We start from the raw sequence: 101,606 nt of genomic DNA, 5'->3' as shown, positions 1-101,606 counted from the left end.
ATAGCCTCCTCTCCCAAGGAGATGAATTGTCTAGCAGGTTCTGAGGTCCACTGATGAGAACTGTATCATGGTATCTATTTTCTGACAGGACTGAAAGCCTAGAGCCTCAAGCATTAAGGCCAGAAGGCAGGGAGACTAAGTCCCTCAGTTCTCCTTTAGCCAATACATAACTCAGTGCTCAATTTGCTCTGCCCATTTCTGATGCATTCAGGGGTCACCCCAAGGCCTGGATTATTGATGCCCCTGGGGACACAAACCAAGGAGGAATGTGTAACAAGTATGAACATTCCACAAACTGTTACACTCTCTGAAGCCAACAGAAGCTCCTAGTACATAAAGAAGAGAAGCTTCTATAGAGAAAGCAACCTGGAAGTGGACAACTTCTACAAGTGACCCTTCTGCAAGAGGTTCCACCTAATTTACCTTAACCTGAGCAGTGTTGGGGATCAGGCTCTGAGTGTATGGGGAAATTCTTGGTTACACAGCCATACCTCCCAATCTAGTGGTTTGAAATACTACCTTAGCTCAGTCTAATTTTACACTATCCTGCCTGAAAACTGTATCTACTACAACTGAAAGAATACGGGTGATGAAAACTTCCAACCAATAACTTGGTCTCAGATGCACAAATCGCAACATAGAAACACAAGTAATATTAAAACAAAAGAAGCAAAAAGCAAAACAAAGAAACATATCATTTCTAAAAGCCAACAGGCCCACAATGAAGGACTTGAATGATGAAAATTTGAACAAGGAATTCAAAATAACACTAATAAGAATAATAGATAAAATTAACGAGAACAAGTATAAGTTCATGAATTTCCTCTTTGAAATGAATTCAAAGAGGATACAAATAAGCAACTGAATAATAAAAGAAAGAAAGACAATATAGGAAGGAAAAACGAATATCTTTATATGCATGTCCTGAAAAACAAATCAGATCAAAATCTTGGAAATGAAAAGCTAAATAATGCAAATAAGAAATGTGAAAGTTGTACTAATAGAATCAAGCAATTCAAAAATATAGTAACAAGGATCAAAGATAAAGTAGAACCAAATCAATCAGCTAAAGACAAAGAAAATATACTCAAAATATAAACAATATGGAAGACCTATGGGACATCACCAAAAGACCAAACTTATAAATCATGGGTATGAAGGAGAAGAGATGCAAGTACAGAACAGACAACATTCAATTAAAAACAAACAAAAGTCCAACATTCCCCCAATCTTGAAAAAAAAGAAAGTTATCCAGTAACATGCATTCAGAACATCAAATAGCAACATCAGAAACATAACATCCATAGACATATTACAGTTAAAACACTAAATACACAGAACAATTAAAGAACACTGAAAGCTACAAATGAGAAGTGACAAGTTACATATAATGGAAAACCCATTAGAATAATAGCAGATTCTTCAACAGCAACTCTGAAAGCAAGAAGGATGTGGGAAGATATTCCAGTCCCTGAAAGAAAATAACTACTGATCAAGAATAAGGCCTCCAGCACAGCTGGAGAAATAAGAATTTCCACAATAACAAAATCTAAAGGAAGTCATGGAAGGAGAAATAAAAATGTTCCACAATAAAATCAAAAGGAATTCATGGCTACTAAACCATCAAGGCAGAAGATACTTAAAAAACTAAATGTAGGGACCTTATACTTGGAAGAGAAAGTAAGTAAACACAACTAGGAAAATACAAGAAATAAACCCTGGTAGACAAGAAGACTAGCAAATGAGAATTAGAAAAGAAATAAATATCACAAAACCACAAATGTCAGGAAATATGACATTCATCCACTATTAACACTCATTGTTAGTGGTCTCAATTTTTCCATTCTAAACATATAAAATTGCAGGTTGGATTAACAAGTAAGACCCAACAATTTTTTGCCTATAAGATATGCATCTCACTAACTAAGACAAACATTGGTCTGGAGTGAAAGAGATACAAATTTTCTAAGCAAATGGGCCCTAAATGGAGGCAAGACTGTCTATAAGTATAGCTGATAAAACGGACTTTAAACTAAAATTAATCAGAAGAGACAATACCAATTCATATTAATCAAGGGAAAACAATCCAACAAGGGAGATTATTATTAGCATATACTTACCAAATGTAGGTGTATTCAATGTATTAAAGAAACATTTCTAACTTTACAATACACATGGAACTTTTTCCAAAACATCATATTTTAGGACATAAAACAATTCTTAGCAGGTATAAGAAAATTGAAATATCCGCCATATTCTAGGAATTGAATAAGGAAAGAAGCAACCATCACAAAGGAGAAAAATTACAGGAAATATGAGCACTGAAGCTTATTCTATCAGACATAATGGACTAAAACTGGAAATTAACTGCAAAAGAAACTGTAGAGAATATTTAAACATATGGAGACTATACAATATATTGTTGAACAACCAGTGGGTCCTTAAAGAAGTAAGGTGTGAGATAAGACAATTCCTCAATCTAGTGAGAATGAAAACACAAGTAGGAGAACATGTGATATACAGCAAAGGCCATGCTAAGAGGAAATTTTATAGCTATAAGTATATAAATTATAACCCAGGGTTATCTTAAATAACTGGATAACACACCTGAAGTTAATAGAAAAACGAGAACAAGCCAAACTCCAGGTTAGTAGGCAGAAAGATAAAGATAGAAATTAATGAAATGGAGACTTTAAAATGTGCAAAGAATTGATGGGAACAAAAAGTTAGCCCTTTGAAAAGATGAGTAAGATTAATAAACCCTTAGCCAAACTACCAAAAGAAGGAGGAGAAAGACCCAAATTAATAATAATGAAAAAAGGTGATATCACAACAAATGCTAATGAAATCCAGAGGTTCATTAAAATGTTTTGAAAATTTATATTCTAACAAACAGAAATATAGAAGAAATGGTACATTTCCAGATGTATTTCATCAGAGTATAAACCACTTAAGCTGATCTATAAAAAGCATTGAGATTGTCTCCAAATGAACAAACAAACAAAAAAGCTCAGAATCAGATTGATTCAATATGGAATTCTACCAGAGCTTTAAACTATCCTATAAAATAGAAAAGGAAGGAACACTATCAAACTCATTCTATGAATCCAGCATTACTCTGGAATCAAAACCTGATACAGACACAAGAGAAAAGGAAATTATAGATCAATTTCCTTGATAAACATGACCATAAAAATTCCTAATACAAGCTGGGCACCGGTGGCTCATGCATGTAATCCTAGCTACTCAGGAGGCTGAGATCTTAGGATCACAGTTCAAAGCCAGCCCAGGCAGGAAGTCCATGAGACTTTTATCTCCAATAAACCACTAGAAAACCAGAAGTGGTGCTGTGACTCAAGCGGTAGAGCACTTGCCTTGAGCTGAAGAGCTGAGGGATAGTGCCCCAGGCCCAAAGTTCAAGCCCCATGACCAACCAAAGAAAAAAATTCCTAGTACAGCCAGGGACCAGTGGCTCATGCCTGTAATTCTAGCTACTCAGGAGGCTGAGATCTGAGTATACAAAGCCAGCCCCAGCAGGAAAGTCAGTGAGACTCTTATCTCCAATTAACTATCAGAAAACTGGGACTGGTGCTGTGGCTCAAGTGGTAGAGCACTAGCCTTGAGCTTAAGAGTTGAGGGACAGCACGCAGGCTGAGTTCAAGCCCCATGATTGACAGGTACTAGTTAACTGGTGTCTGAAATTCTAGCTAGTTGAGAGGTAGAGATTAGGAAGATTATGTTTCAAAGCCATCCTGGGGAAAAAATTTATAAGACTCTATCTCAACTGATAGCTTGTGGTTGGTGGCACACACCTCTCATACCAGCTATGAAGAGGACTGAGATTCAGAGAGTCACGGTTTGAGGCCAGCAGAGAGAACACATTCCCGAGAAAGAGAGAAGACATTCATTTCAACACAAAATGCTGGGCTTGTTAGTATGTGCCTATCATCCCAGCAGTAACAGTACTAAGCGTAAATAGGAGGATCATGGTCCAAGCTGGCCTGGGTGAAAAGTAAGACCTTCATCTTAAAAATAACTAAAGCAAAAAAGGACTGGAGAAGTGGGTTAAGTTGTAGAGCTCCTACCTAGCAAGTGTAAGACTTTGAGTTTAAGCCTCAGTAATAAAATCAACAGAATACTTAGGACCAAATTCATTTAATTCCAGGAATGTGAGGATGACTCAACAAATCAATACATGTGATAGAGCACATAAACAGAATCTAGGACAAAAATGACATGGTCCTTCCAGTAGATACAGAAAAGGCCTTTGACAAAATTCACCATCCTTTCATGACAAAAGCACTGAAGAAGCCATAGTAGTACTTAGTTAACAGAAATCCTGACACATGCATCATGGATAGACCTTTAGGCCATGAGGACTGGTAAAATAAACCAGCCACAGAGCCATCGATACTACAGAATTCCATTACATGAGATAGTGCAATTTTCCACATAATAAATGATACAAAAAATACATAAGTGTTACGGTAAATGCAACACTGCTTTGAAAAAGCCCTGAAGCTATCTGGCAGAGTGAGAGAGTTGTGCAAGAGTAGATGAAGAAGAATAGTTACCATCTTGAAGGCAGCTGACACAGATGTGTCTGGGTGGGGTTCCCAGCCAGGGAGGTGGGGGAGGAGCTCTACAACTTAACCCACTTCTCCAGTCCTTTTTTGCTTTAGTTATTTTTAAGATGGAGGTCTTACTTTTTCGCCCAGGCTAGCTTGGACCATGATCCTCCTATTTATGCTTAGTACCGTTACTGCTGACATGATAGGCTCATACTAACAAGCCCAGCATTTTGTGTTGAAATAGGGTTCTCATGAATGTTTTCTCTCTGCTGGCCTCAAACTGTGACTCTGAATCTCAGTCCTCTTCATAGCTGGGATGAGAGGTGTGTGCCACCAACCAAGCTATGAGTTGACATGGAGTTTTATAAATTTTTGCCCAGGATGGCTTTGAATCATAATCCTCCTGAGGTAGCGGGAAAGGTTCTTGTGTCTGCATATTTGGCTTCACATAGCACAAGTTTCTACAAACATTTTTTTAAATGTCTGATAAATATTTTCTGCTTTGTGGAGCCATCTGGTTTCTGCTGTGCTACCTCAGTTCTACTGTCAAAGCCGACTCACAACAGTGGTAAATGCATGAGTGCTGCGTGTCCTAGTAAATCTTTATTTGCAAAAACTGGCCATCAGCCTGTGGGCTTTTTTTTTTTTTTTCCAACTCCTGTTTTCCATGGAAGAATCAACAGAAGAGCATTATTCCCTAAGATATCAATTGGGTAGATGAAAATTTTCATTTTAAAAACATGTTAGTTCCTGGATGCAATGGTGCACACGTCTATAGAAGAGACATAGGAAGATCATGGCCTACGTATGGTCTTAGGCAAAAATTGAAATCCCTGCTTGAAAAATAACTAAAACAAAAGAAAGGCTAAGGACATGACTCAACTGGTAGGCATATGACTAGCAAGAACAAATTCCTGAGTTCAACTCCAGTACTGCAATACACAAAATCCAAAAAATACAAACCAAAAAACCCATGAAACTAACTTAGGTCTATTGGCCATTATGAGGTGTGTGGGTAAGAATAAATTGTGAGCTGAGTTCATCCATGGTCCATAGATATTTGCCATTATTAGCTATGACACAGGGCTAATGTTAGTATTATATAAAAGTATTTATGTGGCATACCAAGTACAATGCATTAAATGGTAATTTTTTCAGAGCAATTTTAGATTTGTGGCAAAATTGAGAAGAAAGGTTTGGCAATTCCCAACTATCCTCTGACTCACACATACACAACTTCCCGGTTGCCCGCACTCCCCACCAGAGTTGCGCATTTATTACCATCAATGAACCTGCACTGGCACCTTATAATTGCTACCTAAGCCCATTGTTTACTTAAGGCTCACTCTTGGAGTTGGTATTCTATGCCTTTGGATTAAATATGAAACATACCCACCATTAGCAAAAGAGCCTTTTGGGCTTTGCCTTTTCTCCCCTTTTTCCCCCAAACCCTGGCAACCACTGACTTCTTTCTATAGTTTTACCTTTTATGGAGTGTCATATTGTTGAAATCATATAGCATGTTGCCTTTTCAGATTGGTTTCTTTCACTTGAAACTGTGTGTGTGTGTGAGTGTGAGTGTGAGTGTGAGTGTGTGTGTGTGTGTGTGTGTGTGTGTGTGTGTGTGTACTGGTACTGGGGCTTGAACTCAGGGCTTTATGTTCTCACTTGCCTTTTTTGCTCAAGGCTAGTGCTCTAACACTTGAGCCACTAATTGGGGACTCATGAGCTTTTCTGCCAGAACTAGCTTTGAATCTCAATTTTCAGATTTCGCTCCTCAGCTAGGATTACAGGCAGAAGCCACTGACTAAACTAAGTAATTTTTAAATGAGAGCAGTCATCATTATAATCAAATCTATATATATTTTAAAATTGAGATTAAAATATGCATAACATAAAATTTACCTTTTTTGTTGTTGGTGGTGGTCATGGGGCTTGAACTCTGGGCAGGGTGCTATCCCTGAGCTCTTCAGCTCAAGGCAAGCACTCTACCACTTGAGCCACAGTGCCACTTCCACTCTTCTGGTGGTTAATTGGAAATAAGAGTCGCACAGACTTTCTTGCCTGGACTGGCTTTTAACTGTGATCCGCAGATTTCAGCCTCCTGAGTAGCTAGGATTACAGGTGTGAGCCACTGGCACCTGGATAAATTTACCATTTTAATTTTAAATTAAAAAATTTAATTTTGTTATTATTTTTAAGTAGTTATACAAAGGAGGTGTCATTCAACAAAGCAGGTTGTGAATACAATGCATCTTCAAATGCCACCCCCCTTTGACCTACCTCTTCCCTTACTTTTCTTAATTTTGTGGTATACACTATGAATGATTTTGAGTTCATATATTCTTTGGGCATTTTTGTTTTTGTTTTTATTTTCTGTTTTTTAAATTATTATTATCTTTAAGTAGTTGTACAAAAGGGTTGCCTCAATGTAAGACCTGAAACCGTGAAACTATTATAGGAAAGACTAGGTGAAACACAAGGGTTCCTGGGCACAGGTAGAAACTTTCTGGGTAAAGATCCAGAAGCACAGCAAATCCAAGAAAAACTTGATAAATGGGGCTGCATTAAACTAAAAAGTTTCTGCATGGCAAAGGATGTAGCAAAAAGCTAAAAAGAGAGCCTACAGAATGGAAGAAGATTTTTACCAGCTACACATCAGAAAATGACCTAATAATATCCAGAATATACAGAGAACTTAAAAATTATAACCTCAAAAGAACACCTAATAATAATAAATAAATGAGCAAATGAGCTAAAGAAAGTCTTTCCAGAAAAAGAAGTAAAAATAACCAATAGACACATAAAAAGATGCTCAGTATCGCTGGCCATAAATGAGATGCAAATCAAAATGTACCATTTTTACCAAAATATATAAATCAGCAATGCTTAGCACATTTACATTATTGTGCAGCCATCATCATCTAGAATGGTTTCATCTCAAAAGGAAACTCCATACCAGTGAGCAGCCTTCCCCCATTCTTCCCTTTCCCAGGCTCTGGAAGATACTTTTTCAAACTCCCCATCCTTCAGATGGAACTATGCTTATCATCAAAAGCATGTCATAACCACTATTTCTCAGGTAGCAATCCCATGCAGCTGCCATTGCTTGTATGAGCACACACAGTTCTGGTCATTGTCTTCAAATGAGTTTTGTGCATTCTTCAGTGTTTGGTCTGATGGTCATCTAAAGTGCCTTCCAGGATGCTGTGATTCAGCAGGGGAATGAGTTCATGAGTATGAAGAAAGACATGATACAGAGAGACAAGACGTAAGTTTGATGTGAATGAAGTAAAAATTCGTCATCAGAGAAGTAACCATAGTTTACTTCTTCCAAAGTAACAACCAAGTACTTTATGGGACAGGAAAGGAAGATAAAATAGACAAAGCTGTATTATGGTTTGTTGTTGAGATACATTTAAGGAGATGACTTGTCACGTAGCACATGGGGTGCTGGAAGGCCAGGAAAATTGTGAAATCCCTTGGAATAAGCAGCAAAAAATTCAAACTAGTGAGAAGTTGCTGTGACTGGTTTGTGTGTCATGTGGGATTATTCCTAAGGCATTATGACTCAGTTTATGGTCCCAAATGGTTGCTTGAGCTCTAGCCACCATGCTCATATTCTACTTGGTAGGATGGATGAATCCATTCATCTAAAAAGTCATAAGTGATGCTGTTGATGTCCTGTTGGCCGGAACTTAACAAATGCATGGAATCTAGGAAATCGAGGCTTTGGTCTGGATAGCATATGACCCACTAATATTCAAGAGTTGTATGACTGTGGAAAAAGATGAGAATGGATGGTGGGAGACAAGAGGCAGGCTCTACTACAATTGATCTATCACAATTATCATATGGTGATTCAAGAACAAAAGGGAATCTAACAGGGCTCGCTCCTCAATGGCAGTGGCAAACTCTCATGTGCAGATGGGGGCTTGGACCTGACTTTGACAGCTGAGTAGGATTTAAGTGAGTAGGAAGAATGACCAAACAAAGGCCACAAGGCAGGAAGGACTAGATGTGCTTGAGACCTAACAGGGTTGTATTAGTCAGGCAGAGGTTTCGTTCAGTCTGAGCTAGTTGTGACTGTGTGATCTATATGGATTCTTTCAACTCCACAAGCTTGGGCTTCATGCTTTGCACACTACCCAGTAATGACCCGGTGGTGAGGAATCCATGCAATGAAGCAAGAGGAAGTCCTTGTAAATAAGCTCTGAGAAACTTGAGCTATTCAAACACTAGCAAGGATCCACCAGCAGTGCACAAGCCCAGGCTAGGAATGGGAGGGCTTGCAATGTGTGCTTCCACTCTCCACCCCCATTTGCTGGTTCCCTGGGGGTAGACAGGAGAGGTAGGGGTAAGTAAGGCAGATGTAGCTCCTAGGATGCAAGGCAGGGACAGGGGAGGATATTTCTGGATTGGGATGTGGCCCTTCTTGCTTCTTCAGGAAGTGAGAATGTCCATGTCCTGTGTTAGCCAGAGCCAGTCCAAGGATCTCTGGTAGTCAAGCCTACAAGGTTCCTAGGGGCCTGTGTTTGGACCAGGATCGGGAAGGCCAGCCTTCTAGAGGGTATGTCTCCTTTATATCCCTGTAGGATCCGCTGTGGCAGGATCCTGTAGGATCCTGTGGCCAGGAAAGCTGAAGGTAAGGGTGAAAAGGAGTACAGAGGGCAGAGAATGGTCAGCATTGGCCCAGGTCAGGCCTGGAGTCTAACCAGATTGTCTCTAGCTCAGAGAGAAACCAACCAGGATGAAACATCAATTTAGCCTAAGCTGCCATAATAAAATACTGTCCATGGGATGGCTTAAACCACAGGAAATTGTTCCTCGTGGTTCTGGAAGCTAAGAGGTCCCAGATCATGGAGAGGATTCTTCCTGACTTGCAGATGGCTACTATGCCCTAACAAGGCAAAGTAGAGAGCTCTGGTTTCTTTCTCTAATAGCTTCATGGGAACTCCACCCTCATGAATCCATCTAAACCCAATTACTTCCACAAAGCCTCAGATCCAGATACCATCCTATCCTTGGTCAGGGCTTCAAAATACCAAGGTAAGGCTCCATCTGGAGGCCTGTCTTAGTCCTGAGGCTCCTGCTCTATCTTTGTGTTTGGTTGTGCCTTCAGGACCCGCAGAGGAGCTAGCCTGACAGAGAAGTCAGGTGAGGTTGATTTTTTTTAAGGGAGTAAGGGCTGTGGCAGCTACCACCAGGGCCTATAGTACATACAAGGCCACTCAGCTGCATTATGCGGATGGAAAGTGTGCTTTTCCTGGCCTTTTCGGCGTCTATGATTCCTTCTCCTCTCCCCTCCTCTTCTTACCCTCTCCTCTCCTCTCCTCTCCTCTCCTCTCCTCTCTTCTCCTCTCCTCTCCTCTCCTCTCCTCTCCTCTCCTCTCCTCTCCTCTCTTCAAACAGGTAGCAGGTCAGATGGGTCCAGTACAGCCAGGTTCATGGGTTTCGGGATGCGAGCAGATACTTCCTACGCCTCTCTGAGTCCCTGGGCTAAATGAACAATGTCACATGGCCTGACCTTTATGTTCCTCCTGTCATAGTTCCATGCTGCTGTTGGGAAGGAGTCAGATCAGAGACCTGAGGGATGAGGGACAAAGCACACTGAAGTCACACCCTCAGAATGACAGCTCTGAGGAGAGTGTGGTCTTCCTGAACCAGATGTATGAATCACATGCACCCCCAAAGCATGTGCATGTCAACTCCTTCCCTGAGAACAAATCCTAGCCTGGCATGGGCAGGAGAAAACTTTCCTGGAATGGAAGCCCCATCTGTTTTCTCCCAGTAGCCATGGGGAGCCCTTGCTCTTGGACCCAAGCCTGAGCTTTTTCAGAGCACCCACCCAGGCAGGGCAGTTACATTGTATGTATTTACACACATGTGCACAGGGGCCCTGCTATAGGGGTATCACAGATGTTAGGGCAGGAAAACTCCCACTAGAGTGCCAGAAGGGGTGGGGAAGAAAGCAGCCCACTCACAGATCTCTGGAGGTAGAAGAGGCTGGGCCTTGCCCCACTAGTTCTGCCTGGCTGCCTTCCACAACCTTAGGAAGGTTGGTGTGCTGCACAAGGCCCCAGGCACAGACTCTGAGTGCTCATGGGGACAAACAAGCAGAGGTCACTCAACACCGACTCAGAAAGTTTCTCTTCCAAATGGGTGGGATAACAACATTGTTCCTTATCAATGAAGATGGTAATGACAGATGTGGCAGGTGAATTATGCTAGGCAGACTGGCCCAGCCTTTACAGTGAACAGAGAGGAGCTAGCATTTAGCAAAACCACAGACAGACGAGTCTTTTGATGGTCTGTTTGTGACCCTCCCACGTTGTGCAGTGCCTTCAGTCTGGCTTGTCTGTGTCTACTGTGTCTTCTCTCAATAGCACTCATGACAACTCAAACAGGTAGGAGGATTTCCATTTACCAGTAGGGAAACTGAGGCCAGTGAGTGTCTTGCTCAAGGCTATAGGGACATCAGAGGTAGAGCTGGGGCTAGTACGAGAGGGGTCTGAACTTGCTGCCCCAGCTCACATTTCCAAAGTTGGAGTGATGTCTGCTAACCTGACCACTGGGCTCCCCTCCCTACTCCAGTCCTTCCTGTGCTGGCTAGGAAGGGGTCCCTTCTTTCTCCTGCTTTGTCTCTCTGACATGACTGGTCCATCCCTAAGAACTTGTTTTTGTTTTTGGAGACAGGATATTGCTATGTAAGCCAAACTGGCCTTGAACTCATGATCCTCCTGCTTTAGCCTCCCCAGCACAGGGTGAATACTCTTTTTAATCTAGCCCCTTTCCTCACCCTCTGTCCCAAGTCACTCTCGGGTCCTGACACTTCCATGTGGATGAGTGTGTCAGCCTTTTGTGGACTTTTGTGGCTTTGGGAGAGCCACTGCTCAAAGCCACACGCATCTGATGTGGGGTGAGCATATTTCCTATGTGAGTTGTCCTTCAAAGACTGGAACATGTGGTCACCAGAGGCATGTGGACAATGGCTCCCCGATGACAAGAGAGGAAGTGAGGAGACATGGTAAAGGGAGGAGAAGGCGGGGGACAGGAACACTGGCAAACTTTCAACTTTCTTAGGGCTGGCCTTAGGATGCTGATACGAGCCAATCAGCATGGGTTAGCCCCACCTAGACCCAGAAGCCTCCTTCCTTCTGGGTTGTCCATGCCTCACATACATCTCTGCAGCAGCAGAACAGGCCTCTGTTTTCCTCCCCCTCCTCCATGTAGTTTGGCTGTGTGCTGGAGGTTTCTACTCTGCCAGGAGATTTCACTTCTGTAAGGGAGGAGCAGTCACGTTGTTCTTGTCTTCAGTCAGGGTGGCCCTGGGGATAAGACAGCAGGATAGTGACTTAATCGTCTAGCTTTGAACATGCCCGTCTGGGCTTGGTGTCCTCCATGGCCAGCTGGGTCAGGTCTGGCACAGGAAACAACTCCCAGAGCAGTGGCCAAGAGTGGCCAATGAGCAGCCAGAAAATGATAATGGTTTCCTCTGTGATGCAGGCCCTCAGTTTGGCCCACAGGATACAAAAGAGGGACCTTCAGTTCTCAGGCCTGGGAAGGCACTCTGCTTTCCATGGAGCCTGAAGGAAACTCAGCAGCCTTGAGGACAATGCTTCCTCAATGTCTCTTTCCCCCAGGAAATTGCCTGACTAGTCAGCTAGCCACCATCACCTATAGGAGACAGAATTTCTTAGCAAGTCGTCAGAGAGTTACTGGCCTCCCTTCTTCCAGTACCATGCTGGATCCCAGGCCTGGTCAGGTCCTGAAGATAGCTCTGATGATCTATGTCCCCAGTGTCAAGTTCACACAGAGAGAAGTACTAGGGGAACTTTCCTCTAATGAGTGTGAGAAGCAGACACCTGGAACTTCCTTGGGTGACACGGGCTATCAAGAATGCCAGGCATGGTCCCTTCATTCATGTACTAAGTATTTACTGCTTGTCAGGCTCTTTAAAAATGCTAGGACAGAGTCCTAACTCTCATGGAGCTTAAAGGCTGGCAGCAATACGTAGAAGTAGCCTAGGATTCTAGTTAAATATGACATGTGGGCCAACAGAAGAGGATATGTGTTCTTGGAGCTCAATGGAAAGCCAGGAAAGATCTTCTTGAGGACTGGGAAGAAACTTCCAGGCAAAGGGTCACCTAGGGTGATGATGATGTTTTCCAGAAACATCTTCTAGAGCAAATGTAGGCAAAAAGGAGATACAGAGATGGACAAAAGCTTTGAAAGTATGTTTTTATATCCACCTTGAGTCTCAAGCCAGAAGTGTTCGGGGCCTCCAATTCCTGCAGGAGAGTCAGTGGAAAATAGTCATTTCCTGTCTCAAAAGCAAACAAACACCGAGGCAATGGCTGCCAACCAACCCTAGGGTGTCAAAGTTGACTCTCACTGGTTGGATAACGTGGAGGATGAGAGACTTTTCTTTCAAAGGTGGGACTTAGTATTTTTCTATTTCTAAAGGTAGCTCATGCTTTGAGTAGGAAAGTTTAAGAGGGAAATACAATATCATATATAGAGAGAATCCGTGAAAATTTTTTTTTTTTTTTTTTTTTTTTTTTGTCGGTCGTGGGGCTTGAACTCTGGGCCTGGGCGCTGTCCCTCAGCTCTTCAGCTCAAGGCGAGCGCTCTACCACTTGAGCTACAGCGCCACTTCCGGTTTTCTGGTGGTTTATTGGAGATAGGAGTCTCACGGTCTCTCCTGCCCGGGCTGGCTTTGAACCGCGATCCTCAGATCTCAGCCTCCTGAGTAGCTAGGATTACAGGCGTGAGCCACCAGCGCCCGGCATCCGTGAAAAATTTTGTGTTTTCTTTCTAGTCTCTTTTTTTTTTTCTCTTGAGATACGGTGTTGCTATATGGTTCAAGCTGTCCTAGAACTCACAATGTATCCCAGGCTGGTCTAAAACTGTCCATCTTTCTCCTTTAGTCTCCTGAGTACTGGAATCATAAGTATGTGCCACTATTCCTGCTCCAGTCTTTTTTTTTTAGCATGTACTTTTGTTTTTGCTGTACAGTTGAGGTAAAAAACTATATATACAACTTCATTACCTTATTTGTTCCCTTAATATAAGAATGTCTCCATGCTATTAAAAATGCCCCTTGCTGGGCACCAGTGGCTCATGCCTATAATCCTAGCTACTCATGAAGTTGAGATCTGAGGATGGTGGTTTGAGGCCAAAAGTCCCTGTGAGACTCTTATCTCCAATTAACCACTCGAGAACTAGAAGTGGCACTGTGGCTCCAGTGGTAGAGTACTAGCCTTAAGCACAAAGAAGCTCAGGGACAGTGCTCAGGCCCTGAATTCAAGCTCTATAACCACCACCACCACTACAACCAACACCAACAATAACCAAATCTCTTTTCTTATGGGCTTGTGATATTACATTGCCTGTGTATGTGAGTGTGTTGCTGGGAACTCTTCATATGCCTTTTCCTGGAGTTCCCTGGGTTTCTCTGTAAAAATCAAGGCAGTCTTAGGAAAGAGCTTCACAAGCTAGTTGGGCTTCAGAATTAACCTGGGGGAGCTTAGGGAAGGCACTTCTGGAATAGAATGCAGGCTATGGGCTGGGTGCCAGTGGCTCATGCCTGAAATACTAGCTACTCAGGAGGCTAGGATCTGAGGATTGCAGTTTGAAGCCAGTCAGGGCAATGAAAGTCCATCCTTCAAACTGCAACCTTCCTGATCTCAGTTTCCTGGGTAGCTAAAGGATTACAGGAAGAAGCCACTGATACCACCTGGGAATCTGAATTTTTAAAACATCACAGGAGTAATTGTAACCCCTCTGTATGGTATTTTCACATACAAAAAAAATCACAGGATAGGGAGGGGGTAGGAGATGGGAAAGGATGGGAAGGGGAAACAAAGGAGGAGGCAACAATGCTTGATAAGAAATGTACTTATTATCTTGCCCATGTACTTGCAACCCCTCTATACAGTATTTTCACAATTAAAAAAAACAAAAGAAATGTACATATCACCCAATGTGGAAGGAATAACTGTGTTGCAAAGCTCATAGAACTCATAAATGTTATAGACCACCATAGATAATTTGCCCTATGGAAGTTAGAATGTGTTTGTGACTTTAACTAAGCATCACTATCCCACAATACTGTGAAATTTGGGAAATTAGGTAATCACTAAATCGCAATAAAGAATTTAAAAAAAATCACAGGATGTTCAGAGACCCCAAAGGCACCAGCATTTGCAAGGTGCTGTGTTAAAGTCCTTGAGGTAGCGTAGCTCCTTCTAGAACTCACAGAGTACAGATGTGTTACTTTACACTAGCCAAACTAATACCCACCATGTTAGTAAAAATGTTAGTAAAAGCATAGTTATGGGCTGGGAAGGTAGCTCAGTGGTAGAGTGCTTATCTTGCATGCATGAGGCCCTGGGTTCGATTCCTCAGCACCACATTAGCAGAAAAAGCTGGAAGTGGCACTTTAGCTCAAGTGGTAAAGCACTAGACTTGAGCTGAAGCTCTGAGAGACAGCGCCCAGGCCCAGAGTTCAGGCCCCATGACTGGCAAAAAAAAAAAAAAAAGCATAGTTATAACTTGTGGAGCTCAGAGCCTGGCATATTTTAGGCATCCAGAACAATTTTAATAATACTTTATTATCACTCAGAGCAGAATCCTTCACACCATCTCCCTCTCTAGTAGCCATGTTCCTGAATCCCTTCCAGGGAGGGCTCAGCCTCGAGACCCAGTTCCTTTCATTCTCCTGAACATTAATACAGAACTCAGATTCACCTTTGCAGGAACACATGTACAGAATGGCAGCCACTAGAAAAAGAATTGGGATGTGTTGAGAGAACCAGAATATGTCTACTCAGGCCTGTTCTACAGGGTACTTGGCCTTAGATGATCAGGGAGCCAGCCCTGGAGTTGGGATGGAACATCTAGACAGATGGTGAGCGGCTGTGGGAACCCTTCTTCCTAGCTCATCAAGGACGAGGTTAGACTTGGGAAGGAAATGAGGGAAATAAACTTTTACGGAGTGTGGTATGGTGGGTCCAGTACAGACAGACTGTGTCTGGTTGCTCATGAGCTAAGTACTGGAATGCAGAGTAAACTTAGAAAATTTGACTGTAATTTTCTACCATATCCAAGTATGTGATCATTTTTTTCCTAGAAATTCATTTTTATTGTATTTCATAAAAGCATTGAACCATGACTATTTAGATAGTTTAAAAATTGGTCCTTTACCACAGACAGCTTGAGAGACATGTCTTGCAAATGATTTAGGACTTATTAGGTTCTTATCTCACCTCTATGGGTCTTAAATTAGGGGCTCCATTATCTTCTTCTAGTCCTGAGTCTACTGTCCCTCGCCAACCATGTGATGGTGGCTATTACTCCCTAGGAAGAACACTGGCAGATTCTGGATGATCTGGATGTCCCCAGGAGGAAGAGGGTATGTAACACACTCAGGATAGACTGGTGTGGGGGATGGCATAATCTTGAAGGCTCACAGGAAGGAAAATTCCCTCAGATAACTTCTATGCTCCATTTTGTCACCATCCCTCCCCACCAGGAAGCTTTTTCTGGGGTCTGACCTCAATTCATGCAGCTGTAATGGATGTCCTCAGCTTCCAATCCTGACTTGTCAAACCTTGGCTATACACTGAGTCTAGTACTTGCTGCTTTAGGACACATCAAATGGAGACATTTGAAGTTAAGTGTTTACTCTGATGAACTCATTTGCCTTTCCTAAGGGCTTCATGAACTAGGTCCTATTTTTATCTTCATTGCACAGAGGAATCTGAGGGAGATTATGAGATAGCCTAAAATCACATAGCACATAATTGCTAGAACTGGAAGTCAGCCTCCAGCGTGGCCTAGACTAGGTCTCACTCTCTGAGCCACTATCTGACTCTGCTCTCCAGGGGCTTACAGTCTGGTTGGCTTGCTGAGACCCTTGAATCTTAGCAGTCAGGGTATTTTCAGCCACCTCCTGGGTGGTGTTCCTGCTCCGGCTGTCCCCAAACCTGACATTATCACCCAAGACTTCCGTATCCCATCAGCTCAGCATCGATCCATGGTAATAGGATGGCTGTCAGTTCCCTGATCTCCCCTAGACAATGCACCCCACTTCCTCTCTCTACTCCATAATCTTTCACCCTCAAGCTGCATCTTCTTGTGTATGTCCTTCCTTTCCAGAAGGTTCTGGGGACTCAATGGGAACTGGCTGTCAGAGTTCTTTGTAGGCTTTTTTTTTTTTTTTCCTGATTGTTCATGGGGGCTGAACTCTCTCTTCAGCTCAAGGCTAGCCCTTTACCACTTGAGCCACAGTACCACTTCTGGCTTTTTCTGCTTATGTGGTATTGAGGATTTGAACCCAGGACCTCATGCATACAAGGCAAGTACTCTACCACTGAGCCACCTTCCCAGCCCCTCTTTGTAGGCTTTAAGTGACTCTGTCTGGCTTGGCTTCCTTCCCTCTCCAGGCTTATTCAAGTCCTGCTTAGTCTACAAAGCTTAGTTGAAGCCCACTGCCTCCAAGGATGACATCTCTGGCTATATCATACTGCACTGTGTTCTCAGCAGTATGACACAATGCTGTGTTCCATCAGCCCTAGAGAACTCTGGGCATATCAGGAATCTTTTATCTGTTTTATTGTCCCCAGTTCCCTTGTCCCCTTTGTACTCCTCCTTACCATGCTTTGGAACTTGGAGGTTTTCTGAAATTTTTTACTGGGTTCATTAGATTGATCCTTTCTCCCTCCCTCCCTCTCTCCCTTCCTTCCTTCCTTCCTTCCTTCCTTCCTTCCTTCCTTCCTTCCTTCCTTCCTTCTTTCCTCTCTTCCTTCCATTTTCTGTCAGCTGTGGGGCTTGAACTCAGGGCCTGGGCGCTGTCCCTGAGCTCTATTTCTCAAGGCTAGTGCTCTACTACTTTGAGCCACAGCTCCACTTCTGGTTTTCTCATGGTTAACTGGAAATAAGAATCTCATGGACTTTTTTTTTTTTTTTTTGCCCAGGCTGGCTTCAAACCGTAATCCTCAGATCTCAGCTTTCTGAATAGCTAGGACTACAGGAACAAGCCACTGGCACTCAGCTAAGGCACATCAGATTTTTAGAGAACTCTTAACCACCTAAGCAGATGTTTTGAGGACAGACATGTTTTACTCCTACTCTTACAGTACAAGTGAGGAAAGCCAGATTGAGATAGGTCAGGAGAGCAGGCCAAGGTCACAGAACTGGTTAGTGGATTAGAGAGTCAGAGCTATCCTCATTGTTCGGGTGGCCAACACACTCCCCAGGCTGCTGCACCTGCTCAGAGCTCAGGAAAGCCAGTCAGATAGCCTCAAGTGTATACATTGTCTTAGTTGCCATGTAAGTGAAGTTTTGCTTTTTCTTTGTTTCTTCCAGGTCCCTTCCCTTGGCACCCTTGACCTCTCCCAGATCCTTCTCTCAGCTCCATTGAGTCAGGTGGAGAGACAGACCCAGCCAGGGACACTAAAGTAGATCCTGAATCCCTACAGATGTCTGGGGATCCTGGGCCCAGGTGGGTGGGGTTTTGCTGCTGGCAGGACAAACAGTTCTGGTTCTGAAGGCTCCAGAGGCCAGGATACAGTTTTAAATAGCCAGCGACAAGCCGATTGTGTTGTCAGTGCTTGATTGAATCAGGTTTAATTGTTGGTTAGTGCTGAAATGATGAATGAGATGGGTTTTAAATAGGAACCATAAGTGTTTCAGCCACGCCCTGTGTTGGAACTGCAAGTGTGATCCACCTCCTCCCATTCCAAGGTTCTCTAGATGCCAAGGCCATAGAGGTCTTTCTGGGCCACTCTACCCTGTACTTTCCATGGAGAAGGGACACCTGGATTCAGATGTCTTGGCTCTGTTCTCTAGCTAGCTGTAACTCGGATGGCTCTAGTCTCCTCAGGAGGAACAACTTGTTTGCCCTCCAGCAAGACCAGGAGGGTTAGTGGGATAGCCAGGTCCCAGCATGGGTGCACCCAAGGAGCTCAGGAAAGGGACACTTCTGGTCTGTCCCTCCCTTGCAGCCTGCCAAGATTGTTCAAGTAAAAAGTCGGTTGTGTATGTGATTTTTTTTTCTTCTGTTGGTCGTGGGGCTTGAACTCAGGGCCTACTAGATGCTGTCCCTGAACTCTTTTTGCTCAAGGCTAGCCATCTACCACTTTGAGTCATAGCATTACTTCCAATTTTTGAGTGGTTAATTGGAGATACAAGCCTCGTGGGGACTTTTCTGTCTTGGCTGGCTTTGAACCATGATCCTTAAACTCAGCCTCCTGAGTAGCTGGGATTCCAGGCATGAACCACCAGTGCCCAACTGTATGAAAACTCAGACGAGCCCGGTAATTGCTGCCTCTTTCTCTTCATTTCAAGCATCTGCGTCTTGCTGATCAGTCCCCTGCTCTTCAGCTGGAGTGTCTTGATGAAGGCACAGGCCTCCATTCCCTCCTACTTGGCTTTTTGCTTCCAGGTCAGAGGCTCTCGATTCCCAGTGGCCACTAGTGACTCCTTTTGCACCTACAAGCCTTGCTATGCTTGTCTGTATATCTTTGAGGTGTATGCTGTCCATCTTCCACTCTTAGCTGTCTCTTCACTTTTACCACCCCCAGTTTAGGGGGTTTGGATTATTCCTGATAGAACATTTAGGGTATAAGAAATCAACTGACTCCAAGGGTACAAGACATGGCAAAATGACAAAAAAAAAAAAAAAAAAAAAAAAAAGAGGCAAAGCAACTGTCTTTTCCATTTTCTGAAAGTTTGATAATCAAGCCTGTTGAAATAAATGGATAATAGGTAGTTTCAGAGGACTAAACATATATAAGTATGTTACTCTTGAGCAAATAAACAGGAGTCACAAAAATGTGAGACTCAAAGAAGGACCAGATGGTTGAAATTTAAACATATTTTTGACTACAGAAAGGTATAGGGGCTTTGAATTTTGGGGGGAGGTGGTAACAAATTATAGGAAAGTGAGGGATAGAACTGCTCCCCAAATGAACAAAGGCTGTCCTCACAAGAAAAGGTCAATTGTGGGGCTGGGAAGGTGGCTCAGAGGTAGAGTACTTGCCTTGCATGCATGAGGCCCTGGGCTCAATTCCTCACCACATAAGCAGAAAAAGCCAGAAGTGGTGCTATGGCTCAAGTGGTAGAGGGCTAGCCTTGAGCTGAAGAGCTGAGGGACAGTGTCCAGGCCCAGAGTTCAGGCCCCACAACCAACCAAAAAAAAAAAAGAAAGAAAAAAAGAAAAGGCGAATTGTGGCAACTTTCTGGACAAGGTGTTTGCTCCTTGTTTCTTGTGAAGTAATGAATCACCAAGGAAGGAACCCCCAATAATTGTCCTATTGGAAGAACTCCTCTTAGTTAGACCAGCGAACCTCAGATGAAGTCCCTCCTTGCAGGGTGCTCATATTTAAACCTAGCTACTCAGGAGGCTAACATCTGAGAACAGTGGTTCAAAGCCAGCCCTGGGCAGACAAATCCAAGACTCTTATCTGCAATTAACCAGAAAAAGACTGGAAGTAGAGCTGTGATTCAAGTGATACAGTACCAGTCTTGAATAAAAAAATGAGAAGTGAGAGAGCAAAGGCCTGAGTTCAAGTCCCAGTTCCGGCATACATACTAATAATACTAATAATAATGTCCTTCCCTATTCTTTAGGAGGGAAAGAGAGATTGGTAATGGTATGACGGGGGAGAGCAAAGAGACCCATGCCTTTTATCTCAAATTACTTGGCATGGAAAATGCCATATCTTGTTTTCCTGAGTTTGTAAAATTATCTTTAGTTTTATTTCTTTTTCGCATAAAAAGTTCATAGGGTAGGGTACAGACAAGATCCTGTGCTAAGGGCTCTGAGAAATCCTCCAACCAAATCTAACCACCCACCAAAGTAGACACAAGTCCTCCCCATCTGATGGGAGCCCAGAGATGCTAAGAAACATATCCAGGGATCCCATGGTGGGTGAGCTGTCAAGAACACTCCCATCAACACTGGTCTTGGGACACCAACCAGGAGGTCCCAGTGTCACTTGGGGACATCTCTCATCTCTGAAGAATAGATGTAGCCAAAGGCAGAGATCTGGACTTCTTCTCTTTGTCCAGAGTTAGATTTAGGACTTAGGGGACTCATGGGTAGAAGTGACCAAGAGGCAAGTTTAGCTTAACCCTAAAGAACATTGTGGACGAGGCCTTCCTTGGAATTGAGGGCTTTGACACAGTCTTTTCTGTTGGAAGTGGTTCAGAAGAGACTCTTTCTGGACCCGAGAACAGGAAGTTTGTTTTCAGAGGTGGAACACCAGATCCTGTTTGACCTGTTCACTGACCAACTATTTAGCCTTCCAGAGCCATTGTGCCCACCTTTGTAAAAATGGAGTTGGGGGGCTGGGAAGGTAGCTTAGTGGTAGAGCGCTTGCCTTGCATGCCTGAGGCCCTGGGTTTGATTCCTCAGCACCACATAAGCAAAAAGAAAAAAGCCGGAAGTGGTAGAGCGCTAGCCTTGAGCTGAAGAGCTGAGGGACAGCGCCAAGGCCCAGAGTTCAGGCCCCACGACTGGACCCCCAAAAAACAAACAAACAAAAAAATGGAGTGGGGGGGGGAAGGCCTTTCTAAAAAGAGAGGCCATGGGGGGCTCTGAACTATGAGATAAGTACAAAAGCCCAGGCCCTGTGTATGGAGGTATTTGCCACAAGCAGCCCCATACCCAGGGTGAGTATGGGAGACCATAAGAGCATTCAACTTAATGGAAGTACCTGGCCCTCACTGGACTTCTTATGGAAGAGGATCATTAAAAAAAAAGCAGTGTGTGTGTGTGTGTGTGTGTGTGTGTGTGTGTGTGTGTGTGTGTGTGTGTGTGTGTGCGTGCAAACCTCATGAGCTATCTAATGGAGAAAGCAAGCATTCATCTCGTTTTCTTTCACAGGCTGCATGGATGGCTGCAGCTACACAGTGAGAGACAGAGGAGAGTAATGAGGACTGAGAATGGCCGGCACATTCTCTAGTCCTCTTCCCACAGAGGCCCTGGAGCACCGGGCAGGAGGAGGGAAATCTGGCCTTCTCTGTGGTGCCAAAATAAACTTGCATTGTTTCCAGTTCCACAAGAGCCTCAAGTGAGGCTATGTTTGCCAAACCCTAAAAGGAAGGAAGGTTGAGGGAGGGGAATTCTCCTCAAAGCTACCCCCTACTACCCACCCTGCTTTATCCTGACATTCAGAAAACCCCGTGTAGCTGGGTAGCCGAGCTCTAAAGCATTTCCTAGAGCTCTGGGAATCCCATTTGTTAATGACTGCGACCTATCAGGTACTTTGTTATACAGTTATGTGTTATTGACCTAGGGTTCATGGCCTGGGTTCAAATTCTAAACCTGTCATTAGCTAACATGGTGGCCTAGGAAAACGAATAACTTCCTTGAGTATCTGTTTCCTATAGGTAAAATGGATCCCCAAACTATAGTAATCAGAAGGGTTGTGTTGAAGGCTAACCTAGATGATGGAGCTGAAGAGATTAGCAGTGAATGGCATAATCACTCAATATATTTCAATTGTTAGTATACAGCTATTATGAATAATAATACCTTATAAAACTATGTGAACAATGCTAGGAGGTAGGTGTTGTTCTGTAAATATTATGGATAAGCCTTGGGAACTGAGGGAAGTGTACTTTTTCAATAAGTGGACTGCCACTTTATAGGAGAACTCAGGATTCCAGCTCAGGTCTGCCTGGCTCTGAGGCCTGTGCTGCCCAGACTTCATCTGAGATAAAGATCCAACAGGGCTTCCTGATTCAGATGTTGGGTTGCTCCAAGGCTGGGGAGTAAGAAAGTAGCAAAAATAGAGTATGGACTTCAGTTCTCCAGTCCAGATTCTCTGGATTCAGCCATTATCCAGCTGGACCTGGCTGACTACCAACACCCATTGCCAGGCCCCAAGGCCTCCGTCTCTGGAGCATCCATCTGGAGTAAGTGTTGGCAGCTTGGGCCCCACTCAGAGGTTTGTCTATACAGCTGGACCCCCCAGCCTTGCACAGCTGGCCTGCCATTTCCTGCACAGACAAAAGCCAAGCCAGGGAGGCCTGGGACTAAATCCTGGTTCCATCACTCATGAGCTAGGTGACTTGTGACATGTCTCTGAGCCTCCATTTTCTCATCTGTGACAATGGAGCAATGCATCTGGCTTCTCGCGTCCTTGTGGGAATTACATGCAACAATGTACATGGCAGTAAAGGTTAGAGGGGTCCGTTCCCTCTCCTTCCTGTATCTTGAGCTGGGTGCTCCCTGGCCCTCCCACTTACTCCTATCCGTGGGACTGTGGAGCTCTGGGCAGGGGCCTCATTTTCATTCGAACATGTGCTCTCTGCATGTCACCCTTAATAAAGGATGAATAACTCATGTGTTCGTTTCATTATATGTTGCCCCCACAAAAGTGTGGGCTTGTGCAATTCTCCAAAGACTGTCAACTGGAAGATAGCTCAGAATTCCTCGTAAATCACCAAGTTTCATTTTGCTGCCAAGACTGTCAACTTGCTTTGCCTTGAATAAGGCATCAGGCAGTGCTGGGCTGGGCCGAAGTCAGACCTGCTGGGGAGGCTGGTGCAGCCAGTTACCAACCTCAAGATGGGAGCAAACTGCTCAGAGTTTTCAAGACTTGGTTTCCACTTCTGAAAATGGATGGGGTGTATGTGTATTCAGTCCTGCAGAATTCCCTTCCTTTTCCTTTTTCAGTTATAAAATTCTAGAGCTTCATTGCTTTCCTTCTGCTTCTCTCTACATTTCCAGTCTTTGCTTCCCGCAGGCCTCCCCCACCCATTCTTCTCCTTTCTCTCCTCCCACAAACTCTATCTCTACTGTCAATCAGGTCAAATCAGCCCAGACTGTGGAGGGAGAAAAATCTATACATTCCTGGCAGACGACAATCTTCTAATGCCCTTTATTGCAAAAGCAGCCTTCTGAAGGGTGAAACTGAGGGCAGCCAAAATCTGTGTTTTCATTGTGGGGTCCTGGAAGGGGCAGCAGTGGGGGGTGGGGTGGGGATTTGCTCATGGAGTTAAGAATGAATAAATCGGGAAATCAGAAGCCAGCGTCTTCCTAGTTACAACTTTGGAAAGGGCTTCTTGGCCAGCCTAGAGGCTTCAGAGTCACCTCCTGGAGCAGGCTCTTGGCTTTCCCAGAAGAGATCTGAAGGTTTCAGGGGAGGGAGGGGAAGAGGAATGGGTAAGTCCCTAGAGGTAAAGGCAGGAAGGGAATTCAGCTTCCCCCAAATCTAGTAAGAGCTAGAGGAAAGAAAAAGACCGCTAAAATTTCTTTACCACTAGGCCATCTGACTGAGAGCAAGGGATATAAATACGAGGATCAGAACGATTGCTGATCACTAATTTTTGGGAAGCAGAAAAACTGAGAAAGGGACAAGGGTGGAACAAGAGGAAGAGAGGTGACAAAGAGATGTAGAGGAAAGAGGAAGAGAGTAAAAAGAGACAGAGAGGAAGAGGCAAAAGAGAGGAGAGAAGGGGAAATGGAGGGAGTGGTGCTGATAAGCAGAAAAGAAAAAAGAAATGAGAATGAGGAAGGAAAACCAAAGCATCTGAGTGCCTACCCCCATGAGGAGGGAAAGGGGGCACATCAGGGACCAGTCTGGCATTTAAAGCCTTCCCCGCATCTGCACTTCTAGGTCACCACTGTGCTCATTGCCCTATGGTCAGAAACTGCTCACTGCAGAGCTCAAACAATAGAGATCATAGAGAATGAGCAACTTGGAGATTTTCAAAGAAGTTGTAGGTTTCATCTGGCAGGCAGGTCCCCACAATTAGCCAGGAACATGACAGAACATTGAAAATACAGAATGCATTCTCCTATCCATGAAATCATTAAATATGTCGTGGACTCTGTTTATCCTGGGATGCCTTGAATCTGTATATAAATGGAGAGTGGGCCCACATCTTTTACAAGATTGACTTGATCTTTCCATGAATACAGAAGATCTCTGCATTTATGAGTGCCTTAATAATTTTTCTTACAAGTATAATGTAAATTCTATAACACACTTCTTACTCTCCTCCCTCCCTCCTCCCTCCCTTCTTCCTCCCTCCCTTCCTCCCTTCCTCCATTCCTTCCTTCCTTCCTTCCATCCTTCCTTCCTTCCTTTCTTCCTCTTGTGCCTGCCCTGGTACTTGACTCAGGGCCTGGGAGCTACCCTTCAGCTTTTGTACTCAAGGCTAGTGCTCCACCATTTGAGCCACAGTTCCACTTTTGACTTTTGGCCAGTTAATTTGAGATGAGTCTCATGGACTTTCCTTCCCTGGCTTGTTGAACCATAATCCACAGATCTCAGCCATACTTAAGATGATAAGCACGAGCCGCCAGCACCTAGCTTTACACTTCATTTTTGTTATAAATGTAAAGTTTTATTTTCTCAATGCTTATTGTTCATATATTGCAGTATATACACTTTTTTTTTTCAGTTAGTCATGGGCTTGAATTCGGGGCCTGGGTACTGTCCCTGAGCTCTTTTTGTTCAAGGCTAGTGCCTTGCTACTTTGAGCCACAATGCCACTTCTGATTTTCTGGTGGTTAACTGAATATAAGAATCTCATGGACTTTTCCTGTCCAGGTTGGCTTTGAACCTTGATCCCCAGATCTAAGCCTCCTGAGTAGCTAGGATTACAGGCATAAGCCACCAGTGCCTGGCTGTATACACTTTTTACGTATTAATTTCCTACTCAGTGATCTTACTAACGCCTCTTAGATTAATATTTGTCATATGCTTAGATTTCCTATTCAACTAATAACATTATCTGTACACATTTAAAGTTTCTTTTTCTCAGTCTTTAGACTATGCTTCCTTTCTCTATTGAAATGGGCAGGACATACTAGGACAATACTGACAAAAGTAGTAATAGTAACTATTTTTGTCTTGTTCTCAGCTCATAAGCGGGGACTGGACAAAATGGTCTCTGGAGTCCCTTCTAATACAAAGTTCCTTATTTTCTTCATGGTCTTCTTTCTGGCTGAGGCAGCTGCTCACAGCTTTCTAGAATCTTTCCCCAGACCTAGTGTAAACATCTCTAGACCTGTGATAGTTCTGTATCTGCAGCCTAAATCTAGCTCTGATCTGTTATTCTTTAGCATTTCATGCTGCTTGAGTAATTTCCTTTACAAATTCATAAGCCATTTCTCATTTACATTTTGACTAATGTGACATTCATGATTGAAAGTCAAAAGAACTGTGATGACGCCAGGTGTGGTGTTTCACACCTGTAAATCCCAGCACTAAGGAGACTGAGGCTGGAGGATCATGAGCTCAAGTCCAGCCTGGATGATATAGCAAAACTCCATTTCAAAAGATTTTGTAATTAAAAAAAAAAATCTATACTTGCCAGGCGCTGGCTCACGCCTGTAATCCAGAGGCTGAGATCTGAGGATCATGGTTCAAAGCCAGCCCGGCAGGAAAGTCCGTGAGACTCTTATCTCCAATTAACCACCAGAAAACAGGAAGTGGTGCTGTGGCTCACGTGATAGAGTGCTCGCCTTGAGCTGAGCTCAGGAAAAGCACAGAGGTCCAGAGTTCAAGCCCTACGAAAGACAGAAAACAAAAACAAAAACTATATCTATTTATAACTACTTAATCTTTAAAAATTAAAACTAAAAAAAGAAAAATATTATGATGGCCGAGAGCTTGGTTGTGCCATATCCCTTTTTATTACAAAAGCCTCCTGACCTCCTATGGAGTAGAAGAAATGGGCAGTGCTTTTGCTCTTACCAAACCTTTCCTGAAAGAAGTATTGGGGGCACCTACCCCCCCTCCCGCCCCCAGCCAAATACTAGCTGTGGTTGGACTCTTTGCCTCTACACACACACACACACACACACACACACACACACACACACACAAGTCTAATGTTCTAAGCCCACTTTTATTGAGAGCTGATATAAGAAACAGCTGTAAGAAGCTCAGCAAAATAGGTATTGAAAATAGTGTTCATTGTGCTATTCAATGTTCCTTATAAAAGGGCCCACAGAATGCAGTTCTTCTGGAATTGACTATCAGCATGGTGGGCCTTACCAGTTGAAATAGTGTGTTTCTGCAATAAGGTTACACTTTTTGGATTTGTTTTGTTGTTGTTAAATTTTCATGTCTTACCTTTCTTGGGTCTTCTTGTCCATAGAAGCAATGCTTGAGTCTCTGATGGAAAGCCAGTCACTGGTTAAAAAGATAAGGATTTCTAAATTGCTTTGAGTTTCATCTAGCATATTAAGTGCTAGGTCTGGCTGAATGGCTTTCCAGATGATGACAGGAAGGCCCCACATCCTGACAGACTGTGGGAAAAGGAAAGGAGAGAGAAAACAGGTAGATCAGGTCCTAAAACACTCTGCAGTTGTGATTATCACCTCCTTCACCTCTCCCACTGATACATCAGAGCACAAGTCTGTCAAGTTAGGTGGGTTTTGTTGTGTTGATTTGTTTTCTAGTACTGAGGATTGAACTCTGGGCCTTGAGCCCACTTGAGCCATGCCCCCAGTCCTCTGTGCTTTTTAGTTTGTTTTTCAAATAGAGTTTCAAGCTATTTGCTTAAGCTAGCCTCAGACCAAGAAAGATCCTCTACTCCTACCTCTTGAATAGCTGGGAATATAAGTGTGAACCACCTTACCTGGCAAATTAAGAGTTTTCAAAGTGCACAAAAGTCTGAAGGTGACAGTGAGTGTGGACAAAGGGCTGATGAGGCTTTTATCCAGCATGCTGGATGCAGGGGAAACACCCACAGGCTGGCACAAATACTACCTGAGCAGCTGCTGTGGCAGAGGCCTAGCCACAGGATAAGTGGCCACCAAACAGCTGGCTGGAACCATGAGCTCCAGCAATGGAGAAAAAAAGCTGAGGCCCTCTGCAGACACCCTGGCTTCAGGGAGTAAGGTCATTCATCCCTCACAGCGAAAGGCAATCAGGGTCCAGGGTGCACACTGGAACTCAAGTTGTCTCCTTGGATGGCTGTGTATGTCTGCTTAGAACCATTTTCCACATGAGGAGTACAAGAGGCGGAGAAAATATTCTTGAAAGGTTGAAACTTACAAGAATCATTCCTGTTACCTATGAAAGGCAGTTTTTGCTACTAAATCAGACTGTGAATTGACCATAGATAAGCTTACCCTCTACTGCCCAGTAGAACTGATATGAATGAATAGATTTGTTATAAAGAAAAACAACATTTCTCCCCCAATAATCACATTAGAGTAACATACTCCACATCTTTTTTATGAAATGGAGAATTCCTATCTCATCCATGGTCCCTGTCTCTGTCTCTCTGTCTCTGTCTCTTTCTCTGTCTGCTGTCTGTCTGTCTGTCTGTCTCTGTCAGTCAATCATGGGGCTCCAATTCAGGGCCTGGGTGCTGTCCCTGAGCTCTTTTGCTCAAGACTAGCTCTCTATCACTTTGAGCCACAGCTTTGCTTCCAGTTTTCGAGTGGTTAATTGGAGACCAAGTCTCTTGGGGACTTTTCTGCCTGGGCTGGCTTCAAACCCTGATCCTCAGCTCTCAGCCTCCTGAGTAGCTAGGATTATAGGCATGAGCCGCTAGCGCTGATATGGTCTCTTTGTAGCTGAGAGTTAACAGCAAATAATCCTTTGTAGGTGGGGGAAGGGCAGAGGCTTTGGAGGTAGACAATGAAACTGGTGGTCCAGGCCGCATTACAAGTTTGGCATTTTGACACTGTGGGACTTTCCTCACTTAAAAAAAATTAAATGTATTTATGATAGTGTTGTCAAATCTATTAACAGTACATATTTAAACATTATCTCTTTAATCTAACTGTTCTTTTTTCTTCCTTGGAGTTTAAAAGAAAATTTGAAAACATTTTCATGAGCCCCTAATGGCCTGATGAGTCCCAGGCACCATGGCCTGTTTGTCCTTCCCTTATCCTGGACAATGTGTCAGTCTTGCCATTTGTGTCTGTGTAATGGGGTTGCTGAACTGAAGGACAGACTGGGCTCAAGACTTGGGGCATGTGTGATAAGAAATGTTGGTATCCTTTCTTCATTCCCATGGATTTCATTTTTTGGTTTCTAGTTTAATGATCTTAGTGTGGTTTTCATTGTGAGTCACCTTCAAAATTCTCTTTGGAAGTAGGTGGGGGTATAAATTATAAATAAAAATTCCTTTTTATTTCCTCAGCATTTAGCACAATGCCTGGCTTTGTGTTCTCAGTCCTTGTTTGTTGACTGTGCCGGTAAACGGCTCCCTTCCCTTCCACCCTCCGCCCACCACCCTGTCCCACCCAGCCTGACAGAGTGTCAGAGTATGAGTCCTGAGCTCTTTCTCTCTTCCTTTTCTTCTCTCTCTTCTCCCTAGAGAGCCTCCTTTCCCCTGTGGCCTGTGCTCAGCCAGCAGTCAGCGTGAGAAGGCGCCCACTCACTGTCAGAGGCTGACTGGGTGAGCTCCCCCACACCCCTGCTCTGTCAGTGTGGAAGTTGGGGATCAGGAGGCTGAGGAATCTCCCTGGCAAATTGTGGCACTAGGACTAACCCTGGGCCCGCGGGACCCAGGCTGGCCTAGTGTGATGTGGGGAGAGCCATGTGATTTCAGTGGATGGAGATCTGTTCTCACCAAACCCTGCAGGAAAACACTGACACTTCTCTCCACCTGTGCTTACCTTTGTCACAGTCGCTCAGCTCCACCATTCTCCATGTTGAAAATTTGTGCTGAAACCTCCTTCCTACACATTAGCAAAGAAGATGCCAGAAGCAAGGAAGACTAATAATAGGCAGAGCGAAGGAGTCAGGGATTAAAATAGTGTGTCCATTAAGAGGTTAGAAACTGAACATGTTTCCTTCATTAGCCAGACTTCTGAGTGCTTGTTCCTTCCAGGCCTCAGGAGCAACAGAACCATTTACTAACTCCTCAGTGAGTGCCTGGTGTAAGTGCTGAAAGTGCCACCAGGACTGGACCAAACACACAGCCCCATGGACATTCACCAGGTGCCTACTGGACTAGGGCTGGGGAAATGCATGGGCATAGAACACTTTCCCACTTAGTAAAAAAACTGTCTCCCTCCCCAAATCACAGGCTAGAATCTGCAATTTTAAAAGAGAGGCATGTGCAGGTTTATTTAAGTACTATTACACCCGCATTTCCATTCTCCACCCCCCTCCACCCCTTCAATCTGTTGCCTCCAGAGATCTGAGCATTGGAATGAATTAAACAGATTTAATGGCATATTAAGGTTGGAAGGAGAAAATGAGAAAGTGGGAGAAGGAGGGTGAAGGATAAATGAAAACCCGAGTGGGTGTTGCAAGTCCATTCACGAATCTCCTGGAGAGGAGACAAGGTCAGATAGAAAGACCTGTAACGTTCTACTTGGAACAATCATGATGAACTGAATAACAGGGCAGATTTATCAAGTTCCAGGCATTATTCTAAGTCTTTTGTATGTATAGTATATTTAATTCTCCCAATTACCCAATGAGGCAGCTTCTTTCATTAACTTCATATCACTATGAAAATCCAGAGGCTCAGGGAGGGATGATAACTTGACCAAGAGGCAATGTTCTAATTGGAGCCTGAACTTGTCCTATGGGCTCCACACAGCTACCTGTGACTCTGTGTGAGGCAGGTGGGGTCAGGGTAAGTGGAACAGAACTACTGTTGGTTTATGGAGGTCAGAGCAGAAAGCATGGAATAGGATTGGTAGAATTTGAACCTGGCTCTCTATTTCTAAGTTGGTGACCTTAACTAAGATCTCTGCCTTTTCTGTGTCTCAGTTTTCTTACATAATAAAGTATGGATTAAGGATGATGATGATGATAATGACACCACCTCATAGCATGCATTAAGGAGTTAATATGATTCTGCATCTAAATGGTTAGCGGAGGGTGTGGCCTATGCACTAAGTGGTCTGCTTCATAGGAGAGTACTGGGCACTACTCTGCTTGGACCTTCCAGCCTCAGTACTCTCCAGCCTCAGTACTCTCCAGCCTCAGTACTCTCCAGGGAGACGCCAGCCTGCACCATGCAGCAGGAACTACAGAGTGGTAAAAATGCTAGAGACAGGGCACCCCAACCAGGCTGCCTGTCCCCAGACAAAAGAGTTTGTTGGAAAATGCTCCTGAGTATGACTGCTGACCCATGGAAACATCACAGATGCAGGTAGCCTTTGCTTGGCTATGGGACACTGGCAGACATAGGCTAGCCTCCAAGGAGGGCACATCTGGCAGGGGAGGGGGGCAGAAGACTCCCCTACACAAACCTAGGAGTAGACCAGGTAGCGCTCCCAGGAGCTACCCAAAGCATTCATTCTACCCTATCTGGGTAGAGAGTGACTAGTAAGCCAGGAGCCAGGAACAGGTCTGGGAAGATGGTCAAGGAGGCAGTGGTAACTGCATGCCTGTGAGATATTGAGACTCAACTTAAGAACTAGCTTCATGTGCCCCTCCTCATCTTTCATTAGCTCTCTATGTTCTTAACTAGGCATGAATCACCTCTTCTTGCTTCTTTTTTGGGGAGAGGCAACTTCACAGTTCTATGTGAGGCCAGGCCAGGTCTGTGTTCTTCCTATCCAGAGTTTCCAGGGCTGGGCTCACCGTACAGCTTGTGTACCCAGGGCTCATTCTCCAGGATGCCACAGAGCCTGCTGATGAAAGCTGCGCTGGGGCAGCTGGCTTCATCCACCTGTCACCCGGGAGGCACAGCAGCCATCTGCTGAGCTCTTGATTCTCACCCCTCCCGTTTCATTTTTAACTACGGATCTTCACAGTTTGCCTTACTTTATTTAACTCTGTTATTGGGGAGAACACGTGTATTGCTAAATAAAGAAATGACTGCTTTTGCCATTGAAACCTTCCCATTCTCCGCAGCTGGCTATGGTCCTATGGGAGAAACTCATGTGCAAACTGGGTGCCCACTGGTTAGGCTGGATTTAGAATTGGGTCCATGTTGGAGTATTGGGTGCTTGTCATGTGACTTGTTTTCAAGAGCAATAATGCGACCTCTTCTGTGGGGGATGCTGCACGCTACTATAATCCAGGGATAGTGTCCTATGTTTACACATGATGATCTTAATTCATGCCACACACACAGCCAGACCATGGGTTCAGTTATTTAGTACTTACTGTGTTCCAGGCACTGGTGATAACTCAGGATGGGAGATGAAACCCCCAACCACATGAGAAACTCTGTAATATTCAATATTGACCTGCTTCACAGGTAGGGAAGTAGAAGGTCATATGATTTATTCCCAACCACACACATCCTGATGGCAGGATAGGACACAGTCCTAATGTCTTTTCTCCTTGCATTCTCCTCCTCCTCCTCCTCCTCCTCCACCACCTCCTCCTCCTCCTCCTCCTCCTCCTCCTCCTCCTCCTCCTCCTCCTCCTCCTCCTCCTCCTCCTCCTCCTCCTCCTTCTCCTCTTTTTTGGCAGCCGTGGGGTTTGAACTCAGAGCCTGTTGCTATCCCTGAGCTTTTTCATCACCACTTTGAGCCACAGTGACACTTCTGGTTTTCTGGTAGTTAGTCGGAGATAAAAAGTCTCATGGACTTTCCTGCCTGGGCTCGGTTTAAACCACAATACTCGGATCTCAGCCTCCTGAGTAGCAATAGGAGTGAGTCACTGGAACTTGGTGCCATGTTCTCACTAAAATAACTTAAGATATAAATAGAGTGTATACACTGGTTTTGAGAAACTTTTAAAATGTGCATCTTAAGTCTGAAGTAGTATAACTTTCTGGCCATTTATTCAACCTATTGGAGTTTGGACTCAGTACTTGGAAACACCAAAGAATGAAAAGTCTTTTTTTTTGTCAGTCATGGGGCTTGAACTCTGGGCTTGGGCACTATCCCTAAGCTCTTCAGCTCAAGGTGAGCACTCTACAACTTGAGCCACAACACCTCTTCTGGTTTTCTGGTGGTTTTTTGGAGATAAGAGTCTCATGGACTTTCCTTCCCAGGCTGGCTTTGAACTGCAATCCTCAGATCTCAGCCTCAAGTAGCTAGGATTACAGCTGAGTCACCGGTGCCCATAGAGAAGTCTTTCCTCCATTGCGCTCACAGAGAAACACAAGGAGTGGAGAACGGGAAGTCGGCATGAGATTATGTATATCTATCTGGCTAGGCACAGAAGGTCTTCATGGAGCAGGGTTATTATGGAAAGGCCCTTGGAGAAGCCCCAAGAAGTTATTCCCACAGGGAGGAGGATGGGGGCTGAGGGGAGGGATGGGAAAGAAGCGGAAGGGTGGAAAAGAACACAAGGGAGGAGATTTGAGGAAATGGGTCAGTCCAGGGTGAGTGGATTGAGAAGCTCCACGTGGAGAAGGAGGGGAGGGTTGAGGGGGTCTCTGAAGACATTGGAGGTGATCTCACTGCCTGTCACATCTACAGGTAAACATTTCTCTTTCTTAGCTGCCAGAGCAGTTGTAAGATAAGCAACAGAAGTCTGCCGTACAGAAGGGATGTCTCATTTCAAGGATTCTGAGAGGGTAGGATTTGTCTTTCCAACTCAGCTCTTCTTAGCTCAACTTAGTCAAATTCAGCTTAGCTCAGCTCAGTTCAATCTCAGTCTTCATATGATCTGCCAGCCATTGAGCAACATGCCATGTTTCCAGCTGCCACAGGCAAAGCTAGTATAGCAGATAGGCCACGCACCGAGGATGTGTGTGTGTGTGTGTGTGTGTGTGTGTGTGTGTGTACATGCATGCACATGCACATGTGTTGGTATTAGGGCTTGAAACTCAGGATGTGGGCACTGTCTCTTGGCTTTTTGACTCCAGGCTGGCACTATACCACTTGAACCATGGTTCAACTACTGGCCTTTTGGAGGTAAGAGTCCTGGGCTGGCTTTGAACTGTAATCCTCAGATCCCTGCCTCTCAAGTAGCTAGGATTACAGGACTGAAATGCCAGCACTTGGTCACACAGAGGATTTTTTCTCTCCCTCTGTCCCACCATCAACCATGGCAAGTGCCTCCTCTTTGTTTCCACATATTCCATCCCACGGTCCATCTCCTTTGGTGAATAGGAAGGTTGAGGGGTGGTTGTCTGGACCTCTAGCTCTGATGACAAGCCCCTTGGAGGACACTAAGCTTAGCTGAGAGTGTGACAATTCTCTCCTTACACCATGAAGCTGTGGTAAAGAGGGCAGAAGAGAGCATCACTGGAGGCCCATGGCCCACCTGATCTGGCTCAACATGACTTGGGCATAGATATTGTTCTGGAATCAGAGAAGGCTTCACTGTGTCCCTTGGTGAGTTCTGAAGGACCTGTTACATGGGGTCTCCTGGACAGGCAGGTTAATTGGGGGCCCTTTTCTATCCCTCTTTCACAGCCATTCATGGCTGGTTTAGGGCACTAGGGAGGACCCTGTTTCTTACTCTGCTCAAGCAGCATGAGTTTGCATATCAGAACTACCCAACCTGGAGACCCAAGGGTCACACATGAGTATCTTTAGCTTTCATCAAGAGAAAGGTTCCCCTGTCCCATGTCCCTCTTCATTGGTCCACACAGGTGAAAGTATTTATTGTGTTCTAATAGGCAATGGCTCCCACATTCTTCAGAACTTTTCTCCATATTTGATAGCTCTTGCTTAGGTCTAATATGGATCTTACTTTTTACTCCAACAAAAGTGGTTGGTTCTCTTTGGTCTGATTCCCCAGTCCACTAAGTGAGAAACTCTAGGCTCTACCCCATTATGTTGGAAGTGGGTAAGTAGATGAATGGAGAGACCAAAGAACAGGGGACATTTCTACAATCCCTGCCAAACCAACCAACCAACACCCTTCATGGGCTTAACAACATCTCATCTCACTGCCAGTAGGCATCAGTCTCACTCTTCTAGGAATGATAAAAGTGCAGTTCAGGGATGAACTAAGTTGTCTGATATTAAGTAAATACACAGGAGTTAGTACAGTGGATAAAACATGCAAATATTAAGCATAAAGCTTGTACCTGAACAGAGGCTTATGATTCCAACTTTACAATATTCATCTACCTGAGAACCATTTGTAGAGCATCTTCTACCTGCCAGGCATTCTAGGCATTGAGAACAGGCACAGATACAAACACATGGGCAAATATTTTGGCTGAATCAATTTCAGCGATTCCCACAACCACATCTGCAATAAAGACAGAAGCAATTATGCCCCGCTGGGGAAGAGACATTGAGTGACATGCTTTTGGTCCCTTGAGAAATTGATGGGCAGAACTAGGTGTCCTGACTCTTGATGGTTCCTTGCTCTTCCTCACAGCTTTGGAAGTTAACCTTTTCCAGGCAGTCAAAAAAGCCCTTTCATTCTGTATTCTCTGCCTGGAAGTGTCCTCACTGCTGTGGAGGGATTTTTCTTGCCCAGCGTACCTTGTCATACAGGGATTGGGGCTCCTGGTCCTAGACCTTCATCTTCTGGAAGTGTGCAAACGCACAGCATTACTTTTTTTTTTTTTAATGCATGGTATTTATGAGGGCTTTTCCCTCTGGGGCTGCTCCATGTTCTGAAATGCAAACATGGCAAGGAGGATGGATACATTTTTAGAGCAGTAAGTACAACCAGATGTGTGGATGAGGCTGAGGAAACACAGCAAGCATTTGTGAAGGTTGCCGAGCCTAGAAGCCTGGCCTGTATGTCTCTCCTCTCTGAGGAAATGCATTTGCAACTGGCAAAACACAGCAAATCAAGGTGTTCCCTGAATGAGGATGCCAGTTCCATGAGCCAGACTGGGGCTTGGACCTATACCATCCACCCAGCTCTCAGGAGCAGCAGATGTGGCCAAGTACTAACATAGTCTCATCTCGCTCCAACAGTTACACCCATGGAACCAGTTAGGAAGCCATGGATCACTTTAGCCAGAGCCTTACAGGTAAACAGCAGGCAGGACTGATTGGGACAGGTGGGACCCAGAGCCCACTTCCTTTCAGATAACCACACTTTCTCTCTAGACAGCTCTCTTTGTTGCAGGAGCTCACTGGCCAGCAGCAAGAGACCTCTAAGGTTTCAGCAAAGCTGGAACACTCCATCCCAGGCAAAGGACCATGGGAGATTCCTCCTGGTATCTTTATAGTAGCCAGTGATGAGTTTTCAAAGTAGTACTCATCTCTGAGTTCAAAACCAAGGCTGAAGCAAGACACACTGCTACACTCACCAAGCTGGGAATGACACATGACAATGTCCACCTCTGCTTAGTTCTGGAGAAATAAGCTTAAGCTACAAGTGTAGATCACTGGTATTAAAAGCTATTTTCTTTTTAATATAATCAACAAAAACTATAAAAATCTCCAAGCATTGCTTTGCTGCATCTCACCAGCTTTGATATGTTGTATTTTCATTTTTATTTAGTTCAAATAGATTTTCATGGGAATTTTTCCCTCCCTCCCTCCCTCCCTCCCTCCCTCCCTCCCTCCCTCCCTCCCTCCCTCCCTCCCTTCCTCCCTCCCTCCCTCCCTCCATCCCTCCCTCCCTTCCTTCCTTCCTTCCTTCCTATGGCACAGGGGAGCAAATCCATATCATTGTGTATGCCAGACAAGTGATCTGCTACTAAGCTAAAACTCAAGCCCATGATTTCTTCTTTGATTCACAGGTTATTATAAATGAGTTTCAAGGGCTGGCAAGGTGGCTCAGTGGTCGAGTGATTACCTTGCATGCATGAGGCCCTGGGTTCAATTCCTCAGCACCACATAAGCAGAAAAATCCAGAAGTGGCACTGTGGTTCAAGTGGTAGGGTTCTAGCCTTGAGCTGAAGAGCTGAGGGACAGTGCCCAGACCAAGTTCAGGCCCCATGACAGACAAAAACAAAAACAAAAAACAAAAACAAGAGTTTCAAAATTTATAATTATTTGAATAATCTTTCTATTGGTTCCTCATTCTCAATATTGTGCTTCATATTGATTGGTATTAATATCCTGGATTGTTTGAATTATTTTGTTTTTGATATGTCTTCTGTATTCTGGAATATGGTCAATTTTTGTAAAATTTTGAAGTCTTTTGAAAATAATTTTAAAGTCTTCAGTTACCATTGTGGATTTGCCTAGTTTTATTTTCAGGACTACCAGTTTTTGCATTGTGTTTTAACATTTTTCTTCTTATGTACATATATACTTTGGATCCTCTTTTTTTTTCTTCATCAATTGACTCTTTTATCATGAAATGTTTCTCTTCTTCCATGGTAATACTCTTGGATATGCATGTACTTGGATATTCATAGAGCTAGTCTGGCTTTTAAAAATTAGTGTTGTAAGCTGGGTGCTGGTTGCTTACATCTACAACCCCAGCTACTCAGGAGTCTGAGGATTGTGGTTTGAAGCCAGCCCAGGCAGGAAAGTCTGTGATGTTTGACACCAAAAATCCGAAGTCGATCAGTGGCTAAAGTAATAGAGCACTAGCCTAAAGCACAAAAACTCAGGGACACTGCCTAGACCCCTAGTTCAAGCCCCAGGACCAGCTCTCTCTCTCTCTCTCTCTCTCTCTCTCTCTCTCTCTCTCTCTCTCTCTCTCTCTCTCTCTCTCTCTCTCTCTTTCTCTCTCTCTCTCTCTCTCACACACACACACAATTAGTGTTGTGCCTAGTATTTGTGCATAGCATATCTATTCTTCCTTTTTGCTTTAGCTCGACAAAATGTTTGTAAATTAAAGCATTTAGAGAACTTCAGTGTAGTAATGTACAACTGCCATCTTGCTTTTTATTTCCTATTTGTCTAATCTCTTCTTTGTTGTTTTTTTAATTTTTTAATTTCTTCCTTTGCATTAATTGGGTATTCTATTTTATGCCCATTATTGCCTTACTAACTTTATCACCTAGTTCCCCCAGGTAGTTTCTTTTTTTGTGTACTTTTTTATTGTAAAAATACTGTACAGAGGGGTTACAGTTACATGAGCAAGGTAATGAGTACATTTCCTATTGAGCATTGTTGCCTCCTCCTTTGTTTTCCCCTACCATCCTTTCCCTCCCATCTCCACAACAACCTCACCCCCAGACAAAGTTATAAAGTTCATTTTCAACATGTCTTGTACATATCATTGTTACAAAGGATCAACTTATGTCCCTATTTAAGCATTTTGTTTTTCCTTCCCCTCCCCAAATTAGGGAAGTATATATACAAGATGCAGGGCACGGACATCAAATACAGTGTAAACAGGGGTTATACCTGGGGGGAGGAACATACAAAGCAACAAAAAAATCACATGGTACATTATAAATACATTAGAAACAATAGCAAGAAAGAAAAAAAAAGATTTGTGACCCTATCTTGGGGTTCATTTTGCTTAACATCATTTTATATGGTCATATTCACATAGCTTTTGACCTTTTCTACTTGTCCTACACATGTACTAGTATTGCAAATAAGGGAAACCATGGGACCTATGTTTTTTTGGGTCTGGCTTACCTCACTTAATATAATTTTTTCCAAGTCTTTCCATTTCCTAACAAATGGGGCAATGCCATTCTTTCTGCTGGAGGCATAGAATTCTACATTTTCTTGATCCTTCATCTATCGAGGGGCATCTGGGTTGGTTCCATATTTAGCTATGGTAAATAATGCTGCGATAAACATAGTTGTTCTGGTAGCCTTAGTTGTGAAGTCTTTTGAGGTACCTCCATACTGCTTTCCAAAGTGGCTGAACAAATTTACACTCCCACCAACAATGCATTAGGGTTCCCTTCTGGCCACATCCCCTCCAGCATCTGTTGTTATTAGAGTTCTTGATTATATCCATTCTAACTGGGGTGAGGTGGAATCTCAATGTTGTTTTGATTTGCATTTCTTTTATGGCTAGAAAGGTTGAGAATTTCCTCATGTGTCTATTGGCCATTCTTATTTCCTCTTCAGAGAAGTTTCTCTTTAAGTCTTTAGCCCACTTATTTATTGGGTAGTTGTTTCTTTGAGGATTTGTTGTTGGGGGCTTTAATTTTTTGAGTTCCAAGTATATTTTAGATATGAGACTCTTGTCTGTTGTATGGTTAGTGAAGATCTTCTCCCAGTCCATGGACTTTCTATTGATCTTGCTAGCTATGTCCTTTGCCATGCAGAAGCTCTGCAGCTTCATGTAATCCCATTTGTTCAACCTTTCTTTAATATGTTGTGTTTCTTGGTCTCTATTAAGAAAATTTTGGCCTGTGCCAAGGACCTAGAGTTTCTCCTATTCCTACCTGTAATGTTTTCAGGGTGTCTGCTTTGACTTCCAAGTCTTTGATCCATTTAGAATTGATTCTGGTGCAAGGTGATATATAAGGATCTAGCTTTAGTTTTCTACAGATGACTAACCAATTTTGCCAGCACCCTTTACTGAAGAGGCTGTCTTTCTTCCATTCTGTTTTATTTAGCTCCCTTATCGAAGATTAAGTGGCTGTAGGTCTGTGGGTTCATTTCAGGGTTTTTAATTCTATTCCATTGATCCTGTGGTCTGTTCTTGTGCCAGTACCAAACTGTTTTGATTACTATGGCTTTGTAGTAGAGTATGAAATTTGGTATTGTTCTTTCTGTTAAGGATCGTTTTTGCTATTCAGGGTCTTTTATTGTTCCATATTAATTTTTGGATTGCTTCTATTTCATTGAAGAATGAGGTTGGAATATTGATAGGTATTGCACTGAATTTGTAGATAGCCTTTGGAAGTATTGCCATTTTCACGATGCTGATCCTTCCAATCCAGGAGCATGGGAAGTTTTTCCACTTTCTTAGTTCTGCTTTGATTTCCTTGTTCAGGTTTTTAAATTTTTCATCAGAGGTCCTTCACTTTGGTTAATTTCCAGGTATTTTATTTAATTGTGGGGCTATTACGAATGGAGTTGCTTTCCTGATTTCAGCTGTGCTCTTCTCATTGTTGGCAACGAGAAAAGCCATTGATTTTTGAAGGTTAATTTTATGCCCTGCTACTTTGCCAAAGTTTCCCCAGGTAGTTTCTTAAGGACTTAAAATATGCATGATTAATATATCCCAATCCACCTTCAATGTTTTCCTAGTTCACATGTAATATAAAAGAATCTTCCAGCAAAATACTTTCATTTCTTCCTAGACTTGGTGCTATTATTAGTGTGTTGTTAACACCACAATAAATTAATTTCTTTAAATTACTGTTTTTTAAAAAGGATTTTAGTGGGGTGTATGTTTTATTTTTGTCTCTGGATGTCCTCGTTGTCAGTTTTTTTCAGCTATTAGATCTTCCCCATGTAAGAGATTTGGATCCATAGATTTTAGTTTTCACCAAATTTTGAGGAAACTTGTTGATAATTTCTTTAAATAGTTTTTCTTTTCTCTCTTGTCTCTATGGAATTCCAATTTCATGGGCACTAGACTACATGATATTGTCTCAGTGATCACTAAGGCATGGTTTCTCCTTAATTTTCTTCTTTCCTTCAGTTTTGATCATTTCTAGTGGTATGTCTTCAAATTTACTCTTATTTTCTCTTTAGTGTCAAGTCTGCTGTTTTTCCTGTCCAGTGAAATTTTCACCTTACTTATCACTCATCTCTTGAAGTCTTGTTAGGTTTTTTTATATTTTTGATTTCCTTCTTAAGTTCATGTTTTCTTCCACTGCTTAAGCTTCTTTATAGTAGTTATTTTAAAGTTCTTACTAATTGCATCATATCTATTGGTTATTGATTTATTATTACCTATTGATGATTTTCTTTTCTAAAAGTCTTTTTTATTGTTATTATAAAAGTGACGTACAGAGGGTTATAGTTTCATAAGCTAGGTAATGAGTACATTTCTTTTTGGACAATGTCACACCTTCCTTCACTTTTTCTTCCTTTTTTTTTCTAGATCACATTTTCTGTTGTTTTGCATGTCTAGTAATATTTGGCTGATGCTGAACATTGTAGATTTTCTTTTTTTTTCTATCCTGAATTTTGTTATGTTCCTTTGAAGAATGTTGGTGTTAGTTCTAGCAAGCAGTTAACTCACTGATGACCTTTCCCTTGTTGAACATTATTTTTACGTTTTGATACCCATTCTGCTAAGGCTGAACTCAACTATTTTCTTTTTTCTTTTTTTTTCCTTTGCTAGTCCTGGGGCTTGAACTCTGGGCCTGCACTGTCCCTGAGCTTCTTTTGCTCAAAACAAGCACCCTATCACTTGAGCTACAGTATCACTTCCAGCTTTTTTGAATAGACTTATTGGAGATAAGAGACTCATGGACTTTCCTGCCTCAGGCTGGTTTCAAACCACAGTCCTCAGATTTCAGCCTCCTGAATAGCTAGGATTACAGTGTGAGCCACTGGTGTCCAACGTTGAACTCAAATATTATCTAGTCCAGTTTGACTGCAAGGAATTGCTCAGCTTACATCTCCCTGGTAGTTTTTTTTACTTAATCTAGTAGCGTTTCACACAATTTTGACCAGCTTAGACACAGATTTGGCTGCACAAATAAATTCACAATGATCCATAAGTAGATTCTGGAAGCTTTCTCAGTGTTACTCCCTCTTCTCCAGTACTTTGTGACACAAACTCTAGGTTTCAGCCTCCCTAAACTCTGACCTTTATCTCCTGAACTCAGTGAGACCACTTGTGTCCTACAACATGGTCTCAGAAATAAATGTCCCCAGGCAGGAATTTGGAGCCCACTTCATAATTTAGGTCTTAAATGTTCCACGTAGGCCATGTGGAGTCCTCAGCTAAGGGTGTTTAGTGGAATGTGATGGAAACTCTGGGGCCTAGAAGGAAGAAAGATATATTTTGTCCCAATTCTCTCTCTCTTTCTCTCCCTCCCTCTCCCCTCCTCCTCCTCCTCCCCCTCTCCCTCTCCTTCCCTCCCTCCCCCCCTTTCTCCTTTCTGGTGGTCATGGAGTAAGTAAGCAGCTTCCTGAACCATATACTCAACATCACCCTGGATTTTTTAGGCCCCAAAACAATACAGGTGGGCCAATCTTGGCCTCAAATATTGAGCCAAAACAAACTTTTTCTAAGTTGTTCTCAAGCATTTTGTTACACTAACAAAAAGCTAACACACTTCCTTTCTTTCCCTTCTCTCATGTACCATAATCCTGTGTTGACTGTTGTCTTACATCTAAATGCAGTTGTGCTGTATTGTTTATTCATGATTGCAGTTGGTTATTGGAAGGCAAATTTGGTCCCCAGATCTCCAACACAATCTTCATCACTTTTAGAAAATAAAGTACTACAAATGCATAGAAAAATATGGAGAAAATTCAGCCAGTAAACACACTAAAATGTGCCATATGTGCTTCAGATTGTTCTTTTAAAGAAATGAAGTATTCCAGATACAGTGTAAGTGCTTTAAGTCTTATTTGATCTTTAGCACAACCCTGCCAGATGGTGATTCTTACTTGAATTTTATTCAAAGAGGTAGAAACTTTCTAAAGATGGACAGGTCATTGGCAGAGCTGGGCACTGATCTGGTTAGGCCATCGCCACACTACAGAGACAGACTCTAGTTTGAGCTATATGCAGTGTGGGCAGGAACAACAGGGAGGCTGGGCTGGGTGGGAGTCAGATAAGTGTCCATAGACTGCAGTGAGAGAAATGACTTTGGATCTGTTGAGTGTACTCATAGCAGACAGAGCCTTGACAACATACAGGAAGTTGGTTTTATTCTATGAGTCAATGATGAGTGAACCTCTTTACTATGCATATGACTGGGCCTGTGACATGAACTCCAAAGCAGTCTTGGCTTAGCCAGAGCCAGATGGCTGCGGAAGGACATTGAATAGCCAACAAGTATGAATGAATTCATCACAACACTGAAGGTTTTTAACCTAGGTGTGGACATGAGTTAGGTTAAATAAGGTTTACTGAAACACATCCTTGTTAAACTGAAATGACCAATTTGGTTTTTAATTTAATTTTTTAAATTACCCTTAAGTAAATTATCTTGAAATCATTAGTCATACAAAGGGTCAGTATAAGTACAATCACCCCTTCCATCATTCTCTTCCATCCCTCTCAACTCTACCTAGCTCTTCAAGTTACCTGTTCCATTTTCACATATGTACACTGGATAGTATGATTGTTTTTGCCCACCTTTAACCATTTGTCTACGGCATCTTCCCCTTTATCTCCTCTCCCCTGACAATCCAGCTTTCTAGTATTCATTGTATTAAACTGTAAGTTAATTCAAAGGAGTTGTATACCAGATTTTAGTCAATTTTTTTGTGCATATATGGATATGACCCGTATATGTCTTCATTTATGTTTATAATTTATATGCACATTGTAATTTATATAATACATTTAAATATATTTATATAAGTTTAATTTATACGTAAATTATAAACTTGTACATATAAGATAAAAATGCACTCTTCTTCTCTCTGATCCTGACTAATTTGAAGTGACCAACAGTAGTAGGTGCTTGTGACAGCATTGTTAGACAGATTCGTTCTAGTATCTGTGATTTGGTGACTTTTTTTTCTTTTCAGATGGCTGTCTCACTGCTTGTGGGGCCACCGGCAAATGGCAAAGCTCAGATTCATGTCAAATTTCATAGATCATATTATCACCAAATTTCAATAGGTGGAGAAAAGGTAACAGTTGTTATTCTAACATGCAGACAGGCACAGGTACAGCACAGTTTTTATTAACCATGGATCCTGATTAAGCAACCAATAGTACTAGTTTGGATGTGATTTGTCCCCACCAAATTTCACACTGAAATTTGATTTGCCAATGTAAAGATGTTGGGTCATGGGGAACTTAAGATGATATAGGTCATGCAAATTCTTCTCCTATGGGTGAATCAATGTCTTTCTTAGAAGGCTGACTTAGTTCTTATGAGACTGGATCAATTCTCACAAGCATGAATTAGTTCTCTTGAGAATGAGTTGTTACAAAGCAAGCCTGGCCTCTCCCCTCTTGTACAAGTACTGTCTCTTCACCATGCCTCCACTTCCCATTCTCAAACATTTTTTTTTAAATTTTTTTATTGTAAAGATACTATACAGAGGGTTACAGTTACATGAGTGAGGTAATGAGTACACTTCCTCTTGAACATTGTTACCCCCTCCATTGTTTTCCCCCTACCATCCCCTCCCTCCCTCCCTTCCCCGAGGTTCTTTTTTTTTTTTTGATTGTGATTAAGTGATTACTTAATTTCCGGAAATTCACAGTATTGTGGAATAATGATGCTCATTTAAAGTCACAAGTTCATTCTAACTTTCCTGGAGCAAATTGTCTATCACAGTCTGTAACATATAACGGTGCTCACATGTTATATACCATATATGTGATCAGCAGCATGGGGATATTTGGTAGTGGTTCAACCAGATGAGTGGGAGTTCTTTGTTTCTTAAGTCCTGTTAGTTTTGTCATATCACCTAACATTTTGGATTTAGCATCCACTTATCAGGGAGACCATGTACTGTTTGTCTCTTCATTCTTGGCTTACCTCGCTCAACATGATTCCTTCTAGCTCCATCCATTTCCCTGCAAATGCCATTATTTTGTCATTTCTAATGGCTGCATAATATTCCATTGTGTATAGATACCACAATTTTTGGATCCATTCATCTGCGGTGGGGCATCTAGGTTGTTTCCATATCCTAGCTATTGCAAACAGTGCTGCAACAAACATGGAGGTGCACGTGTCCTTGTATATTGGTTCCTGTTGTTCAGGGTAGATGCCTAGAAGTGGTATGACTGGGTCGTAAGGGAGGTCAATCTTTAGCTTTCTAAGGACCCTCCAGACTGCTTTCCAAAGTGGTTGTATAAGTGTACATTCCCACCAGCAGTGTAATAGCGTTCCTCATTCTCCACATCCCCTCCAGCATTTGTCGTTGGCTGATTTGTGGATGTGGGACATTCTGACTAGGGTAAGGTGGTATCTCAGGGTTGTCTTTATTTGCATTTCCTTCACCACCAGGGATGATGAACATTTCCTCATGTGTTTCTTTGCCATTTTTATTTCTTCATTTGCGAAGTCCCTCTTTAGTTCCCTTGCCCATTTAGTAATTGGTTTGTTAGGTTTGGGAGGGATTAGTTTCTTGAGTTCCCTGTATATACAGGATGTTAACCCCTTGTCTGATATATTGCTGGTAAATATTTTTCCCAATTAGTTGGTTGTCTTTCTAGCTTGGTTGCGATAGCTTTATCTGTGCAGAAGCTTTTTATTTTAAGGTAGTCCCATTTGTCGAGTCTCTCTCCAACTTGTTGTGACCCTGGGACTCTGTTCAGGAAGTTCCTTCCTGTGCCTATTAGTTCAAGTATCTCTCCTACTCTGTCCTGCAGTAGTTTCAGAGATTCAGGTTTAATGTTAAGGTCTTTAATCCATTTTGAGTTGATGTTGGTGCATGGTGATAGGCTGGGGTCCACTTTTAGTTTTCTGCATGTGGCTGCCCAGTTTTCCCAGCACCAGCGGTTGAAGAGGCTGTGTTTCTTCCATTGTATGTCTTTGGCTCCTTTGTCGAATATCAGCTGGCTGTAGGCCTGTGGATTTATTTCTGGATCTTCTATTCTATTCCATTGGTCTTCGGGTCTGTTTTTGTGCCAGTACCATAAACAAGGAAATGCATTGTTTTGACTTCTCTATTTTTTGGTACCATCTCCTTTCACTATATAGTTTCTAGGGTGAGAGTGTTCATATTTTCACATGTCATAGTGGGGTTCCAGGGTGATTGATTTGAGGTAGACCTGAATCTCTCTCCAGAACCTTAAGTGTGGACCTAAAGTAGTATTGGTATCTCTCTGAGAAAGCAGTTGAAAGTTTATAACCTTGTGGCTTCCCCAAGAAAGTAGAAGCTGCTGGCTGACAAAGTACAGACCAGGTGCTTCAAGAGGTACAAACATAAAAGAGGAGAGAGTCCTACACTACAGGTGGGACCTATATAGTTTATCTGCTCTAGAAGACCAGTCAAATGTCTCTCCTTGGGTACTATGAGACCTCCTAGGTTATTTTTTCTCAAAATACTCATTTTATCTAAGTTTGCTCAACAGGAGAACAATCTCATTAGCTACAGGTTATGCATCACCATATTCAAACAATCACAGATGGTTGATGGGTAGTAGGTGCATACTATCATGTAGTAGGTGCATACTATCACGAGATGGAGTCTCTTGGACATTTTTTTTTGCCTGGGCTGGCCTGGAACTGTAATCCTCCCACTCTCAGCCTCCCATTTAGATCAGGATGACAGGCATGAGCCACCATTTATCTGACTTAGACATGACTCTTTGATGCTTCAGTTTTAGTTTGGGAATTCATTGTTGTGATTGTTAAAATAGCTTCCTGGGGGCATTTCAGCATAAATAAAAAATTTCCAATAAAAATATAGCAAGATATGTAAGTAAAATTTCTAGTAATACATAGTAGCACATTAAAATGTGAATAAAACCCAAATGACACTAGTTTTAATATTATATTTTATTATTTTAACATCTATTTCATATATAAACATTAATGAGATACTTTACCTTTTCTTGGTCTTAAGTCTTCAGGATGCAGTGTTTACTTTATAGCTGAAACGTATCTCAAACTGTCCTTGTCACATTTCCAGTACTTCAGAGCTACCATGGTTGGAGGCAGCCATAGTGGATGATTCACATGTCCAGCATTGTCTTTGACTCCTAGTAGACTGGCTCTTGACAAGCCAATGGGACTCTTCCCTGAGCTGACTTTGGAAAGGCATAATTTGTGCATAGATCTATTGGAAGGTATGGTGACTCAGAAAAGCCCTAGCCTAGGTGGGTCTTCTGGGAGCTGGGACTGAGATGGGAAAAATGTCTCAACTCAAGGCCACATGCTCATCTTTCCAGGAACCCAAGGTCCATTGTCCTTGCTGTCTGAGTGTCTGCTCCTGGCTCCTATATGTGACTGCCATGGTATCACCTGCTTCTCTCCCCTTCTTGTATCACAGCCCTTCTACTATAAATCCCATCACAAATGTTAACAGCCTGTGGGGTTCTCCAAACTTCTGTCTTTATCCTTATTATTATTATTATTAGGAGGAGGAACCCGAGGAAGAGGAGGAGGAAAAGTTTTGTTGGTTGTGGGGCTTAAGTTTTTCTGCTCAAGGCTAGCACTCTACCACTTCAAGCCACAGCTTCACTTCCAGTTTTCTGATAGTTAATTGGAGGTAAGAGTCCCATAGATTTTCCTGCCAGGCTGGCTTTGAACTGTGATCCTCAGATTCAGCCTCCTGAGTAGCTAGGATTACAGGTGTGAGCCACCAGTGCCCAGCTATCCCAAACTTCTATTCTGAAGGAAGACTTTTAGAGGCTGAAATCATCTTCTCCACTAGGCCACAGCTCAATGGTATTAGGAGAAACTACCCCCATACAAGAGGCTCACCCTGATCTAGTTAGTCGTAACTCACAGATCAGAAAAGAAACAGGCAGATTCCCCTGTGGATGGACTAGGGAGTATGAAACAAGATTAGCTTCTCTTCTAACATTTTTTTTGAAGGGGACAGAGGACACAAAAACCATACCTTCAAGGATTTAACAATGGCCACCCCCCAAAAACTCTATTCAAAGTAGAAAGAAATTATGTCATAGATAAAAGCCAGATTAACTCAGTGGCAACCAAAATGTTAAAGAATTCACAGAGAGACAGTCACCAGCTAGACTGTGACTTGAGAGCTATGAGTCCTGGGTCCTCTTTGCCCTCTTGGAGGTCTAGAAATAGCCTATTTTTTCAGAATTAATTTTCTTGCTAACGATTTTCCTCTTGTATTCAATCCTTACTTTCCTGGAAGGAAGAAGGGAAGGTTAGAGAAAAGTTCTGGTTATAAAAGGTGAAAATTCTCTAGAGATGTTTGACATGACAGAGGGAGCAGTTCTAGCAGAAGGGGCACCAAATGCACACCCTTTTCCCCAATCAGAAGACCTGAGCCTCTGGAATTCTGGGTTTCCCAAGGCATCAGGCAGGATCAGGCCTGGAAGGAATCGAAGCCTGAAGCCTGCTGTGGATGGGTAGGAGCTCTACTTCTTGCTCATGGCCAGCCTTGACAGGAATGTGTAGAGTTCTTCGCTGGCTTGTGAGCACCTCTAGCACACAACAAGTGAAAGGCTCTGAGCTGTGGACATTAGAATTCTCCCTATGCTGAACCTGACATGGATATGGAGTAGCCATGTCACTCAAGCTCAGGGAACACAGGATCCTGATCACATAGTGGAGGAGAGACCACACTTCATTATTATTGCTTTCATCTTATTGTAACACAGAAATAGCATCTGCTCATATTTGGAAATCTCAGCAGGCTATCACAATACAAAGCTACAAAGAATTGACCACTTGTGCAGCCTTTTAGAGGTGCAGATGGACTTCTGATCTGCATCACCTGATCCTGAGCTCAGCCCAAATCACTAAGTCACCCTGCCTCACATAGGTCTACATCCTACAGCCATGATGGCTTAGCCTCCAACCAAGTTCCCAATGTTTTGCCCAAATAGAACATTACCTACTGCTAAATCTCCTTCTCCAACACCACCTGAGGGGAGCAGGACTTGGAAAAATTCTTGGAAACAGGGCTTTCTGTTAAGCAGGCTGGCCAGTTGCAGTGGGGGCCGAGTGAACAATTGGCAGACCTGGCTTTCTGCTGTGAGGGGGTCAACCCAGACCATTCTTGGCACAATACTGGCTTGTCCAGCACAGGTCTGGCCCTTTCAGAGTCCTGCTGACAGCCCCAATGCTGTCATACCATTGGAGTACAGTCACACAGACAGCTACTGCTCATAGGGTGATGTCATTTACTACTGGGTCACCTTGAGCACGTTGATGACATCTCAGAAGTAATTCTAACAGTAGGCCTTGTTTTGCCTATGCTATTTCATCAGTGTGAAGATGAAAGAGCCATGTAAGTGACCAGGCACTGAAAAGTATAATGACAGCCCTGGTTGAAAAGCCAACTAATCTGAAGAATGTATTTATCATCCACATCAGTCCAGTCTCTTCAAAGGAGTGAGGATGGTGGAAATTCTAGGGGGAAAATGTAAAACCAGAAATACTGAACCAACAGCACATTGCATTTGTAACTCTACCTCCTTTGACTGTGTTTATGGGTGGGATCTGGCCTTCTGCGACCCCCTGGCCCATTTCCCTTTGCTGACAGAGGCAGGTTCCTAATCTTGTGTCCCACCCCTTTCACAGCTGTCCACTGTCCTCACCCTTCCTCTACTTCCACACACCTTTCATGCTACCTTCTGCTAATCCCTCTTCCTAAATGTTCTATTGGCATGGGGCTGTGGTGTAACCTGACACTCATGTGTATTAAACAGGGTAACTGAGAGAAACAGCACAATAAGAACAAAAATAAAATTAAACAGAACAAAAAGAAATGTATTGTGAAGGGTTAACTTACATGAGATCATGAATAGGCCCAGGAAAACCAGTAGTGGGTTCCAGTACGAACCCAATGTCTCAAGAAAAAGTGGGGAATGGGGTAGTTGAGCAATGGTGTAAGTCCAGTATGAATCTGAAGAACCCTGAGAACCAGAGAGTCAATGGTATCAGTCCCCTCTAAGTTTGAGGGCCCAAGAAATGGGAGTGCTGATGTCTGAACACAGAAGACAAATGTCCAGGCTCAAACAAAGCAACTTTTCCCTTCCTCTGCATTTCATTCAGGCTCTCAACAGACTGGATGCTGTCTGCCCACATTGGGGTAACAAATCCTTTCACTCAGCCTACTGATTTAAATGGCACTCTCTCCTACAAACATTCCCTACTGAATTACAAATTCTCCTAGAAATCACTTTTTTTTTTTTTTGGCTCTCTGAGCATTTCGTAGCTCTATCAAGTTGACATACAAGATCAACTTTTACAACATGTAAAAACTTGGTAATTGTGGTATAATAGTCTCTATTTCTTTAGTCACTATTTTTTTTCTTTCCTAGTCCTGGGGCTTGATCATGGGGCCTGGATACTCTCTGAGCTTTTTGCTCCAGGCTAGTGCTCTACCATTTGAGCCACAGCTCTACTTCCAGCTTCCTGGTGGTTAATTGGAAATAAAAGTCTCACAGCCTTTCTTCCCTTGTCTGGTTTTGAACCATGATCCTCAGATCTCAAGGATTACAGGTATGAGCCACTGGTGCCTGGCTGAGTCATTGTGTCATCTATCTATCTATCATCTATCTATCTATCTATCTATCTATCTATCTATCTATCTATCTATCTATCTATCTATCTATCTATCTATCTATCTATCTATCCATCCATCCATCTATATCTATCTATCTGTCATCTAGCTACCTACTTATCATCTATCTTATAAATCTCACAGGTGATTTTATTTTTTAGACAAACTATAGGAAACCAAGAGACAAACACCTTTGAAATAGCTACCAGGCTGTTTACTATTTCTGATACTTTTTATTCCTTTCTAATAATTTGAATTCAGTTCTGACATCTTCCTTTCATTTAAAAATTACTTCCAGGCTGGGCAGTAATGGTCTTGGTTCTTAGCGAGTAATCTCTCTTTTTTCTTCGTGGTGGTATAAAGGTTTGGGCTCAGTGCCTTACGCTTGTTAAGCTTGATGAGCCATGCTCCAGCTTTTTGCTGTCATTATTTTTGTGATACTCTCATGTTTTCTGTGTGGGTTAGCCTGGGACTGAACTGATCCTCTTTATGGCCTTCCATGTAGCTGGGATCATAGATCTATATCATTATTCTGGTTTATTTGTCGAGGAAATGTGTGTCTCACTAACCTTTTGGCTTGAAGCCATCATCTGACTGGTCTTCATCTTCCGAGTGACTGGGATGACAGGTAAAAGCCACTGTGCCTGGCTTCAGACTCCTCAAAAAAGGAAAACCAAAACTCAAAAGCTGAAACAATAAAGTACTTGCAAACTTTTGTAATAAAGATGTGAAGAAAACAAACGAAGGGCAGAGCTGAGACTAATACAAATAATACACACAAATAATGTGTATCTCCTTTAGTGGGCATGTACAGTTCTCTGAAGGGGTAAAACTGAAAAAGAATCTATTGGGCTATGAGGAAAAGAGGGAAGATGACAATTCAGGAGGGGCAGGCAGCATTGGGCCCAGACCTTGAGATGAAAAAGATAATGGGGTGCTGGAGCATGTGAAAGATAGCCAGGCTCAAAGGACATCAGTGAACAAGGGATGGGGGTAGCAGTCAGATATAGCTGGAGAAACCTAGAGGCATGCCTTACATAGCAACATGTGGAATAAAAACCAAGGGAGAGCCGGGCGCCGGTGGCTCACGCCTGTAATCCTAGCTACTCAGGAGGCTGAGATCTGAGGATCGCGGTTCAAAGCCAGCCCGGGCAGGAGAGACCGTGAGACTCCTATCTCCAATAAACCACTAGAAAACCGGAAGTGGCGCTGTAGCTCAAGTGGTAGAGCGCTCACCTTGAGCTGAAGAGCTGAGGGACAGTGCCCAGGCCCAGAGTTCAAGCCCCACAACCGCCAAAAAAAAACAAACAAACCAAGGGAGACTATAGTAGCCTGTTCTTTTGATATTTTTATCAATGATTTAGAGCCTATTTTCATCAGTTATTTGAAATCTATTATCCTGAAGTATAAGATAACAAAGAAATATTAATTTGGTTGACAAAACGAGGACCCCAAAGGTGTAGTGGACTAAAGTGGCTCTGCTCGGTTTTAAGCTCCTAGTTTTGAAATCTCTGGCATTCCCTCTATGACCTTGAACAAGTCAACCTCTCTAAGCCAGGTATCAAAGACAAGGAAAGGATTAGATGCAGCCAGGCAGTTTTTAGGAATTACATAATAATCTGCCTGCTACTTCAGGTTATATATGGTTTGTTTGCTGGGCCAGGAAACTATTCTGACAGCTCTCCTCCTGGGTTTATTTTTGAACATTGCCAAGCCTCTGACAGAATTGTTTATAGATAAAATACAGGCCCTTACATTTCTTTTGTGAATAACAACAATAAATAGTACTCTCAGGTTATCTGACTAATCAAAGGATTGACAGATATTGCATAGTAAAACTTAGAAAATAATTTTAGCTGTCTAGTTCAATTATTATCACTAGGGCAGTGGTTACTAACACAGTACAATTTACAAATTTACATTATTCACATTGTTGGAAAGATGATAGCAAAATTTTCTCTGTTCTCTTCATATTATTAAAATTCATTTATACCTAAGGACATATATTTATAAAATTAGGTGATAAAGCTTTAAAGTATTCTAGTTCAAGTTCTGAAAAAACTGACTTAAAGGAGTTAAGAATGTAGAATAAATTTAAAATAATATATCCTTTAAAACAGATGAATAAAAGGGTAAAATGCATCATTCTATGAATTTTAGATGGGAAAAGAAGAAATAACAATATGATAGACTTACACTGTTAGTAAAACAAAATCTAAAATCTTGAGTTTCTAGTTAGGAGATATCCAGTAACAACCTAGAGAAAGGAGAGTTAGTAATATATTTAGTTAGTCTATATTTCTAAATATAAAAGTTCAAAGCAGTTTTCACATGAAAATCGAGGAATAAGAAACTACTTCCATTATATTAGCATTTGGGAAGGATTAAACACTTCTTTCTCAGTAATTTTGTTACTTTTCTCAGTAATTTTGTCAAGTAACATTATGTGTGTACATGCCAGTCCTGGAGTTTGAACTCAGGGTCTGGGTACTGTCCCTGAGCTTTTTCATTCAAAGTTAGTGCTCTATCAGTTGAACCATAGCTCCATTTCTAGCTTTTTGATGATTAACTAGAGATAAGTCTCATAGACAATCTTGCCCAGGCTGGCGTTGAACCATGATCCTCAGATCTCAGCTTCCTGAGTAGTTTAGGATTACAGGTATGAGCCATCAGATCTGGCAAGCAACGATATTTTTAAAAATGCTATTTTCAACTTGACCTAATTTTCCTAGGAATAAGGCTATCTTAAACTTTGGTGTTAAAAAGTGTCTTTTAAAGATATTATTTATAATTTAAAAATAGGATATATTATTTGTTATATTCTTTATACTAAGTGGGAGACACAGCTTGGTTATTTTGCATGATTTGCTTAAACTTGGAGAAACTATAACATGTTTAACTAGGAATTTCATAGGGCAGCAAGTTGTTTACTATTCCTTACTCAAAATTGTGTCATTTTTGTATTGTAATTTCTCTATATAATTCCAGCACTCAGGCTGATCTAGGTACTTCCTGACTTTTCTTCCAGTTGTAGTTTGTTCTAGAGCTGCTGGCCTAATTTATATTCCTTTTCTAAGAATCTGGTTTCACATCCAACATATTCAACTGCTACAACCAAGGTGGTGAAGGCGAACTCTCTCCATTTCAAACCTGTCCTTTTCCACTTAATCCCTGACGTTTAACTGCCACATGGGCCATTTCACCACCTTCTGCTAAATCAAACTCCTACACTAACAGTGTTGTGAAGTGAATCCTTGAACAACCCTTTCCCAAATCATTCTGATTCCACTTGCTTTTTTTAAACCACAAATGAACCCAGTTTTACTTTATACTTCATCTATCCCAATAGTCTCATTGTATATATTTATGTACATGCCTCTATAGCCACCAGCTTATAAATTCCCAAGTTACATTCCTCATCTTTTACTCAAATTTATTGCAAAAGGACCCCACAACCTAGGCCTTCCTCATTTACTGTAACCCCTGAAAGATCTGTACATGATGTAGCTTAGGCCCACACTGACTCAGGGGAAGAACCTGATCATCTCAGCTGCCTTCAAACTCTGGAAATGATTCAAAGCCTACAACTCTCCTCTATCTTCTATTTTATTAAATTTGATTGTTTATTAAAAATTCACAGGAACGTAATGGAAGGTAAGAAATGTTCTGGAAGATCACAGAACAGGCTCTGGATGGGCAGGAGTGGAGGTAGTAGGAAAAATGACCATTGGGACTCTGGGGGTAGGTAGGATTCTTCAGGACTGTCAGTCCTTGCTAACATAATGAATCTGAATTTACCCCACAAAAATTGTGCTAAAAGAGGCATAAACAAATCTGATATGGAAGCAAGACAACCAAATCTTGCCATGGATAGTTTTAAAATTCAATGTAAGGGGTGTCAGTATTTTAAATTTTTTGAAAGGCAAGTGCTCTACTGAAAGATTTAAATAGTCTAATAATAGAAAAAAAACTTGAATTAACAAATTATATGTTGTCATAGTTACTCTCCCTCCCCCCCCCCCCCCATGAAATCTCACACAAAACCTCTGCTGCTGTTGTCTTGTCTGTCTTAGAGCAGCCATGTATTGGTATTTTACCTTTTCCCCTGAACTACACTCCTAGATGTCTGAGATAACTGGAATCTCAAATCTCTACAGATTCCAAGGCAGAATTCAATTTACGTTTGTCTTTTTTTTTAAGGCTCCTGCTGTGTAGCCCAGGCTGACCTGGGTCTGAACCCCCCAAATGGGATTATAGGAATGTTAACCCTATGCCCAGACCTCCATTGGTTTAAACAAAATCTCAGCTCATGGTATCTCAAATATGGGTCATTTAAATTTCTCCAAAATCCTGTCAACTTTGTCACTAAAACACACCAACCCAGCCCCTTTATTCTGCACAACTGCAAATCTTCATCTTGGCCCACTACCAGTCCCTACTAACCACAGGAACAGAAAACAGGCTATGCCAACTCCCTTGCTTAAAATCCTCCAGTGGTTTCGCACTGAAGTCTTGAACAAAAGAAATCTAGATGCCTTACTCCAGGCTCCTAGCCTTAGAGATCTTGCCAATCTCAGAGCCATTGCCCTCTCTACATCCCAATGGGCTCCTTTTTCTTTTGTAGCACATAAATACTTATCGGCTTTGGGGGCTTGGGCTTCATTTTCTCTTTAGCTGTAATGGTTTTTTCTTTTTTTCAAATCTTGATGTGATCATATCCTCACCATTCAAGGTGATTCCCAGTGATCAAACATGCTGCTCCTATTCCCCCCCTGTGCCATATTCTGCCTCTTTTTTGTTTAGTTTGGGATTTTGTGTCTTATTTCTTACCTGGAAGTGTAATAATCTCTAGGCAGCAGATGCTTTGTCTTGTATCCACTGTACATCTATTACTTTAAACAACAGCTAACACAGTGGGCCCAACGAACATATGAACAAATACCTGAAAGGTCTTAATCTATTCAATCAAGATTCCCACAAATGAAAACAGCTGCCCCAATTTATCAAACCTTGCAATGGCAAACTCAACACACCCAATGTCCCCTATAACCAACTTTCTCTATATAAAAATTTGGCTCAAATCTCCATGGAACAACATACTACTTAAAATGTCTATGTTCCCTATCAGCTGCTGCAAGAAATATGGAACAAAACCCGAACCTCTTACATTATGTATTTTATGCAGGCATCATTCCCTCTGGAGACTTTCTAACCTTTAAACCAGCCACTCATTTGTATGCATTTAGTTCTTTATATTGTAGAACAGAGGGGAAGGAAGTAGTGTGATCTGCCCTGTGTTTTTACATCACTCAGAGATGGATTTGGTTGTTTTTTTGGTAGATTCTGACTCAATCACAGGTTCTTCCCCTCTACTAAAAAGAAAAATTCGGGGCTGGGAAGGTGGCTCAGTGGTAGAGTGCTTGCCTTGTATGCATGAAGCCCTGGGTTTGGCTCCTCAGCACCATATAAGCAGAAAAAGCCGGAAGTGATGCTATGGCTCAAGTGGTAGAGCACTAGCCTTGAGCTGAAGGGCACTGCCCAGGCCCAGAGTTCAGGCCTATGGCTCAAGTGGTAGAGTGCTAGCCTTGAGCTGAAGAGCTGAAGGACAGTACCCAGGCCCAGAGTTCAGGCCCCACAACCAACAAAAAAATAAAAATTTAAACAAAAAAAAAGGCATTTACTATAAAGACTCGAAGGCCAAGCCCAATAAAACCTACATGATTGCTACTTCATACCAGGGAGCAAAGGAAGCTTTGGGATAAAAATAGTAGCAATCAGGGGTTGGGAAGGTGGCTCAGTGGTAGAGCGCTTGTCTTGCATGCCTGAGCAGCCCTGGGTTCGATTCCCCAGCACCACATAAGCAAAAAGAAAAAAGCTGGAAGTGGCGCTATGGCTCAAGTGGTAGAGCGCTAGCCTTGAGCTGAAGAGCTGAGGGACAGTGCCCAGGCCCCATGACCGGACCCCCCCCCCCCCCCAAAAATAGTAGCAACCAGATCGAAATGTCAAATAAAGTTCATAAACTTGGGATTTTGTAAAAACGGAACTTGTCCAGAAGACTCTTATCTCCAATAAAACCACCAGAAAACCAGAAGTGGTACTGTGGCTGAAGTGGTAGAACACTAGCCTTGAGCTGAAAAGCTGAAGGGCAGCACCCAGGCCCAGAGTTCAAGCCCCCCAACTCCTGACCTAAAACCCGAAACCAAACAAACAACCAGTCTTGGAAGTGGCACTGTGGCTCAAGTGGTAGAGTGCTAGCCTTGAGCTGAAGAGCTGAGGGACAACACCCAGGCCGAGTTCAAGCCCCACAACTGACAAAAAAAAACCCAAAAAACAAAAAACAAAAAAACCAAAAACCCCACAGAAAAACCAGTCTTGTGTAACCCTTCTAAAAGACCAGGTGAACACAGATTGTTTTGTGAATAGTAATTCAGCCTTGTTTTTTTTTTGTCTAAGAAATATACATTTAATCATAACTCAATATATTTAAAGCAACCTGTTTCTTGTCTTTTACTGTAAGAAAAATGTGTGAGGCAAATGCTGATGAATTGTCTCAGTTAAGTGACTGCAGAACAGATAAGACTAAGTAATCTTTAGGAGAAGATAAATTAGATTCACTTAGGAATATTCTTTAGATAGAATAAGGCTTCTATATGACTTTAAACCAGATGTCTGAATATTGTTGTCATAAACATGAATAAATGTCATATGCATACATAAATGTACACATTATATATGTATACATATAATGCAAAGACAGGTAGAAGAAAGGGGGGGAGAGTTGGACAAAGAAGGACAGATGTGTGGGTGTGTATATATAGGTAAAAGAGAAAGAATGAAGATATGAATCAAAGCAATCCTTCTTTGAGCTAATTATTTCACTATGAAGACTTGCCATACTCTCTAATGATTTTCCTGGTTTGTAGTAAAACGCGCTTCAAAAGGACCAAAAAGACACAAATTTAGTTGACAGACTACAATGGATTCAGAAAAAGACACAGTGAATATAGACTTATGTGCACTTTCATGCTGGTGATTTTCTTTTTAAAATGTAAGCCACTAATGTTTTAAGAAAAAAATTTAAACCTAAAGTTGCATATTAATATTATACACAAACTGAAACATAATGACTTTTAGCACAGTGTATACATGCTTACATAAACTCAAATAGTTACACATTCAAAACAATTTGCTTTAACATATGAAAATTCTGAAAAACATATAAGCATCAATACTTTCTATAAAACTACAGTTAGAACATCAATTTGCTACAAGCATATAAAAACATCAAGTGCTTTCTTGGAGTTTCAAGTTACCTCTTTACAACACCATCTTGTTTGCATATATAGTCCTTCAATAATCAGTAGGGATTTTTTTTTCCTCAAGAGGTTTATTTTCCAGATACATTATAAGCTCAAGAAAACAGACCTAACAATACACAATATAATTATGTCTAACAACTTAATTGCACATAACATTTTAAAGTAGGTTTGGGTGAAGTTCTCAAATACTTTGGTATATGTTCTTCAGGGACTTCTATTAGAAAAAAACAGTAAGTCCAAGTCCCTTTAATCCCCATTTTGTATTAAAATGGACGAGTCTTTGGTTAAAATTCTTTATTTTGGGCATTTATTATCCGTTAAAATGGTCCCCAAACCAATAAATAGTGCCGATGTATAACTAGTTCACCAGACTTCACTTAACCTGTTTCTGATGTAGTTGTATGCTTTAAATATTCATTTACTAAAATAATGTCACTGACAGTTTCAATCTTTCACTTAGAGGCAGAGAAATCAGTAAGTTTTTCATTTCTCTGTGAATTATCTGTTGTTACCTAAACTTACATGATAATTTCAGTAACTACAGATTAGGATTAGAAAGATGTAGAGCATTAATTTTAGTTAGCTTATTCTGGTAAGTCAGTATTAGACTGTACATGAATCTGCATTAACTAGAGAATAGGTTGTCGGGTAATGTTAACTTTAGAAACCCAAACCATTCTATGTGTAAGAGAAAACTGATGCAAATGTATAAAACAGCAGATATACAAGAACACCAAACATACTTTATTAGCACAAAGAAGCAGCCATAACAAGGCACAGCAAGCAGAAACATACATTAGCAGTCAAAGGATTAGTGTTGCATACAAATATAGCTTTTCTTTTTTGTAGCCTTGGCAATAGCCATAGGAATATAAAATAACCTTCTGTAGCAGCTGGTATGGAAACTAAAAAGCACTCACCAGCAGCACAGAACACATAAACAAAAAGACAAGAATGGATTTGGCTACTGTAGTGCAAAGTGTCTAGGACAGAACTGAAGTCAGTTCAATACTATGAAGCAAACACTAGAACCTGGTAACACTTCCCAAAGCACTCACTCAAGTTGTATTATATACTATTCTAAATGACAAAAAGTGCTAAGTAAAGTTATTTACAAATACAATGGTTGTATAGTACCTTTAAATCTGCAATTTAGGTTTCAGATTTTCCATTAAGAATGAACTGCACTGAAGTTCTATAAATTATACTTACGCAATTCAGCTATGAGAGCTTACAACAAAGAGATAAATACTGCCATCCAAATTATTAATTATAGTTTAGCAATAATCTCAACAGCAACAATCATTGTAGTTACTATTGTCTGACTGTATGGGCATCTTCTAGTCTCATTTTCTTCATAGTTTACAACCTTGTTATGGACATAGGAAAAGACCCAACTTTAATGAAACAACATTTAGACCTCATATTAACACACACACACACACACACACACACACACACACACACACACACACACACACACACACACACACACACACACACACACACACTCTCTCTCTCTCTCTCTCTCTCTCTCTCTCTCTCTCTCTCTCCAATTGCAGCAGCTATTCCAAATGCCTATTTTAAGTTGAAGCCTTATTTAAAAAATACCAAGGACCTTTAAATAAAATTCTACTACTATCTTTCTAAATCTGAAATTTTAAGAACAACTATTTAGAAAACCTGGTCTACTTAACAGTACCTTTTGCAGAAGAGAAAAGGAAACTAACTATAAACTACATCCACACTTAAGTGAACTGCACTATGCCCTTGTGGCCAGAAAATTGTTTTGTTTTGTTTTGTTTTGTTTTTTCCTGAAAGGGAGGCAGTCTACTTATTTGTTTGCTTGTTTGCTTGTTTTTGGACTTTCAAAGCTTGATTTCTGGTAACTACAAACATCACTACTTTGGAAGGTTATAGAAAAATGCTTAGAAAAAATAATTTAAAACATTAGTCACACTGTTGAAATACTCATCCAATAATTTGTTCTTCAGTAAGAAATAGAACTCTTCATAGCAAATGCCCCAGAGTTGCCTTGTTCAGTTACTATAGCCACTAAAAACCAAACTGCTAGCTAAACTGACAAATGTTTTCATAGCCTCACTGACACTAGCTTTATCCTGCTGTTTGCAATAGGCACCACTGTCTGTGTCAAGCAGTTCACAGCTGACAGAGGCTACTCATGAAGCTTACGTCCTGTGTGAAAATCCTAGCACTGACACTGTGCTTCCTATAGGTATACTGTCTAGTACACATAAAAGCAGACCCAGTTAATGCCCCTTGGGGTCAGAAGAATTTACTTTGCCTTGATTGGCTCTCGTTCTAACCAGCGAACTCTAACTTTTTGCTTATAATGATACTCTTTTAGGAAATCCTGTAACATTGATGGCAGAGGAAGCCCATCAATTCCATCATATGTGGTGCACCTGCAGATTACCGCACGGCAGATATACTGCAGGCTGAAAGGAAAAGTCCTATTCAGTGATATAGTTAGCAACGGTTCAAAAAACATGCAAGAACTGGGATCCTTATAATGTTCTAGAAGTCCTGTTACAGTGGAGGAGTGAAATACACATGGGTCGTGGGCATCAAAACTGAAGTTGTGATTCCACTGTTCAATTCTGGCATGCAGTGATCTGTTGTAGCGGCGGAAGCTCACAGAGAAGAGGTAGTCCTCTTGCGCAGAGTCCCTGAGCAAAAACGTGCCTTCAGGTTTCCCTTCAAGAAGGGCTTCTGCTTCGTAACGGTCCATCACTCCCCAGTAACAGGGATTCCCTGTGATCTGAAGCAGATCCGGCACAAGGCAGTGTATGTAATCAATCTGCGTATGGACTTTCCATGCTCCCTGTCTGCTCATGTGGGCATGGCTGTCTCCAGACACCTGGCGCTGCTTCTGCCTCCAGGACTGCAGACACAGGGTGGTCGTGTCCTCTTCTGAGTCACAATTGCCTTGTGGAACTGCAGTGTTGTCCCCACTTATTTCTGTCATTCCAGGAGCTAACTTTGGTCCCAATTTATATAATGGATTTACCTGTGCAGTAGCTTCAAATGTATGTATTTGTGCATTAGGAGGAGGGTCTACCCCTTCTTCAATACTAAGCCTTCTTCTCTCTCGAAGTCTGTCTTCTTCATCTTCTGTTGAAACCAACGATGGATCAAATGTATCAAAAAATGTTGAATGTGGGCTCACTGGAGCTGTATGCTGTTTAATCAAATGCCATTTTTGGGCTAAATCTGAGCCAGCAGGGAAAGGGCATTTCTCTAGCATTAATTCAGAAAGATGTATTTTCCTTTTGTTGGAGAAGAGTGGCTTTGAGTGCTTGCTGTAAGTCCTCATGGGGAAACACAGGCCCACAGTGTCCTGTAACCTCTGTCTCAGCGAGCGGCTGCCCAGGGCTCTACTGGAAACACTGTCCATATCATGCACAGAGCTTACTCCATAGCGCCTCTCTCGCCTTTGAAGTCCACTTCGAGTTCTACCAAACTTTTTATCAGTATCTAATGAACTTTGGGTCTTTGTGGAACAGGAATGTTTTTTCTTCCCACCCCATGGGGCATGTCGAGAGTAGGAATCTCTTCGAGAAAGCCTTGTTCCTGGGACAACACCTGAGTCACTGTCCTTCTCAATGCTTATTTCAACAATTTGAGGGATTTCTGCAGCACAATTTTGGTTTCTCCTCGAAGAATTCTTTGAAGGGCTTAATCCCAGTTGTAAGGCCACATTTTCTCTTAAGGGACTGCTTTGTTGTTGAGGAGATGAGTCTCCCAGACTCATGTTTTTCTCTTTGACAGACAAACATCTGTTGGAGTTCATGTCCATACTTTCACTACGGCTTCCTCCTTCATGACCAAAGAGATTCTGACACCTGTACTTGAAGTTATTCCACATTTTCCCCACTTTATCCATTGATTATAAGATCTAAAGACAAAAAAGAAAATGGGGGGAAAATGAATTAATCAAAGTGACATGTGAAGCTACCAAAGGAAGCGCCCTTTTCACTGGGAATTCCAGTAATATGGTCAAGAATTTATCTCACTTTGCCTGCTAATTAAGGTGGTGAGGCATTGTGTTTGGTGGCAGTAAGATAGCTGGCCCTTCAATGGCACTGACCATTACTCACTCAGAGCTCAGGTGATCTTAAGGAACAAGTCTCTTCTAGTCTAGTACAGTTTTATATGATAATAAATGGTATATTATTCCAGACACTAGAAGAGCCATATTCAAGAAGTCCAAAAGTCTAGCTTTATTCTCCATATATCTAAAATAATTTTTGTTCTGTAAGGTATTTTTCTTATGATCAAACTATCCCTGAAAAATGACTGTTAAAGAAAATATAGCTGAACTTAAAACATACTATCTTTTATGTCTTTGTTGCCTTGTATGTCCCTCCCCCATGGTATAACCCCTGCTTTCATTATATATGATGTTGGCATAAGTGGAGGGGATGGGAAAAAACAAATTGTGAAAACAGGGATACAGGAGGACCCATTGCAACAATGAGATGTACAAGTCGTTATGTAGAAAAACGAACTTTACAACTTTGGTGGGGGGGTGGGGGGGAGGATACAAAGGGATGGGAAGGAGAAACAAAGCAGGAGGCTACAATGCTTGATAAGAAATGTGCTCACTATCTTACCCATGTAATTGTAACCCCTCTGTACAGTATTTTCACAATAAAAATATATATTAAAAAAACACTATCTTTGCAAGTTACATGAACAGCAGGATATACAGAAAACATACGAACTTGTCAGTACACAGAAGACAGTTTCTAATACTGACCCCTTAGTTTAGTTAGTTCCACAGATACATCTTCCTAATCTAGGGACTGTTAGCAGATTGTATGGTGACATAGTAGTCTAATGCAAAAAAAGGCACTGCGCTTTCACACTCCTTGGGGATGTTATGTGGGCAGCTGTAATACTAGAAAACAGAAATTAGTAACAGTGATTCACAGAATAGTTCACCTAAGAATCAAGTTATTTCAACTATCTTGGTATTTACAATGCCCTACTTGAGATTCTTTTGTTTTTCTATTACCTCATCGTTTTATATAAAGTTACACAGGAATGAAAACAATTATTAAATTTCAATTGCCCTAGTTCTAGAATTAAAATCGATTATAAACTTTCACATTTATACATGCTTAGCCATTCGTAAAATTAACTCAAGCAGCTGTGGGCATGGCTCAAGAGGTATAATTCCTTCCTAGCAAGAACAAGGCCCTACCCAGCCATACCACTTCTAGGCATCTATCCTGAACAACAGGAATCAGTATACAAGGACACATGCACCTCCATGTTTACTGCAGCACTGTTCACAATAGCCAGGATATGGAAACAACCAAGATGTCCTACCACAGATGAATGGATCAAAAAATTGTGTTATCTATGCACAATGGTACATTATGCAGCCATTAGAAAGGACAAAATAATGGCATTTGCAGGAAAATGGATGGAGACAGAAGAAACCATGTTGAGCGAGGTAAGCCAAGAGCAAAGAGACAAATGGCACATGGTCTCCTTGATAAGTGGATGTTAAATCCAAAATGTAAGGTGATACAACATAGTTAACAAGGCTTACGAAACAAAGGACTTCCACTCATCTGGTCAAATCACTACTAAATAACCCCATGCTGCTGATCACATATTTGGTATATATGTGCACACCAGAGGGAAACCAGGAGGAGGACACAGAACTGGAGGGAATGAGGGAAAAAATACAACAGCAGGACCCTCAGCTGCGCTGGACATTGATCAAAATGAACTAAGCAACTCAATGGCAGCGATGGGAGGGAAGGAATGAGTGGGAAAGAGGGAACAGCTAATGCTATGCAAAACAAAAGAAATGTACATATCACCCAATGTAGAAGAAATAACTGTACTTTCAAAGCTCATAGAACTCATGTTATAGACCATGATAGACAATTTGTCCCATGAAAGTTAGAATGTGTTTGTGACCTAACTAAGCATCACTATTCCACAATACTGTGAAATCTGGGAAATTATATAATCACTTAATCACAGTAAGAATTTAAAAAAAAAAAAAAAAAAGAACAAGGCCCTGAGTTCAAACTTCAATACTGACAAAAAGAAGTAGAATTTTCTTTTGCCTAAAAAAATCTGAACTGGAATCTTACATGATCTACTAAAGGGGTAGTTTTTGCAAGACAGACAATATGAGTCTCTAAGTAGTTGGCCTGGTCTCAAAGAAGAGATGTTGGCTCCTTAATGAAAAGATTGACCAATAAACAGTACATTTATATTCTTAAAGTTAAGAGTAAAATATTCACAGGTTTTATGGTTTTCTTGCTTTATTAGGCTTACCAAAAACTGGTCCAGATTTTATCACATAAAGGCTTTTGTCCACAATCATTTAATTCAAGTGTAAAGCAGTGTCAACAGAAAGATATGACCTAGCACTTAGGGGCTGGTTGAACAAGGAATCTTCTGGGGAGGTGCTATTTCAAAATTTTATTCTGAACGGTGTGTAGGAATGAATCAGGATAGTGAGAGAATTAGGCAGCGAGAACAGCATTTGCAAATGCTTCAAAACAGGGCATAAACAATGGCTGAGGTCAATATGGCCTAGTGACTAAGGGTAAGAGTATCAAGATAAAGCTGCAGAGATCGGCCCTTAGTCCATGACAAAAAAGCAAGAATGATAATGAACTGAATGAAGACTCCTGTAGAAGTTCAAATAAGAGCTGGATTAGGAAGGTGAAAACAGAGATGAGTATGAGATATTTGTAAGTCAAGACTTTAGAATTGATTACTGGGAATGTTAGGAGAGTATCATATTTCACAAGTTGGAAACAAGAGATAGAACAGTACTGCCAAGTTGGGCTTAAATCTAATTTTGAAATGTAGTTGCAGCTATCATAAAGATATCTATTAGCCCACTGGTATACACTCATGGAATACTTCATAGAAAAATGATAAACTATAGCTATTTACATCAATATACATGAATCTCAAAAAACATGCCTACAGAAAGGTATTATAAACTTGCCTTTCAAATAAGCAAACCCCAAAATACAGTTTATATACACACAAAACACATGTAGAATACAATATAAAAAGCAACTCAGCTGGGCACTGATGGCTCATGCCAGTAATCCTGATCTGAGGATTGCAGTTCAAAACCAGCTGGGGCAGGAATAAACCACCAGAAAACTGGAAGTGGTACTGTGGCCCAAAGTGGTAGAGTGCTAGCCTTGAGCCAAAAGAGCTCAAGGACAGTGCCCAGGCCCTGAATTTATGCCCCATGACTGACCTCCTCCCTTGCCTACCCCACCCCCCCCCCCAAAAAAAACAACTCCGGATAATAGTTGTCTATTGCAAGGAGGAACAGAGACTCAAGAGGGTACTCAGGAGGTTTCTAACACCCTAGGACTTTTCTCTTTCTTTCTGTTTTTTTTTTTTGGGTCCGGTTGTGGGGCCTGAACTCTGGGCCTGGGTACTGTCCCTCAGCTCTTCAGCTCAAGGCTAGCGCTCTACCACTTGAGTCACAGTGCCACTTCCGGCTTTTTTCTTTTTTCTTATGTGGTGCTGAGGAATTGAACCCAGGGCCTCATGCATGCAAGGCAAGCGCTCTACCACTGAGCCACCTTCCCAGCCCGGACTTTTCTCTTTCTTCTGTCCATTATATTTGGCTGTACTTTTCCTAAATATATTTACTTTATGTAAGATATTGGAGATTGAGAAACATACTCAGTCTAAGAAGTCTACAATCCAGCAAAGAAGGCAAACAAATCAGAATACAACCTAAGTGGGATTTTAATTAGCGCTTTAAGAATATGAAGCACCAAGCAACTTATCTCTTGTTGATAAACTGTGGCAGACTGCGCTGAATCCTATACCTACTTTTTCCTCTCTTTTACATTATTGTCATTAGATGGTACAGAGCTATCCCAATAAACAGTCTGTTTCTCACTCTTCCTTGTACAAGGCCCTGAACAATATCTGCCAATGAGATGAAGCAGATCTACAAGTGGGAGCTTTGGGAACATTTTTCTAAGAGACAATTGGCCTGGCCCTAAGCCCAAGACTTTTTGCTGTTGTTGTTTTGGTTTTTTTCCCCCTTTTTCTTCCTGTATCTTCCTGCTTCAAATAATGCTACCTCAATTTTGGGCCAGGAGGACAAATGTCAAACTCAAGAGATTCTGAAGCCCTAAATTGGAAATTACTTCCTTGATGACATCATGGAGCAGAGCATTTCAGGCACAGACATTACAAAGGCACAGACTCATTAAAAGGCCTCACTATCAAAAAGTGGGGAGGGGTTCTAAGAACTGGAGGTTCCATTGAAGAAAGAGTAACTTAAAAGGCTAGAAGAGATATTCTCAAGGGTCTTACACGCCATTCTAAGAAGAATAACTTTATTCTTGAATTTGGTCTTATAAATAACGATATATAACTTCACAGACGGTTCTATGTACATTCTAGTCAGAAAACAAAGCAGTATGGATTAAGAGGTTGTGAGGACTGGGGAGTAGAGAGAGGAAAAAAAAACATTTCTATGACATAAAAGATACTATTTTAGTAAATGCTGAAGCTATTTGTCATGAAGAAAGGATTATGACGTCTGAGAGGTAAGGGAGATAAGTATGTTAAATATGTATAATTTGGTAACGTTTTGATTAAAGGATTAGAACATCTGCCCTCTAAAGTAAACTAATGTCTGTCAATTATGGTTTAAGTATGACCACTAACTGAAAATAGATTTCATTTTATGATATAGCCATACCTATGGTGCCTTGTCACAAGTGGCTGTCCTAAGTAACAAGAAGCTGAACAGTACTAATGTGATCCTCATCAAAGAGTCATACAAATATTTAAAAAAGTACTATTAAAAGTTATTAGAAGCTTCAATTTTTTTGTAGCAGTATTCTTTTTTTTTCTTCAACAATCATGTAATTTTTGTAAATTTTTAGCTGCAATGTTTCCACTATTTTTAATTCTTCTTAAACATGAGTAAAAATACTATTACTATTAAATGCTGATCATACCCAAAATATAGTGTGGGATATTGGAGTTTACCAGCTGAAAATTGTAGAGGTTGTTTTATGTTTTAACCTGATACTCTATTTTTTACTGGTTTTGGTGTGCCTCTGGTATCTCAAACCATATGAATGTTACTGGTACCCTACTCTATAAAAGCAAAATGCTTGCAAATGAACACTGCCAGAAAACCATTTTTAAAGGATAGAATATTTGGCTTTCCAAATTTAGACTTGTTACTCAGATCATTTGTGTCTAAGAATAATTTTCTTGTTTGAAGGATTATAGTTTTGCTCTTTTTTCTCTCTTTAAACATTGAATTTCAGCTGATATTTTCCATCTCCTACACAGGTTATTCTTTTTTTTGGGTCCGGTCGTGGGGCCTGAACTCTGGGCCTGGGCGCTGTCCCTCAGCTCTTCAGCTCAAGGCTAGCACTCTACCACTTGAGCCACAGCGCCACTTCTGGCTTTTTTTTTTTTTTGCTTATGTGGTACTGAGGAATCGAACCCAGGGCCTCAGGCATGCAAAGCAAGCACTCTACCACTGAGCCACCTTACTATCCCCTCAGGTTATTCTTTATTATTTAAAAACAATGAAGCTGGACATGGTGCATAGTTATAATCCCAACACCTGGGAAGCTGAAGCAGGAAAACTGAGTTTTTGTCTCAACAAAGGAAGGAAGGAGAAAGGGACTACATGTATTATTTCCCAAAGACTGATATTAAAAACTTCTCTAATAATGATTTATTACACCATTTTTTGATATTATAAGACTAAAGCTAATAGGGAAACTAGCTATTGTCAAAATGGATATAAGTAATCCATCACTACATAGCATAGCCCAAGTCCTCAAAATCAAGAAATGAAACTATATTATTAATGAACACAAAGGACAAAATTGCAGTAAACACCTACAGCTTTTTTTTTTTTTTTTTTTTGGGTCTGGTCGTAGGGCCTGAACTCTGAGCCTGGGCGCTGTCCCTCAGCTCTTCAGCTCAAGGCTAGCACTCTACCACTCTACCACTTGAGCCACAGCGCCACTTCCAGCTTTTTTTTTTTTTGCTTATGTGGTGCTGAGGCATCGAACCGAGGGCCTCATGCATGCAAGGCAAGCGCTCTACTACTGAGCCACCTTCCAGCCCAACACCTACAGCTTTTAATATAATCTTAAGCCTTGTTCCTCCTAACCTCACTAGATTCCCAGGACCCAGTTGTTCCACACCGTCATCAGAAAGTACCATATAAATCAGTATTAGAAAATACAATTCTTTATATAATCTTGGAGGGGTAAAAATGTAAATTATTTCAATTAGCATATTGTGTCACTGTTAATTTGATTCTTGCCTAAACATTAAATTTTAATGGAAATTTTCTTTCCAAATGTGAACTGATTTAAGACTGAACTTATGCAGACTTACTTTGACATGCTTTTCCACGTGCTGTTCTGTCTGGAATGCCTAACTTACTTAAAACTACCCTTGGCAAAAGACTACATTTCTCAAGTCTCAGTTCAACTGCTATCTTTCAGTAGAGGCTTCCAATCTCCTCCAGGCTACTCCAGTGGTATGCAGCTAACCCAGCTCCCAGAAGAAGAAAAAGCTCCAACATGATCAGTTCTGTTATCATCTTGGTTTTCAAAACCTAAATTTGTTTCAATGCACTTGTTATACTAGGGTACAACATAACCACCATGCAAATCCCATTTGCTTGATATAAAAAAGGAAATATAATTTTAGCTATTTACACTTAGACTTGCCTACAGTGAATTCAATAAGAAATGTCATAGTCAAGGCTTGACTCAGCACAGTACAGACTATTTTTCTAATTTGACCTATTAATTTAACATGATTCTAATCAACCCCCATCTTTCATGTTTTTTTGGTAGATGTAAACTGATTCTAAAACTGCAAAGCAAAAACAAAACAAAACAAAAACCTAGACTAAAACAAAACTTAAAAGAATTTAGTACTTGATACTAAAAAGCTACAATAAGACAGCATGGTACTGCAAGAAGGACAGACACATAAATTCATGAAAACAGAAGAACTGAGGAAGGACATATGCAAATATGGTCAACTGATTTTTAACATAGGTACAAAAACCATTCAAGAGATTAGTCTTTCAAAAAATGGTATTATAATTGCCTTTCATATGTAACAATGTGAAACTCAACCTGAACTTGACACTTTGAACAAAAATGAACTCAAAATACATCACAGACTGTAAACCCATAAAACTTGAAGAAAATAAAGGAGCAAACTACAGACTAGGAGAAACTTGCAAATGATACATCCAGCACTGGATTTGTATTCTGATTATATAAGAACTCTCAAAACTCAACAGTAAAAAAAATGAAACCCAGTTTTAAAATGAGCAGAAAGACTTGAACAGAGAGTTTATTCATCAAAAAGAAAGCATTCATGCAACTAACTAGATGAAAGTATGTTCAACATTGTTTTCCATCACAGATATATGCAAAAAAAACACACAAAAATAAAAATTCTGGCTAAGGTAACAATTTGAACTCTTCTACATCACTGGAAGGCATGCAAAAATGTCATTTCTGAAAAGTTTGGTAATTTCTTATGAAGTTAAACATACATTAACCATATGATTAAACAATCACTACCTTGGTATCTATCCTAGAGAAATAAAAACTTATATTGATACAAAACCCTGTACACAAATACTATTCATAATCACTCCCAACAGGAAATAACATGTGTCCTTCAACAGGTGGAGAATATACAAAATGTAGTGCAGCCACACAATAGAATATTACTGAGCAATAAAACAACCACTGACGTGTTCAGTAACTGAAAAGAACTTCAAAGGCATTATGGGGAGTGAAAATAGCCAATCTCAAAAGGTAACAAACACTACTTCCACTGAGAAGACATCAGTAGTTTCACAGTATAGGGAGATAGCCAGGGTATATGAATATGGTTAAAAAAGGTACAACCAGGTAGTATTTTGGGGTAACAGTATGGGTCTGTATTCGGCCTGTGGTGGAATATGTGGAATAAGATGGATTCATATATTAGTTAAAACATATAGACTTGCCGGGCGCTGGTGGCTCACGCCTGTAATCCTAGCTACTCAGGAGGCTGAGATCTGAGGATCGCGGTTCAAAGCCAGCCTGGGCAGGAGAGACCGTGAGACTCCTATCTCCAATAAACCACCAGAAAACCGGAAGTGGCGCTGTAGCTCAAGTGGTAGAGTGCTCGCCTTGAGCTGAAGAGCTGAGGGACAGCGCCCAGGCCCAGAGTTCAAGCCCCACGACCGACAAAAACAAAAACAAAAACAAAACAAACATATAGACTTATATGCCAAATAGTACATTTTTCTGTATGCTAATTAAAATGTAAAAACCTTGAAAAGTACATAGTACATAACATATTTTAGAACTTTCTAAATTTTTTTACAAATTAAGGCTCAAAAGTGAATGTTAAGTATGTGTTTATCAATAGATGGGAGACTGAGGAAACTTAATTTTTTTTCTATTTTTATTGCATACATAGTTTTACAAAGGGGCTTCCATACATGCAGATAGAGTACCCACTGTCACTTCTACTTATCCTCTTTTCCCCCTTGAGACAAAGCCAAACCTGGTTGGTGCCTCATGCTTGTAATCTTAGCTACTCAGGAAGCTGAGAACTCGTGGATTGTGGTTTGAAGCCACCAAGGCAAAAAAAGTCTATGAGACCCCAACTAACTAGCAAAAAGCTAGACTGGAGAGTAGCTGCCTTGAGCAATAAAGGAGAGAACTTGAGGAACTTAGTTCAAGGCTCTATACCAGGGATTTCAACAGGTTTCATTGTTGTATTTTCATACATGTGTGTAACTTTTTTCAAATTCATAACCTCTTCCTTTTGACCTACTTCTCTCCCACTGGGACCTTTTACCTACCTCTACCAAACTAAACCTATTTTACATATCTGTTATTCTTTCTTTCTCTCCTTCCTTCCTTCCTTTCCTTTCCTTTCTTTCTCTCCCTCCCGTCTCTTCCTTCCTTCTTTTTTTTTGTCCGTCCTGTGGCTTGAACTCAAGGCCTGGGTGCATTTTTGCTCAATGCTAGTGCTCTACAACCTGAGCCACAGCTCTACTTCTGGCTTTTTGGTGGTTATAATTGGAGATAAGAATTTCATGAACTTTCCTGCCCAGGTTGGCTTCGAACCACAATCTTCAGATCTCAGATGACTCTCTGCTATGTTTGGGATCTCAAATGTCCCACAAAAGCCCACATGTAAAAAAAAAATCTGTTTCTTAGGCTGGTGCTTTGGAAGGTTGAAGAAACAAACCTTAGGGAGGTGAGACCTAGTAAGAAATTTTAAAGTATTGGAAGCATGCCCTCAAAGAGACTGTGGGGGACTCTGTCCGGTTTCTTTCTCTGGTCCCTGGAGGTAAACAGGTTGTACTGCCACATGCTCTCATTTTGACATGCTGCCATAAGGCCCAAATCAAGGGGGGCAACTGGTATTCACTAAGACCTATTCACTAAAACTGAATGAAAATTTTCCTCTTTTATTTATTTATTTATTTTTTGGGTCCAGTTGTGGGGCCTGAACTCTGGGCCTGGGCGCTGTCCCTCAGCTCTTCAACTCAAGGCTAGCGCTCTAACACTTGAGTCACAGCGCCACTTCTGGCTTTTTTATTTTTGCTTATGTGGTGCTGAGGAATCGAACCCAGGGCCTCATGCATGCAAGGCAAGCACTCTACCACTGAGCCATCTTCCCAGCCTGAACATTTCCCTCTTTTAAACTAACGATCTCAAGTGTTTTGTTAGAGTAACTAAAATGGTTCAACACAATGCCTCAACCAATCATAATAGTTATTAACACCTACTGGGCACTGGTGGTTCATACCTGTAATCCTATCTATTCAGGAAGCTGAGACCTAGAAGACTGTGGTTCAAAGCAGCCAGGTAGAAATGTCTGTGAGATTCCATTTCCAATTAACCAGCAAAAATGCCAGAGTGGAGGTATGGCTCAAATAGTAGCAAGCAAGGAAGCTGTAAGCAAGAAAGTGGCTCCAAGTTCAAGCTCCAGTATTAGTACACACACATAAAAATTTATTAACACTGAATATCAGTTTGCTATAAATATTACCATGTAAAAAAGAAAAATTTGAGACGAAAACATAAAATACATAAACCTGAATGAACATTTCATATTCATAGTATTCACTTGGTTTTTAGGATAGAAATGACAATATTGTCCATTATTACAAAGTTGCCTCGTTTTGTTTCTAATAGTAGTTTCAGATTTATTGTCATCAGAATTCTCTTAACAGCAAAATACGTACTTTGAAGAATGCTGACTAGACTCAAAGAACTAAAATTGGTCATCATTGCACTACTCTGTGAAACTACTTCAAGAAAGCACAAAAGATTTCTTTTTCCACAGTCAAATCAGTACACTAAAAGATAGCAATTAAAATAAAATCAGATGATTAAGACATTTATTTAAATTAGTCACCTATCTTACTGTTTCTAATTTTTTAGAAATCTTAGTGCATTGGTCATAAGTTTAATGTGAGAGCATTAGGTCTACTTTCAAACAACAATGCTTATGTTAATCGTAAATTTGAGATGTGAGCCATTTTCTATTATGTTAAATACAAAATCTGGCACAATTTAAAATTTGGCAACAAATATTTACCTGCCAATCAACAAACTGATTACTGAATGCTCAAAATATTCCAAACTCTAAAGGTTACATAAAAGTGACTTAGCCAAGGAGACAACACAGGCCTATGAGATGTTTAAACACTAAACTGCAAATAATAAAGGACTATGTAATAGAATCAAGGAACATCTAAATAGACATCAGATCATTATTTAATATATCTTCCATATCTGTCTCTTCCCACCGAAGAGATATTCATTTGACATAGGAAGAAACTGATTTGCTAGTTCAGAGCCCCCTCTCATCTCTGTCATTAACATTTTTTTGCTAAGTCCAAACTGCCATGTACCATAAAAAAGACTTTTCTTTCATTCACCTTTGATTTGGATTTGACTAAATAAGAAAGTAAGGGCAGGCAGAGTTTCCTTCTAGAAGGAACTTATTCAGAATGTCTGCATTTCAGGACAGCTGCTTTGATTCAATACCACCTTTCCACATCCATGTGGAAAAAAGGGCAATGACACCCAAAAGGAAGGGCTGGCGTTGTCCTTGCTTCCTGAGAGTCTGAGCACGCACTTGTATCAAGGGTCTGCTTGTCCTGGGCTCTGCTACACTGGTATGCTATAGTCCCAGGGACTCCCTTAGGATGCACTGCCTGTCTGGCTTAGTTTCACTTTGGTTCCAGTTAAGTCATTCTGAAAACCAGGAAACTGAACCAGATCCCTTACACAATCATAATCTACTAATACACTAAATTAGAAACATTAACCATAGAACACAAACCTTACAGGTTTGTCAGACATAAGTAAAAAGTTTATTAAATCTATTATCTAGCACTCTTATTTTGTTTGCTATCTAGCATTTCATTTTTCAAGAAATATTAAGCTGTTTAAAAAATGTCATACTGGGAAAGCAAGCATTACTTAAGACGTTAAAACAGTAATTCTTATCTTAAATATTAGATTGGCTAGATTTTTTGGGGGTGGGGGAGGAGGTTGGTCATGGGGCTTGAACTCTGGGCCTGGGCACTGTCCCTCAGCTCTTCAGCTCAAGTCTAGTGCTCTACCACTTGGGCCACAGGGCCACTTCCCGTTTTCTGGTGGTTTATAGGAGATAAACTGCCTGGGCTGGCTTTGAATTGTGATCCTCAGATCTCAGCCTCCTGAGTAACTACGATGACAGGTGTGAGCCACCAGTGCCTGGCTAGATTTTTTTTTTAACTGTATTTTTTTTGTCTTTTCTTTTTTTGGTACTGGAGATTGAATCTAGGACATTGTACTGCTAGGCAAGAGCTTTGCCAATGAGCTACATCCCAACTCAAATGGTTAGATTTTATAGTAAAACAATCTACGCAAAAATTCATCATAGTTCTTTATATCATTCAATTAAACTCAAAACAATACTATTCTTATAAATCAGGTAATTTTAGAACCACTGACACCAAGACAGTAGAGCTCCCAGAAACATCATCAGGGGGCAAGAAAAGATCAAATTTATTTTCTTAAGTTCCAGGCCTAAGATAGCTCTAAGTATAAGTAAACAAATAATCTTAACAACTACTGGATGATACCAAAGTGCAAGGTACTGTGCTATTCACTTTACATGGATTAACTTAATAAGTTCTCACAGCAATTTTATAAGGCAGCTAGTTATTACTATTTTAATGAAAAAGTTTGAGGTACAGGTTATAAATAACTTGCTCATGGCCACAGAGCCTGTCACAAAGTCTAATACTAAAATAATAAAGAACCAACTACTGTTACAAACCATCAGGACAACAACAGCAAGCTTAATCAATAGCCCCAATAGCTCACTTTTTTTTTTTTCAGTAGATACAGCTTTACAATAAAAATGTAGACTAGTAGACTACCATGGCTTGATATCAATTTTAAATTTAGAAGCTAGTAAATTTCTATATTAGTCTTTTCTAAATTGGATTAGGATGAAGTCAATTCTTCCAACCACACTGAGCCTCTGGACCTATAATTATTAAAATTGAAAAAAACATTCTAAAATATTTATATTAACTTTATTTTCTGAGTGAATGATGTATGAATAGTAACACTGGAGTCTATAGCTCTTCATAAACTACAAAATTCCTTTATTCCTTTATCTCTTAAGTGTAACTTTTCTTCCCTGGATTTCTAACATGATACATAGATAGACAGCTGAGTCATTATCATGCCTTTCTAAAGAGCACCATGTCCATATGATTAAGGTGCCCAGGGACAGAGACAGCATATATAATACTTGGTTTAGAAAAGCAAAGATTATGATTTCCATTCTTTCTTCAACATAAGGGTACCTGCACCTTTAGGGAGGTACAAGTAGGAACAGTGGCTAGGAAAGCAAGACTCTTTTTTTTTTTTTTTTAAGTTGGTCATGGGGCTTGAACTCTGGGCCTGGGTGCTTTCCCTGAGCTCTTCAGCTCAAGGCAAGTATTCTACCACTTGAGCTATAGTACCCCTTCCGGTTTTCTGGTGGTTAATTGGAGATAAGAGTCTCACAGATTTTCCTGCCCAGGCTGGCAGGCTGGCTTTGAACTGTGACCCTCAGATATCAGCCTTCTGAAAAGCTAGGATTACAGGTGTAAGCCACCGGCGCCTGGTTCAAGACTGTAAGTCTTAAAAAGAGCTGGTCTGGGGGAGTGGGGAGGAACAGAAAATAATTAAATCTCTTTAAATGAATAAGCAAGTATTTGATAGAAACCCAGAATTTTACATCCTGAAATATGGTAAGCTGCGTTATTTTCAGAATGTATGGGATATATAACATAAATAAAAGAACACATGTTACATTAGATCTACAATAACGAAGTTAAGCCAAGATACAGTATTTGCAAAAAAGGAAAAAAGCATCAAGGTAATAACGAAAACTCCTTTAAATCCTTTCTTTATCCTCTCAATTAACTTTACCAAAATTTTAAAAATTAAAATTTTTTGATGATTATGATATACTTTAATTGTAGAAAATGTAAAACTGCTCAACAGCATTACTGAAAAATTACCCAGATCTAATTGTTCAAAGGCAATACATTTTATATCATTTCTTTTTTCCCTTTGGTAGGTTGTGGGGCTTGAACTCTGGGCTTGGGCGCTGTCCTTGTCTTCAGCTCAAGGTGAGTGCTCTACTGCTTGAGCCACAGCGCCACTACCTTATATCATGTTTTAAAAAAATGTTTAATAAACACAAAAGTATCATCCTGCTTTTCTATTCATTCTATCATGAATATTTTCTTATATTTTTAAATATCCTAAAGTTCATGACTGTAATTGTTTTTATTATAAGCAGTACACTATGCAAAAATTTTTAAGAAATATGATTTGTAATAGTTTCATAGTATTTGGTTATATAGCTAGAGAATAATTTAATCATTTAAAGTTTCAAATTGGTTTAGAATAATAAATACTATCATAATAAATAACATATATACTCATTTGTGTGTGTGTGTGTGTGTGTGTGTGTGTGTGTCTTTTATTTCCTTAGAGTAACTCCTGAAAATGAAATCTGGGGCAAAAGGCATGAACATTTTAAGAATTCTGAACATTGCCAAGCTGCCATTTAGAAAGTTGTACCAATGTATGCCAACACTTGACTCTTTTATGTGAGAGATCTATTGCAACATGATATAATGTCTTTAACCTTTTAGATTTTTTTCCTGCAATTTTATCTTTCTACGTATGTATTTGCAATAAAAGTATCTGAAATGATGTTCAAAAAAACTTCCATAAACTATGAGTTCTGGAATATTGGAATTATTTTTCATTCTTTAAGTGTGAATAGTGACAGGCCTGTAATTCCAATTTCTTGAAGTGGAGGAAGAGGCCAACCAGGGCTATAGTAAGATCCTGTCTCAAAACAAAACAACGAAATTTCTTTTCTATAACTCTCTTACATTGTTTAAAAATTAAAAGATAAGCTAGTGTTAAAAAAAATAAAGCCATACTCCAAAGCACTTTAAAATTTATCAAGAAGCCTGGTGCCAGTAGCTTAACTACTTAAGAGGCTAAAATCTGAGTATTGTAGTTATAAGTTGGTCTGGGCAGGGAAATCTATGAGACTTTTATTTCCAGTTAACTACCAAGACGCTGGAAATGGAGGATCAAGTGAAAGAGTGTCAACATCGAGTGAAAAAGCTCAGGGACAGAACCCAGATCCTTAGTAGTTCAAGCCCCAGTACTGGCATTAAAAAAAAAGGGGGGGGGGAGGAGGAAGTAGAGGAGGAGGAGGAGGAGAAACATTAAGAGTCTGAGGCAGAAGCAAATTTCAGTGCTAGTCTGGGCTACACTGCAAGGCCCTATCTCAAAAAAACACCAAACAAACAACAAATAGGCCAAAAGAAGGAAAAACAAAAAATAAAACAAAAGAAAAAAAATAAAAGAGGGAAAATGAAACCAAACTTTTTGCTGGGTGCCAGTGGCTCACATCTGTAATACCAGCTACTCAGGGGGTGTAAGGAAGACCATGGAACTCCATCTCAGTCGGTATCTTGGAACAGTGGTGCACAACTGTTATTCCCTATATAGGCTTGCACCTGTGATCCCAGCTATGGCAGGAAGCATAAATTGAAGAACCGAGGTCTGGGCTAGCCCAGGGGGAAATAAAAGTGAGACCTTATCACAAAAATAACCCTAGCAAAAATGGACAGAGGTGTTACCCAAGTGGCAGAGGGCCAGGCATGAAAGAAAAAGTTGAGTGAGAAAGAGGAAGTTGAGTGAGAGCTTAAGGCCCTGAATTAAAGCCCTGGTACCAGAACACAAGAGGGGGGGGGAAGGGAGGGAGAAAGAGAGAGAGAGAGAGAGAGAAAGAGAGAGAGAGAGAGAGAGAGAGAGAGAGAGAGAGAGAGAGAGGAGAAGAGGAGAGGAGAGGAGGGAGAGGGGAAGGGAGGGGAGGGAGGGAGGGGGAAAAGGAGAGGGAGGGAGAGAAAGAGAGAGAGAGGAGAGGGAGGGGGGAGAGGGGGAGAAAGAAAAGGGAAATGAAATTTTTTAAAAGGAAAAGAAGAAAGAAAAAAAGAAATCTCACTAAGTTGTAGAAGTAGAGCTTAAATTCTGAAGATACCGAGGCTGTTGGAATTTGAGAGTCTGAGTCCTAAAAGGTTGCCATAGAGAGACAAAGTTTCAGAATTCTGTATTAGTATTTCCTGGAAACTAAGGTACATATTCACAGATAGCTACAAAAATAATATTTGAGGAAAGAACAACCGGAGTTTGAGCTGAACTAACCTGAGTTTGCAAAGGTCTGGAAGATGTTAAAGTTCCAAGCAGCAGACTATGGAGACCTTACTGAATACCTAGGCTTGTCCTAGAATTAATAAAATTGCAAAAAACAAAACAAAATCAACTAACCAACCAACCAACCAACAACCCCCCAAATCACTTTAAAGCAGCAGTAGCCTGAGTAGAAAAGGAGACACATTACAGTAGGAAAATAATACTAAGAATTGCCACCAATTGTTTCATCAGAAACAATCTAATCTACACAGCTATAGAAATCAGTATGGATAACTAAAATTAAGAAGAGCAATTACATAATCCTGTTATAACACTCCTGGAAATATGAGGGATATAAGTTTGCATTATAACAGAGATACCTTCATATCTATGTTTCTAGTATTCTATTCGCAATCATCAAACTACAGAATCAGCCTAAGTGTGCAACAAGAATGCATAAAGAATTTATATATTACATACATATAATATACATCCATATCCAAATAGAGTATTATTCAGCCATAAAGAAGTAAATTATAAGCCAGGTGCTGGTGGCTCACACCTGTAATCCTAACTACTCAGGAAGCTGAGACCTGAGGATCACAGTTCAAAGCCAGACCAGGCAGCAAAGTCACTGAGACTGTTATATTCAATAAACCACTCAGAAAACCAGAAGTGGTGCTGTGGCTCAAGTGGTAGAGTACTAGCCTCGAGCTGAAGAGCTGAGGGACAGAGCCCAGGCCTGGAGCTCAAGCCCCGGATCACCACCACCACCACCACCAATAAAAAAGAAGTAAATTATACCATTTTCAGGAAAAATGGGTGAAACTGGACACCATCATGTTAATGATAATACTCTGAACCTAGATCTAAAAAATCATTGAGTCTAAAAAATAGCACAACTTGGGGTGGTGGTGGTTAAGAAACAACAGGAGAGGGAGGAAGGATGGGAAGAAGGGAATAAATTTGATTGACGTATTTCATATAGATATATGAAACTAAAGAAAATAAGATAATGAAAATCATTAAAAATTGTTTAAAACTGGGTGCTGGTGACCCATGCTATAATCCTAGCTACTCAGAAAACTAACATCTGAGGATGGCTGTTCAAAGCAAGTCTGGGCAGAAAAATTTAAGATACTCTTTTTTTTTTATTTTTTTATTTTTATTTTTTGGGTCTGGTCGTGGGGCCTGAACTCTGGGCCTGGGCGCTGTCCCTCAGCTCTTCAGCTCAAGGCTAGCGCTCTACCACTTGAGCCACAGCGCCACTTCCGGCTTTTTTCTTTTTGCTTATGTGGTGCTGAGGAATCGAACCCAGGGCCTCAGGCATGCAAGGCAAGCGCTCTACCACTGAGCCACCTTCCCAGCCCTAAGATACTCTTATTTCCAATTAGCCAGCAAAAAGCTAATACTAGAAGTGGGAAAGTGCCAGCCATGACCAAAAAGCTAAGCAAGTACTGCTGGTCCTGAGTTCAAACCCCAAACTAAAAAACTAAAAAATCAAGGGGTGGAGGATGAATGAAGAGAGGAAGGATGGAAGAATACAGTAATAATATTCAATGTATATAGGTAAGAATGAAACTAGGAAAACTGAGAGGATAGGTGGAGTCAGGAAAGATGGAGAATGATGAATGGGGTGACATTGATTAAGATGCATTATACTAATAAACTGCCATGTTGAATTGAACCCCCTTTGTACAACTACTTAAAATAAACAAATTTAATTTTTTTTTTATTTTAAATTGTATTTTATTTTATTTGAGAACATACTGTACAAAGGGGCTACAATTACATGGGCAGGATAATGGATACATTTCTTACCAAGCATTGCAGCCTCCTCCTTTGTTTACCCTTCACTTCCCTTCCCCGCCTCCCCCCTCCCCCCACCCAAACAAATTTAATTTTTTAAAGGTTCAAAAAGTGAAAAGGGAGATTAAGAGTAATAGGGTGAATTTGATCAAAGTACATTATATGCATGTATGGATATGTCACAATAAAATCCCTTTATACAATTGACACTAATTTTTTTTTTTTTTTTTTGCCAGTCCTGGGGCTTGAACTCAGGGCCTGGGCACTGTCCCTGAGCTTCTTTGGCTCAAGGTTAGTACTCTACCATTTGAGCCACAGCACCACTTCTGGCTTTTTCTGTTTATGTGGTACTAAGGAATTGAACATGGGGCTTCATGCATGGCTTCATGCATGCTGGGCAAGCAAGCACTCTACCACTAAGCCACATTCCTTCTCTGACACTAACTTTTTAAAAAAAGGTAAACAGCTAGGCTAGAAGAGATTGAAATGATGACTTTGAAAGTTAAAAAAGAGAGAAAAAAGAAAAAATGCTGATAACTTCAAATTCTACATCCATTGCAAACATCTGTCAAAAGAAAAGGCAAAAGAATCTGACTTTTGGTCTTGAGGCAGTAACAAGATCCAGAATTGTCCTCTTATTAAAAACAAGCAGAAAACTAGACATAATATATACTCATTTATTTATTTGAGACAAGGACTCACTATGTAGTCCAGGCTGACCTGCAACTTACCATTTGTCTGCTGAAGTCTCCCAAATGCTGGCATTACAGATATTTATCACTATGCCTGGACAAACGATAGCTAGAATTTACAAGGCAGAATACCACAAGGAAGAAGAGAGAGCTCTTGAGTTTCTGGATAAATAACAATTTGCATACATGGGATATGTCACTCCACAAGGATAAATAGAGAAAAATTCCAAGAACATCACATGTATTGAGCTCTCAAGAGAGTTTCATCAGAGCCAGATCATTCAGTCCCCTTATACTTGGATAAATCAACACAATGAATGCATTGAAAAATCATAAAAGAAACAAGAAAAGGCATGTTGCATTATCAAGTCTGAGCTAGCCTTTTTTTTTTTTGTCGGTCGTGGGGCTTGAACTCTGGGTCTGGGTGCTTATCCCTCCGCATTTAAGCTCAAGGTGAGAACCCTATCACTTGAGCCATAGCACTACTTCTGGTTTTCTGCGTGGTTTATTGAAAATAAAAGTCTCAGGGAGGGCTGGGAAGGTGGCTCAGTGGTAGAGTGCTTGCCTTGCATGCCTGAGGCACTGGGTTCGATTCCTCAGCACCACATAAGCAAAAAGAAAAAAGCGGGAAGGGGCGCTGTGGATCAAGTGGTAGAGTGCTAGCCTTGAGCTGAAGAGCTGAGGGACAGCGCCCAGGCCCAGAGTTCAGGCCCCACGACCGGACCAAAAAAAAAAAAAAAGTCTCAGGGATTTTCCTGCCCGGGCTGGCTTTGAACCCCGACCTTCAGATCTCAGCCCCCTGAGTAGCTAGAATTATAGGTGCTAGCCACCAGCGCCTGGCCTGAGCTAGCCTAAAACTAAAAGCCAATGCAAAAATCTTTAAAACAAAAAACCCTGAAAATAGAACTTGAAAGATCAAGTTGATACATAAACTACCTGCCAGAAGAAAACCCAATGTCAAGATAGACACCCGCCCCCACAAAAAGACATTCAATATCACAAAATAAAAAATACAAGAAATGATAGCCTATGATTTGAACCCAAAAATAGCAGGGATAAAGAGAATTTTGAATAAAAAGATATTAAAAGAGCTACTAGAAAAGTTTAAGGAAATAATATTTAATATTCAATAACAACTGGATGAGTGTAACATCAAATGAGACAAAGGAGAAATAACCAAAACAAAACCCAGAACCCAGACAACACAAACTTTCCAAACTGAATGAAAAGAAAAGTTGGTAGAGAAACAGAGCCATAGTAAACTGCAAATTAGCTGTAAGCAGCCAAACTGAATGAAAAAGAAAGGCTGGTAGAAAAATGGATAGAGACTTAGTAACCTATCCATTAGCTTTAAGCAGCTATTTCTATGTGGGATTGGAGAAGAATGGGGAGAAAAGAGATACCTGAAGGAACTCTGAAAATTAAAATTTCACGAATTATGCATCCATAGAAAACTACATAATACTGATCAAGAAACAAACAGATATATCACATATATTGACTGAAGAACTCTGCTGTTAAAAATGTCAATTCTTAGCCAGGCACGATGGCTTGCACCTGTAAATCCTAGCTCCTGAGGCTGAGTCCTGTGGACTGCAGTTGGAAGCCAGCCTAGGCAGGAAAGTTCATGAGACTCTTATCTCCAATTAACGACCAAAAACTTAGCTGGAAGTAGAGCTGTGGCTCAAGTGGTAGAGTACTGAGTGCTAGCTTTGAACAAAAAAAAAGCTAGGCACCCAGGCCCTGGGTACACGTGCATATGTACACACACGCACACACATTTGCACACTCATATCAATTTTTCTCCAATTAACAAATTTGATACAATTCTAATCAAAATTTCAGAAGGTTTTTTTGGGGGGGGTTGGGGAAATAGCTATTTGTGAACTGATTTTAAATTTTAAATAGAAATGTAAATATGTAAAAATAACTAACAATCTTAAAAATGAACCAAAATGTAGGAGTCATATTTCCACATATTTCAAGACTAAACAAAGCTTTGGTAATTCAGACACTGTGATACTAACATAAAGATAGAACCAATAGATAAATAGAATAAAGTTTAGAAATAGACCTGTACTTCTTTGGTCAAGTGAGTTTTTTTGTTTTTAACAGTGTCTCCCTATGTAGCTGAGGCTCATGATCTTCCTGCCTCTGTCTTCCAGGTGCTCCAATAACAGGCATGAGCCATCACTCCTGCTGGTCAAATGATGTTTGACCAAGACACAAAAGCAATGGCGAAAAGGAAGTCTTGAAGAAATGATTCTGAAATTGGCTAAGGGAAAGAAAATATTTACCTTTTATCCCAAACACAAGTTTTAATTTAAGATAGTTTATAGATATAAAAAATTAAGCTACTGTTGTCTTCACTACACTGACATAAAGAAACATCCATCCCCAAACTTCAGAAGATCACATTCTTAATTCCTAGATTTCAGGCTTGAGATATTTCTGTATAGTCCAATAACTGAAAAAGGATTTTTGATTTGCTGTTTTCAGGAATTTACCAGTCCCTTTGGCTGGATGTTCACAACTAGTATTATATCAGTACCAACCTAATAGTATAGCTATTTCCCCTGAACGACAATAGTAGTGTAACATGAAATGGAACTTTATGGAGTTACGTTTTAGGGAAATATTTTTAAGCAAAATGCATGTAGTAAGTATACCCTATCATGAAAACTTATTCATGGAATCCATTTAGCATGGTCAGTTAATTGCCAGTTCTTTATAATTCCTCATTTATACAGTACATATTTCCCTCAATGTAAATTGTTCTTAAAATGAATTTTCAGGGGGCTGGGAAGGTGGCTCAGTGGTAGAGCACTTGCCTTGCATGCCTGAGGCCCTGGGTTCAATTCCTCAGCACCACATAAGCAAAAAGAAAAAAGCCGGAAGTGGCGCTGTGGCTCAAGTGGTAGAGCGCTAGCCTTGAACTGCAGAGCTGAGGGACAGCGCCCAGGCCCAGAGTTCAGGCCCCATGACCGGACCTCCCCCCCCAAAAAATGAATTTTCAGTTTTCTAGTTTAGTGCCACCTCTTCAGTTAAATTTCCATGTTTATCAATAATCACACAATTGAGAGTCTAACATTCAATGCCAGTCAGTGATGACCACATCACAGTGAGTTGGCCTTCTAGACGTTCAGCTGTTACAGGCTGAAAATCAAGGGTCTCTCTCTTCTAGGTTGTCATTAAGTACTCTCTGTCACAGAACTTTTACGGGTAGTGGAATATACCCAAATTAAGAATTACTCCATCTTGTCTTATACTCCCTTAAAATCAGGTGCCCCATGTAAATACCTACGTCCCTGAACTGAATCTCATGCTCTTCTCCAATGGGATCAAAAACAAGGGGAAGAAAAAAGCCTTTGACTAAGATATGAATGAAGAAGAGTGAAAGGTCATTTTTATGTAGACATTGTTAACCTTTTGTAAATACTGTAACTGGCAAGTATGAAACAGAAAAGGTATAGCGCTAAAGCATTTGCCCTGTAAGTTGTTAACCTTTAAATATATAATTGCTGCTAAAAATAGTCCTTAAAGGAAAATTGGTGTCATTTTGAAAAGGAGATCTTGTGCCATAAATGCAGCAGAACTAAACATAAATATTAGTTCACAAACTAGTGCTGTCAAATAAAAGAATAAAGTAGAAAAACCTAACTAATAATGTTTCACTCTGAATTATGTAGTGTAATAAACGTGGATCATCCAGAAAAAAAAATAAAGCTATCCCTATAAAGCATCTTGAAGGAAACAGAGTATCTTAAGGGTGGCATTGATTATTAAACAGGACTCAGAAAACACAACACAAAAGTAAAATGACAAACACCCATTAAAACTGACAAGTGACTGTTTGGAACAGGTATTTCACAAAAGAAGATATGCACAGAGCCAAGAAACACAGTACAAAGTGTTCAATACCAGTAATTATCAAGAAACTGCAAATCAAAATCACAGTAAGATATAAGATGATTAAACGAACACTGGTAAAGATATGAAGCAAACGGAACTCCATAGATGGTTGGTGGGAGTGTGTCAGTTGGTTTTACATGGCTATGATTAAATACTTGAAGAAAACTATTTAAGGAAGGTAAGATTTATTTTAATTCCATTAGAGGCATCAGTTCCTCATGGTGAGAAGGGCATAGTGAAGTGGAAGCTGGCTCTGTTTTTCCCCCCTTTCTTCCATCTAGTGGCCCCTATCCTATAAGATGGTGGCACTCACATACAAAATAATTAAGTCTTCAAACTTTTAGTTATTCCTCCCTGGAAACGATCTCATAGAGATACCCAGAAGTGTTTACAATCTTCCAAGTATATCTCAATCCAACCACATTGACAATCAAAAACTAACCAGTAGAGTATAAAACAGTAAATCTGTCTCGGAAAATATTCTATGTATCTATCTTATAAGCCAGCAGTTCTACTTGAAGGTATTCACTCAAGAAGAAAGAAAACGTCTCTCTCTCTCTCACACACACACACACAAGCGTGTGCATACACAAGAATGCTCACAGTAGTTTCATCTATAACATTTGAAAACTGTAAACAACATTTTCCACAATAACTATATCTGTAAAATGGAATATTATCCTGAAACTAAAAAGGAAAAAAAAAATCTATGATACCTAACATGGATGAACCTTAAAAGCAAAAGAAAAGAAAAACAAAAGAAGCCAGAGTATAAGAGTATAAACTACATTAATACTGGATGTGGAGGTGGAGGTATGAGGATCACAGTTCACCTATCATAGTAAAATGACAGATTTGATGTGCCAGCTGTAAGCAAGCAAACTATCAATTGAGTGAGGGACTGAGTTCAAGCTCCTGAATGTGTGTGTGTGCGTGTGTGTGCGCAAGCACACATGCACATGCGCGCGCACACACACACACACACACACAATTAGTTTTATAGTCAAAGAAATCAGAACAGTTGTTGCAGGTATGAAAGGAAAAGTGAACAATGAATGAATGGAAAAAAGCATAGAGATCTTCTGGAGTGTAGGAAATTGTGAATTAAATGGATATATTAATTGTCAAGATATTTGACTGTACATTTAACATCTATATATTTCACTATATGTAAAATGTATCTATATCTTATTTTTTTAATGGATAACAGTAACCTAAAATCAAACATTTTATCTTTTTACTGTGTCTACTCTAGATCAGTACTTCCCAAAGTCTAGTCTGTGAACAGTATACGTCCTACCTCATATATTACTGAGCCAGAATTTTGAGGTGTGGGTAGGGATCTAGAACTCTATACTTTAGATGGGAGAGTCATATAATTCAAGGACAGTTAAAAGAATCTTTTTACTTTTTTTTCAGTCATGGGGCTTGAACTCTGGGCCTGGCTGCTGTCCCTGAGCTCTTCAGCTCAAGGAGAGCACTGAACCACTTGAGCCACAGTGCCCACTTCCAGCCTTTTCTGTTTATGTGGTGCTGAGGAATGAACCCAGGCCTCATGCATGAGCGGCAAGCACTCTAACACTGAGCCACATTCCCAGCCTCTAGAGAATCATTTTTATAGGGGAACATATTAAGAAAACAAGAAGACACTGGGATTATATTGTATATCAACTAAATACACTTGGCACTGTATACGTTACAAACTATATATATAACAATTGTCATGTAAGTGCAAAAGTACTATTTAAGTTTCATAACCATCTCTATTCATGTTCATTTTTCTACTTATGTGCTTCAAGGAGTTCTAATTCCAAATTTCAATCTTCAGTCATCTCTGTTTTTTCCTTTCATCTCCTCTCTTCTTTCCCCAGTCTTTCTTCCTCTCCCTTCCCCTTTCCTTTCTTTCCTCCTTTTTCCCAACAATGGGGCTTGAATTCAATGCCATGAGGCTGGTATTCTACCTCTTGAGGCACACTTCCATTTCCTTTCATTTCTTACTAATCCCTAGTCATAATTCAAACTGTTATCACTTAGATGACTATCCTATCCCTCAAGGCCCATGTGTTAAAGGCTGCTAGGTGGCAGAATCTGAGATGGACCTAGAGGGAAGTCCTTAGGTCACTCACTGAAACATGTGTTCTCCAAGGGGATTAAAGGACCCACCCTGATCTCTTCCTTTTTTGCTTTCCCCTACATCCCCATCTTTCTCACCATAACACAGTCTTACTACAGGTCTAAAGCAATGGCAATAACTGATCACAGATTGGGGCCTCCCAAAACCATGAGTGAAAAGAAACCTTTTCTCCTTGTAAAGTGATTAAATCAAGTATTTTGTTACAGAAACTATAAATTTTAGTTATGGAATCTTGTTCAAGAGATTCTTTGTTTCCCCTTCCTTTTCAACTTTCTTGGTACTATCCCTCCCTCCCTCTTAAGCATGTTATTCTTAATTTCTTCAGCACAGTCTTGTCTTTCAGCCTTCTTTAAAGCTAACCCCAAAACTCATCTTTTCCAGTAACTGCTAAACCACCTAACTTAAGAGTCTTTCCACACTCCTTACAAGCACTTGTCCTTAATAGATATATTTATTTTATGAAACTGGACATCTCATCTTAATGACTCACCAACTCCATCCTCTAACTTAAGGAGAACCTTTGAGAGAGAAGTACAAAGTTACAGCTTTCTTCATGGTACTTCCGCTCATGCTATTTTTATTTTTCCCTTTGAGATGCCAGGGCCTTCAGCTCTTTATAAAGGATAAGAAAGTAGAAAGAAAGAGGTAAAAAATGGTGGCTACGGGATGCTCTAGTCTAGATGGATTGGGAGGAGCCTTTAAGCTTCAGTTTCAATTCATACTACCCCTCACTCGCCCCAGAAGGAAAGCCAGGATTCCCAAAACAAAACAAAATTCCTCCTAGGTGAAGAATAAGGAAGTATAATTCTCTAACAATTCTAGTATTGTAACTGGTTGCATAGACAAAATGAAATAGTACATAATAGCAGGTATATGTATGCATAGATGAATACATAGTGAATGCTGCCCTTGGTACCTTCTTTATTTTGTTTCAATTTTGAGTGTACTGCAAATCAGGTTTTTAAAATCATTGATTGAATAATATGATGCTTCCTCTGCTAGAAGTGTACAACTCCTCTTTACCTGCTCATGTCTCAAGATGCAACTTTCTTTTCTCTCAGGTTAAAAGCCATGGATAAGACAGTTCATGAGACTATCATCTACTGTTAATCACCAAAAAGCTGGAAATGGAGCTGTGGCATCATCAGGCTTTAGCAAAAAAGCTCAAGGACCGTGCCCAGGTTCTGAGTTCAAAGCCCCAGGATTGACATCCACACACACCCACACAAGAATTTTTTAAATGTCTGTAAATAAATCACTTAGCTGGGAACATAATGAAGTTAAAAATAGTAATCCTCTTGATAACACTTTGTATATGAACACCACCATTTTTGTTTTCAAAACCATGTTCAACAGTCCTCAACATATTCCTAGACTTTCTGACCCAGGAGCAACTACAATAAATGCCTTCAAGGAAGCCATTTGCATAACTTCTGGATCCCCTTCCTGGGTCACTATTCAGGTCCTATAAATATAATTTAAAATATATTCACCTAAATGCATTTTTTCGGTCTTTGCCACATGAAAACTCATCAGAGGATGTTCCTGGAGCTTCTCCTTGCTGGCTTGGCTTTTAACTACCTGGAACAGTACATGGAGTCTGCTACAAATCTGGCAACTTTCACTATCAGTCTTTTAAATAATTTATAAAAATGTTAAATAAAACAGGTCCAAGTAATGATCACCTCAAGGATAATGCAGTTAGATTGCTGTCTCATGTAAATAGCCAAAGTCAAAGACTAAATAAGTAATAAATCAGTTTCCTTTTGTCTACATGCCTATTTTAATCCTTAATCTAGGGCAGGGAGACTGTGGCTCACGCTGAAGTTCTAGCTAAATTTCAGTAGGCTGAGATCAGAGGATCACAGTTAGAAGTCAGGCCTGGCAGGAAAGACCTCAAGACTCTTACCTCCCAATTGACCACCAAAAAGTCAGAGTCACAAGTGGTGCTGTTGTGGCTCATGTGGTAGAACACTAGTTCCAGATCCTTCTTCACCAAGATAGCAGAATCGGCAAGATAGCAGAATCGGCAGTTACTCAGTCTTTTATATAAAATTGCACAATATTTGCACAGAACCTATGTACATATTTTTATATACCTTAAATCATCTTTATGATACCTGTTCCAATACAAATGGTATGTAACAGTTGCTCACTACATTGTTCAGTGAACAATCATGAGAATAAAAGCCAGTATATGTTCAAAACAGATGCTTTCAATCCAAGGTTGAGTCCACAGATAAAGAACATGTGAACAATCAGATGTGTTGAAGCATGACCACAGCGGCATTTGGAAGCCAAAGCAGGTGGATCATAAGTTTGAGTTCAGTCTGGGCTACACAGCAAAACACTATCTCAAAAGGAAGGAGGAAAGAAGAAAAAAGGAAGGAGGAAAACTGTGGATAAGGAGGGCTGAATGTACATGTATGTGCACGGAGAAAAGCCAGATAACTGAAATATTTCTTGAGTTTAAGAAGGTAACAGGCTTGAGACTTCTTAGGGGTGAGGTGGCAACAGGCAAGAAGGTGGGGGAAGGAATGCAGAGTTAATAACAGGTTGTCTTGTTATGCACATAAAGGCCCAGGTAATATGAGCTATCTTAAGAAGAACAGGTTAACAGCCTGTGACTACCACTGTCAGGATGAGGTATATAGTCCTCTAATCTCTTTTCCTGTGACAGTATCTTTACCAGATGCTTCTTTAGGCAGGCAAGAGTTGGCATTCACTGTTTATTAATGTAGATTGCTTTTCTATTTGCATTTTAAATTTCTTTTACAAAAGGAAAACCTAACTATTCCAATGCTTGTAGTTTTCCGAATGGCCATCTTGAAATATGCCAAAGAGTTATTTTGTGGTGGCATATTTTGTTTTCCCACAGTGTGGAATACTATGTAAGAACCTGTAGAAGTATATTCTTAATATACTGCATTTCATAATAGTGTCATTATAGTTTCTATCAAATCATACCTTTGAAATTTTCACCTAGATAGAAAGGCTGGTAATTAAGATTTCAACTGTGCTACTCAGGTGCAGTATCTGAAGAAATGATTACATCTGTATACAATAGAGATATAAGTATACTAGCGTTTATGACCGTATACTCACAATAGCCAAACTTTGGAATCAGTCTAAGTATCATTAACCAATGAACAGGTGAAAAACTGGTAGACATCCATAATGGAGTATTTTTCAGCCATAAAGAATGGAGTTACATCATTTGCAGGAAAACGAATGAACTAGAGATCATCATGTTACATGAAATGAACTAGACTGAAAAAGATAAATACCAGATGTTCTCTCTCATCTGTGGAATTTGAACAAAAAAAAAAAATGACATGAATGTATAATGGGGACTGCTTGGGGGAAGGGAATTAGTGAGAAAGGAAAGGGCAAAAGAAGATAGTGAAGGGATAATTTGATCAGAGTACTTAAAAAACAGAATAATGAAACCCATTAAAATTTTGTGAAAAATGGAGGGAGAGCCTCACAAGTGTAAGCCACACAAGTGGCTTACACCTATAATCCTAGCTACTGAGGAGGCTGAAATTTGAGGACTGCCACATGGGCACAAAAGTCTGTGAGACTCTTATCTCCAACTAACCAGCAAAAAGTCAGAAGTGGAGTTATAGCTCAAGTGGTAGAGAGCCAACTGTGAACAGAAAAGCCAATTGAGAGCACAAGGCTCTGAATTCAAGCCCCAGTACTGACAAAAATATGTATGAATAAAAAAATGAATGAATAGAAATAAAAATGGGGGAAGAATGGACAAGAAAAGGCAACAGAGACGGTAAATTTGATCAAAGTGTCATATGCATGTATGGAAATACTATAATGAAACTGTTTTATACAATTAATACATGGTAACTAAAGAAGTCATCACAAAAGTTTATAAACATTGAAGAAAATTATTGTTCAAGGAAAAAATATAAAATAAAAAATAAAAATTTCTCAGATGCAAATTTACCCAACATTAATATGTATCAACAATCTATCCTAATTGCCTCTTTCAAGATTACTTCTGGCAGGTACTCATACCTGCAATCCCAGCTACTTAGGAAGCTAAGATGGAGGAACCTGGTTTGAAGCCAGCCCAGGCAAAAAAGTCTCCAACTCCGTGTCCTAAATAACCACACAAAGTCAGAGTGAGGCATGGTAAATTGGTAGAGAACACAGGTTGAGCAAACAAACAAACAAAGTAAACATGAAGCCCTAAGTTCAAACCTCATTATAGGGGAGGAGGGAAAAGATTACTTCTGTTTCCCCCTTTTAAAAATACAATTTAAGATGGATAAAAATGCTTCATTTTTTTTCCCCTTTTATCCCCAACTACACTGAAGTTAAGGAATAATCTGCTTTGTCAATCAGCCCATGTACTCTGAATAATGGATGATTCTCAATGTCACAATTACTTTTAACTTGTAAAGAAACACCAACCTAATAAAAAATGAGCAATGGTTGGTAGTATTTTACTATAACAATGTGCTCCTGATGTCTCCTAAAACCCTATTTAACTAAGTTATTCATACAATTGGATTATGTAATAGAGCTGAAGAAAGTACTTGCAAATTTTACAGGTCAAAATCATGTCGTGAAGCAAAAAAATGTCTAATAAACTGTGATAACTTAATTATCCTTATAATAGTAACAAAAAAGATTAGCAGTTGGTCATTTTTCAAATGCTAAAATTGTGTTACAGTGAAAGAAAAATATGACCCCAGTAGCTTTGACTCTAGTAACTCTTAAAAAAAAAAGTTTTGTTATTATAAAGGTGATGTACAGAGGTGTTACAGTTACGTAAGGTAGGAAATGAGTACATTTCTTTTTGGACAATGTCATTCCTTCCTTTGCTCTGTTTTTCTCCTTCCATCCCCACCCACAAGTTGTATAGTTTATTTTCAACATAGTGCCTAGTGAGTCCCATTGCTGCATTTGCTCACCCTTTGTCCCTTCATTTCTGTGTGTCCCACCTTGCCCTCCCAAAGACAGATAATGGACAAACAAGAGAAAAAGAAAAGAAAGCAAAAACATCAATGAAGAAAAAAACTTGTTTCCATTTCCTGGAGTTCATGTAACTCTTATCCCTACTAGCATCACTTCAGACTAGAACTGACTCATACACTTACCATCTGAAGTACCACCCCATAACACAGTGCTTATGATCTACAATAATATCAAAACTCTACTGCTAGCATCATTAAGATGCTTTTGAATAATGTGTGGTGATTTTAATCCTTCACATGTAAAATGGACTTGCTTCTATAAATTTCTAAAATAAGGTCAATTAAGATAAGTGTATGAGCTACATCTAAAAATAATTGAAATGCTCAAAAAATCATTAAAGAACTTAAGCACCAGGTGCTGGTGGCTCACGCCTGTAATCCTAGCTACTCAGGAGGCTGAGATCTGAGGATTGGGCTTCAAAGCCAGCCCGAGCAGGAAAGTCTGTGAAACTCTTATCTCCAATAAACCACTAGAAAACCGGAAGTGGCGCTGTTGCTCAAGTGGTAGAGCGCTCACCTTGAGCTGAAGAGCTGAGGGACAGCGCTCAGGCCCAGAGTTCAAGCCCCACGACCAACCAAAAAAAAAAGAAATTAAGCCAGGTGCTAGTTAAAATAGTGTATTAGCTACATTTAAAAATAACTGAAATGGAGCTGGGAAGGTGGCTTAATGGTAGAATGCTTGCCTGGTATGCATGAGGCCCTAGGTTCAATTCCTCAGCACCATATAAACAGAAAAAGCCGGAAGTGGTGCTGTGGCTCAAGTGGCAGAGCGCTCACCTTGAACTGAAGAGCTGAGGGACAGCACCCAGGGCCCAGAGTTCAGGCCCCATGACTGACCAAAAAACAAACAAAAAACTGAAATGCTCAACAAAGTCATTTAAAAAAAGTAAGCCGGGCACTGGTGCCTCATACTTGTAATCCTAGCTATCAGGAGGCTGAGAACTGAGGATTACTGTTTGAAGCCAGCCCAGGCAGAAAAGTCCCTGTGAGACTCTTATCTCCAATTAACCACTCAAAAACTGCAAGTGGTGCTATGGCTTAAGTGGTAGAGCGCTAGCCTTGAGCAAAAGAGTTCAGGGACAATGCCCAGGCCCTGAGTTCAAGCCCTACAACTGCCAAAAAAATAAAAAAAATTAATAAATAAAATAAGAGCTCTGATGTGACAGAAAAGCAATTAATTGTTGTGATAAGAGACAAAGATGTCATGAGACAAAAGATCACAATAATAAATATCAGTTAAGGGACTCAATGGAAGAAGAGCTCCATAAAAGTAATAGAATAATCTAAGAAGGCAAAACAAAAAACACCAGAGGAAAACCATCATACTTTAGGTGATACATCATTAGCACTGACTCTGAGCTAAGGGCTCAAACTGTCACCATCAGAAATATATGCTAAACCACATGGTCCTAACACTAGCTGGACCTGGGTTACAACACATCAAAAATAACTTTACATTGTAAAATTAGAGTTACATAACACTAGCTGGACCAAGTTACAACACATTAAAAAGAACTTTACATTGTAAAATTGGAGTTATACAAATTTTATCACTGAAACCTAATAGTTTCATGAAGAAAGTCATCAAAACATTCATTTAATAGAAAATAAGCTTTAATGATTTTCTTATGGTTCCACTGGCAGAAGAGAGTTGGGATTAATAACAGACCTTGTAAATTTCCTTAGCTAAGTTTACCAAGAAGACTTTCTAAAATTCACTATAATCCTGGAATAACTGCAAATCAATTACTAGCATTTTATGTTATTGTTCTAGAATAATGAAATTGCAACAATGGTGTCCAGATGACATAGAATAGAGGATGGGAATTTTCTTCCCCAGCCCCAAGGTTTGATAGTTGAGCCTATAATCTCTCAAAAGACAAGTAAGCAGGAGAAAAGGCATATAAACTTATTATATGCAAGTGTATGAGCAACTGAAAGAAAAAAAGACTCAAAAAGGGAGAAAGCTGGAGATTTAAGTGGTCTAGGCAAATGCTCTACTACTTAATAAAAAAAGTTTCTCCAGGGCTGGGAAAGTGGCTCAGTGGTAGAGCGCTTGCCTTGCATGCCTGAGGCCCTGGGTTCAATTCCTCAGCACTACATAAGCAGAAAAAAAAAAACAACCGGAAGTGGCGCTGTGGCTCAAGTGGTAGATCACTAGCCTTGAGCTGAAGGGCTGAGGGCAAAAAAGTTTCTCCAAACCCCCAGTACCATCCAAAAGGCCGTGTGTGTGTGTGTGTGTGAAGGCCGTGTGTGTGTGTGTGTGTGTGTGTGTGTGTGTGTGTGTGTGTGTTAAACAGAGGCTAACATAGAGAGCACTTGTTTAGCATGCCTGAACTCTTGGACAGCATTGCTAAAATAATCATTGGGTGGGTGGGTGGGTGGGTGGGTGGTGTGTGTGTGTGTGTGTGTGTGTGTGTGTGTGTGTGTGTGTGTGTGTGTGTGTGTGTGTGTGTGTGTGTGTGTGTGTGTGTGTGTGTGTGTGTGTGTGTGTGTGTGTGTGTGTGTGTCTTGGACAGCATTGCTAAAATAATCATTGGGTGGGTGGGTGGGTGGGTGGGTGGGTGGTGTGTGTGTGTGTGTGTGTGTGTGTGTGTGTGTGTGTGTGTGTGTGTGTGTGTGTGTGTGTGTGTGTGTGTGTGTGTTAAACAGAGGCTAACATAGAGAGCACTTGTTTAGCATGCCTGAACTCCTGGACACCATTGCTAGCATTGCTAAAATAATCATTGTTTTTCCAAAGGGGGAGGGGAAGATAGTTCAAGTTTGGAAGGGTGGCACATTTTAATTATCCACAACATTCTTCTTTCTTTTTTTTTTTTTTTTGTCGGTGGTGGGGCTTGAACTCTGGGCCTGGGCACTGTCCCTGAGCTCTTTGGTTCAAGGCAAGCATTCTATCACTTGAGCCACAGAGCCACTTCCTACAACATTCTTTAAAATGGCTACATTAACTCTAACTTGATTATGTGGACCTAATTAAGGTCCACATAAAGTAAGGTAAACAGATGAAGAACAAAGCAAACTATGAGCACTAGGTGCACCTTAAGGGAGACAATTATTTGATCAGGCATTTAATCTAGGGATTTTTTTTTTTGTAGTTTGAGAATGCTATCATTAACAGAAGAAAAAAAAACCCATACAAACAAATGACCATACAACAGCCTTCTTATATCTAACCACAGAAAATAATGTAATTACTTATTGTGCTCTTCTAATGTTCTAGATACAGTTAATCCTCATCCTATAAGGCAGATTCCTTCAAAACCACACTTCACAGATGAGGAAACCTACACACACAGTGATTAAACCACTTGTCTGAGAGTCATGTTAAGTGGTTGATATAAATCCTTTTTAAAAATCAGAACTATGATAGAAGTTGTGTTTCACAATTACCACATAAATCTACTGCTTTTTTTTTTTTTGGTCAGTCGTGGGGGCTCAACTCTGGAACTGGGTGCTGTCCCTCAGCTCTTCAGCTCAAGGCTGGCACTCTACCACTTGAGCCACAGTGCCACCTCCAGCTTTTTCTGCTTATGTGGTACTGAGGAATCGAACCCAGGGCCTTATTCATGTAAGGCAAGCACTCTACCACTGAGCCACCTTCCCAGGTACTGTTTTTAAATTATACTAAGATCCACTGTAACATAACAAAATCCCCACACTTATGGAAAATAATAATTTTCTAGATTTCATTCTTTAAAATGTAGTCTTAAAATTTGAAAAATCTTTAAATTAATTTTAGCATTAAAATTATAGACTGCTGCCTTACTCTAAAACACTCATTTAATATTTTAATCTGGATTACAGTCTCTACAATGGGAGACTACCAGCATGCATAACAATGCAGCAAACTTTTAAACTTTAAATAAGTTACCCAGTTTTGCATTCTTTTATGGTTATTCATCTCAAATGTCTTCATCCTTTGAAAGGAACAATATCACAACTAATACAGAATCTATACTTGGCACTAGAATGCTTTAGGGGTAAACAGTATGAATGTGATATAGTAGAACTAACTATGGACTAAAATTCAGGGAGCTCACAAATCTGGGCTCCAGCACTAACTACCAATTTGGTCTCTCCAAATGCTCTGGGCCATGGTTTCCTGATCTGCAAAATAACTATATCCATGGTTTACTCTTCCAGCTTCAAAATGTGATTCATGTACATACACCTTTTTTCTGAGCTTCCATTCTCTTTCTGTTTAGTTATTGCAATTACTTCATCACCAGTATTATTTTCCTTTAGTTCCACAATAGGAAGTAACAGCCCAATCTAAACAAGGTGAGAAGAAAGCCTTCTTTACAAATGACTAGCCATATGATTCTCAAGGTGAAGAATGCAGAAGCCATTATAATGTGAAAAGGTATTAGATTTCAATATTTAGGCTGCTGTTTTGTATGCCACTACATTCTCCCTAAGGACAAATTATAAAATTCAAGGACAATAAGGAGGAAAAACATTTAATTACCCATCAGTTATTCAAGAGCCAAGCAAGGCCAATTAAAAAGTTGTACCTTTTGGCAGAAATATTTTCCTTAATGAATTGAAAGGCAAGATATAATCTAGAATTTTCTAAATTATGTTCTTTTTATAAACTGTACTCAATGAATCCAAGGAATTGGTTATATATATATGTATATATATATATATATATATATATTGAGTGACCAAGAAAACATTGGAAACATTGAAGATCTCACTGTAGAATTGTTAGCTTACTCTTTTCAGTAAAGTGAAAAACGTCTACAAATCACCACCGCCTAATCCTGGATGTTCTTGTCTCTCCTCTTTCTAACCCATTCCCAAGAGGGCAATGTGACTGCAAAACTATTAGAATTAAAGTATATAGTGGACAAAAGATTTCCAACTGTTAGAAAACTCAAGTTGATTTTAGGATTGCTTTCTAGAGCTGCCAGCTTACCAATATCTCCTTCCAGTTGTATGCTCAGTTAAAACATCTTAAAACTTCTATAGAATATGTAGTTCAATTGTGCAGGACCTTGCAAAGAAACAAAAGCAAGGAAAAGAAAGCATGACTTACTTGTAAATCCTTAGTGAAAGTCCAGACTATTAAGTTATTATTAGCTATAGCAACTTCGGAAGTAGCCCATCAATGTAGATGGGAAGGTTGCTCAAAGAATGAATGTCAAGGTGCAATTATGCCAATTTCCAGCAAAAACTAGTCAATGGCAAAAATGCAATCAAACATATACCTCCAATTTCAAATAAAGGATCACGGACCAAGTCCAGCATCGAGCAACCTTTTGGTTGGAATGTCAAAAATAAATAAAGCCAAAACCTCCTGGTGATTCCGATTCCTCAAAGCATTCAAAGTTCAGAAGCAAACCAAGACGTGTTAACACTCTTAGCATCCTTCTTTAATGCAACTCATTCTCTCCACAAAGTCACTTCATTTCAGCTACCTGGATCGCCAGACCCCAGCACCCAAACAATCTCAGGAGCCCAGGGGTCTTCCCGGCGTCTGCCTCTGCATCCATCACGAACCACCTAGTTGGTTAAACCCCAAGGTGCTCCAGACCCGTCCCCCATCCATCCACGCTCCCAGGCTCCCTCCGTCACCTCCCTGGGGACCTTTTCTCCTCGACCTTGAGGACCCTCAAGTCTGAGAGGTCACCCAGAGCCCCAAGTGACTTGGCCAGTGTCCCCCCCATCCCTGCAGCTCGCGCACCCTGGCGTCCCCCGACCCCCCATGACCCCAGGGACGGACTCCTTCCCACTATCCCGGCACGACCCCTTTCCCCTTAGGCACCCTACCTTTTTCCAACCAGAAAAGCAATTCTTCAGAAACGCCCCGGGAGCCTACTGCGTGCAAGCTCCCACTATGTGCGGCACGGTGCTCACGGGCTCGTGGCCCGGGCTTGCCTTCCTCGTCCCGGCCGGCCCATCCCAGCCCGAGGGCCGGTGCTGCCTGCGCCGGGGTGCGGAGGCGCGGGCCGGAGGCGGACGGCACCGGGCGCGGGCACCGGGGCGCGGAGGAGAGGCGGCCGCTGGCCACGGTAACGGGGGCTGGGGGCCGGCAGCCGGCCGGGCGACCGCGGGGACACTCACCGGCCGGGACGTGCGAGGCGGCCTCAGCCCGGGCACCTGCGGGCGGGCGGCAGCGAGCCGGGCGGCGCAGTCACCGAGAGGGCCAGTCCGGCCGCCCGCCGGTGCGTCCCGTCCCCACTGACTGCCCAGCCGGCGCAGCCTCGCCTCATCCGGACCGAGCTCGGGGACCCCAGCTCGGGCCGGATGCCCCCGCCAGCCCCCACCCCTTCCCCGGCCGCCTCCCCCTCTTCACTCTCTACCCCTCCCCCCTCCCCCCAGCCCCCACCGGAATGGAAAATACCTCCCGGGGCGGGGGGCGGGCAGGGGTACGCCTCTCTGAAGGGCAGCCTACCGGGACCAATAGCAGGAGGGGCTTTGGAGGGGCGGGATTCCCAGCGGCCAATCCGGAGGCGTGTAGGTGAAGGCCGTAGGAGGAAAGCAGGGAGCGAGCTGGGGGCGGCCCGGGAGTCAGGGAGGTCCGGCCGTTTGGGTGCGCGTTGTGCGCGGCTGCCATTTTGGAGTCGGGCAACTGCGACGGAGGCCGGGTCCGGCCCGGAGGGGGGGGGGTGTCTGTGGGGGGGGGGAGGGAGGGAAGGAAGAGCCCAGTCAGGTGGGCGAACGGTGGTCACGTGGTGCGGAGGGGCGGGGTAAAGCAAGCCGCGGCCTGAGGGGAGGGGGTGGGGGCTCGCATCCGAGGCTGCGGAGCGTCACGTGGCCGCCGGAGGGGCTAGCTGTGGGCTGGGAGGTGGGGACCGGAGGTCAGCGTGAGGTGGGAGCTGGGAGAATTCCTCGTCCCAGCGTTCAACTGTGTCGGGGAAACGGAGAGGAAAATGCTGAATGAAAGGCGTGAATGCGAGACAGGAAAATGTGAATGGGTTTCCCTAGCGCCCTGCGGTCTGCAGTCACCCAGTCACCAAATCCCGAGATCGGCGGGAAGCCGGGCCTCGCCGTCACTCAGGTATTCCCACCCCCCGCCTCTGGGAAGTCACCGTGCTCCGTCTCCTCCTTTCTGCCTGCGCTCCAGGGGAAACACCCCCTCCCCGAGATGGCTGGAAGGTTAAAGGAAGAGAAGCTTCTCTGAGAGCCGTGATGTCTGCCAAGACTTGCCGGGTGACCTTTATTTTCAATTCATGTCTCAGCTGCAGTGCTGCCAGAGCGAGGGCTCCTGATAGGGTTATCAATGACATCCATATGACCGGGTTCAGGGGTCACAGTTAGCCCTCACGTAATCTCTGGTAGTGGTTTCTGTGGATTGCATACTTCTTGAAGGCTTTTCTACTCCCCCTTGTATCTTTTGTCCTGGTTTTTTTTTTTTTTTTTGACATCATATACTCTTAGATTGCCTTTCTCTTCAGTTAATTTTTCTCAGTCTGTTCTTTCTTGACTCCTTCAGAGCCCCAGGATCTGACCTCTCTCTGTCCTCTTAGGAGGCACGGTCTTTAAAAAAAAGCACACTAGGTAATCTATTCTGATGAAGTTACCAGCTGAATACACATTTAATGAGGTTCAGAACTGCTTATGTAAGTGCCTTTTAGAGAGTTCACTTCCCTGCTAACATGTGTCTAAGTTAAAACTCAGAGCTTTTGCAGTTCACAAAACCGGCCTCATTTCTTAACCTTCTTTGACACTAATACCATCACTTAACTTTCCCAACGCTGGAACTGGGACTAGTTCTTTTCCCCCTCAAAGGCCAGTAAAACTTGGCCCCCTAGCTTGGTACTATTGGAAAGTAGTAGCACTAAAAGGGTGGGGCTGAGTTAGGGGGTTTAGACTTTGGGAGCAAGCTCTTAAAGCAGAGTGTAGGACCACATTACTTCCTTTTTTTCTCTTCCACTTCCTGACCATCATATGAGCAGTTTTGCTCTGTCATATGTTCCTGTCCTGATGTGCTGCCCCTCAGGGAGGCCTGAAAACAATAGGTCCACAGGAGCATGGACTAGAACATCTAAAATGTGAGCATACTTTTTCTCATCATAAATTCATGAAAAATAGTTATTTGTTACAGGGAAAGCTAACTCAGTAACCCCCTCCTCACTTTATTATGTCGATTATATTTACACGGAGTATCCTCTCCTCTCCATTTCCTCTGCAACTGCTACATTTGTGTTATTTATTCATTAGGCCAATATTTACTGAGCACTTTAGTATGTGCCAGGCATTGTTTGAGATACTCAAGATATCATTGTGAACAAAACTGACAAGGTTGCTGAGTGGGCAAGACAAACAGTACATGAGTAAATTAATAACTAAAGAAGATAAATCAGGGTTCTGAAGTGTTAGGAAGATAATAAAACCAGGAAGCCTATCAGAGTCTCTTGAAGTTGCCCAGTCCTTCACTGCCGTTTAGAGGCCCCCTCTTCCTTCCTATCCTTTTTTTCTTGGTTTTAGAGAGATTGTTCTTATCCTTGCACTTGGAGTTGTAGTGTCATTCCCTTTCATCAACCAGATTTTTGTTACAGTTGCCTGGGTGAAATCCCCCAACTAGATGGTAAAAACTCTTTAAGATCCGGGATCATGTAATACATTTTTGTGCCCATACAAAGTCTTGGCTTATAACAGGTATTCACACATGAGTGTTAAATGAGTTGATGAGTTGATGAGTTCCCTGATACCTGAATCAGTCTATCACCAAAGCCTCTAATAGCCCAAATCAAAATGGCAAGGTCAGGTAACTCTTCCTACATGAGTGCAGTAGCAGTGGTGCCTGGATGTAGGGGACAGCACTACGAATGAATCACTTCTTTTAGTACCTTCTGGGCCTGGCATTCTGTAATACTGTGTCCCATGTTTGATGGCATTGCCACATAAATACCGCTTTACTTGACAGTGCCAAATACATATGAGCAATTTAAAAGTACTCTTTGTTTCGGATGATGAGCTTCAAACACAGAGAACTCTGGGTGACCTGCCAGGATAGGTCCTGCAGGAGAAGGTTGCAGTATTTCTAGGCCCTTGGGTATTGCACCCCAACAGAGAGTGAGGTTGCCAGTTCCATCATAGTTGTAATTAAATCCAAGTTCTGGCAAATGGTGGTGCATAATTATGAAGTATTATTATGGTTTTTTTTTTATCATTATTAGGCACCCAGCTGCCCAGCTCAAGAAACCACACTAGTAAAACACAGAAGCCAAGCTCCTCTCCCAGTTGGTATGGATCTGTACCAGGTGTATTGGCACATAGTTTCACAGCTCTACATTCATCAAGATCAGCTCTTCTGTCCTCTTTTTGGCAAGACAGAATCTTAAATGAATGGAAAGAGGAAATGTAAAGAAAGACCTTTGCCACCATCTCTGAATCAAATTTCTTTTTTTTAATCTCCCCAGAAGAGTTTCTTCTCATTTACATATTTATTGCACAAATCTTCAACTTTGTCCTTGACCTGCTTGCTTTTTAACCATCATTCTACATGTTTCCTGAGGATATATGACACTGAATTGGTGATGGTGCCACAAGAAACAAAGAGTGCTTTTACTTTAAAGAAACTTACAGACCAAATAATTCAGAAAATGTAGCCAGGTTTGACACAGTGTCTGCCATTTATTAAGTACCTACTCAGTGCCATGCCGGGCATTTTAGATTATCTGACTTAATCTATAACACCATAGAAAGTAGATTTCATTACCATCGTTTTCTGCAGGGTTACCAGAATTTGGTAAATGGCGGATTTGAGATTCCAACAATAAGTTCGGTAATTATATACTCATAATGGATTTGTCCACATTGGTGGCTAAATATAAGTATCAGATTTCAACTCTTTCAAATAAAAAAAATTATATAGAGTAGATTTTAAGCTGAATACTGAAAGGATATGTCAGAAGTGATACTGAGGGAATAGTGCCAAATAAGAAGGGCAAATTGGCCAGACTCCTAAAATTAATCAATAAGGAAAGATTTCTTGTTCAGAGATGAGTCATATATTCTTCAAGTAATTTTATTGTCTCGGATACTCCAAGTGAAGAAATCAACCCATGTGGTATGGGGTTGGGAAGCATGAGGCTGAGAAAGGGTTGACTGAATGTAGAGGCCAGTTGTTTGGGGAGGGAATAAATCTTTGGGTGCAGAACTCCCAAAATGTCTAGTAATTTGGCACATCCACCCTGTCTTCTGACCCAACCAAAACTGTGGCAACTTCTCTGCTGCCAAAGCATTTGTTGTATCTGGTGTGTAAAGAACCAATTCTCCCCTCCAAACAATAACAACAACAAAAACTATGCATGAATACAGAAAGAAAAACAAAAAAAAAAAACCCACAACCACCCCCCCCAAACCCCAAACTACCCATTGCTTTCTTGTAATTTTATTTCATTTTATTTATTTTTTTGCCAGTCCTAGTGTTTGAACTTAGGGCCAGGCACTGTCTCTGAGCCTCTTTGTGTTCAAAGCTAGCACTCATCACTTGAGCCACAGCACCACTTCTGGCTTTTTCTGAGTAATCTATTGGAAAAGAATCTCATGGACTTTTCTGCCCAAGCTGGCTTGAAACCATGATCCTCACATCTCAGCCTCCTGAGTAGCTAGGATTACAGGCATGAACCACCAGCGCCTGACTGCTTTCTTGTAAATTTTAAACTTGTTAGTAGTTACATTGTTGTATGTATAAGGCAGTACACTGCTGTTGTATTTTAGTGTTGTTGTTTTTTTAAATTAAAATTCAGTGAGATAATACTCATTTTAAGTGTACCAATTTGGTCTATTTTGAGACATGGATTTCTTTTTTGGGGGGAGGGGGATCCGGTCATGGGCCTGAACTCTGGGCCTGGGCACTGTCCCTCAGCTCTTCAGCCACAGCACCACTACTGGCTTTTTTTTCCTGCTTATGTGGTGCTGAGGAATCGAACTCAGGGCCTCATGCATACAAGGCAAGTGCTCTACCACTGAGCCACCTTCCCAGCCCGAGACACGTATTTCTTTGTAACCACCATAATGAAGAAATAGAATATTTTCATCACCCCATAAAAGATCCTTATGCCTCCTTACATTAGGAATTGTAGTTTCATTCCTCCCACCCACCACCCTCCCCTTTCTAGGGATCAAACCTAGGGCCTGTGCATGCTAAGCAAGTGCTCCACTATTGGGCCATACTCTCAACTTGTATTTAGATGATCCTCAAACCTAGATCTTCAGATTGGATCTTGTTTGTGAATTCTAGATGCATATTTTCAGCTACTTGTTTCACATTTCTACCTAAGTGTTACAAACTGGTATCTCAAACCAAACACAAACAAGAAAACTCACCTACAATTTACTTTCCAAACCATTTTTCTGTACTCTCCAGTTTGGTTAAAGCAATCATCATCTATCAAGTCATATACTCTAGAAGA

At 41.1% G+C, this 101,606-nt stretch overlaps 1 protein-coding gene and 1 long non-coding RNA gene across 10 annotated transcripts; one reads left to right on the top strand and one right to left on the bottom strand.

Moving 5' to 3' along the window:
- Nucleotides 1–55,552: 55,552 nt before the first annotated feature.
- Socs5 (suppressor of cytokine signaling 5) lies at nucleotides 55,553–96,785 on the bottom strand. 9 transcript variants are annotated; one of them, XM_070025530.1, is made up of 4 exons: nucleotides 96,013–96,299; nucleotides 95,159–95,236; nucleotides 61,633–61,773; nucleotides 55,553–60,768 (listed from the first exon to the last, which is right to left on the bottom strand). In XM_070025530.1, exon 4 carries the CDS (start codon nucleotides 60,754–60,756, stop codon nucleotides 59,146–59,148), a length of 1,611 nt encoding a protein of 536 aa, XP_069881631.1. In that variant the 5' UTR covers nucleotides 60,757–60,768; nucleotides 61,633–61,773; nucleotides 95,159–95,236; nucleotides 96,013–96,299; the 3' UTR covers nucleotides 55,553–59,145. The 9 variants fall into 9 exon arrangements, with proteins under 9 accessions (XP_069881631.1, XP_069881629.1, XP_069881628.1 ...); XM_070025528.1 differs by lacking the exons at nucleotides 61,633–61,773; nucleotides 96,013–96,299 and adding an exon at nucleotides 96,638–96,785; XM_070025527.1 differs by lacking the exons at nucleotides 61,633–61,773; nucleotides 96,013–96,299 and adding an exon at nucleotides 96,307–96,524.
- Nucleotides 96,786–97,012: 227 nt separating this feature from the next.
- LOC138829256 (uncharacterized) lies at nucleotides 97,013–100,954 on the top strand. The gene is made up of 2 exons (XR_011372518.1): nucleotides 97,013–97,243; nucleotides 99,366–100,954. It is a non-coding gene; the product is annotated as an uncharacterized lncRNA (long non-coding RNA).
- Nucleotides 100,955–101,606: the final 652 nt, after the last annotated feature.

This window comes from Dipodomys merriami, unplaced genomic scaffold (assembly GCF_024711535.1).
Source record: "Dipodomys merriami isolate MVZ:Mamm:240054 unplaced genomic scaffold, mDipMer1.0.p SCAF_17, whole genome shotgun sequence".
Lineage (NCBI taxonomy): Eukaryota > Metazoa > Chordata > Mammalia > Rodentia > Heteromyidae > Dipodomys > Dipodomys merriami.
Note: the sequence above shows the minus strand (reverse complement) of the source record. Positions and strands in the feature narration are given on the sequence as shown.

What these genes read in the sequence shown, in the direction of transcription:
- Socs5 (XM_070025528.1), bottom strand. Translation starts at nt 60,756, where the DNA reads ATGGATAAAGTGGGGAAAATGTGGAATAACTTCAAGTACAGGTGTCAG.